A 144,179-nucleotide genomic window follows, 5' to 3' on the forward strand; every position below is an offset into this window, starting at 1 on the left:
TAACTAGGTTCTAGAGGTTTCTAGCTTCAGTTTGACCCAATTTTTGGACAAGATTTGGATCAGCTTGGCTCCCTTTTTTAATCCAGTTTGCATCACGAGAGAGGAGAGATAAAAATATCTCATTTTTTTGAATTAAAAAAGAAAAGTAATGATGATAAAAAAATGTGCCTACTTGATGGGACTCTCCCTCTTACTGAAGTGTCAAAAATTCATCATTTTATCAAAATATCCCAATTTTTAACTAATAAACCTTGTACTCAGTCAACTCTTCATCTTATGTGAGTATTTACTCAGTTTTGGGGTATTTTCTTTTATTCTTTGCATTTTTGTCATCCCAACACTTGGATTAATCCTATTGGCCCATTGGAACCTTATTTGGACCTTAATCCCAAAATTTCTGAAAATGTGGACCCTTAGACTAAGGCCTTTCATACACATATTCAATTCATTTCTAATGCACATTGGGAAATTTATTTTGAACTTCTATTTCAAGGGAATTCATCTTAGATTTTAGGAGAAACTTTGCATCCAAAAATATCTCAATTTTGAATTATCTCTCTCTAGAATATTTCCTCTCTCTAGGCCAAAACAAGGGAAAATAATATTTTTTTGCATTCTGAAATAGGGGATAATTACAGAGATTGAGGTGAGAGCTTATTCATCATTTAGGGCTGAGGAGGAATATTACATCCTCTCCCACTTGAAAAACGTGAGATGTCCTCATCTCGCAAAGTGGGGGTAATCCTTTACTAACTCTTCTTCTTTCTCCCAAGTGACATCTTCTCTAAAGGAAAGAACTTCTACTTGACCAAAAATGCTATGAGGACTCTACTCCTAAGAACCTTGTCTCAAATATCAAGGATTTCTTCAGGTTGGAGTACCATCTGGCCTTGAGTCGGAGAAATCAATTGTTCATCATCAAGCACGTGACTCAGGCTGGGTACATACTTCTTAAGTAAACTGACATGGAATACATTATGTACCTTGAGATGGGAAGGCAGAAGAAGTTCATAAGCTAAATCTCCAACTTTTTTTATAACATACGGTCCATAGTATCTAGGAGAGAGCTTCTTGTACTTCCTTAAAGATAAAAAACTTCTTTTTGGTCATTCTCGAATGAAGACCATATCTGATTCTTCAGACACTCTGATCTCTTTTTATCAGCATACTGCTTTTTCCTATCCTAGGTAGCCTTAATATCTTTACGGATTCATTGCATTTGCTGGTCCATATCATCAAGCATTTGTCTGGACATCTCGACCCTGATCAATGGGTCGGACCAAGTTAACATTGTAAGATAATCTTGTCCGTATAGAGCTTTAAAAGGGCTCATCCCGATACTTCAGTGATAAGAAGCATTGTAAGCAAACTCAACCAGGTGGTGCAAATAGCTTAACCACTTCTTGGGTTCTCTGCCACCATAGCATGACCGAAGGATATCTTCTATTACCTGATTCACTCTTTCAATCTGGCCATCTATCTTGGGATGATAGGCTGTACTGAGATCCAAGAAAGTTCCCACTGCTTTGAAGAATGCAGTCTAGAATCTTGATGTGAACTTAGGATCTCTATCGCTTACTATCCTCCTAGGTAAGACATGCAATCTGAAAATATCCTTAGGAAAACTCTGGCAACTTCTACTGGAGTGTAGGTTTCTTTTACTAGAATCAGATGGGAAACTTTTCTTAGTCTATCAACTACCACAAAAATGGAGTTGTAACCTGATTGCACTAAAGGTAGTCCAGTGACAAAATCCATACTGATACATTCCACTTCATCTGTGGAATGTCTAGGGGATGTAGCTTTCCTGCATCTTGACTCTCTCTGCCTTGACTCTCTGACACATTAAGCATTGCTGCACATGATTAAGTACATCCTTTTTGAGTCTCGGCTAGAAGAAGCTTTTCTTCACAGACATGTAGGTTTTTATGAACCCTGGATGTCCAGCTATCAGGCTATCATGGGCTTCTCTCAGAATCTTTCCCTTTATTCCCTCATCATTGGGAATGCATAGCCGATTATTATAATACATGATCCTTCATCCAATTTGTACCCAAGAACTCGACTCATTTTCTCAGAAGTCTTGCTTTCCTGCATTCGTAGGGTAGCAATAGAGCCAAAGAATTTGTCCTGCATGATTTTCTCCCTTGCTTCACTGATCAATGGATTTGACACCAATGTTATTGCAAGCAAGGAGGCTTTCCTACACTCAGCGCATCGGCTACCACATTTTCTTTCCTTGGCTGGTACTTAATCTCAAAATCGAATTCCTACAAGTTCTGCATCCATCTTCTTTGACGCATGTTGAGATCCCTTTGGGTGAAGATCCACTTCAAACTTTGATGATCAGTCTCATCAAGGTGCATCTCTATCCCAAGAGATAATGTCTCCCCACAACTTCAGCATATACTAGTGAGAGTAACTCCAAGTCATGGACAGCATAATTCCTCTCATGCGTTCTGAGCTTTTTGGATTCATAGGCTACTGCATGACCTTTCTGCATAAGAGAACTGCCTCAGGCAAAACCACTGGCATCTGTAAAACTACCTCAAAAGGTTTGGAAAAATCTGGCAACTTAAGGACAGGGTTGGTCACTAAGACTGTCTTCAGCTTATCAAAGGCACTCTGACACATAGCAGTCCACTGAAATAGGGTACTCTAGAAGGTTAGTTAAAGGGGATGCTATTATCTGAGCATATCTAGGTATAAAGATTCGATACCACCCGGTTAATCCTAAGAATCCTCTGACTTCTTTCACTGTCTTGGGCTCTGGGCAATCTACAACTGCTTGGATTTTTGCGGGGTCAGGAGAAATCCCATCTTTAGACACTATGAATCCTAAGTATTCCACCTGGTCAGCAGAGAAAGAACACTTGCTATTTTTTGCAAAGAGTTGGTGATTCCTTAGGATTTCCAGGACCTTGTGCACATGATCTTCATGATCAGCTGCATTCTTAGAGTATACCAGGATGTCATCAACTAAGAAAACAAGAACAAAATCATCCAAGTATTCTCTGAGAATATCTTGCATGAGGCGATTAAACGTCGTTGGGAAATTAGTCAAGCCAAATGGCATGACTATGAATTCATAAGGCCCATAATAGCGAGTATTGAAAGTTGTCTTCAAGATGTCTTGTTCCTTGACTCTGATCTGGTAGTACCTGGATTTGAGATCTATCTTCGTGAACATTTGGGTTTCACTTAACTGATCCAGAAGTTCATCAATCTTAGGGATAGGATACTTATTTTTAATTGTTAACTGATTCAATCCTCTGTAGTCAATACAGAGTCTTAATGTTCCATCTTTCTTCTTCTGAAAGAGAACGGGCGCACCCCAAGGTGAAACACTGGGTTTGACGAATCCTTGCTCTAGCAGTTGTCTTAATTGCTCAAGTTCTATGGCTTTTGGAACTGGCATTTTGTATGCACGCTGGGCTACTGGGTGGCTGAGCTCCGGGGGTCAACTCTATCTCATGATCTACTTCGCGAGTCAGAGAGGCATCTCAGTCAGTTCTTCTGGGAACACATAGGCATACTCACTTAACCACTCTGGCTCCTTAGACTTGAATTTTCTATCTACTGGATTCATCTTAACGACATAAGCAGCTTGTCTCTTTCTGAGTCCCTTTAACAATTTAGAAGCTTTGACTAATTGTTGTACTGGGGATTTGAAAATTCCAATTCCTTGAACTTTATTCCCATGAAGGTCAAGGAAAGAGATGGTTCCATTGTGACAGTAAATGTCAGCCTGATTCTTATGGAGCCAATCCACTCCAAAGATTCCATCATAGATTCCCAAGGGTAGGACTCTGAACTGGCAATCTGTTATGTTGCCATATAGATTAAACTAAATACGGTGTGTCTCAAGGTGTGTGAAAAGAATCTTTCCACTGGCCAATTCCACTTGCATAGGTTTCCCTGATTTTTTATTTAGGACTAACTTACGCAGACATCCTGGGGAAATAAAAGAATGTGTGCTGTCTAAATCAATCAAAAGCTTGAATTTCTTACCCTTGTACTCTGCTGGTGTCTAGAGGACTTAGAATTGAAGATTATGCCCCTGATGCTCAATGGCGGCATAGATCTGTCCTTTTTCTTTCTCCACTTCCTTAGCTATTATGACGGCTCTAGCTACTAAGCAGTCTGAGGTGCAACTCTCTCTCTTTGGTTTCCCCAATTTTGGGAGGGAGTTCTGAGACTACTTTGCATTAAGGCTGCAAGGCTGAGCTGGCACACTTTTGGGGTTGCCCTAATTTTGGTGAGGGGATCCCAGATTGGACTGATATGAAGGAGTCGGTCTCTGACCTCTAGGACCTTGGCTTCCTTGGCCCATAGAAGGAGCTGGGAAATCCTTGAGCTGGTGTCCAAACCCTTGACAACCAAAACACCTATTTTCACTTTAAACCTCTTCCCTCTGCATTCTAGAAAGAGCCGGAGCTCTTGAAAAAGAGCTTCGAGAAAAAGGTCTTCCTTCATTTTTTAAACTTCTTGTCTCCTGGTTCTGATTGAGACCTTGGTGTCTCTTCGGAGGTGGAAGGTTGAAAGAACTTCCCGGTGTTTAGAACCTTTTGAAGGATGAGGGAGCTGCTTTGGTAGGACCTTAACAATAAAGGCCTTGGCAAAGTCCTTCACCATCCTTACTGCTTTAGCCATGGAAACTGGCTCGGCATTCTTTACAAGGATATCCAAACGTTCGTTCATTCCCCGAATGAACTTGGCCCCCATCAACTGTTCTTCATCCAGCAGTGGGCAAGTATTTGAGGAGGAGATCAAACGCTTGGTGATACTCTTCAATAGTTCTTCTCCCATGGGTTAACTCCAAGAATTCATTCATCTTGCCGAGAGGACAGAATCTCTTCCTTAGGTAAGTCTTGAGATCATTCCATGTTTGGGTGTTCCGATCCAGATGGTTTGTCTCGCAGTGGTTTCTCCATGCCATTCTAGTTGTTTCGACTATCTTCAGCCTTGCGAGCCATTTTACTCTTCTCGTTGTATCCGGTGACATCAAAGTATTCTTCCATTGCTTCGATCCACTTCTCCACAGCCTCACCCAAGTTCTCCCCTTCACCCTTGAAGGGACTTGGCTGAGTTCTGTGAAGGCCTTTGTGAACATCGGGGTCAAGCTCTTCCTCATCCGTGAGAGGATCTGGTTGTCTGCCACGATTCACGCGTCTCATGATTCTACCAAAAATGATACATCGTTAAATTTCTATTTGATTTCGTCATCGAGATCCTAAGACTTTAGAGGTTCAAAAATAATTACTTAAACAAGATAATCAATCTTATTAGAGATCTACGACATACGTCGGAGGAACAGATCTTATTTCTTCAACTCGTTATCTGATAGACAAATCACTTGGATAACTGGAAATTTTTCACAAAACATTTCTTTATTTACATTAAGGTTGCAATGTATACATAGAGCATCATGGCTCCAGAAAGTCAAAACCTCCGCGGGCAGGAAACGCATGAGACGGCGATACTCGGCTATAGACATGCCACGATACAATTGTTCCCTTACTGCTAAAGGTGCTAAAATCTTTCTTCTCGGAATAAAATAGCTAAGTCTATAAATATGACAAGAAAGCCTGAAATCTAGAGGTGTGGGGCGATGCAGAGGATAACACCGTAAACCACCTTTAACCTCAACAGAACCATGGCTAAAGAGATATTCTCCCTTAATATCAGGCGGCGCTGGTTGCAAGAGGCGTGGACATATTGCCCTGCATACCACTTATGCTGACATCTCTCTGCTGGGTTGGAAAAATATAATTCCTCAAAATGATTTGCGAGCCTTTCTCTGCTCGATCGAGACGTAGTAGCGGAGGAGAGGATATGCTCAAAGGCGAAAACAGTCATATCCTGAGATGGAGTGACATTGAGAATACCAGATAAACATGGGACGTCCATCTATAAAATCCGCTTCTTCATAGATTCAAAGTCTTCATTAATAAAGCTTAAGGAATGAAAACACAATATGTAAAGGCTCTTTCTCAGTTTTTATTATAAATTTTTGATAAATTTTATTTTTCCTTCTTAAGCTTTCAACAAAGCTCTGATACCAGCTGTGAGACCCCCGCCCTCTCCGCGATGCCCCCTCCGGGGTGCTGGAGTCAGCCTCTCGCACAGGGCAGGGCTTCGCACTCGGCGCCTCGCCCACAAATATCCGGACAAGAGACTAGCCCGGCGGTTCCTCTGAAACCGAACCCAAAAAAACTTCCCTCGCGCCCAGAAGGCATAGGGGGCGATTCCACTAGGAAAATCATCTAACAGGAGATTAATCTAACAGGTCAAGGCCTTAACTATCCAATCTAATCCGACCGAACCTGTAGGTCGCATGGCCAGATCAAGGAAGAGACTTGCACTTGGTTCATAGAAATCACCGCTTTTTTTTCCCTTAAGCGAGGCATAATCGCTGATTCTTTCCCACAGAACAAGAATCTTCTAGGGACTTATTCTAACTAGCATAACTTGACATATCTGATTGTATTGCAAGAATCCTTTGATCCAGCCGGCCCATGGGTTACGACCCATAGGTTATCCAACCGCCCAACCACTATATTGGTGGGATCCTTTTATATAAAAAATTGGTTATGTTTTGTCCCGGTTACCAAGGAAAAGAGTTTCCAGCCGGTGCTTCAAGCAAAATTCAAGGTAGTCATAGCACTTACACACCCAATATCTTTAAAGCAATCTTTTAATGAAACCATAGTATTACTGATCATAATCCTCCAAAATATCGAGTCCATTGTTTTACAAAAATATCATCCGGACTCTCCGTTGAAGACCAGCTAGTCAACCAACGAGATCCAATCTTAAATTCTAATTCACGCAGATAATTCCTTACCAATCCATCCATATCTTCCTCGACATATGCCTAGCAACCATGAGCCCGTGCATCATCTGGTGAGAACCCTCTAGGATCCTACTTAGGTGTCCTAGCACTTCACTCAAAGACCGCTTCGTCGGTCCTCGCCCATCGTACCGGAAGCGCACCATTTTAACCATACCGAGACTGGTCACTCAAGACCTCGGTATTAACGGTGACTTCCAGCCGTAAAGGAAAAATTCTAACTTTGTGAAATATCATTCCTTCCTGGTCACAATAGAATTTTAAAAAATAGTTCTATTCGAGAATAACGGGATTTTATAAAAATAACTCTTCTTCCAATAATCCAATTGTGAGTATATATCATTTTATTAATTTATCCACTTGAAAATATCTAAAATATTATTTTCATCAATTTGATCCTCAATCGTAATATACCAAAGTTTCCTACATGAAATTATGGATAAAACTTCTCTTTTAACATCAAAATTAATTTATGCATTTTTCTACTTAAAATACAATGAAAAATCTTCTTTTAAATAAATAAAAATATCCATATCTTGGAATATACCAAAAATTCCTCTTTTAACATTTAAATGTTCGAATCTCGAATATCATGGGAATTCTTCTTTTTGCATCTAAGTTTTTATGCATGAAAATAAATATATCAAAAATTTCTCTTTTCTCTAATTAAATAAATATGCATAAATACTATAAAAGTATTTTCCATAAATATGATAAAAATCATTCTTTTAGCATAAAATATCTATACCTAGAATATGATAGGAATTTCTCTTTTTGCTTTATTAAAATTATGCATAAAAATAAGATTTATCTTTTTCCTGAAAAATTTTACCATCGCTGCAATTACTGAGAATGTTCAATTTTCTATGTTAAAATGAATACTTGTAATGGAACTCTTCTTTTAGACTAAAATTAAATTTTGCATACATAACATAATTATAAGTATAATTATGAATAAATCTCTTGATTATTCTAAAATAACCATTCCTCATTTCTAAGAATGTTAGCATAACCCTCTTTCAATTTAGAATGAGTTAATATGTTTTTTCTCTCATAATCAAGCTAAAAAGAATTGGCCATCACTTTTACTAGATTAAAAAACATGAAAATATCTAATCACTTTGTCTAGCTTATCAAGCCTAGAGTTTTGATCAAAATAAAGAGATTATCATTGAGAATCATCCTTCTAACAAGGATCTAATCATAAAGATGATTAATCTTTCTAAAAGGGAGATTTTCTTAAAGGAAACATTATAATTAAACATAAAGACTAGCATTAATCTAATTAAACATTATGAATCATTGAAAAACTTGATTTCAAGAGAAAACCATTCCATTGAAAGCTTCTCAAGCTTTAGAGGGGTTGAGAAGAAGAAAATCATTGAGAGGAATAGAAAAAACCATTAAATTTGAGCTTACCCTTGGCTTTATTCTTTGGATAGAAGTGAAGTCCTCAAGCAAGTCCTTGGCCACCAAGAGGGGAAGGGTAATCTCAAAGGGAGGATGGAGTATAGAAAAGCTCCAAAGCTCCTAAGAGAAGAGGCAATAGAGGAATAATAGAAATTACACTAAACAAGAAGATAATATTGGCATGTAATTACTCAAAGATGAAAATACAAAGGAATGAGGGTCTATTTATAGGTGAGGGAGGCCACTAACCAAGTCTAACTAGGTTCTAGAGGTTTCAAGCTTCAGTTTGACCCAATTTGGCTAACATTTGGATCAGTTTGGCTCTCTTTTTGATCCAGATTGCATCAGGAAAGAGGAGAGAAAAATATCTCATTTTTTTAGTTAAAAAAGCCAAGTAATGATGATAAAAAAAAGGCGCCTACTTGATGGGGCTCTCCCTCCTTACTAACTACTGAAGTGTCAAAAATTCATCATTTTATCAAAATATCCTAATTTTTAACTAATAAACCTTATCCTAATAAACCTTAATTTTTAACTAATAAACCTTATACTCAATCAACTTTTCATCTTATGTGAGTATTTACTCATTTTTGGGGTATTTTCTTTTATTCTTTGCATTTTCATCATCCCAACACTTGAATTAATCCTATTGGCCCATTGCAACCTTATTTGAACCTCAATCCAAAAATTTCTAAAAATGTGGACCTTAGACTAAGGCCTTTAATACACATATTCAATTAATTCCTAATGCACATTGGGAAATTTATTTTGAACTTCTCTTTCAAGGGAATTCATCTTAGATTTTAGGGAAAACTTTATATCCAGAAATATCTCAATTTTGAATTACCTCTCTCTAAAATATTTTCTCTCTCTAGGCCAAAACAAGGAAAAACAGTATTTTTTTGCATTCTGAAATAGGGGATGATTACAGGGATTGAGGTGAGAACTTATTCATCATTTAGTACTGAGGAGGAATCTTACATCCTCTCCCACTTGAAAAATGTGAGATATCCTCATCTTGCAAAGTTGGGGTAATCCTTTACTAACTCTTCTTCTTTCTCCCAAGTGACGTCCTCTAAATGGAAGAACTTCCACTTGACCAGAAATTCTGTGAGGACTCTGCTCCCTAAGAACCTTCTCCCGAACGTCAAGGATTTCTTCAGGTTAGAGTACCATCTGGCCTTGAGTCGGAGAAATCAATTGTTCATCATCAAGCACGTGACTCGAGCTTGGTCCATACTTCTTAAGTAAACTGACATGGAATACATTATGTATCTTGAGATGGGAAGGTAGAAGAAGTTTGCTTCTTGTACTTCCCTAAAGATAAAGAACTTCTTTTGGGTCGTACTCGAATATGAAGACTATATTTGATCTCTTTTTATCACCATACTGCTTTTTCCTATCCTTAGGCAACCTTAATATCTTTACAGATTCATTGCATTTGCTGGTCCATATCATCAAGCATTTGTCTAGACATCTTGACCCTGATCAATGGGTCGGACCAAGTTAATGGTGTAAGGCAATCTTGTCCGTAGTACACAGAGCTTTGAAAGGGCTCATCTCGATATTTCGGTGATAAAAGAAGCATTGTAAGCAAACTCAACCAGGTGCAAATAGCTTAACCACTTCTTGGGTTCTCCGCCACAGCATGACCGAAGGATATCTTCTATTACCTGATTCACTCTTTCATTCTAGCCATCTGTCTCGGGATGATAGGCTGTACTGAGATCCAAGAAAGTTCCCACTGCTTTGAAGAATGCAATGTAGAATCTTGATGTGAACTTAGGATCTCTGTTACTTACTATCCTCCTAGGTAAGCCATGCAATCTGAAAATCTCCTTGAGGAAAACTCTGGCAACTTCGACTACAATGTAGGTTTCTTTTACTCGAATCAGATGGGCAACCTTGGTTAGTCTATTAACTACCACAAAAATGGAGTTGTAACTTGATTGCACTGAAGGTAGTCCAGTGACAAAATCCATACTGATACATTCCCACTTCATCTATGGAATGTCTAGGGGATGTAGCTTTTCTGGCATCTTGACTCTCTCTGCCTTGACTCTCTGACACATTAAGCATTGCCGCACATGATCAAGTACATCCTTTTTGAGTCCCGAGACCAGAAGAAGCTTTTCTTCACAAAAATGTAGGTTTTTATGAATCCTAGATGTCCAGCTATCAGGCTACCATGGGCTTCTCTCAGAATCTTTCTCTTTATTCCCTTATCCTTGGGATTGCATAGCCGATTATTATAATACATGCATCCTTTATCCAATTTGTACCCAAGAACTCTCTCCAATACAGAGACATTTTACTCACTCTCAGGCACATATCTCTCTCTTTCTCTCTCCCTTCCTCTACCTTTCTCTCTCTCAACCCACACACACCCACACAGGCAACCTCTCTCTCTCTCTCTCTCTCTCTCTCCAAGATAATCAATAGTTGCAATAAACTTCCAAGATCACAAATTGAGAAAATAATTAAGACAGCCTAGAGTATGTTGCAATAATAATAGCTAGCACCTTAAGAAATATAATTAAGATATTTTAATGACTTGAAATAGCATGCAGTGTATTTGTAGAGACATAATACTTCATTGTAATAATCTTGCAAGATAAAAATTTGAGAAAAATGATAAATTACTTAACATAAACTACAATGTATTGCGGTAATAGTAGTTAATTGCACTAACCTCCATGGCTACTCGCCTCTTCCCACCTCCCCTGATTCTCCTCAAGTGCCAGTTTCCTTGAGGGGTTCACTATATGTAAACTCTCTATATCACGTACGTTCAAGGCCTAATTTAAAAACCCCTTATTATCTGTAAATTTTTCATGAATAAAACACACCCTTTTTCTATTCAATTTGTAAATACCGCCTTTAAATGGTACCTTTCTGTATATAAAAAATGTGTTAAAAAAAGATTTTAAAACCCCTTCTGTTGAACCCACGTGCTACGCTTACATATTTATAAGTGACCCCCTGAGCCAATTTCCCACCAGGGTGCTCGCGTAGTCCTACAAGCCCATCTCCGCAATCACACTTTCCACTATGGTATTCTTCTCATACACAAGCATCTTGTCTGAGAGACGCAACTTCACTTAGAACATTATGGTATGTTAACATGTCTATACATATTCTTAATTTCTACATTCTATTTAAGATTATTTCGATAAGCTAATCAATCATAAGCTGTGTTGCTTCCCCTCCCCTCTCACTCTCTCTCTCTCCCCCCCTCCTCTATATATAAAAAAATTAACAGAAAAAAGTGTAAATTTTTAATAGTATTAATTTAAGATTTTTCTTCTATAGACTCTTGCATTACATATGCCTATATGCAACACTTGGCTTATCTTACCGGTGGTCAGCGCTTGCCAGATTGTCTGCCTTCTCGTTTGCCTTCATCTCCCTCTATCACTACCCGACCGGCATGAGATGAAGCCCACGCTGAACTGGTGGGGTTGGCTGGCATCGATGCCATCATTGGGGCGTCTGGCGTGGAGGCTTATGACGACGCCGGCCTTGCCGTCGTCCTCTCCTTAGACACGAACTTCTCTGCCATGGTCTGATCCGCCTTCTGCTAGATTTTTCTTCTATAGACTCTTTCCTCGTCCTCTCCTTGGTCGCCGCGCGCTTCTCGGCCATGCTCTCCATCTTCTGTTGCACCGAGATCACGTGCACAGTTTTACGATAGCATCGCCTATAGTTTGACACAAGAGTGCATTAAGGGATGATCAATCGACCATTGCAAAGTTATAATATACGTTGATGGTGCCTTCTCACACTTTACTAGCTTACCTAAAAAGGTAGCTACTGATGTATCCACCAAGAGCACCCATAGGGCGAGCCGAATGCTTGTGATGTTGATGTAATATTTAGCGTAAGGTTAGATTAAGCAAAACCAAATGGAAGGAAAGCTCAAAGAGTTGTATGAGTTCTTTTACCAGCTTTCCACGCTATAAAGTACTAGATGATGTAACGCATGAGCCTTTCGTCCTCGTCTAGAGACCAAAGCCCCTTTCTCATAATGTTGGGGTTTGGCTTGATGTGCAAAAATTTAGCAAGTAAACTACATGAGAGAGAGAGAGAGAGAGAGAGAGAGAGAGAAAATTACTGGGTTGGTTGTTCTGAATCGAATGGTATCCCTGCCTCTGGATGGGACACCCACAGTGTTTTGGGAGGGGGGATTGGCCTGGTTGAAGTTGGCGGTGTCAGGACATGACATTGAAGGTGCCAAAGCCATTGCCCACCATGTAGAAAAAACAACAAAGATTGAGCTTCAATGACATATGGCAACTGCAGGTTTTCTCACTAGTCATCACTGGAGCAAACGCTAGGAAAGTGTAGGCAGTGTAGTGATTTAATGGAGATTGATGACATTTCAGCTATTGCATGTAATTAATAAAATGGTAATTATAAGAGTTTGACTTTAAAATCATCCTTAAACTTTGGAAAGTTCATTTTGGATCTGACTACTTCTCCCACTAAATTTCATTCAACCTAGAAGATAAGGAAGTACCATATTGATTTCCTAATGTTGCGCTTTTTGTAGTGGGGAAAAAAATGAGGATAAGAAAGAGGTAATGGAATATGTTTCTACCAAGGAGTAGCTATTACAACGGCTAAGAAATAATTAGAAGAAGGCTATTAAACTCAAATCATGGAGATACACAATGATCGTTAGAGCTCTATACCTCCTCAGACAAAATATGGTGCTCTGAAGCTATATTTTGGGTGAAGGAGGAGTGAGGAATTGTCCTCGAAGAGGCTCCCTCGAGAGTAATAGGCATTGATATAGCTACAAGGCAATCACCTTTTTATGGAGCACCATACATGAAGATGCCTTTAATTTATGCGATAAGTGTGACCAATGTCAAAGGTTAAGTAAGGAGACCACTATTGAGAGTGACATGATGCTATTAAACATAATTCAAGCCACACATAATCATTTATAAAGTGGGGGTTGGATTCTATAGGTCCTTCTAAGAAGGTTACTACCAAAAGAAATAAATACATTATGGTAGCTACCAATTATATCTGGCAAAGTGGACCACGGCTAAAGCACTTCAAGATAACTGTGTACAGGGTGTGGATACTCACAAGCATTGGATTACACACAATACAAAGCTACAACAAAGGGGCTCCTTTTATAGGTGAAAGGGAGCATCTAGGTGATGTCATGGATGACATCACATGATGATATCATGGGTGTCATCATGCTTGCATCATAGACAACATCATATGATGATGTAATGAGTGACATCATACTTACATCATATGCTAACATCATGCTTAGGTCATGTGATGACATCATTCTTATGTCATGATGATGTCATCACACCTCATACTAGAGTAGCTTCACACACAACCGTCTATTTGTACCCTAGCCATCTCCTACCATCAACAATCACAATAAGACCCCTTCCAGTGTCTAAGCTGGTGTTCCCACCAAAGTCACATGCACAAATGTCTTCTCCTCATAATGGGGGCCTTACAAGTGTGCAATGCATAACAAAGGTAGGGTAATGCTAAGAGGTGGGCATTAAGCATATACTAACACCCCCCTCAATGTTTGCCCGAAGATGAACTATGGTGATCGACAAGTCGATGAAGATGTTGAGTAAGTTGATCCTTCCCAAGAGCCTTGGTGAAGATGTCAGTGCAGTGAAGAAGTACTAATAAACAGAGGCAACATGTGGTACGAAGGGAGCTACCTGCTGCTGCTGCAGGCGTAATCGCATGAATCTCGGAGGAGTAACATGAGTCCGATAGTAGGTGGGGGGTCGTACAAGAATTCCCATATGTGCCGATTACATATGAGCCAAGGAAACCACTAGTCTAGTCATTTGTGAGATGTCCCCCTTGCTCTAGGTTGCATTGGCAAAGTAAAGACACAAGGAATCGAGGATGTTGGGTGAAGGTTCCTCCTTATATGGCCCTAGTAGATGATATGGATGTGTAGACTTGGAGCCATTGTTGTAGGGATTGCTGCAAATGTGGTTGCCATAGCTATGAACGAGGGCATGAAACTAATGGGCAATACTGAGTGGTTGGTCACAAGTGGTGCCGTTATGAGTGGTGTAGTACCCAACACCACCACAGAGTCTAGAATTGTACTAACAACATCTTGAGTGGGTACCTCTCTATAGTCTCGGAATGTGATGCCCGTGCTAGTAGATTCCTGGAGTCCTGTGTAACCTTGAGGAACAATAATAACAATCACGGCTTGGTCCATCGTGTAACAAGGCGTCACCACATATGTGGAATCAGTAAGGCTTATTGATGGTGTCTCCATCGTGTAGCAAGGCGTCACCACATATGTGGAATCAGTAAGGCTTATTGATGGTGTCTCCATCGTGTAGCAAGGCGTCACCACATATGTGGAATCAGTAAGGCTTATTGATGGTGTCTCCATCTCACTCAAGGTAGGGCCTCGCGTATTGCTTGTCCCAACTTGTGTCACAAGAAACGCATAGGCAAGGTGATTCTCTGTCTAAGTCTTGCTTGGTCTACAATAGTCTGAATACATTCCACGACCGTTCAAAGTCGCTCTTCCTCGTCTGTGGAAGTAGAAACAACTTGCTTGATTTCCTCCCAACTAACAGCATAAATAAGACATCTGTTAAGGTTTCCTGGGTCGTATCCAATTCCCAACTCTCGGTTTACAATAACGTGTGTGAAAATCTTACTCCTCTATCCACCTTGGATATAAATTCATGTGGTCTTGTGCTCTCTAGGCTGTCAGTCACGTGGGCAATTGGTGAAGCTTGGGTGGCTTGCCCAATTGGTGTAGTTTAGCCCACTAATCGTTGTTGGGCTCAGCATAAGGTCTATTCCTCTTTTTCCCTAGCAGCTTAGATTAGGGCTTCTACTTCTTGCACCTCCTTTTATGTCCTACCATCTCGCAATAAAGTTTGGGCGAGGTTTTGGTCTATAGGCATCATGTCGCCGATCAAGATTGGTCCCATGTGGATAGGGATTTCCACATGCATAGGGGTCGTGTGTAAGTCAGCACTAGGTGTAGCCTTGGAGCTAACCTCAACTCCCTCATCCCCAAATTGATACACTGCTTGGTTAGGTGTAGAGGTTGCAATGGAAGCTGAACCCTTGAAGTAATTAGTTATGCAGCCTATCAAGCTACTGGTGGCAGTTCTAGCATTTATTGGTTAAGTGGAGATTTCTCCCCCATGGTCCGGTATCCCTTCCATGGAGGACATGTCGCTACTTGTTTAGAGTCTCGGGTCCTATACCACACTGAATCTCATTCCTAAAGGGGTTCCCGCCGACAGAAAGGTAAGTTGATAAGAGCCTCCTTGGGTCAACGTAATTTCTTCAAAATCCTTCTCTAAAATGCGCCTAGATCCCAACAATTGTATATCGTTTGCACCTAGATAAGAGCCTACTTGGGTCGACGTGGTTTCTTCAAAATCCTTCTCTAAAATGCACCTAGATCCCAATTGTATATCGTTTACAGGTTATTTTAAGGCTAGGGGGGGTGTTCCATACAATTTATTTTTTTAATATTTAAATTTTTTAGTGTTAGAGAAACTTGTTCAAAATGGGTTTCAAACAATTTTAAACACTTTGGGAAGGGTTATGCATGCACTTTTTTTGAACCGATTAAAGGGTTTCCTTTAGTTGATCCCTTAACTATGGGAGTTTTATTTTTTTTTTCTTTTGAATTTTATATCAAGTGCACCAAAATGATCGTAAACAACCTAAAACCTATAATAGACAAACTTATACATGCACTTTTAAAAAACTTTCTATATATATATATATGCATGTTGGCCTTTTACCTTTTTCCTTTTTACTTTTGCAGTTTACGCTTTTTGGTTTATGGTTTACGATTTCGATTTCACCACAACTACCTGAAAAGGGGTGGTCAGGTTTTTGGAGTTTTCCAAGATTCTCTTTTTGATTTGAAACCTAAAGCCTACACACATTAAATGCAGCCAACCAAAAGACTTACTTGTGGCCCAAATTATATGTAAATTAAGCTAGGTCGATTTGCATAATTTACACTAATACAAAAAAAACTTAGAAAACACAAAAATAATTCTTGTTTGCAAATCCTACCCCAAATCATTGTTTCTAACCCGATTTCTATGTGTAAGAAGTCCGAATTGGAGTAAACCCTATGTCTCAAAACCAGTTTTAAGGTCTATTTCACCTAATTCCTTAAATTTAAAGCCCAACTTACGATTTTTTATGTGCAAAATTGAAAATAATAGAAAATAGAAAGTGTAAAAATCGACCCAAAAACTTGAATTGTAGGAATCAAAGAACACACAATTTCAGGACAACATGAAAAACTGAACACATAATTCCTAAGATAATAAACTAATGCAATGAAAACAAGAATATGCAACAAAATCAAAGTTGTTTTCAGATTTCCTATCTACTCTTTTCTTGTAATAAAAACTAGAAATTTGATCAATTTAATAATTCACGAGCTCTCAAAATGCATTGTTGTTATGCGGTGGGACTATTCCTCGGCAACAACGCCACTTATGGGAAGCCTTGGAGCCAAGGAAAGAACGTAAGAAACAACCAATGTCGTGGAGCTTGCCCAATCACACTCGAGAGCATAAATAGCTTAACCAAGAAACCAATTTACCATGGCCTAGCATGCAAATACACAGTCGGGGTGTGTCACTCACCTCATGAAAGCTGGTTGCCTGGGATTCTCGTAGGAGGCGATGTTGCCGTGCAGCCGTGCAGTCGCACACCTGAAAGCTCCACTATGTCACCACACTCCATTGGAAGCTCCATGTGAACACTCTAGGTGTGAACAACCTCTTAGTTAGAGTCAAAAGATAGGATTTGATGCCTATAAAAGGAAATTGTACTTGGTGCTTCAAATCATCTCATTCACAATACATTCACCTTGTATTTTCCCAACTTGCTCATGTGCTCAAGCTTCCTCTTCTCTCTCTTCTTCACACTCCACAACCACGGAGAGATTTCATCATCCGTGGCTCCATGGATGGTCTCTTGTGGTTGCCAACATGGAATCGGAGCCATGCTTCTTAGTGTTTATGCTTAATCTCTACTCATGATCTACTCTCTTTCAGTATGATTAACTTCATCTTCACATATCCTAATCATGATTAGTGAGTAATTGCCCTTTTTCACCATTTCTTCTTTTTTGGTTATCTCCTTTTCTTCCCACAAGCATTGGATCCTTGATCTCACCTTACACACCTAAACATTGCTTAATCTAATTGTTGGATGATCTTCCCTGCTCATAGGCACACCCTCCAGCCACCTCAATCAGGAGGATTCGCACGTGTCATCGCTTGGAGCAACTAATTAAAAGAGGCTTACGTTTTTTGAAGAAAACGATCCAACGCTTCAACGTAGCTAAATTGGAGTGATTCCCAGCATAGCGGGGGTTTTTCAAGGATGTCGAACACACCTACATGAACAGATTTTTGAAAAAACGTCATCAGCTATTAGATCTAGCTTTGGGTGCATCACAAAAGCTAGTTTAGGAAACGTGAGATTATAAGTGCTAATCATATTCTTATGAACTTGACGTCAATAGACCTAGTGCTACAAGTGTCCCTTGAAGATTTTTTGAAGAAGATTTGTTCAATTTGACACTCTAAGTTGCCTCTTTTTCTTTACTACAAACAAAAAAAATTTGTCTCTACTAGTCAGTGATTAATCGACACTATTCCTAGTTTTTTTGGACCATTGAGAGTTCCAACCCTACCATTGGAGAGTTGCTACAGATTTCCAAACTTTCATATTGAAAAAGCCCCTTGATTTGCCCCTCCGATGGTGCTCTACAAATCAGGGTATTTTTTCTCAATTGAGAGAAATTTGCTTTCATTATTAATACCTTAATTAGTGCTAATCATCTAAGGTTTTTAGGGTCATTAATGGTTCATATATCACATTGAAGTGTTACTAAACCTCTCTAGTAAAGCATCAAATCATATTTGCCCCTTGATTTTAGTGGTCAATTCGTTAATCCAAAACCGGGTGTAAATTTGTATTAGAATTGTTTGGGATAATGGGATTTTTGAGCTTAAATACTTCATGTAATTCATCTACCATGCTCAAATATAGATTGTACAAGAACAAGAGACTAGACATTGAGGCTAAGATCTCCTAAAGCAAATTTAATGCATTATCATCTAAAAGAGATATGCATCATCATCATGCCAGGCTTTATTATGAACACATGATCCATCTTTACCTACATATATTTCATACAATGAAATCAAGGATGAAGAAGACGAAAGGACTACATCTACATCAAGGTCTACATCGACATTATGAGCTACATCAAGAAGATCTTCATCAACATATTGGTCATTGAGGGAGGATTCTCCCTTTATTCATAAATTCTATTTTTTGTTGAGTCAAGGGTTCTCTGTCCAAGTCCTCCCCCAAAATCTGAATCTTTCAAACTTTTTGGGTTTGTTGAAAAGGCTTGATGTTATAAAAGGCATACGTGGCTCTTCCTAAACCAACCAAGGCTAGCCTAAATGTGGTCACCCCTGTATCCTAAGTGAATTGTAATCATAACTAGATGTCTAGCATCTGTCATCATTGAATGGCATTGTAAACCACCATGAGTAAGACCTACAGGTATTTGGATGGTCATCATAAACAACATTGTTAACAGTAACTAGAGCTAGCATTGACATCATAATAGCCATGGATATTTTGTTGAGGGAGGGTGTTAGATATACACCAAAATACCATGTGACATTAGGGATATAGGCATCCGGTCATTAAGTCTATAGCCAACTTGGTGTGAATACCCTAGGTGTGAACAACCTCTTAGTTAAAGTGAAAAGATAGGGTTTGATGCCTATAAAAGGTTATTGTACTTGGTGCTTCAAATCATATCATTCATAATACCTTCACCTTTTATTTGCCTAACTTGCTCTTGTTTATGTGCTCAAGCTTCCTCTTCTCTCTCTTCTTTAGCCTCCACAACCATGGAGAGATTTCATCCTCCATAGCTCCGTGGTTGATCTCATGTGATTGCCAACAAGTGTAACAACGAGAGGATATGAATGGACGAGGTAGTGCACCCACATCGGAAAGTTGCACTTACGACTCTACGGCAAGGTCCAACCCACATGCTTCGACAACAAGGCTAAGGTAAGCTCTTGACTTTAATATGCTCACAAGAGAACAATCTTTAAGGTTGAATTACATGTGTAAATTGAGATGAAAAATTTAGGTTCATTGCAATATTATTTGAGCATACAAGTTATGCAACGTGATGATGGTATTGTGATGTTGCAGTAAAAGTACATATAGAGACTACTTACATGGTTTTGTCTTGAAGACTATACGCCTGTTGCTACACCAGTAGAGATAGGTGAACCACTTGATGCATCACTTTATCAGCATGCTATTGGGTCTTCTTTCATCTATCTATGCAATACAAAACAAAAATTCAATTTCAGAAGTAAGCATTGGCAGGCTACCAACCGAATATTCCGATACTTACAAGGCACTCAGTCCCTTAGGCTATTCTATGCCAAGGAACTGATATTCAGCTGCATGCTTTCGGTGACTCCGATAATGTTGAATGTTATGACACGCAAGTGTCTGGTAGTGGGTTTTTTTTTAATCTTGGTGATTCATGTATATCATGGCTTCACAGCTGACAATAGCCACTTCGAACTATGAAACTAAGTAGATGGCAATTTTCAATGACTGTAGAGTGTGTATAGCTCAGATGCCTTTTGGCAAATCTCAATGTTGGATAGTATTCCCCCACCTCCATCTTCACAGATAACCAGAGCACATTGGCCACTGAGAGGAGCCTAGTGTTTCATGCTCACACAAAGAAAATTGAGGTGCATTATCATCATGTCAGGGAGAGGTTTATTATAGCAGGATAGATTAGCCTGGCTTATGTCTCTACACACAATAATGTGCAAATATATTTACAAAGGCTCTCTCATGAGAAAAGTTCAAAGCTTTTCATAAAGCTTTAGACTTATTACCATTTGGGGATTGATTAGCCACCTCGTATATGTTCATATCATCATTATATGGGAAGCTTTGTATCCATTTATATGGTAATGATGTGTGGATGTAGGTTGATAATGAGCCCAGTCATTTTTTCCCTTCTTAAAAAGTTTTTTCCTCCCGAGCATACATACAAGTGACCTTATGATGTCACTCCACTTGTACTTCACTTGAGTATTGTGCTTCTCTCCATCTTTCCTTGCTTACTACATTTATGTGGATATTGTTCTTGTTCATTTCAGGCACAACCACTATCACAAGTAGCCACTCACTATTGGCACACTTTGAGATAAACCCCCCTTTAATAGACTTTAAATATCTTCGTTCACACTCTTGAAAAAAATTACGCTCATCATGTATCATTTCGTAATAGACCGAGCATTTGGTTTCAAAGAGATTGTGTGTTGACACTCTTCGCTCCACTCCCTTCAGGTTAGTGTCTTTATATTCTCGAATAACTTCCCCATTCCTTTGGCAAGTTTTTGTTTGCTTTCACTATCCAAGGATCCTCCTTTGTGCCCAAGTTTAGCCCTCAAGCCTCTTGATGCTTGGAGATTGCCCAATCATGTGTCTCTCAAGCTTCCTTCTCGCTTGGTCTTTTTACCTCTGATTCCTTTTTTTGGACCCTTGGAAGTGCTCTGAAGACAACTTTCTCTATTCTTCATGTTTCTTAATATATGTTGCTATTGTTAACAAATCAATCTCCCCCACCAGGATGATGCCATTCATGTTTCTCTTCAATTGGCATCTTTGCATAGGCTACTTTACAATTTCTATCCTTTTTCACATTTTTTAAAGTCATAATAACATGTCCATTGATCCTTATGTGTCCCAATCATGTAGAACTCAAGCTATCCTTAACTATGGTCTTTCGAGTAACATTGGAGGCATCCACATCAATTACAATGAAAGTTGTGGAAATTTACATGCTTTCCAAGTATGATTGCAACTCAATCAATCATGAGTTGCAATCATGCCTAAGGGATATTCTTTGATTGGTCATTCTAGTAGCCTCAAAAGGATGTTTTCTTAGCCCTTTCAGCTTCCAAGATGTTTACATATGCACCATCATCAATTACATTCCCCTATAATGTGCACCCTTTCTCGGAAGTGTTGAGGATACAACTTTCTTTACTCTTCATGTTTCTTAATACCTAATGCTATTATGAACAAATCAAACTCCCCCACTGGAGTTCAATTTCCATTAATGTTTCTTGTATCTCCTGAATTGGCATCTCTACGTAGGCTACTTCATGACTTCCATCCTTTCCACATTTTGCAAGTTTGTTTTAGTCATAATTGCATGCTTGTGATCCTTGGAGGTTCAAGTCATGATTGTGAATCGCCTCAAAATTCTGTCCTCAAATCTCCAATGTGATTTCCCTCTCCAAGATCTCTGAAAGACCCTCTCATACTCCTCATGAATACCAAGCAACTCAGCGTCATCCTGATTAGATGCCCACTGATTGTCATTAATAACTTCTAAGCTTTCAAATCATTCCCAAGAGAATCTTGTTCTGCATTAATTCCTTCGTCTCTCTGCATTCTTCTTCTATGCTTGCTTTTCTATCTTCATGTTTCTTTAATGTTGGCAACCATCCCCCATCAGTCTTCTGATTCTCTCTTCTCCCGAGCTTTCAAAGCCTCATGAGCTTTCATAGCTCTCTTCTCTGAGTTTTCTCAAAAACACTCATCCTTCACACGTCCTGTTTTCTTGCACTCTGTGCACCTCGTTCTCTCAGCTTACGTAGTCTTTTCCTTATGTGTTTTCATTCGTCCACCTCCACGTATTGCTCCTCGGGTCTTAATACCTTAAGAGGAAGGCTTACCTCATCAACATGTACGTGGGAATGCACTCTGGTGGATACTCAAGGTTCGAGGAAAGTAATCCCTCTCAATTAACCCCCACAATTACTGCTCGTTGGTAAGCCCAAAGGCTTTCAAAACCTCCTTTTAGTTCTCCTAAAAGGTCTCTGTTGTCACAATTGTTGCTCGGTGGTAAGCCCAAAGGCTCTCAAAACCTCCTTTTAGTTCCTTCTCTAAAGTGGTGTTCTAGCCATCTCCTCCTTTTCTTCATTTTTATTGTTGTTGTTCTCTAACTGAGTTTATGCCAAATATACTTGCTTGGATTCAATCAACACAACTAAATTCTTCCTAAGTACATCTAGTTCAAGAGTAATATTTCTATAGTATGCCTGAAATCCTAGGAATTTGCTTACTCCATTAAAGATGTAAACCTAACCCTCCATAGTTTTCTTGACGATTTGACAAATACAATCCCCAAAGTCTAAATGGACACCTTCCTCCTCGTTAGCAAGATAGCTAACGAGACAGGGACTTTGGGTTCAGCTCCTCTGGGAATCTTGGTGCTCTTCGGCTCACCTGCTAATTGGTTGGTTTGGCACACACCAAGCTCATCTAGAAGCTCCATCCAAGTCTGTGCATCCTCAAGCAATTCCTATGTCTCGCGTCATCCATTTGAGGCCTCTACAAAGAGCTTACTCTGAGGATTTCCAAGTAGCTAAGTCCCACATCTCAAAGCATGTGAGTATACACCACTGCTGGAAAAGGGATAACTCAAGTTACCAAGCTAAAAGATATCCACATATGACCGACTGTAGTCCATGTTTACTTAGGTGGAGGGGGGAAGCATCGAGGTTGCACTGAAATCAATTTGGATGAGCCACGAAGGGAGCTGTATAGTGTAACCCTTCCCCGATGCCGGCAAGCTGTATGGACGACGCAATTGCAATCCTAAGTAGACAATCAGGTGGCAAGAAGGCCCTATTGGTCTTGATCATGTCAACTTCAAGGGGTGATATCATGTGGCACTCAGAACTTACAACTACAAAGCCTAGACAATATCATTATCTGCGACCTTCGAATCTTTTCCCAACCTTTTCAGTCATAGTCAAGCCCCAAGAGGACGCCACATACAGAGCTGCTAGGCAGACTATCAAGCAAAACATCTAGGCTTTTCTTACAACATCAACTTTATGACAGCACCTTGAGAGTATGTTTTCTTTTTATGTTCATCCTTTGTTACCAAATCATTCAATGGCTAAAAACCTATGTAAGCCAACGTTTGTAATTCTGTAGTTAGCAATATCGCTCATCTACAACAGTACAGATGATCATATTCAAAAAAAAAAAAAAAGATGATGGCATTAAATATACCAGAGAAGAATGAGGTGGTATAAAGCCTGCATGTGGCCACATGCTATATAGCTGTCTATGTTATAATGAAGCAGCCTGTACCAATTATGATACAACATGTGTAAAAGATGACATAACAAGCCCTCAACCTTGGGTACAATCAGGCTTTCACAGGAACTTGCGGTGTATGAAACCTATGCATGTACACAGGAAGCAATTGGAGCATGCATCCCATTTGCATAGAGGGAACCTTTTGAGCTCAAACCCTTCCTCTATCAGATCTTATGTATAAGCCCCAACCATTGATTACAGGCTCCCTTCAACTGTCCTATCCAGTGTGGCACACTTCTCCCGGACAAAAAATAACTTAGGTGGTAACCCAAGCAATAATAAGGCAATGCCTGCACGGTGAACAGCCATGATTAATCAGTGGACCAAAACCCGACACTAACATCTCAACCAATCCTTCATTTAAAGGAAATGTCTGCAGGGTGAACAACCTTAGCAGACCAAAACCCGATATAATGTCTCAACTAATCCTTCATTTGGTTTGATAAAAGCAGAAATACATGAAATTTTGTCACTGAGGTGAAGTGAATGTACCTAATTTTGCGAGTGCAAGCTATATAACTTCCCTCTCAAGTCTCAATACTGCCATGAAAGCATCTTGTGGAACTTCTACTCTTCCCACGGACTTCATTCTCTTCTTTCCTTCCGCCTGCCACAAATTTTACCTCTGTCAAGCTTCCAGTAAAACATGCTTTTACCTCTACTCTATTGGCAGAAAATCAAGACACCTCACAAACTTAAAAATGGCAATACCCATGCACCAATACACGCATGCTACATAACACGCACACATGCACACACAAAGCATAAGCACGCACAGGAGCACACAACATAGAAAAAACAACAAACCTGTTTCTTAAGAAGTTTTTTCTTTCGTGAAATGTCACCACCTAAGACAAAAGAAACCAAGCCTCAGGTCAACAAGAATTAGAAAAAAGAAACCAAGCCTCAGGTCAACAAAAATTATGCATCTGGTACTCTTATCATCAACACAGAAGAGTTGAACCATTGCAAAGTTGAGCTATTATTCATCTCTGTCATGTGACTTATGCTCACTACAAGGCACATACAGTAAAGCTATCTTGCATGCAAATTTGAACATTCATAATCTGTGCAAGAAACACATCAACAGCACTGCAGCTTTTAGTGCGCTGGGCTAAAACCATGTCCTGTATAAACTTTTCAAAGCAGCAACTTGAACATGTGTTGAAATAGTCAGGAGAAACATCACTAACCGTAACACTTGGCTAGCACATCTTTTCGCATAGCCGAGATAGCCTCACTTGCAACGACTCTAGAGCCTATACAGGCCTACAACAAGAACAAATGGTTGTTGCCGAGATCAGACAAAAAAGGAAGAGAACCAATGGGAGTTAAAAGGAGTAACATATGCAAGGCCATCTCACCTGAATTGGAATTTTGAACATTTGGCGAGGAATGAGTTCCTTCAGCTTTTGTGTCAATGCACGGCCCACACTAAAAGCCTACACCATAGCTAGAAGACAAGCATGAATCAAACACAGTTCTCACGCTACTTGACTGCTTGCGCACACACACGCAAATTGCTACTACAAAAGGATCAACTCAAGGAAAAACAAAAACCGAAAAAAGTTGAAAAAATGTGTTTTTTTTTCCCCGAAACTTCCCTGGCCAAGAGGTTTCAAGGTTTTTTAGAAACGTTTGAAGGTTTTGAATGGACGAAACGCGTTTTTTTTTGTGACTATATGCACGATACAAACACACATGGCATTGATTACCCATGCAGCATCTACTCCTCACCCTCTAAAAAGAGACGCTTTTGATCATGAGTGGGCTGCAGTGCATTCTCATACCTCTTCATGGTTGTGGCCACCATCTTTCTATGCACGTCTGTTTCAGGTCATTTGCCAGGGGACCTCAAACGTCTAGTATCTCTCACAGAGCCGAAGATGAGCTCGGATGGCCATGAGAGGTGGGGTATCTGCTATGCAACCCTTTCATGATGTATTGCATGACCCTCAAGAGAATAGACTGCAAGACTGAACATTACATAGAGTAGGGCTTCATGCTTCTGCTACAATTCGTTTTGCTCAAATTAAAGAATCAAAGATTTACAAATTGATCGTCCCTCCCCCATGGTTTTCACAACATGCAAATGGGATATCGCAATTGAACAAAACAGAAAAATGATGGAAGCAAAACTTGCAAGTGAGATGGAATAGTAAACTCCCCCTCAAACAGAGGTTATTCCTTTGGAGATTATTGCAAGAGCACTCCCTATTGGCACATATTTGGCAAAAAGAAAAATTGCTACTGCTAAATGCGTACGGTGCTCGTGCTTGAATGACACTATTCCACACATGTTATGGAATTGCACAGCTCACCTATCAGTGGGCTTAACTGCCAGATTTCTGAGCATATGTTTTTCGAGAAACTTTTGGATTTTTGGCAGATTGGCAAGGAACTTGACAGACAAAGCTCCTTTCTTTGTATGGACAAGATTTTGGACGATCTGGATTGGTCACAATCAACTGGTTTTCTAGTCACCTCAGATTGACAAGTATTACTAGTTTCGTCAATCTTTATACGACTGTGTTTAGCTACAGCAGCTAGACCAGTTGCATATGGACTTCTTTTTCCATTGTTTTAAGTTGTACATTGTATAAGAAGTGCCCTCATCTGATTCCGTGAGCCGGAGAGGAGCATTCACCGGGGCCTTGCTTCCCTCCAACGACTTCAAGGGAGCTCCCCAAATAGCCCGTGGATTGAGAGTCAGCTGCTGCCCATACAGAGCTCAAATCCATAGAGGAGAGGAGGGTGGAGTACAGATACCATGCGAGAGCTTCCTTCTAGACCCAAGCCGGAGAGATAGTCACTGGGGATTTCTTTGAGATTGCTGGCCCCCACAGGCAAAGAGATGGTATTCGCAAGCTGCGAGGCCAGGATGGAGGTATCGTTTCCGACCCCCCCCCCCCCCCGCCCCCCCCCCCCCCCAAAAAATGTAAGCCATTGCCAAAGAGTTTTTCATATCCGTACTCACAGGTGCCCCATTATCCTCACAAGTGGTGGGGATGCGCGAGAGAGGGTCTGGGGGCACAGAAAAGAGGTGGTTTCCCTTGCTCTCCGGACCTTCCTATTGACTCCCTTCACAGCAAAGGAGCTCGCATTGCAGCTTCTTTTGAAAAGAAACGTCTCTTTCATAAAAAACATGAGGTAAGGGTTTTTTTTTAATCGACTTTAGCCTTAGCAAAGGTTTTAATGTTTTAACGTTTTCAATCCCCTACTCGCTCTCTCTGTGTGCCGCGTTCTCTGAGCTCTCTCTCTTGCACATGCTTCTTCTTCTTCTTCTTCTTCTTCTTCTTCTTCTTCCCTCCCTCTTCTTCCTTCTTCTACTTCTTCTTCTCCTTTCTTTCTTCATCTTCTTCTCCTCCTCTTCTATTCTTCCTCTTCATCCCCATATCATTCTCAACTGAAAATTGAAATCTTCAATTTCTCCAAATTTGCAAACCCTAATTTCCCCCAATTATGGAATTAGCCCCATTTTTAGCTATTTCTCAAAATTGCCCCAATTTTGAGCAACTCCATCCGCCAAGTGCCAATGACAAGTTTTAGCTTCTTACTACTTTAGTGTTGCTATAATGTTTAGGTCTGAAGCTAAAATTCTATATGAAAATATTAAAAACCTTTCTAAAAAATGGCATTTCTTATTTTGGCCTGAATTTTAGAAATGTTTCTTACGCGTTTCATACGTTTCCGTTTCTAATGTTTCATACATTTCTGGTTGCTATGGGAGCTGGTGGAGGCCTTGACGTCTCTTCCTACGAGCAAATGCCCGAGGGCCCATGGGATTCCAATTTCCTTTTTTCTTCGTCACTGGGATGTCATAGAAGGTGGCCTTCGAGCAGCCTTCAACGACATTATGACCACAGGCGCCATGCTAGAGAGGATTTAAGAGAGTCTGATTCACTTGATTCCTAAGGAGGGTGGTGATAGATTGGAGATTTAGCAATGGAGACCCTTCACCCTCCTTGGGACTACCTACAAGAATTTGGCCAAGGCGATCAATCGGAGACTTCAGCCTTTCCCTCTCCGACACTCAGACAAGTTTTGTTCAGGATCAGAGCATTCTAGACAGCATCTTCACTTATTGGGAGGCGACAGCTTCGGCCACGTTGCAGCAGCAGGATCTCATTGTGCTCCTTCTGGATTTCAAGAAAGCCTATGGTAGAGTTGACTCGGGCGTTCTGGAGGGCATGATGTATCGGATGGATTTGCTAGTGAAGTGGATCTCTCGTGTTTTTGGACTTTACTCAGCCTCTCATAGTCAGGTTCTGCAGGTTTCTCCTTTCTCGCTTGGTCCGGCAAGGCTGCCTACTAGCACCCTACCTATTCGTCGCCAAGGCCATGTGCATTTTTCTCTTAGCTTAAGAGACTGGGCTCCAAGGATTGTGTTATTAAAATTACAGCAATGTGATGAGCTATGGTGGATCAAATGCTAGAATCAACATCATTAACAAAGAGATTAGATGATAATTAAGACGTGATTAGTGAGCAATTAACTGATAGCTTAATGTAGGCATGGATAATCAAAAACCAGCAAATTCTCATTAGGCCAATGCCTCAATTTATAGGGTTTACATCTAAGCATCCAATCCCACTGATTTCTCCTTGATTCACTCCACCTCTTTTGCTTGATTCTCTCCACCTCTCACAGAATATCTCCACACCTCCTAAATCTCCTCATGCTACTCTTTATTCTCTCCCAGTAGATGCTTCTCGCCTTTTCACAGGTTCTCTCACATTTACAGATTCTCTTTTACAGCCTCTTGCCAAGGGCTTGTTCCCGCACACACCCTATTCACTTGTATATTTTAACACCTCCCCTCAAGTGAATACTCCTTGCACACCTGGACCCTAGTTTCCCTCTTACTTGATAGTCCGCGACCACTGCCTCAAGTCCCTTAACTCATAGTTCTTGACACTCTCTCTCTCTCTATGTGTCCAAGGCTACTACAAGTGTCCGTGACCTTGACTTAAGTGCTCACACATACATCTACCACATGGCCTACATCATCGGTGGCTCAGAGGTAGTTTTACTTGGTTGGGACAGGTTACATTGGGTTGTGGGGTTTCTCTCTCTCTCTTACACAAGATGATTTGACTCCACTTCCTTAGGAGCCTCCATGAAGTTTGCCGATGTCGTTCCTTCTCTAGTGGGTTTGCTGTAGCAGTCTCTTGCCATGTGTCCTGGCTTTCCACAGTTGTGGCAAGTAAAGGTCATTCCTCCTACTCTGCCTCTTCCTCGTCCTTGTCCTCGAGAGAATCCTTCTCGGGTGAAGAATGCTTTTTCTTCTCCTGCTGTTGAGTCGACCCATTTCTTCTCTTTGTCTCTGGTCTCTTACTCTAGTAGAGCTCCTTCTCTCTCGTGTAGCTTCAATTCAGGTATATTCTTTAGTGTTGCTACAATGTTTTCATATTCACCTTTGTCCACACTCTTCAGTAGCACTGCTAGTGCTTCATCTTCTACCTTTTTGCCAATAGCTGCCAGTTGTTGCTTAATGCTTTTATATGTGTTCAAGTGTGTGATTAAAGGTTCACTTTCCTTCATATCCAATTTGTAAAATGGCATTAACAGACTGCCATTGTATCCCTGTGATGTGAATGATTTCATCATTTAAACTGAGTGCGATAAGTCCCAATGATTTCATCATTTAAACTGAGTGCGATAAGTCCCAATGCTTTTTCATTCTTGCTCTTCCACTCATTTTCCCCTCTCACCTCTGGGCATTCATCTCTTCCCTCAACTAGCCCCCACAGATTTTTCCTCATGAGTAGATACATGGTTTTTGGCTGCCATGTGTAAAACTGCTCCCCATTAAATTTGGCTATTTCTTATGCCGTACTCATGATAATGTGAAGGGAGTCTTACCTCTTAATCCAATTTCAAGATTCAAGGACAGTGTCTACCCTTTTACAACTCAATCTAGTGTTTAGGAGATAATTACAACAGATTTATCAGCATAAAATCACCAGAAATTACATTAAATCAAGGGTAACCAATTTGTACAGAATGGTTGGAGTATCAAACCATCTCCGAATTGCAATCTGAAGTTATAGGGATCTGTATCAGATACCTAATGGTTAATTTGAACCCTCAACTACAACAAAATACAATGATTAGAACTGATTAATCACTGATTAATCACTGATTGGCAAATTAATCCTCTGTTTTGTGTGCAAAAAAATAGAGTATGCGGAGAGTCCAGATCTGAGACCTTAGAGTTCAAATGAGCTCAAATCCTTTCAAGGCCATCAATAGCAATTAGTCTAGTAGAGGATTAAGCCAAGAAACACAAGATTTGACCAAACATTGAATGCTTAATCTCTCTTTTACCAAAGTCACCTACAGATTTGATGAAGAGCTTAGATCTCACTGTAGACTTGATCAAATCAAATTCTGTCTTCACCAGGCGTTAGGACCTCTGTTTTTCAGAAAGCAAGCGATTTCGAGCACTGTGGGTAAGCCATCGTTTCTATGCAGAATTCTGTTTTAAGAACTGCAGGAAGACAGATTGGTTGTGTAGACATTGTGTGTGCTATAAGGAGGTCAAAAGTTGCCATTGGGTGTATGTATACACATTGAGCTCACTGGTTGTGACATTTGAGTGTAGTAAAGTATCGCTACAGAAAATATAGCAGTTTGTGCAGGACAAACCAGAGTGCTGTTTCTGGTAAATATGTGTGTCTGGCAAATGATGGTATAAACCAGATTGTTGCTAAGAAGCTTGACAAGAACAACTTCCATGCTTGGAGGTTCAGGTTGACAAATTTCCTGATGGAAAAGGGTTACTGGGACTTTTTATTGTGGTAAGCCTAGACATGTGTAGGCAGATTGTCATAAGAAGCAAGCTGACATGCAAAATGGAAAATTGCAGCAAAACAACTATGCTGTTAAAATTACAGCAATGTGATGAGCTATGGTGGATCAAATGCTAGAATCAACATCATTAACAAAGAGATTAGACGATAATTAAGACGTGATTAGTGAGCAATTAACTGATAGCTTAATGTAGGCATGGATAATCAAAAACCAGCAAATTCTCATTAGGCCAATGCCTCAATTTATAGGGTTTACATCCAAGCATCCAATCCCACTGATTTCTCCTTGATTCACTCCACCTCTTTTGCTTGATTCTCTCCACCTCTCCCAAAATATCTCCACACCTCCTAAATCTCCTCATGCTACCCTTTATTCTCGCCCAATAGATGCTTCTCACCTTTTCACAGGTTCTCTCACATTTACAGATTCTCTTTTACAACCTCTTGCCAAGGGCTTGTTCCCACACACACCCTATTCACTTGTATATTTCAACATGCATCTCCCCATCCGTACTTAGGAGGAGCTACTAGACTCAGTTGGCAGGTGACATAGCAGCATACTTATCCGGAGATGTGGGGAATCTTCAGAGATTCGCAAAGGTGATATAGATATTTTGTCATGCATCAAGAGCGTAGATCAACTAGCACAAGTCCTATGGATTTTGGGTTTGCTCTCGGCACGCCCCAACTTGGCGCCAAGTTGAGGCTTTCCAACGGATCCCGAGGGGCAGTCCAGTCCATTATCTTTGATGCTTGGTGGGCATCGACATCTCCCGAGAGCAACAGCTAGTCCCTCTTCTTCTGAGCATTCGGAAGAAGCTTTTGTAGTGGAGTTTAGCGAGGCTTTCGTTAGCTGGCCAAGTGGTGGAGCGTCTTCGGCATCACTTGATCTGGAACCCCCTAGCCCGTTTACCTAGTGGCCACATGCTAGGGGCCCGACCTCATGTATCGTTGGGAGCGTTGAGCATATGACCTGCTAGATCCCTTGCAGATTGGCTTGCATTCAGACAGCTTTCCCAGACGTTCAGGAGAGAGACCTGACTGGTATTCGGGGCAAAGACAGACTCAGCTTCAACATCGACTGTGCTATTCCTCCGACGTGGCTGACCCTTATCCCTAACCCTACTCCCCCGCAGTGGCTAGGAGTGTGTACCAAGCATGATATTCTCTTAGGAGTCCATGGCGTGGATGAGAGATGCGCATTGCTGACTTTTTCGATGGCAGATTAGAGAGATCATATCTCCCCTTGGGTGATTTCAATGGTCATGCACATGAGTGGCACATTGACCCCCCTGCGGCCAAGGTGGCCAAGAAGAGACTGGCGTTTATGGATCTGGAAGAGCTGGCCCATCATGCGCCTCCAGTGGGACCCGAGGGAGTGGACTTAGCGTGATCCTGCAAATAGGGAGGAGACTCTAGGTACCTGTTTTTCGCATACACCACACAGCTAGGCCACAGGATCCAGATGCCCGAGGTCAAGGGCACTCCGGTAGCAGCAGGACACTGGTAGACTCAGGGCCTCTCACCGCATTTTCTCTAAGATTTTTGAAAGACGCTCTGGGACAGTTTTTCACCTCGAAAGATCACCCTCTTTTTGTGGTTGCTGGCACATAGAAGTTTGGCGGTTGGCACGTGGTTGGTCATTGGCGGTAGACTAGCAGCATGTCCGAGGTGTGGCCACTCCCAAGAGTCTCAACGACCCTGTCTTTGAGATTGCTCAAAGGCTCAAAAGGTTTTGGCATCAGATTCTCCGCATCTTCACGATGGATAGGACTTCTACCCGTACTATTACATGGGGCATTGTCGCTTGGGCCACTGACGCTAAGGTTGTCATGGCTTATGAGGAGGAAGGTGGGGGGCTAGCCCTTCAAGTCTCTCACCTTCACATTTTGACAGTGTCATTCCTAGCCCCATCTTCTGGTCACTGGACTCCTGGTTCGTGCCAGAGATAGGAGATTTGTAGCAACATTGCAGCATGGCACATCTGGAAAGCTTGATGCAATGAAGTCATCAAAGGCACCCACACTCCGCCTGCGGACTCCCTCAAAAGCATTTGGCTCGACATCATTCATATCCTCCACGGCCAGTGGGGAAGCTGCAAGGTGGTTCTGACTGTAGACGGAAGCATCGGGAAGCCTTCTCGAGGCTCTGGCGACCTGGCCGTTTTCTCTTATAGAGGTGGTGAGCCCACTTGGCACTACAAACCACCTGTGTGGTTATTCCCTCCCCAACCCTTGTATGAGATAGCCTTCTCCTCATAGAGTGGCCAGCCGGAGGGAAGTGCATCCTTCCTCCCCTTTTGTTCTTTGGTCCTCGCTCCGTACATGGAGGCAAGTTTGTATTTAGCCCTTCGAGGCTGTTTTTGTTAACTAATAGAAGGATCTTGTTTTCGGAAAAAAAAAAAAGTGCCCACATCTTCTTAGTTCTTCTCTTTATACAGTTAAGAAATAGAAAGTGTGGTTTTACCAAAAAAATGTGTTTATGTGTGTGTGTCATAGTAGTCAGGTATGATACCGAACGGTTCGTACAATACGATACCATACGGGAAAATACGGTACGATATAATTTTTTTTCCTTATCGTACGATAAAAAACGGTGTTTAAAAAATACTTATAAACTTAGGTATTTCCAATTCCAGATATGGAGTATTTTAAAAAAGGAGGAAAGCATCATAGTACAGAGGAAGCTCAAACAGCCATAGATAAGCAAAAAAAAGACCATTACCTCCCCCAAAAATATATATATATATATTTTTCTGAAAAACCCGTACGAGCCCATATGGTATCGTACCGTATGATAAGTTGTCGTACGCTGTACGGAAACAACCCTGGGTGTGTGTGTCTATTTGCTGCAAGTTTCGGCAGTCATGTAGGGACCGTCTCAACAAGCATCGGAAATAGGCGTATTGACCAAGAGGAATGTGTCCATAATGCATCTGATTTCTATTTTGCCATATTGTCCACAGTGCCCAAAAAGTAGTCCACACAAAGAATACCTCGAAGGTGGTATATCGTTGCAGAATCCGAGCGAAAAGCCAGAATGTCTTCTCAAATTGAGCTCCCGAGAATCGCATGTGAAGATGCCCTGACAGTCTGTCCAGCAATACATGGCCTTCTTTGACTGATTCTAGGCAGTCACATCCCTAGCCCCTACAAAGGGGCCTCAGTTGTATCATGATGTTTTGTTTGTGGGTTGTCACCCCGCAATGAGGTTTCCCACGTGTGTGTGTGTGTGTGTGTGTGTGTGTGTGTGTGTGTGTGTTAGGTCGTGAGAGAGAGCACCCTGCCGCCTGCCTTCAAGACGTCGACAGAGGATACCCGCTGCAAGCTCTGCCCTGCTAAACGCGGCCTGCAGCATCCGACCATCGTCTCCCAGACTGACGCTCATCATCCTCCCTGCTCCTCGTCTGTCTGTCGCACCTGTGCTGCCCTCTTTCACTGTTTACGCTTCTGTTTTCTGCCTCACAGTTTTTTGTTCCAGTTTTTCTCCTTTTCTGTTCTGCACTCTGACCGCCAAATAGCCCTCAATCTTCCTCCCCTATCTGTCCACGTACCTGCGTATCCACTTCTGCTGATTCTGCCCTCTGCTCGAATTCTCTGTCAATATCTCATCTGCCTCCTTCGACAACCTTTCTCTCCTTTTCCTGCGTGCTTTGATTATGGCTCAAGGAATGGACGTCTGTACATATGCCAGGAAAGAAAGAAATACAGATGCGAAACGTCGCTTATCAGAGCCTCCTTTGTTGCAGGAAGAATCTACATCAGAAGCTCAATATGTATATGACACTCTTAAAGATGACTTCCAGCAGTCTCGCCAAGAATGGGGCAAACCCATTCCAGAGGTCACCTATAAGTTGAAATTGCCGTCCATTGTGAATCCCCTCAGGAAGCTCTCTCAAACTGCGGTCATAATATTCTTTCCAGGAAGAATTCCCGCAGCCAGTGATGTTGCACAATGGATCAAATCCATCCTTGGAGGATGCTTTGTAGAAGGAGTATACTTTGCTTCCAGAGGTTTTTATGAGGTGCATCTATCAGATGCTTCATGCAAACAGAGGCTTCTTGAGTTTTCTCCGCTGTTTTATGGGAGGCAAATGGTGCATGCTATGCCCTGGTCCCCCAACAAGGATTACCAAAGCCTGATACGGCACCACTGCCCAGTATGGGTTGAGGTTGCAAACTTTCCGGATTATATGCGTGAAGAGTTGCCTGGCCTGGCTGCCACTTTGGGACAGGTTATTTGTCCTCCACGCCCCATGGGAAACCGTAACAGATTCTGTATACTTTGGGACACTGATATACCTACCCCTCCTTCTATTGCAGTCGAAGTTGAGGGGGTGCAATTGGGCAAAAAGTATTTTGAATTGAAGTGGGGTGTGTTTGCAGGTGCTTGTTTTACCTGTCACAAGTTTGGGCATCTAGCTTCTGAATGCCCGATGGTTCTCCATCAGCCCCCTCCAAATGCTTTGCCACCTCAGCCCCGGGAAAAGAATGAGAATTTGCAAGCTAAGGCAGCAAATACAAATGCAGCCAAGAATGCAAAATCAGCTAATCAGGTGCACTTGCTTGTTGGAAAAGGAAAAGATAAAGGGAAAGAGAAGCTGAATGAATCTGTGGGAATTGATCAGGATGGTTTCCAACAACCTAAGAAGGTAGTTGTTCTGAAGCAACGCCCTCTTCAATCTCGTCAATGGGATGCTTCTTCTCCTTCGCCAGGACAGACTTCTACTTCAGCCTCCGCCCCTGTCCTTCAAAATTGGGTGGGGGTCTTGAAGAAAGGCATCCCCATATGTGATTCAGAGGAGGGGGAAAATGCTATGTCCTACATGAGTAGTGAAGGCATGCAGCCTATGCAGGCAGAGGCTTAGCCTCTTTGAAGTTCTCCTTTCATCCTCACTTTTTTGTACATACCCCTTTTATGCTTCAAACACTTAAGTGCTTTACATATAATGTACAAAGCCTCTGCAATGTTTCAAAGTGGAGGCTTCTATGGAATTATGTACATAAAATGCAGCCAGATATTGTTTGTTTGCAAGAGCACAATCAGCACTCCATGGCTGGACATCATGGCTTTTTGCATGGTTATGATATATATTATGCTGGTACCGCTACCTATTCAGGTGTATGCATACTGGTGAGACATGAGTTGGAGCCTCAGTTGGCCTTCAATGACAGCAGTGGCAGATGGATTGTCATACAATGTAATGTCAATGGTGATATTTTTGAGTTTGCATCAGTGTATGCCTCCCAGACCTCGGCCATGAGGGCCACATTGTGGGACTCTATATGTAGATATCCATGGAGATCCAATGCATTCATCTGTGGGGATTTTAATAATTCGCCTCTGCCTAGGGATAACACCACAAAACGGTCTCATATGCTATCTTTGGAAAGGCAGAAATGGGATGACATGCTTCTCTCTGTGCAGGCTGAAGATTTATGGCTACTTCTTCAAGGGTCGGTCCCTGGATATACCTTTCACCATAATGCACTTACCACATATTGGGCAAGGCTGGACAGATGGTATCTGTTTTATCCACAACAATTTGCAGATTTCAGCCCTCATTTACTGATAGATTTCTCATTGGGATTGTCAGACCATGCTCCATTGTGGATGAATTTACAGCTTGGCATGCCTCTGGATGATTTGCCACTTTTCCCGAGTAGATTGTTGCATGTTAACAGCGCATATTTTCAGCACATATATTTCCGGCAGATGATTAAATTTGCTATTCATCCTTTGCTATTGCATGCCCAGGAGGACATGAATTTTGCTTGGGACAGCTTTGTCTCTCGTATGCAAAATGTCATTAGGGAGTATGGCAAGTGGCATATGACTGAATGGAGGAATGAGATTAGGGGGGAAAAAGAGACAGTGCAACAATTGACTGAGTTTTCCCAATCTAGGCCACTTACGGATTCAGAAAAGGATTACCTATCACGTGCTCAATCAAAACTTTCTGCTAATGATAAGAGGAAATTGCACAAATGGCAGATAAGGGCGAGAATGAAGCCTCTCATGGACAAGGGCTGCTCATCAAAAGCTTTCTTTCAGGGGTTGCATGCTACTCGAAAGAAAAACTCATGCTTGAGGGTTAGGAAGTTGGATGGTTCTTGGACTCATTCTTTTTTGGATCTCCAAGATGAATGCCACAACTATTTTCAGAAATTATTCTCTGCTCCTCCTTTCCCATCTAATCAAGTGATTGATGCAAGGACTGAGTTACTCCAATATGTTTCTGCAATAGTTGAGCCGGATAATGCTCTTGCTTTGGAGAGACCTTTTACTCACACAGAACTGGATAATGCATTGTTCCACCTCAGTAAATATAAGTCCCCTGGCTGGGATGGCCTTACGGTGGAATTCTACATTTCTTTTTGGGATGATTTGAAAGAGGTCCTCTTGAGAATGATCAATGTGGCATGGCAAGAAAATCAGTTGCTGCATTCTTGGAAACATGGCATAGTCAAGCTTGTGCCCAAAAACCATCTGTGTGATCACATATTTGATTGGAGGCCTATTACATTGATGCCGGTAATTTACAAACTTATTGCCAAAATGTTAGTGCATAGGCTTCATGGTATACTCCATGCAGGTCTTCACCCTCATCAGTATGGGTTTCTGCCGCGAAGACAAATCCATGATAATATATCCAATGCCTTGACTGCAATTGAATATGCTAAGTATTCTCGTCAGGATGTGTTGATATTGCAGGTGGATATTGCTAAGGCATTTGACAATGTTCAATGGGATTTCATTTCTCAGATTATGACAAAGCTGGGCTTTGGTCCCAAGATGGCAAATGCTGTTTATTGGCTATACTCTGACGCTACTGCTCAATGCATTCTTGGGGGCCATTTGTCTCGATCATGGATATTGGGTCGATCGGTTAGACAGGGCTGTCCTCTTAGTGCTCTCTTCTATGCAATTGCCACTCATCCTCTGTTGATGTATCTTGATCATCTAACAGACTCAGGACAGATGACTGGTCTTAAAATCCCAGGGGCTAAACCTTTCTTGGCACAAGCATATGCAGATGATTCCTTCTTTATGCCACAGAATTCTCCTACGGAACTTTGCAAGCTTATGGCCACTCTCTCATTATATGGACAGGCAGCTGGATTGCATATTAATTTTGATAAATCTAAATTGATACCCCTGAAAGAATGTGATTGGCATTCTATTCTTTGGCCGGGGCAGGTGGTGCATTCCAGAGAAGTGGTCAGACATTTGGGATATCCCATTGGATGGCATATCTCAAGAAAGCAGCAACTAAAATGGATTTTCCAAAAACTCCATCGTAAGCTGGAATACTGGAAGATATCTACTTGGCCTCTTCATGTCAGGCTCAGAATTGTGCAATCCATAGTGATGTCTTATGTTCAGTTCTATTTGCCTTTATTGCATTGGTCCTCCAGGGATATTTCAGCCTTTATGTCTCAAGCTATGGAGATATTATGGAAGACAAAATCTGCTGTTAAAGCTTTGAGACTGATGAAGATGGAAATGGTGTGTTCCCCAAAGATGCATGGTGGACTCAATATTCTCAATATAAGATATCATGTACTTGCAAGGAAGGCTACTATGTTGCACACTTTCTTCTGCCAACAACAGCCATGGACTTGTATGTTAGCGTCCATGTGTGTCAACATGAGGACTTTAGCTTATGGCCATTGGATTACGGATCATTGGGAGGTTGTTATTGGGAGATTTCAAGGCAGGATACCTGGCTGTCCTTTTTCCACTGCCTTAATACTTGACTGGAAACAAGTTCTCTCTAAGGTCAAGTGGGCTCCTCGTAATTGCTTGGGGATGAACTCCATGAGGAAGGAAAGTATTCATTGGAGTGCCATTTTTGACACTCCACTTGCCTTGCAGGAACCTGTTCGGGCATACAATCTTATGAAACTGGGAATTAGGTACATACATGATGTGGTGGATGATCGAGGATATGTCTTATCCTTTCCTCGGGCCACTGCTACATATGCATTGGGAATGCATCATAGGCCAATATGGAAGAAAATTGCTGAAATATTGCTTCCTTTTTTTACCTATTCCAACTATGGCTGACACAGACAGGCTCATGGATTGGCAATTGTGCTCATCTACTGCAAGCACTCATCATGTTCCCCTTCCAGCCTTGACCTCCATCAAAGCTTATAGGATTCTTCAGCCTCCCCCATGGATTCAGCAACATGCCAATTCTTTGTGGCATATGAGAAAGCCTCTCTCTTGGTGGCGGAAGAATCTCCGCATGTTATGGAAGTGTAAAATGCCACTGAAGCAAAGACTCTTTCTTTGGAGATGTTTGACAGGCACATTACCAGTTGGGGTCACACTTGCCAAACGTCACATTGCACCATCCACATGTCTAAGATGTTCAGCTCCCTCAGAAACCTTTCTTCATCTGCTGTGGCAATGTCCTTGTTCCAGGACCCTCCTCACCAGAATTTCAGGCTATCTTCGGCTCCGATTCCCGAGTCACAGATTTGGGAAACATTTTTGGCTCTTTGGCAGATTATTGCAGTCTTTGTCCCAATACTCACTATTTCTTTTCTGGGTGAGATATTGGGCTCTTTGGACAATTTGGAGTGAGCACAACATGGCATACTTGGGTAGGCTGAATCAACAGTCATATGAATTCTTCAGAGCCTCATTGCGGCAATCCTTATATGATGCCTGCCATGAGGGTGATATGGATGCTTCTTGCATAGAGCTCTTCTGTTTATGTTTCTGACATTTGGGTTCCTCTCCTTTATGGAGATCTCCCATCTTTGTAAATTTGTGAACATATAAATATACTGCACTAGACATTACCAAAAAAAAAAGTGTGTGCGCTGTCGTGACGTGAGCGGTATAGCCAGGAAAGTACGTGACTTCTAGCTGTGAGAGTAGGTGCCAAATTTAACAAGGAAACTCGCACACAAAATTTCCCCAAGGAGCATAGGACATATCCATTTCTAACGTCATTTACATGTGTCAATTCACTTTAATACATCCTTGAAATCATCCTGATGACTGCACAAAATTGTGTACCAAGTGCTTGTTCCTTTCCAAGCATAGATTCACTGGCTCCCTTTTCCAAATCCCTCGAATTAATCACATGTAGGCATAACATAACCTTCAATTTTTTTCCAACATACATGTGACCATTTACATTCTATACATCCAGTGCCTTCAAATCCATCATTCCAAGATGTCCTTTATCACCTGAAAGCCTGCTTTTAAATTCTAACATTTCACAAACAAAAGATAGCATACGGCATAACTATAACATGCTCATGAATTCCAAAATTGGATCGAGTGAGTGAATCCAACTTCCCACAGCTTGAAAGTATTTTTGATATCCTTTTTCCGCAATTCTCCAAGTTCCAAACCTTTAATTTTTTCTCCAAAGCATTTTACTCGTTTCCAAATCCCTTTAGGATATATGAGATATACGATTTTTCTAAATCGTATGAAGAGATAGTGTATTAAAAGAAATAAAAAACAAACCACTTATCTGAAGGTTTACAAGTGTAATTTTTCTTGACTTTATTTCACTAATCTCGAAAGCCGCTTCGCTGCAGACTGTTCGATGAAGGAAGCGTAGAAACCAAAAAGCATCTCCTATTATAGTACTCGAAACCCTCTTCAAATCTAACACCTACAAGCCATGTACATAGGTATATTCTTGTAATGAAATTCTCTGGTCGATTGGGCACTGGTTCCCTCCCTTTTCTGCAGACCCCCCCACTCTCTGATATCCGCCGCTTATACTCTGGTTTTCTCCTCTCTTTCCCGCAAGGAATGCGGCGGCCTCACCACCTTTTGCAGCTTAAGATTCGGAATTTTCCATTTCAAAAGGCTGCGCTTGCTTCTATTTTTCACAATATCCCCAAAATTTCCAATTAAAAAAAAACATTCCTTTTTATTCCACGTATGCTGCCACCCGCCATTTCCAATACTTTCAATTACCTTTCTTTTTAATGCCACACAAGCTGCCCCCCCTAATATCCTTTATTATAGTCTTCCTTTAATAAGGTGTGTAATGCTCCTAACCTTGGCATTAAGGCAAGCTTCCCAATGCAAAATAGATCATCCAATTGTATCCCCGCATTCAATTAAGACTTCGGCACTCTAATGCCCCATTAAATCTCCATTGCTCTTGATGCCTCCATAGTTTATAATGTCATCATATCGACCATGTGATTTATAGAATCCCCCAATTGTTCACTCAAATATATCTCCATGTCTTCATAAATGCATTCCTTTGTACATTGGCATGCCCTCATGTTTGCATTCCATAAGAGATATTCACTAATTTGACCCATCGATACCATTAAGAAGCTACTACACATTATGCACATGGGAAGCCATTGACATCATTAACTTCTCCCTTTGACGTGCCACTCATACCATCATATATAACTGGATGTTCCTAACTTACCCATGAGCTCTGAGTAACAGCAGAACCATCACCCACCACACTCATATACAAAAACTCCTAAATCTGGCTCAGCCTCAGCTCGTCTTATTGAACCTCATTTACAATATGAACATATGTACATGGCATCATATAATGACTCGTCATGGCATTTAACCCATGCATCTGGATTTGCATTTGATGGCCTCACATGCATGGTTTCACACCTTAGACGTGCCATGGCACGACATCCACCCCCTCTAAACCTGCACATCCTCTGGTATGTGCCAAATCATCATCAAGATCCACATATAACTGGATGTCGTCTTCATCTTCTGCATTACCAGGAAGATCATCCTCTTCCTCTTCAACCATATCCATACTACCACTGTCAAGCCTCTCATCCTGAGTCTCCTGAGTCTCCTCTGGTATGTGCCAAATCATCATCAAGATCCACATATAACTGGATGTCGTCTTCATCTTCTGCATTACCAGGAAGATCATCCTCTTCCTCTTCAACCATATCCATACTACCACTGTCAAGCCTCTCATCCTGAGTCTCCTGTGAATCAAAAGGATCACTATCATGCCTTCTTTTAAATATCTTGATTCTTTTGCCTGCCACAAAATTCTTTATTTCTGTTCCATCAAGCTCACACAAAGTGTACGTGGCATTTCGATGCACATGCTTGACAATGTAAGGGCCAAACCATCTTTTTGTAAATTTTCTTTGAACAGTGAATTGGTTGTCAAGGCTACTATCATACATTAGAACCCAATCACCTTCTTCAATAGGTTTTGGCCGGAGTCTGTGTCTTCTATCAAACCTTTCTTTATTTTTCAACCTTGCATCTTTCAAGCGAGCTTTAGCAAGCTCTACATCCTCAGGCCTCCTCTCCAACTGTCTTATTCGCAATGCAAGGAGGTCATCTCTGCTCAATCCTTCCACCCAGGGCAATACATTCCAAGTTAGAACTACTTCTTCAACTGGCATCACTGGCTTCTGACCATACATTAATTCTGCAGGCATGTATCCTGTCACTGAGCTATGAGTTGTACGGTCAGCCCACAAGGCATATGGTAGCAGCTTTGGCCACTCTCGCATTCTTTCTCTGCATGCCTTAGCCAAAGCTTTAATGATTGGAGGATGTCCTCGCTCACTTTTTCCATTGCCCTCAGGATTGTAAGCACATGTTAGGGACAGTTTGATACCAATTCTAGAGAAGAATTCCCTTGCTTCTTCAACATCTAGCTCACCCCTATCAGCTGTTATTTTCCCAACACAACCATACCGGCAAATCACATCTTCCAAGAGAAATTTACATACTGTTTCCGTACTCTTTGTTCTAAGAGCACGCCCCTCTACCTGGTTTGTCAAATCTTCTCTTGCAAGTGCTATATACCGCATCTGGCAAACTCCTAAAGGCATTGTAACTAGATCCACTACCCATTTGTAGTGCATGGCAGGTGGGTAGGTTGGTTGCAATCCATCACGATGTCGCACATTTGAGTACATTTGACATACCATGCATGTTTCCACATATTGGGAAATATCCTTGTACATTCCTTTCCTTTATTTTGGTAAACGTGGCCCACACACTTCTATGTCCAGCCCAGAGACTCTCATGGAATTCTTTCACAAGCTTTCCTTGAGTCTCTTTATCACATATGACTCTCTGTGGCATAGCATTCCTCTGCTTAGGATGCTTCCAGAGGTACCCATCCTTTAGGAAATAACCATATGCTTTTCTGCGGATCCTCTTAAATTCTGAGTCAGACCAATTTCCCTGTCTTGTCAGAGTACTTAAGTATTGACCAATAAGCAACCAATCTCCTTCATACATTTCCTCAGTAAAAGACTCAAGTGCATTTGATAGGCAAATATGGTCTCCCTTTGCATATGCAGTAGTGTAGAACCTTGTACCCACATCATCAATGTCACTAATCATCTCTTTCTCATCTTCATACTTGGCTCTTGATAGCATATCTGCAACTGGATTATCTTTTCCCGCAATATGCTCAAACTCAGGATTTAGTGACTTGATATAAGCAATCCACCTAAGCATAGCAATATCTGGAGTGGTACAACTTGCTATCATCCCAAGAAGTGGCAAGCAATCTGTTTCCACAAGTACAGATGCCCCAATAAGATATTCTTTTTCACATTTTAGAGCAGTGACTATTCCCCATAACTCTCTTGATCTGTGGATACTTTCGTTGTCAAAAGCTTAATACCTTTGCTCCAAATCTGATTACATACCTGTGATCATCCTCATCATCTTGCCCTACTGCCCATCCTATCCCAGTAGGACTAGTATAACTGTAACAATCACAGGCCTGCTACACTCATAATCTGCCTTTCTCAGAGTAGGTGATGATTGGAGCAAACATTTCAGCTTTCGCATAGCTTTAATATGTACTGCACTCCACAGAAATTTTTGATTTTTCCTCAAAAGTTGATAAAGAGGATCTGCTACATGTGCATAATGTGGGATCCAAATAACATAAAAGACACATGCTCCAAGAAATCTCCTCAGCTCTATGACATTAATGCATGTCTCTTTCATTCTTTGTATTGCATCTATCTTGGCTAGACAAGGTCGGCGTCCACTAGTACTACAAAGATGTCCCACTATTAGCACTTCACCAACTCCAAACACTGATTTCAGCCCAGATAAAGTAAGATTCACTTCTTCAAGCCTGGATAGAATCATATCACAATCCTTTATATGATTCGCCACAAACATGCGACACCCTTTTGAATCCAAATCCTCATCTTTGTCTTTCTCATCACAGCCCTTTATTGGCACATCATCCAAAAATGGCATAGTTTTTTGTGGTATGAAGTCTCGTAAGACTTTATTCATTCCATTCATCATATGTGCCACTGAGTTGGTGGCTCCCTGTGGTAAGGTACACATCCTTACTAATCCCAAAGGAGTTCTCATTGTGGTCAAGTCCCTGCTTTGTATATCCAGCTGGAACTGATCATATCCCGAATATAGATCACCCATGGAGTATATAGCTTTCCCTGCAAATGCTTCTGCAAACTCATCCACAATCGGACCTGCTCCCACATTCCTGATTGTGACTTTGTTTACAGGTTGCATGTCTTGTATAAAGCGCAATGTCCCATTTTTCTTTGGCACAGTAAACCATCTGTTGGAATATGGGGCACATGATGGCTCCAAGATTCCCATCCTAATCTTTTCTTTTAGTAATTCCATCAGCTTTGGCAAGAGAGCCTTTGGTACTGGAATTGGCCGCAAGTTCCAGGGCACATGTGGAACAGTAAAGATCACCATTGGTGCTGTTACACTTGGATCAACACAGCCTATCTCATACGGCTGAAAAGCAAAGGCTTTCCCATGTTTTACAAGCATCTCCTCAAAGCATTCCCTTTCAACTGGCAACAGAAAATCCTTCTCACCAATCTTCAGCTCTTTTAGAGTTTCTTGAGTAAACTTATGCCCAATTTTCTTCGGATCTCTGAGATTTGGTTGCATAGAAGCTTCATCTATCTTCTCCTTGCTTCCTGGTGGCAAAGGCAAGGCAACTGGTTTCACCTTCTTTGCAACTGTTTTGTACTTTGTATCAACATGAGCATCCATCTCGCAATTCATGTTTTTACATTCCACCCCCTCGAATTCCTGGATTATATCATACATCTCCACAGATGACACCTCTATCATTTCATTTCCACCCTGTAAGCATACTCTTCCCATATCAAGAAGCACATCCATAGTATCTACAAATGACACCTCATCAAGCACCCCTGAAATAAACTCATTCTTCTCCAAAAAACCACACTGCTCAAGACTTTTTTGTTCATTTTGTATATGTTTTCGCATGCCACGCTTCAAATCCTTGCTTTTTACAAAAACCAGTGACCCATAGCTGGAGAATCCCTGAAAATTTGCTGAAAAGCTATTTACATTGATTGAGTCCTGCGAGAACTCATTTTCCTTTGTACCATTGGAATCCCGCTTTACAATGGCACCTGGCCAAAATCCCTCATCTCCCTGTAATTCATGAATTCTCTATTTATCTTTGGGAGTGACTGTGCTCGAAGAGACTCACGATTCCTTTCATGGTTAATGCAAACTGTCAAAAACTGAACAGCTTTTTTGCCATCTTTACTCCTTATTCTTGCATATGCCGAGCCATCATCCAAAACCTTTGTTTCCATCCTCACAGCTGTAATGTAGGGTTGCCCAAGGATAAGGGGATACGATGACATCTCCTGAACAAAGAAGTTCTGATCATCTTTCACATCCCCTATAGTTACCCTTACATTTGGGCATGCGGCATAAAGCTCTCCAGATGAGTTATTAGCTGCTTTAATCATCCACCCATGATCCACATCCATTGGCCACTTACATTTGTTGTAGAGATTTTTAGCCATAAGATTTATTTCAGACCCATGATCAATTAGAGCGACATATGGCTCTTCCAAATCACCTATCTTGACAAGGGTTTCAGTGGTTGCTCTTGCCCAATGGCTCCTGGAGTAATGACTCTTTGTAAGAACTTCTTTTTCATCATCCTCTTCCACAAAGCGCACTTGTCGTGCCCCATCAGCAGAGTGATTAGATTCCACCACATTTTCTCTCTCTTCCTTTTTCTGTACCTGTACTCCATGAGTCTTGGAAGTGCTTGCCTCCCCTTGTGATGGAATAGATTCAATTATGGACTGCCTTTTTCTTCGTATAATATCAATTATCTCATCATGAAATTCTTTCTTTGCAATCCCCAAGACTTCCCCTAGTGTAAATTCCACCCTGCTGTTTAGAATCCTCTCTTCAAGCACCTTTTTGAGATTTGTTGCAGCTTCAATATCAGATTGAAGCTTGTAGAGTGGACTTTTCCCTTTACCCTTCTCCTTCATTTTTGCTGGCACCTCTTCCATTGAAACTTCCTGTGGAGGTCTGCTATGCTGTGGAGGCATATGTGATGGCCCAGGATCCTTCTTTTCACTTCCACGTGTAACTCTTTTTGATGGCCCTCCTTCCTCATTTTCCCTTTTTCGCTTCTCCTCTACCTGTGCCTCATTATTCTGGCATTTAGCAATGTAGGCATGAACAGATAAAGAATCCACAGGCTCCTCCCAACCAGTCTCAAGACGTATACAGTCACCTGCCTCATGCAAAGCTTGCTTAGACACCTTCTTTGACGCAATTAATTCCATTGTTGATGGCCAAAAATCCTCATTCTCATAATCCTCATCATTCTCAAATCCCTGCTTTAATTGACCAACCTTTAATCCATAGGTTGCTGCCTCAACCATAGAAATGGCATGACTAGCAGCCATATCCTCAACCAGCTTTTTCATCCCTCCTTTCCCAAAGTTTGTACTCAATGGAAGACCAGTCTCTGTAAGATGGATTTTCCCATCTTTGAAAAACACAAGTTGATTTTTAAGAGCTTCTTTATAGCTAGCACAATCCTTCTTTGCATGTTCTGGGTCATCACACCATATGCATCTGTATGTAAACCCTTCTTTGCTTTGAGGCCTTTGCATAGAAGCCTGCCCCAATGGTAGACCCTTTTCTTCAATCCTGGACATCTTCAATTTTAGATCACGCATACCCTTAATAAGCTCATCCATCGGCCCATCTACCTTTGGAATTGTAGCAGCTGGTTTTAGTAGATTCTCAGGGGTAACAGCAGTTATGGGGGTTGCAGAGCCCATCACCATTTTATCCCTCCTCCGCTGCCGCTTTGCTAACATGGTGACTGCATCCTCAACATCATTCCAATCACTCTTTAATCCCTGCTCTGTATCCTTATCCTCAAGGAGGATTTCCAATTTTTCTTGGAGATCTTTCCCAGCTGCTTGTAGGAAGAGCTCTGTTTTTTCTCTGTCCAAAGTTATACGCTCTATCCTTGACAGCTGGGCATAGCGCTTCTCAAACTCTCTTAGCAATTCTGTGGCAGAAATTCCCATTTTAGGTTTTGTGACCCATTCCAAGAAAGTTCGTTTGGTCACTCGCTCAGAATCCTCCATGAAATATTCATCCTTTAAAGCAAGCTTGAACTCCTCCAAATTTCTGCCACCATGTGCTGTCTGCAATCCTCTTATGCGCTCTCTTATTTCAGGAACACATACCAGCTCGAAACTTCGAACCATATCCTCCTCAGTCACCCTGTTTAGCTCCATCTCCTTTATATAATTGCGCAGGTACTTTGTGATGTCCTTCCCATCAAATTGATCCACCTTTTTCACAATTGATTGTAATGCTTTGGTCGTGGAAATTTGTCCCCTTTCAGCAGCTTGTTGCTGTTGCATGTACATGGTAAACATCTGAAACATCTGCATAACTCCGGGGTCAAAATGAACCCCCTGACCCTCGGAATTCTCAGCCATAGCTTCCCTGTATACTTCACCACACTCTCACCCCAGCAGTTTCACGTCGGGTTCACCAAAGCTGTCGTGACGTGAGCGGTATAGCCAGGAAAGTACGTGACTTCTAGCTGTGAGAGTAGGTGCCAAATTTAACAAGGAAACTCGCACACAAAATTTCCCCAAGGAGCATAGGACATATCCATTTCTAACGTCATTTACATGTGTCAATTCACTTTAATACATCCTTGAAATCATCCTGATGACTTGATGATTGCACAAAATTGTGTACCAAGTGCTTGTTCCTTTCCAAGCATAGATTCACTGGCTCCCTTTTCCAAATCCCTCGAACTAATCACATGTAGGCATAACATAACCTTCAATTTTTTCCCAACATACATGTGACCATTTACATTCTATACATCCAGTGCCTTCAAATCCATCATTCCAAGATGTCCTTTATCACCTGAAAGCCTGCTTTTAAATTCTAACATTTCACAAACAAAAGATAGCATACGGCATAACTATAACATGCTCATGAATTCCAAAATTGGATCGAGTGAGTGAATCCAACTTCCCACAGCTTGAAAGTATTTTTGATATCCTTTTTCCGCAATTCTCCAAGTTCCAAACCTTTAATTTTTTCTCCAAAGCATTTTACTCGTTTCCAAATCTCTTTAGGATATATGAGATATACGATTTTTCTAAATCGTATGAAGAGATAGTGTATTAAAAGAAATAAAAAACAAACCACTTATCTGAAGGTTTACAAGTGTAATTTTTCTTGACTTTATTTCACTAATCTCGAAAGCCGCTTCGCTGCAGATTGTTCGATGAAGGAAGCGTAGAAACCAAAAAGCATCTCCTATTATAGTACTCGAAACCCTCTTCAAATCTAACACCTACAAGCCATGTAGGTAGGTATATTCTTGTAATGAAATTCTCTGGTCGATTGGGCACTGGTTCCCTCCCTTTTCTGCAGACCCCCCCACTCTCTGATATGCGCCGCTTATACTCTCGTTTTTCTCCTCTCTTTCCCGCAAGGAATGCGGCGGCCTCACCACCTTTTGCAGCTTAAGATTCGGAATTTTCCATTTCAAAAGGCTGCGCTTGCTTCTATTTTTCACAATATCCCCAAAATTTCCAATTAAAAAAAACATTCCTTTTTATTCCACGTATGCTGCCACCCGCCATTTCCAATACTTTCAATTACCTTTCTTTTTAATGCCACACAAGCTGCCCCCCCTAATATCCTTTATTATAGTCTTCCTTTAATAAGGTGTGTAATGCTCCTAACCTTGGCATTAAGGCAAGCTTCCCAATGCAAAATAGATCATCCAATTGTATCCCCGCATTCAATTAAGACTTCGGCACTCTAATGCCCCATTAAATCTCCATTGCTCTTGATGCCTCCATAGTTTATAATGTCATCATATCGACCATGTGATTTATAGAATCCCCCAATTGTTCACTCAAATATATCTCCATGTCTTCATAAATGCATTCCTTTGTACATTGGCATGCCCTCATGTTTGCATTCCATAAGAGATATTCACTAATTTGACCCATCGATACCATTAAGAAGCTACTACACATTATGCACATGGGAAGCCATTGACATCATTAACTTCTCCCTTTGACGTGCCACTCATACCATCATATATAACTGGATGTTCCTAACTTACCCATGAGCTCTGAGTAACAGCAGAACCATCACCCACCACACTCATATACAAAAACTCCTAAATCTGGCTCAGCCTCAGCTCGTCTTATTGAACCTCATTTACAATATGAACATATGTACATGGCATCATATAATGACTCGTCATGGCATTTAACCCATGCATCTGGATTTGCATTTGATGGCCTCACATGCATGGTTTCACACCTTAGACGTGCCATGGCACGACAGCGCGCGCGCTCGCGTGTGAGAGAGAGAGAGAGAGAGAGAGAGAGAGAGAGGCTTACGAAATCAAACTGGTATTAAATGCACACAATGTGTAAAAGAGGAAGGATGCCTATTGCATCCTTGGAGCTATCATTAAAAAATATCAATGGAATGGAATGTGAGGCAAGCAGAGCATGTGAATGTCACAAGCTGGATGCCAGACCTTGGTGAACTTTCTCCATATGTTTCTTTTGGAGGGTTGTGAGCTTGCTTACGTTGTCAGGGCAATGTCACAAGGCTTATTAATAAATATAACTAGTTAGATCTTTTCACATTAATCCTTGACAAAAAGCACCCATAAGGCACTCATTTCTTATGTGTGCCATCCTGGAACGCCCCAAGTATGAGCCTCATCTCAAAATTCACGCCAGCCATGTTATGCCCTAGGTATAAGACTCATCTCAAAATACACACCAGTAGCCACGTTAGTTTGTAAACATCGAACCGGTTGGTTAACTTATTACATCAACTAAGCAAGATGTAAAACAATTTTGAAATTTAATGTGAAAACCCATCTCACCCAAGAGATGGGTTGGTTGGTTAACTTATTACATCAACTAAGCAAGATGTAAAACAATTTTGAAATTTAATGTGAAAACCCATCTCACCCAAGAGACATCATAGAAACAAAGACATTCCACCAATCTATACACCTCACCTAAACCCCATCCTCCTATACCACTCATACCCCCTATAAAAGTATCTGGCTAGTTGACAGATTTTTGAGACAATATGATTTTGACTAATCCCTGTAGATATCAATCTCTAACAGAGCCAAACTTTCTCTCATTCCTAATAATCAAGCTCCCCATGCATTAGACATGAGATATCCAAACACAACAAACATGGAAATCCCTTCCAAGAAGGGAAGGCTCATCTTTCTATTCCCTACCAAAAAAAGTGAGTCCATTGGCCAAGTGGGGCTGCCCCTTAGACCCAAAGCCAAATATCCCCAAAAGACCAGTCCTCCCCTTGGGAGGGAATGATCGACGCCAAACTAAGTTTCCATCAAACTCATTAAATTCACAAAGTAAAATTTGGCTTTAAGGCATTCATCATCAAGTTCGTAAATAATTTTTCACAAGCATTTCAAAACTATCATACAACAACTCAGATCAACTCACCTTCCAACCACAAACGTCCAAAGCCATGCAGAAATACCAAAGCAAGAAATCACCACAAAAGTTGTTCCACAAAAATTGCGATAGCAAACCTCTATCACACTGAGCTTTTGACTCACAACACTAAAGGTCACTGTCCCAAAGGTAAAGTATCACAAATAGCATTGTTGCTAGCTTCCACAACATAAACGTGCCATGACCACATAATGTGTCATATCCAAGAGTATATGTTCGAGGTCTAGAATCATTGGCATTTCTTAAAGGGACTTGCTTACCTGTATATACCCCGAGAGATGAGAGTTTCCTCAACTTCCCATGAGACTCAACCAGCAAGCCGAATGTTCTTGAGAAATGAGCTTCTTTCTATAATTACCATCCCTCAAAGGAGACAAAACCATAAGATAGCGCAATCAGGAAAACATCTGAAATTTCTCCAACAAACAAGATGGTAGGGCTGGGGGTTTTGCATATGGTAGGGCTGGAGGTTTTGAGTATGGTAGGGCTAGCTTGCTAAAACTACAGCCTGCTTCACTTGTAAATTTCTTGCTCTTTCATGCGGGGGCATCTACCCATTGACATATCCACATCCATTTATGAGAGTATGGACCCCTCCAAGAGTGACTTAAGAGTAAAAATTCCAAGTTAAGCAAGCTGTCCTTGCAATTTCAAGTTAAAAAATTCCTATGTTACTTTATGTAAAACATTAGTTACACGACAATGTTCTGTTTACAAGTGAATTTAGATTCACATGACACAACCAAAAAAGACAACGTTACAACAATTCCAATACACAACCACCATGAGCGAAGCATGCATTTCTTACATCAAACATAAACAATATAGACATCCAATTTGGATTGTGACTAATGAAAAGAGTTTATGCTAAATGTAAATAAAGTTCCATCAAGCCAACAATTCATCACAGCTATATTCACCACATAAGCTAGGCTACTTGTGCATATGGGAAGATTCAGTTCCCAAAACTATGACCTACGATAAGATAATATTCTAAAAGTCATATTTGTTATCAAGGCCCATGCTCTTTTTTTCCTTTCTTTCTCCTTTGAACAGTAGCAACTTGAGTGCCCCACCGAAGGCAGCTTGGTCTCCCACCCGAAGGCAGTAAATTACGATCAGAACGGCCCGGTTGCCACCATGGAGCCTGCAGGGAATTGAACTCATGACCTCCCCCTTCCTGGTCACAAACCCCACTTCTAGGCTACACACCCATTGGCTCAAGGCCCATGTTCTTACTCTTCCTCTTCCACTTTTTCTTCTTTTGAAACATTAACAAAAAACGATAAATGAGTATTCTTATGTTTCTAGAATCCAACTACATCGTCATTTGCGTTTCCATAGTGTAGGGCACCATGTAGATATGTCAGTTTATTCTTTCACCTTGATTTGGTGATCTTCGTCAAGTCCATGATCATACTTGACGCACTATATCCTCTCAGGATTGTCACAGAAGACAAGTGATAACTCCATCAATCCATTGAGATACCCTTCGAAAGTTCTGCCCTGAATGGAGAAGACGGAATATCTAATAAATTCTGTGTTCATCCTTGGGCTTTGTAAAAGTCTCAACAAACCTTTGCTTCAGTTCATCCCATTCAATAGTCATCGGGGCATTCTTGGATTTTCAATCCCACAACCAAGTGTAAGCATTTCCCTTCTAAGTGCATCTCCACCAAGATCACACACTCATCAACATGACAATCATAGAAGCGGGAAACGTGTGGAAACGGGTGGGGTAGGAGAGGAAACGGCGAAATGGCACCTCTTATGATGGAAACGCATTTCACGGAAGGAAATGTTTCGAGATCAGCGAAACAGCGAATACATGCTGGGCGACACGTTTCATTGCCTTAGTCGGCATACGAGGTGCCATTTTTTTGGCCTTTTTACAAAGGATTTTATTAACCTTAGGCATAAGCATTAAGGTGGCCACTTATGCACACATGGCCACCTACTCGCCTGCAAAATGCGTGAGCGAGATCCCAGTGAAACTTGCAAGTTGCAACATGCCAACGGCCAGCCAACTTGCAACGCATAAGCTCTTAGCTAACTTCTAAGAGCATTGAAGGATTTTCCATTAGGAGAGGGATAAAACGCGTAAGCCACCAACTTCCAGGTCTCAACTCTCTGCAAGGCGCCAACGCATGGTACGTACTTCTAAGCAGGCTTCAACCTTCTCTACAGAGTCCAAGATACGTTATTTAAACAGCCCATACTCTTGCTATCACACACAAACCAAGAAATTCGCTCTTAGTCTCTCTCTCTTTCTCTCTTAGTTCCACAAAGATAGTTCTAAGTTCCCTCTCTCTCTCTCTTTCTTTTTTGTAATGGTTGGTTGATTAGATTACGAAAATGTAATACAAAGCAAAGGTCACATGACCAGCTATACAAACATGTACATAGAGGCTGTCAGACCGCACACACTAAATGGCCACATGAGGCATGCCCACCGTACGACGAGCATGTAACCACAGGTCAGCTTGCGCCCTGGTGATAACATGTGCATCGATCAAAGAAGAAACTTGCCAAAGCAATAGACCACGAACACACTGGACAAGACCTTTCACCCCTGATTGTGAATCAAAGATGAAAGCATTTTGCATGAGCCAATTATGCCAAAGACCCCACCATCAAAAGAAAACAAAGAAGACCTCATGTTGCTGATTGCTCCCCCCAGGCTGATCATGTCCAAATACCCACTGCCTGGGTGACAAAGTGTGTCCAGTCACCATTTGCCACATTGAAGAGATGAACTCCCATATCTGGCGAGCCACCGAGCAAGAAATAAACCTATGCCGACTAGATTCTGGACAAGTCTAGCAGAAGAAACAGTTGCCATCTTTGACGCCGAAGGGCAATGGCCAAAGGTAGGCCCCCAACCATGACTCACCAAATAAACACTTTGCCTTGAAAAGGAAGCTTGGAATGCCAACCACAGAATAGGATGCGCTCCACCAGGAGGTTGTTTTCTTAACATTCCATACTTTATTAGCTTTTTCTGCAAGCCATATCTTCTCTTGGACCAAAAGATGATATACAACACTAGCGGAAGCCTTCTACAACCTGGTCTTGCGACCCAACACCCAATCATCCCATGCATGAGAAGAATCCATCCTAGGAAGGCGCCCCAAAGTCTGCACTTGTTGCTGCAACTGCAACCAAATACACATGTAACCTCGGGGCACACGAAATCTATGACGAGCACGGCGGAATGATAACATTCACAGCCGCCTGGGCAACGAAGTATCAGGCTTCCTCACAACACCCAGTCTCGCCATACGATTGAATTACCGTCTACAATTATTCTTCTCTGGCCAAGTAATCACACGAGAGGTGGCCAATACCTCTACAAGCAAGGAGTTCTCATCTCGACGAGAATCTGGAGGTCTCCAAGAAGTGATCCGTAACACCTACAATGATTTAACCAAATCATCCAACAAAGGAGACGCAGATACATGCACAGATTGTGAAGCATTTAGAACATCCCACCAAGATGCAACAATCCGGGTCTTCACATGCACAATACCCACATTCTACAAAATGCAACAATCATGTCTATCCATGGCTGGGAATCAGCACACATAGCCTGAAGTGAAGTCCACCTATGGGCAAGAAGGTGTACCCAAACATCCAACAGAGCTGCCCCTCCCAATCTCTTTGGGGTGGTAATATGCTTCCATGAAACCCAAGTCAATCCTGGATTATTGCCTTTCTTTTTCCACAACATGAATCGAAGCGGCTAGATGAGAGCTGTCAAAGCCTTTCGAGACCAAGGAAGTAAGGGCAAGAAATAAGAAAGCATAGCTAGCATAATGACCTGTGCCACTTTCATCCGGGTGTGAAACGGCCATGCCTGAGACTTCCAGTACACAAACTTATCCGAAGACCATTCTAAAAGTTGTTTGTTGGTGACATCCACCCCAATAGGATAGCCCAAGTGACGTACAATGGTCCCACGTGGCACAACATGACCCTGCCAAACCAAGCTCCTGTAAATCTCTCTCTGTGCAACTAAGAAGGGCTGACTTCTGGGTATTTATATACCCAGAAGCTTTCGCAAACAAAGACCAAGCTGCCATTGCCCTCTTAATGTTGGCTTTGTTGCCTTTAAGAAACATAAATGAATCATCAGCCACTGCTTGACCCACCAATTGCGGCAAAGTTAGCCCAACCACCTTCCCCTCCTGAGCCAACTGAGTAAGCAAAGTAAGCATGGGATGGGTGACCAAAGCAAATAGCAAAGGGCTCAACGGGCATCCTTGCCGCAGAGAGCGAGTAAGGGACATTGGGGACGTAACTCCACCATTCATCATAATCCGAGACTGAGATCCATGGCTGAGAGTGTAGATCAAATGAGACATACGTGGCGAAAAACCCATAGAATGCATCAATTCAGCAAGGAAAGACCAGCTGACATGATCAAAGGCTTTCTCCAACTGTACCATCACCACCTCCTGCTTTGTTTTCCTTGCATAATCAATGCCTATTTGAACATTAAGGATATTATGCAAGATATTGCGCCCCTTTATAAACCCATACTAAGCAAGGTGTATGAAGTCCAACAGAAACTTGTGCAATCTGTTTACCAAGACTTTAGAGAAAACCTTATACATACAACCCATCAAAGAGATAGACCTCCAATGTTTTAAAGCAAAGGGAGAAGGCACCTTTGGCAACAACTGAATCACCCCCACTTTCCAAGAATCTGGCATAGCTCCAGATTGCAAATTCTCCTAGCAAATGGATGTCAATGGACCCTTCAACTGATCTGCATACTTGGAAAACTATTCATTAGTAATGCCATGGATCTCAGTCTCTCTCTCTCTCAAGTTTTGACTCTCACCTAGAGGGTTAGGCCTTGGAAAATGAATCTTGAAGAAAATGCTTGAATGCCAAAGAGAGAAGGAGATGACCCAAGCTAATTATTGGTGGCAGGAAGTGGACATTTTGACCAAGTATGAAGGTAAAAAAGGGGGTGCCAAGAGGTTTAAATGCCGGTATTGCGGACTTGAGGTGGGTCTCCTGATCAAGTAAAAGCCCATTTACTTGGTCTCGATGGATATGACATCGGAAAGTGTAAGCACATCCCCACAGCTGAAGCTGCAAAGATGAAGCCTGATTATCAAATGTAACCTGTTCCAGGGAGTCAAAGAGAGACTCAAGCTATATCCGGAACTCCAACAAATGCGACCTCCTCCCACTAAGGGTCATGGACGTAGCCAAAGCTCAAGGAGTCAAGGGAGTGCAACCGCCATGTTTAGAGCATCTTCCACCACCATTGATGGTACTCCATCCCAAACAAAAGGTAAACAAAGCAACCTTCATACTCCATGGCATCCTTAAGGAAAGCACAAGTACATGCAGTTGTTGCCCACTTTTTGTACTCATGTGGTGTCCCTTTTAATGTGGGCCGATCTCCTTTCTTCAAGGAGATGGTGGCTGAAATTTCAGCCTTTGGTCCAAGCACCCAAATATGATGCATTGTGTGAAAGACTTTTGCAAGATGATGCCTTAGTTCCTATGAAAGAAAAATGGAACATCTATGGGGTGTCTTTGATGGGAGATGGCTGGAGTGATATATGCAGCCACTCTTTACAGGGTGTCCTTGCATCATGCCGGGAAAGGCTTTGTACATAGAGTCCACAGAATGTGGCGTGCACCAAAAAACAGCACCTGTTCTTTGTGAAATGTGAAGGTAGTGGAGTATGTGGGGCCAAATACATTTGTACAATTTGTATCTGATTTGGAGAGTACTAACAAAGCTGCAGAGGCATTATTAGAGCAGATATATTCACATGTGACATGGAGTCCATGCATGGCACATTTTTCAGACAACTTGTTAAAGGATTGGGAAGTTGCCTTGGGTCAAAAGCTCAATTGATATAGGCAAGGAAATTATCACATTCATCACATGCCATTACTTCTCCTTAGCATTGCATCGAAAGTTCGCAAAAGAAAGAGCTTCTCAAATACTCTGAGACTCGCTCTGCCTATAACTTTCTTGTGCTTCGTCATCTCTATAGCCAAAAACCGGCTTTGAAGCAAATGGTGGCCAACCCAGAGTGGGCAACTTCGCCTACTTCGAAGGCAACATTGGGCAACTCTATTTCAGTATTATCACACAAGATGATTTTCGGCTTGAAGTGAAGCATCTGCTTTGTATTTGCTTGTCAATTGTAAATCTCTAGCGCTTGGTGGATGGAGATGTACCGTACATGGGAAATATTCACAGTGCTGCATATGTGTTGGACACTGAGTTTCAACACAAGGGAAGACAGCAACAGGTAGATGGCGAGGTAGTTCAGTGTTGGAACTCCACCCTTCATAGGTTGATTAGTTCTCCTAAGCAACATCAAATTGTGAAGGACCAACTTGCAAGCTATCGAGGCAAGGAGGGCATGTTTGGATGGAGCGAAGCTCAGCATGACAGGTAATCTTAAGGCTTTTAAAAATGTATCATACAATTAACTTTGCAAATCTCTTGATAATAGATATGAACATAGAGCTTATCATTGTGTATTTCTTAAATTTCAGGTTCCATGTTGGTGCTGTAACTTGGTGGGAGAACTATAGAGATGATTCTCCTCAGCTCCAAAACTTGGCCATTCGAATATTGAGCCAAGTTTGCTCTTGCTCGGCATTGGAGCGATTGTGGAGCACCTTTACCCACATCCACACAAAGAAGAGAAACCAGGTTAGAACTCAAAAAGCAGATGATCGCGTCTTTGTTAGTATACCCGGTATTTATACATCAGCTTTCACAAGTCCGATGAAGATGCTGGTACAGTACAAGAGATTCTAGAGGCTGCAGAGGATGTTGACAATGAGCCTACAGAGGCCCAAGAAGATGTTCCAACCAATCATGATGAGTCATAAGACTTTGAGGAATAGGAAATGTTCAATCCTGAGGGTCACGCTATAGAATCTCTGTCTTAGATTTTAGAGTGTAGAGTCTACACTCTAAAATCTTTTTGTTTTGTGTGTGGAGTTTGGATTTTGAAATGCTAAGTTTAATTGTTTCAATTTATTGTTATACGACCCGTTGCATGGCATTTCCGTTTCCCTCCATTCGACAAATCCGTTTCCGTTTCCATTTTCGTTTCTATTTCCCAGTTTCCCACAACTGTGATGACAATTAGAAAGAAGGAAGTGGATCTCCCACTTTTTAGTCTAAGCTTGAACAAATCCGGGCATTTTTTCTCCCACCCAAATAAAGGTTCAGGATGATAAGAAGAACAGGTTTGTTGCATGAGTTGCATGGGTTGTTGTTGATATTGTCGCTGTTGAAATTGATGATTCATTTGTACAATTGAATAAGGCATTTGGTTTATGTATGCTAAAAGTTGCTCAAGAATGGGTGGGCCAGAGAAGCCACATTGTTGTCACCCCACCTCGAGGTTTTCCGCTAGGTAGCTGCCAATGGTTTGCCCTTGGACTTTGCGCTGCTCTGTTCAATCTGAACCGCATGCTCTTGTTCCTCTTGAAATGATGGAGTAGGATTGGCGTTGTCCATGATATCCCCCAATCAGGAAATCGAGAAAGAGAGAGAGAAAGAAAGAAAGCTGTATTAACGTCTACTAGAGGCCGAACTCGACCTATGAGACAAATCAATGTACAACTGTCAATGTCCTCTGGATGTCCAGAAAAAAAAAGGACAAAATGAACATGAAATAAACTATGAAAGTGCTGAGCTAGTGGGGGGGTGTGATGGATGGAGCACTACTGCTAGAGGCTCAATATGCAACCTATATGCGTAGGGTATACAAGAATGCAATGCAAATCTGTCTAGCTCCAACCAGTACCATAATGGGGGTGTAATATGTGATACATAGGCGATGGCGAGGCAAAAATACCTTGGAGCATGATCTCCGGGTGTGAGTGTAATGAGCTAGCTGCTCCTGGATATGGTGCTGATGTCGAGCCCGTATGTCTGTGATCTCCCTCTGATGTAGTCTGGGAGCCTGGTGCTCTCAGTCTCCGTCTGGCTCGGAGGTCCGCAGTGCGCTGAAGTGTAACCCCCTCCTGTGTCATGGTAGGCACTAGGATAGATCTCTGGAAGAAATCAGTGAGTTGGAGCTATCGCCCACCTCTCCCTGTGGTATGAGTCTATAGCAGTGTCTCTCTGTGGCGTTGTGTCTCTAGCAAGAACTGGCCAAATCTGTGCTGATCTGCGAACTCCATGATCTGGCGGAGTGAGGGATGTCCACTGAAGATGGAGGTGTCTCTCTCTCTAATGACACTATATGCTCTGCATCTACATACATAATGCTCCTCACTCTCAACCTCCTCCTAGCATAGTCTGCATATCCTCTCTGCTATGGGGATCCGTGCTGCCCTACCTGCCTCAATCTCAAGCTGGTGTGATGACACTCTGAGCTGGCCAATCGCCACTCGGGCACTGTGAGGCACGTACACATCCATATATCCGGGTCGCTGAACGAATCCATCCACTGAGATACGCATAAACTGATCTCTGTAGTATAGCATCTTCCGCGGTAGAGGCTGACTGGGTGTAATCCAAGTCTCATGGGTGTATCGCTGCCATAAATCATGCTGAAGGACTCTGTTCCTCTCACTGTGAGAGAGGTGGATGTGTGCTGCATGTATATCATACTGGAAAGGTGGCAAGTGATCTATGTGGAGACCATGCTGAGTGAGCCACTGTATCATCTGTGAATACCATGATCTCCTATCTCCACTCTCTGTGAGCTACCTGGACGCCTCAAAAGCTCTACGTGAGAGTCGATCTAATGGCATATCTCTGATCCCCTGTATGAAGCAAATCGTCTCGAAGGATATCATGTGGTACTAAAGGTTTGCTGCGGATCATCCGTGAGAGCATCAAAATCTGAGGGAACTCTATCTGTGTCCATGTAGCCAAACCTGGTGCCCATATTGCTGCTGCATACATCAATGCTGGAAGCCATCCCTTAGTACGGGGCTCCTGGAAGTGTGCCTGGTGACGCTGGCGTTCCAAAATTGCTAGTGCTGCGTACCCTCGTGTCACTCTGTCTCTGGCTGCCTGTGCCATAGAGAATCTCCCTGATCAGCTGGTAAATGTGACCCCAAGGTATACATATGAGCCCAACACCTCTACCTGTCCCCGGGCTAGTGTAAGGATAGTCTGGCATCTGACTGCTGCTGATGTATGAAAGACCATAACCTTCGTTTTCCCAAGGTTCACTGTGAGTCCTCGCTCCGCACAGAAAGTATCAAGGGCCAGTAGATGCCTTTGTAGCCCTGTCCGAGTATCCGACACAAGAATGATATCATCAGCATATAGTAGAATGTGTATAGTCGTACCTGAGATGTCAATCCCAGAGCCTCCTCCGTGTATGATGTAGTCTGCTACCTCGTCGATGTATAAGCCAAAGAGTGTCGGGGAGAGAGGGCAGCCCTGCTTCACACCAATGGTGCTGGCAATCATATCTGATAGTCCCCCTGGGCATCTAACGCGTCCAAACACTTGCTCATATAATCTGTAAATCCCCCACATCATGTCGGGGGGTATGCCCAGTGTTGCGGATCATCCGTGAGAGCATGAGAATCTGAGGCCTCTCTATCTGAGACCATGTGGAGGTGGCGAGCCTAGGTGCCCAAGGGCCTATGAGACCAAAAGTAATACAATGGTACCAAAAGTAATACAAGGGTCTCATAGACCCCAAGGGCCTATGAGACCAAAAGTAATACAATGGTACCATGGATATACTGAGCCATGGAAAACTGAAAGAAAAAGTAAAATGAAAACATATGACAGTACATGTGATCAACAGATGATCCTGTGTAGAGTGAGATATGCTTGTGATCAGCTAATGTCGATACCCGCCTCAGCCGGAACCAATCTGATGGTGGAGTGAATGTCAGGCCTCTATGATGGGAGCGTGACATGTCGGCGGAGAACCTCACGAATCCGTCTCTATGTGGTGGAGGGTCCTCATGCTCTGAGTTGGGGACGTCTAGCTCGCAGAATGGATCGAGCTCTCTCACTAAGAACTCCTCTGGGCGTGGAGCTGGACTGTGGGTACATGTGGTGGGCTCTGTGTCATAGTAGAGGAACTGTTGTGGGCAATGGATGCCAATGTGGATGTATGTACCACAAAAAATCTGTGATGGCTCTCTGTGAGGTGTCCTGTCGGAGCCGGAGTTCTCTCTTAGCATGTTGCCTCAACACTACATCCCTGTGTCGTCTGAGCTCCATCAAGTACATGCCCAAGCACCTCTCATCCTCAAACTGTATCACCCGTGTGAGTGGTCCGAATCCCTCTCAGAAGAGGCAATGGAATCTCCCCCGTATCTCATAGTAAGCCGGGCAACTGAGCATATAATGGGCCTCATCCTCTACTACTACTATGATGCATACTGTGCATGTCCTCTCCTCATGTGGGATATCCTCAGCTCTGCCAGTCTCTACTCTGAGGCGGTGGGAGGATACCCTGAGCTAAGCTGAGAGAGAGAGAGAGAGAGAGAGAGAGAGAGAGAGAGAGAGAGAGAGAGAGAGAGAAAGAAAGAAAAAAAGATATATTAACGTTTGCAAAAGGCCAAAATTGGCCTATGAGACAAACAAGTAGTACAATGATGTTCCTCCAGTCATCAAGAGGAAAATGTGGAGTGAGAATAAAATGTACAAGTATGACAACACGACCATAGGGGACTCAATAGTGGTGTACAAACGAGAGGATTTGTTCGACAATCTCTTCTTGTCTCTCTTTGGTTGCAAAAGTCTCTTGAAGCTCTTCATTAACTTTATCTTTATTCTCGTGGATGGAGTACTAGGGCTACTAATGCATCTCTATATGCTGAAGGGAGATACAAGTATGATATGTTATCTACTCCTAACTCCATCCAGTCCCATAGTCTGGGTACAATATGTCATACATCCGATCTGAGGATGCCGTAAATGTCTGGAACATGCGTCCTGGATCAGAGCGAAAATGTGCCAGCTGCTCCTGGACCTCCTGCTGGTGTCGAAACCGGATGGCCGCGATCTCTCTGTGGTGTAGCCGTGGTGTCTGGTAGTCGGCTAGTCTGGGTCGTCGCCTAGCTCGAAAGTCTCCTCCGCTTGCTGAGATGTCACTCCCAATGTATGTGGCTGGGCTACTGGTGCCAATCTCTGGAAGAAGTCAGTCAACTGGGACTGTCTTCCTCCGCTATGATGTGCCGGTGTCTGAAGTAAGATCTCCCTGTGTCTCTGTAGTGCTAGTAGTAGTCTGCCTAGCTGTCTCTGGTCCGATCTCTCCCAGATCTGTCTAAGTGATGTGGTTCCTCTAAAAACCTCAGGATAGCATGCCCTGATCTCCTACAAAGCACCACACTGGCAAACGAAATGCTCCTCTGTCTCTACCCCCGTCTGGCATAATCTGCAAATGCGCTCTGCTCGAGGGATGCGTGCTGCTCTCCCAGTCTCGATCTCTACTTGGTGTGATGAGACCCTTAGTCGCCCAATGGCTACTCTGGCTCCATGTGATAAGTGGACCTCCTCCAAGTATCGTGGTCGCCGGATGAAGCCGTCTGTGGAGGTGCTCAAGAAGTGGTCTCTGTAGTAGAGCATCTTCGTCGGGAGTGGCTGACTGGGAGATAGCCAAGTCTCCTGTATGTGGCCCTGCCAAATGTCATGTCTCATGACTCTATTCCTCTCTGTCTGAGAGAGGCGTCTGTGTGGTGCAGCTAGGTCATACTGTAAGGGTGGTAATCTGTCAATATCAATCATGTGTGATGATATCCACTGTACCGCCTGGGAGTACCATGACCAGGTATGTCCCTCCTCAGCAAGCAGTCTGGATGCCTCAAAAGCAGTCCGAGATACCCGATTTAGTGGGAGCTCCCGCATCCTGTATATAAAAGATATAGTCTAGAACATGGCCTCTACTAACATAGGTGGTACAACAAACTCCGCTCGAAGGATATCATGTGGTACTAAAGGTTTGCTGCGGATCATCCGTGAGAGCATCAAAATCTGAGGGAACTCTATCCGTGTCCATGTAGCCAAACCTGGTGCCCATACTGCTGCTGCATACATCAATGCTGGAAGCCATCCCTTAGTACGGGGCTCCTGGAAGTGTGCCTGGTGACGCTGGCGTTCCAAAATTGCTAGTGCTGCGTACCCTCGTGTCACTCTGTCTCTGGCTGCCTGTGCCATAGAGAATCTCCCTGATCAGCTGGTAAATGTGACCCCAAGGTATACATATGAGCCCAACACCTCTACCTGTCCCCGGGCTAGTGTAAGGATAGTCTGGCATCTGACTGCTGCTGATGTATGAAAGACCATAACCTTCGTTTTCCCAAGGTTCACTGTGAGTCCTCGCTCCGCACAGAAAGTATCAAGGGCCAGTAGATGCCTTTGTAGCCCTGTCCGAGTATCCGACACAAGAATGATATCATCAGCATATAGTAGAATGTGTATAGTCGTACCTGAGATGTCAATCCCAGAGCCTCCTCCGTGTATGATGTAGTCTGCTACCTCGTCGATGTATAAGCCAAAGAGTGTCGGGGAGAGAGGGCAGCCCTGCTTCACACCAATGGTGCTGGCAATCATATCTGATAGTCCCCCTGGGCATCTAACGCGTCCAAACACTTGCTCATATAATCTGTAAATCCCCCAGCGGGGGGTATGCCCAGTGTCTGTAAGCGGTGGAAGAAGCGCTCTCTCCGGACTGTGTCGAAGGCTTTGCGGAAGTCCACAAAACAGCAATAGAGTCTTTGTCTCCGTGCCCGAGTTTGGTCAATCAGGCATCTCAAGGTGAAAATGTGATCAATAGTAGAGAAGGCTCGCCGAAAACCTGCCTGACCAGGGGCACGAAGCCCCTCCCTCTCAGCGTGTGTGCTCAATTCTGCCTCCAGGATAGCCCCATAGAGTTTGGCCAAGGTATGACCAATCATGATAGCCCTGTAATTACCGGGGTCCAACATGTCCCCAGCTTTGTGGATCGGTACAATAGTGTGCATCGTCCACTCAGCCGGGAAACCTTCTACCAGAGACCTGTTAAAGAGGTAAGCAATAAAAGGAGAGAGTGTGTCAGCTGCATAAATGAAATGCTCACCCTGTAAGCCGGTGTGATCCTTTGCTCTCCCATGTTGGAATCTATGTATAGCTCGAGATACCCTATCGGTAGTAAAGAAAACCGATGAGGTCGGTGGAGTCTCGGTGGGGCGAGGGATGAGTGGCTGGTGCGGAACATCATAAAGCCTTTCTGCATAACTCTGCCAGCGTTGAGGATCAGTAATCGGGGTGGGGGGGCGTGGCTCTCTTAGTCGTCGCCAAGCAGTGGCTGCATCTTTGCTCATGAGCATGTGGTAGATGTCCCAGTATTGAGTCTCCTCATATGTGCGTCGCTTACGGCGTGTAAGAGACCGCATCTGTCTACTGGCCTGCTGCTGTGTTATTTCCCTTTTCGCTATCTGGGCTCGGAGATGTCGATGAAGCTCTCTGCACTCATTATCATACCATCTATTCTGGGGCATGTCCCCGGATCTAGGTGGCTTCCCTGTCTGGAGATGGTGTGGAAAGCTGTGGCTAGCTGCTGTGTGTAGTATGTGTGAAAGTTGGGCCGTTAGTACATCGATGGGTGCTGTAGGGTCCATACCAAAGAGGCCATCATGTACTTTTGAATCATAAATGTCTGCAAGCTCCCGGGTAAAGTGGAAGATGGTACGAGATGCCTGAGTGGTCGGGGGTGGAAGATCAAGAGAGCTCCTAAGAGAAAAAGCCAAATAAGTATGGTCCGCACCAATGGGGCATGTAGGGATAGTGAAAGAGTCTATCAGGTCTGTGCTCTCCCGCGAGCCCAATATGTAGTCCACAGTGCTGCTGCCTCCTGATGATGGGAAACATGTGAGTCTTCCCGATTCTGGCCATTGTGACATCCCGTTATAAATAACGAGATGGTGTCTAGCTCCCAGGTCCAGAAGGTGTTGCCCATAACCTGTACTGTCTGGCCCACTGTCCTCTGAAATCCTCGTGTCCCTGCATCTACATCGTCTAGTGCCTGTAGGATGAGGGGATCTGTGAAGTCGAATGATTCACACTGTCGATTCTGTGTGCATGCATTGAAGTCCCCCATCAGGAGAACCTCCCCCCATGGTCGAATAGTGTAGGATATCCGCGGATAGAGAGGCGTATGGAGACTCACTAGGAAGGGCCCCTCTCTCCTCTCCTCCTCCAATCTGGTCCTCCATGTGACCTGTGTTGAATCTCGACCCCTTCGGCGGGAAGTAGCATATTGCCAAGTAAACTGTTCTCACCTCTGAAAGCTGTAGGCTAATCCACATGTAGCGTGCCTCTGGGTCTCTCGACACCACCCTGATACGCTGGTGTAGTGCTCGTCTGAATAGTATAGCGATCCCACCTGAGCCTCTGGAAGTGCCCTGTCGCATCCCTTGTCTATACACTGATTCCCACTGGTACCCTGCTACCCGTGGTAAGCCTCTCTCTGGGCTTTCATGTGTCTCTGTCAGAAACATGATGTCCCGGTTCTCCATAACCTCCTCTAGTCTACCTGGATGTGTCCATAGAGCCCCATTGCAGTTCCAAACTGCTGCATATATCTCCTTGTGCTTCTTGATAATTTCCTATGTCCCATAGGCCATATGGCGCTATGCCACCATCTTGCCCTCTATGTATACATGGCCGTCTCTGTAATGTGCCTTTTTCCCTTCAGCACGTGTTGCTTTAATTTGTGCCATGCATGATTTCCTATGTTGTCTCTGCATCCAAGTTAGGTCATCATCAAAGTAGATGGGGTCCCCTGGTAGGTTTCTCAGAATAACTCTCTATCTCATGAAGGTTTGCCTGCTCACTTCGTCTGCGAACTGTAGCACTAGGGCTTTACTTTGGGTGGGGTCCTTGGGTGGGGCTGTCCTCCATATCTTGGTGAATGGAAGTGGTGCATCCTCCGCATGGCCTAATTTTATGCATAAGAAAGAAAGAGAAAGTTATATTAACGTCTAAAAAAGGCCAAAACGACCTATGAGACCAAAAGGATTATGGAATACATCACCATGTGTACTAAAATGAAAGAAAATGACAAAGCTAAAACGCTTAAGCTGAGATGCCAAGTCTGATCCATGTACAAAGAGCATAAGGCTCGCATATCATCCTTTAAGGTATCCCGCATAGAGAGAGAAAAAAAGAAAGAAAGAAAGTTATATTAACGTCTATGGAAGACCCCAAGGGCCTATGAGACCAAAAGTAATACAATGGTACCATGGATATACTAAAGCCATGGAAAACTGAAAGAAAGAAAACATCTGACAGTACATGTGATCAATAGATGATCCTGTGTAGAGTGAGATATGCTATGATCAGCTAACGATGATACCCGCCTAGGCTAGAACCGATCTAATGATGGAGTGAATGTCAGGCCTCTCTGATGGGAGCATGTCATCTCAATGGAGAACCTCATGAATCTATCTCTGTGTGGTGGAGGGACCTAATGCTCTAGGTCGGGGATGTCTCGCTCGCAGAACGGATCGAGCTCTCTCACTAAGAACTCCTATGGGGCGTGGAGCTCGAGCGGGCTCTGATGTGGTAGTAGAGGAATTGTTGTGGGCAGTGGATTCCGATGTGGATGTGTGTACCACAAAGAAATCTGTGATGGCTCTCTGTGAGGTGTCTTGTCGGAGCCGGGACTATCTCTTAGCATGCTGCCAAGCTACTCCATACATCAAGGCTCTTGTGACGACTGTGTCAAAAAGCCAGCCCTTCGTCCTGGACTCCTGGAAATGTGCCTGGAGGCACTGCCGCTCAAGTAAGGCTGCATATCCCCGCATCACTCTAGCATGTGCTGCGGGAAGCATGGTAAAGCGTGGGCCACTGAAAGTGACACCAAGGTAGACATAGGATGAGACAATCTCCACAGGATCCCCTCTATATGTGAAGCTCAATCAGGATGTGACGGGGCGAGAGGTATTGAGGACCATTACCTTGGTTTTACCAAGGTTAACAAAGAGGTCCCGCTGAGTGCAAAAGTCATGTAAGGCATCCAACTGTCTCTGAAGCCCTTCGACTGAGTCTGAGAGGAGGACGATGTCATCTGCATAAAGTAGTATGGGGATCAATATGCCTGCCAATGTGGGACCAGCCCCGCCTAATCCATCAATGAAGCTCGAGATCTCATCAATGTAGAGGCCGAAAAGAGGGGGTGATAGAGGGCAGCCCTGTTTCACCCCAATGGTGCTGGAAATCTCCTCTGATGTACCTCCTGGGGCTCTCACTCGTCCGGTGACGAGACTCATAGAGGGCGATGATGCTCCAAACCATGTCAGATGGGACTCCGATTTCCTGTAGACGGTGTAAGAGGCGGGCTTGGGGTACAGTATCAAAAGCTTTGCAGAAATCCACAAAGCAACAGTAAATCCTCTGGTGTCGTGCTCTACCCTCTTCGATGATGGCATGGAGGGTGAAGATGTGGTCAAGGGTAGAGTAGCTCCTCCGAAAGCCAGCCAGTCCTGAGGCTCTGCATCCCTGGCTCTGTGCAAATGAACTAAGCTCCGCCTCTAGCACTGATCCATAGAGCTTGGCCAATGTGTGGCCAATCATGATCGTCCTATAATTATTAGGATCAAGTGGATCTCCGGCTTTGAGGATGGGGGTGCTGGTGTTGGTGGACCAAGAGGGTGGAAATCCTTCACAAAGGGCTCTATTGAACATGTAGGCCAGTAGAGGCGCTACGGTATCATGGGCATGCGAGATGTACTCGGCAGTGAGTCCCTCATGATCCTGGGCTCGCCCATTGCGTAGTCTACGAATGGCCTTGAGGACCATGCCCTTTGTGAAGAAGGTGGAGGTGGTGGGGCGGGGGTATGGTGGTGGGGATAGGGGTGGCTGATGGGGGATATGATAGAGGGACCGTGCATAGGAGTGCCATGTGTCTGGGCTAATGATAGGTGTGGGAGGGCAATGTTCTCGGAGTTTCCTCCATGCCTCTTTGCAGTTCGGCCCTAAGAAAAGTCGCTATAACTCATCCTCTTTCCAGGCATAGAACTCCCATTTCTTGCGTCGGGTGAGCCGTTGAGAAATCCGTTGCGCTTGGCGCTTCATGATTTGCCGAATCCGTACCTCATGCTTAAGACGGGAGCGTGTGGCCCGACATTCGTCATCATACCAACAGTTCAGGGGCATGGAACCGCAAGGTGGCTTGGAGGTAGACCACCGCGTGCAGATGAAAGAAGTTGTGGCGGATGTGTGGAGTATGGTTGTGAGGGTGGATAGGGGGACAGTAGGTTCCACATCCTGGAGTTGGCGGTAGATGTGGTTGGAGTAAACAAGGTCAAGCTCGTGATCAAAGAGGACCTGAGTGTAATGTGAGATGGGGGGAGGTGGTGGAGGGACGGGTGGTGTGCACGTAAGAGTGAAAGAGAGGTAGGTATGGTCAGCTTCAAAAGGGGGTGGCGGAATGGAGAAGTCGAGGATAAGGTGTGCCAAAGCCGGAGATCCCATAAGGTAGTCCACAATGCTAGTACCTCCTGAGCGAGGGAAGGAGGTGAAGGGCGCCAGAGGAGGGCCATCGGGACATCACGTTATAGATAACGAGACCATGTGCAGCTCCCAGCTCTAAGAAATATCTCCCGGACACTGTGACCTCCTCACGGTCCTGTGATGATCGCTGCAGCCCTGTGTCAGTGATGTCCAGCTCTTGTAGTCTGATAGGGTCGTCTAGATCGAGTAGCGGGACCTGCTGACTTCCCGTCTTGGCGTTGAAATTCCCGAGTAGGAGGACTTCCCCCAACTGTGAGAACTCCATGATATCCTCATATAATGGTAAGTAGGGTGACTGGCCATGTTGTGCGGCATAAGGGGAGTGGCGTGGTGCAAAATAACACACAGCAATGTGGATGACTCTGTCACTGCTAAGTTGTAGCTGCACCCAAAGATATCGTGCATCCTCGTCCTTCTGGACGATGCTGAGAATCTGTCGGAGATGGGATCTAAAATGGACAGCTACCCCCCTAGAGCCACGTACTCCTCCTGATGTGCGGGTCTCGCCTCGAAAAGCTGACTCCCACTCATACCCGGCTATGTATGGTAAGCCCCTCTCAGGGCTCTGATGAGTCTCTGTAAAAAAAAAATGACATCCCTGCCTGTGAGAATCTCGCTCAAGCCTCCTGGATTCGACCAGAGCATGCCATTGCAGTTCCATACTGCCAACCCCAGGTGTTTGGTCTCATAGACCCCGCGTCCCTATTTGGGACGGCGCTCAGTGATAATGACTCTACCATCTCTGTAGATAGCCTACTTGCCTGCTGCGGGCCTCATGAACAGTCACCATCGCCTCACGCCAGTGTGCCACCTGTGCTAGAGTGAGATCATCTCCCATGTACACCTGTGTGCCCTTGAGGGCAGCCCGCCTGTTTGCTGGTGGCATCAAGGAATCTAATGATGAGGGGTCGCTCTCGTGTCATATCCTTTCCTAACCTGCATGTGTCTGCAAAGGGGGGGGGGGGGGGAGGGGGGGGGCCGCGATTCCGTCCACTCCTAGCATCCGACAAAGTGTCATGGCATCCTCCTTTGGGGAAGCCCCCGCCTGTAGCCCCCGTACTCGCACATGGAGGGCCCTATCCTTCCTGCGTTTCTCCTCCTCGAGAGTCTCATGTATGCTACTCTGCGGGGGTTTGTGCTTCTTCACCACCTCCACCCAATCTTTCTTCGTGGTCTGCAGTTCTTCCCGCAGCTTATCACTTGCAGCTTTCAACTGCTCCAAGTCAGTCCTTAAACACTCCTGAATATTCAGTTCCCCTTCCTCCACTGTGTGGTCCTTGACCGTAGCCTTTAGGGCTTCCATTTCTGCCCGGAGTTCCCCTATCATTAGGGCAGCTTCTGGCATTCCTGTTTGTTGCAGCTGGGTCTCTTTCAACATCTGAATCACCTCTTCCTAGTGGTTCACTTGGGCTGTCAATTCTTCAATCCTGTTGTTCTTTCCTTGTATCTCCTTGCGGGGCCTTCCAACTGTTTTTCATGTTGGTTCAGGACCCTGTCCAGCACCTTCTTTTGTTCGCCCAGTAATTTCTTGGTGTTGTCCTCCACTGTCTTGATGTATGCCTCCAGCTCCTGTAGGTTCATTGTGTTATTTCCCCTAGTTGCTGCCTTGGGGGCCTGAGCAAGGGCAGGTGGGAAAAGGGAAGGCGGAACACGCAGTGGAAGTGCGCCTGTGTACAGCAGGGGCGCAGGGCGGAACACGCAGTATTTCTGGCAGCGCAAGTACAGCGCGAGCAGGTCAGCACAGCAGCGCTGCCAGCAGGGGTGCGCAGTGTAAGCAGGGCAGCGGCGAACAGCGCGAGAGAGCGAGGGAGACCACCAGCGAGCAGCGAAGGAGCAAAGGTGTCACACCATGGACACCAGCGTGCAGCGAGAGAGAGAGAGAGAGAGAGAGAGATTAAACGTCGTCAAAAGATCATAAGGTCTATGAGACATTAGGGATTACAAAGATTGTGTTACAAAAAACAGGCAAACTGATGAAAAAGAAAAAATAATGCTGCCTAGCTAAACATGTGCACATCATGTACCTGGTGTGTCCATGCCATCCACATCGACATCTATGAGGTGAGACACATCCACTGCTAGGGGGGGCAGTTCCGATACTGCTCAAGTATGTCCCAGATTTGGAGCTGCTGTGTCGAGGGTCTGCATCTGGTGGGCGTGGACGTCGAGCCCGTCGGATTTGGCATGCTCTCTCAATGGTGACCCCTTGCTGATGGGTGCTCTGGGTAAGGCGCTAGCAGGTCTGCCTAAGCTGGGTCTCCTCCTGCTCGCGCGTATGATGTCTGGTCAACTTGAGGGTTGTCTGGGAAAAAAATTCTGTGAGGACTCTCTGTGAGGTGTCCCGTCCTGGTCTTTGTGCCTGAATAGTCTATCTGTGTGGCGACGCATCTCCAGCAGAAATAGGCCTAGGCAACGCTGATCCTAGTAATCCATCACCTTGAAGGGTGGGCCAAATCCCTCCTTGAATAGGGAATGGTATCAGCCCCAAATCTCATAGTATATTGGGCATCTGCAGATATGGTGTTCCTATGTCTCTACCTCCCCAGTGGTACACATCTGACAGATCCTCTGCTCCTCCTGTACGCCCTCATATCTCCCTATCTCTATCCTCAGCGAGTTTGATGAGACTCGGATTTGGCTAATTGCCGTCCTCATGGCATGTGATATGCGTCTTTGTAGGTAGTGTGGCCGTTGTATGAATCCATCTGGTGTGAGCTTGAGAAAATGCTGAGAACCGAGATTTGGTGGGCAGCTCCTGAGGGTCTAGCCATGTAATATGGATGTCTAATTGAGTGAGGTCTGTGCGGATGAGGCGGTTGATCTCTTGGTGCGTGAGGGGCAAGAGGGGGGCGTCAAGGCTATACTAGAAAAGTGGTAGACCATCAATGCTTAGGGAGTGTAAGGCGAGAGAGAGAGAGAGAGAGAGAGAGAGATGGATACCCGTTACCAAAAAAAAAAAAAAAAAGAGAGGTATGGATGTTGATTCATCTGTGGAGGGAAGGACCATAAGAAAGGTATGGATGTCAATTCATCTTGAGGGAAGCATACGCAGACATAAGAAAAAGCTGGCTTTATTCTATCAAATCAAGAAGCTCTCATGACTTTGATTCGTCAGGAATAATAGCAAGAAATGGAGAGGAAAAACATGCAGACTTCATTATTTAATCATAAATATTGTGAATTTTGATCTCCTCATAAAGCATATGCAGCAAGAAGAGTGTATGCATCGGCATTATATAAGGTTTTAACCAAACTCAAAGAATTACTGTGACTACACTACAGGAAAGAATATATGCACAACCAAGTGCTTTACTTTGAACAAGTAAAAAGAAAAACGTTGCACACAAATAAAGGCACGAATGATAGGTGGCACTGAGTTATATACCTTATCTTTATGGACAATTGCAGCTAATGGTTCAACTCCTTCTCCATTGATCATTATGTCAAGCCTTACTAAATCACTCTCTCGATACCTGATGTTGAAGTAAAGTAAATGAATATACAACTAGAAGGACCTTAGGCAGTACATAAAAAATGCCATGAATCACACACATACCTTTTAGCCTAAATTTGAATAGAAATGGCGTTGCATCTTAACAAAAAGTTTACCCAATAAGTGAATATTCCATGCTTGCATAGCCTTTACTTCTTGACTTTAGTTGATCGAAAAAGTCACCCACCATCTGGATATATACCATAAATGCCATCAGAAAAACATGCTGAGCAAATGCTCTTTCATGACCCAAAACTTTTAAGTCCTCATTATTAGCTAGTGCGATTTCATTGCTTAACACATGCACTCATCATTAGTTAGTGCAATTTCCTTGCTTAACACATGCACTTATCCAGAGAAACACTCATCATTCAAGACTGGACATTAGGCTGCCCGTCAGGCAGGGGCCCATCATGACCACCCAATAGGCAAGGGCCCCATCATGGCCACCTTTCATCATGGATGAATGGGAAATCTTGCCCGTCCCATTGGTGGGGAATGTTGTGTATCCAGTCTGAGTGAAAGATTTGAGACTAAAACTTTTGAATATACCTCAGCTAAAGGCAGTTCATAGATCACTGCAGCCCGACTTTCCGTGATGTATTTCATTTCTTTGAATTCTCCTCTCCTATCTTGTGCAAGCTCCATGAGGGGGCCAATGAACTCCTTGGGTGTAATCATTTCAATCTTCATGAACAAAAAATTAAAAACATTTTAATCCACTAAGCCTTGTAAAACCAATATAATTGTGACCATGCGAGTGAGGGTTGAGGGTTCCAAGGCATGGGGCCCGAGTTCGTACAATCCTGGACTACAGCTGTGAGACCCTCTAAAAAATACCATTACAATCGAAAAAATGTTTCATGCATGAGGCGCTCACTGTAACAAAGGGTTCTTCTATAGATTTCCGCTTTCCTGCATCAGGCAATTCAGAGGGATTCGAACACACCACCTGCACATCCATGCAAGGAAGCCACACAACGAGATTGTTTGAAATGTCAAGCATTTGATTTTAAAGCATTTCAAAAAATATGGGTATATAAACAGCTCAGTACCACAGAATTATCTGAACATGTAACACGGTAGACAACGCTCGGGGCGGTCGTTATCAAATTCAAGCTATATTCCCTTTCTAACCTTTCCTGAGAATCCAAGTTTGGTATCAGCAGCACACATTTGATGTACCCAAAAAAGGGAGAACAATGAAGTGTGCCAAACCCAAGTAGGAAAGAGAAAAACCTGCACAATCTCCATGTGTAGAAGACCTAAGAAGCCGCATCGAAATCCAAACCCCATTGCAGTGGATGTTTCAGGCTCATACTGTAAAATGCCACAAGCAAAAGTAATATCAATGAGCTATCCATTTGATTCATTTTTCAAAACTAAAAACCTATTTTTCTTTTAATGCACCTTCAGAGCGGCATCATTTAGCTGTAGCTTTTCCAATGCTTCTCGGAGCTCTGAAAATCTGTCGAAAAAAGATAAAAATCAAGGCAAATCCAGAGTGACCATCTTGAATATATAATTGTGGCTCAAGGGAGACACTATCATAGTGGATAATTAGCCGTGTCACTAATTGAAAATTGTGCTAATCAAAAGGCGAATAACTGGTAGCTATATTCTACAGTCCTTGTGTCTTAAAGAACAAATATGGGGATTATTTTTTGAGTCATAATATGCAAACTTTTAAAAGAGAGAGAGAGATGGCATTAAGCCTATTACTGATCTGCATCGACAGGAAATAGCCCACAAAACACCATAGGTGTGGCTTCTTGATATCCAGGAAGTGCTGTATCTGCTCTCTTTGCAGCATTGGTGATGGTATCTCCAACTCTAGCGTCTGCTACAGACCTTATAGATGCAGCCAGATAGCCCACCTGCACATACAAATTCAAGGTTTATTTGGCCAAAATGTAACATTCAAAGAGAAACGACATGCTTGTTTCTTCTCAAACATCAATTCCTGATTCTGCACTCTTTACATATTACATTTCAAGTAAGTCCCCGCATGAGGTAGCAGTTTGTTCGCAATGAGTTACGATCTTAACTACAAAAGTTTCTACAGACCTGCCAAAATCGTTAGAAATGTTCTTAGAAAGAAACACACCTCTCCAGCAACAAGTTCATCCACTTGCATTTGACTGGGAGAGAGGACACCGACCTCGTCAACCTCATACTCCTGCACATACATAACCAGTTTAAATAATGTTACAGATAAGCAATGGGCACAGAAATCTGGCTTGATTGTGAGTACTCAAGATGCTTTTGTAAACATTCTAACAAAGACTTAATCTGCTTTAGGTAATGTTACAATTTCTACAATGGCATTGGGCCTGTTTTTGTAGAAAGAAAATGTAAGATTGCACGTAGTGTTTGCCAGTACTGCGCCATGATTCACTTGCCCCTGGCCCCCTGAGCCCTGCCCACAGCCCGGATCTCATGTGCACAGGTTCTCAGTCTCCTTCCCCTTCTGCAACCCCCCCCCCTTCCCCCTCTCCCCGTTTTCCTCTTTCTGTTTTCCTGTCTACATCTTCTCGCCAGGCCTCCCTCACATGCCATGCTTAGTCATTGGCCTTGCCTTTCCCTGGTTTTTCTCCCTCTATTTGCCCATCTGCCTTCTCTCTTCTCTCTTCTCCTTGACATTTTCCCCCTTTCTTCTTCCAGTTTCTTATATTTTCCCTTTCTTTTTTCTTTCCTTCTAGCCGTCTATGTCATATGCGGACTTCTACAGCATTCCTTTTTGTTATTCCACCTCGCTAGTCACCACCCACAGATGGACTCATCACTCCATGAAAGCTGCTCTTCTCCCCTCCGACCAAGAACTTTCTCAAATGAACCCTCTCAGTCCACCAATTTCAGCTTCTCTCAAACCAGGTCATTCAGATAGAATCCATCACTACCAAAAATATAATTCACCCGTGACCGTCTTCCAGACAACCTGCAAGCTGGCCTGTACCACAAGCAGGGATGCATCAGCCATTTTTCAGTTGCTTGGCTGAAGCTATTCCTGTCAGTATTTTAACTCTACATGCTGCTCAAAGTCCCTACAGCCCACCCCCATTGACCTACAGGATTCCAGGGCTTACCTTGATCCATGGCATCATATCTCCAATGACTCCCCGGAGTCTGCTTTTTCAATCTCAAATGACTCCCCAGAGTACACTTTTTCAATCTCATATGACTACCCGGGTTCTGATTATGGGTTTTGAAAAAAAACCCCTATGGACATGATTTGAGTTTCAGTGACACACCGTGGAACTTGTGCACATGTCTAAACTCACACAGATACAGTTGAGTTTCAGCCAGACACCATGGGACCTGTGCCCATGTCTAACTCAACATTCAGAATTTGGTTGGGTTTTGGTGAGACACCATGGAACTTGTGCATGTGTTTAACCCAAAATTCAGAAATTGGTTGGGTTCAGTGAGACACTATGGGACATGTGGGCTGACCCCCCACTTGACAACAACCCCTTTGCTTCAATTGGTGGGTGGGAAAAGAGAGTCGGCCAGCCCAATGTTTCCCACATCGCTTTTTCTGCCTGATCACAAGGAGCTGTAATGCCAGTTGCTACGCCCCATTTCTCAGCTGTATGGCCAGTTTGCAGCTTACCATTGCCTCTATACAACTGATCGATGTCTCTTCCTCTCTTGCTGGGACCTCCAAGAACTGTATGGCTAGTGCTGTGCCAATGATTTTTGCACTAGTTAAGTGCGGTAAATCTTGTGGTCATTTAAGTGATAAAGTGAATTGATAGTTAAGTGCTCCGAGATCCATATCAGATACAAAAAGCCTAAACACAAAAGTCCAAGCTTATTATCCAAAATTAAGGAAAACTCAAAAACAGAAAAATCAAAGAAAACACTCAGTTCCTATGAAGTAACAAGGAGGCCTGATGCATCCAGCAAAGGAATGCTTTTTAGAAGACTATATGGTTCAAAGGGATGCCTTACCAAGCTCTACCTTGACTTTTTTTCAGACTAGATAAAAAATCCACAACAACAGAGCATATAAATGCTCAAGAAACTCTACCAGAATATCAATCTCAAAAAAATACTAAAATGCAAGCAACAACTGATCATTGACATTTTGATCCTAGGAGAAACACCTTGGTTGCAACCTGATTGATTCAGGCGACATACCTTTCCACTCGCCATGAAGACGATCTTGTCATGCTTTTTTACTGTTCCATCAACAACCCTAAAGTAGACAATAACTCCCCGGTACAAATCATAGTAACTGCAAAGGGAAAAGAAGGGAGGGTAGAGCAGTTGCAGTTGTCCGTTTAAAAAGAAAGATAACTTACATGTTAAAAGACCAATCAGGACAACTTCTGGTCTGCATACAAAAACTAGCAAAGCAAAATGTTTATTTTCATGTGTGTGCGCGCGCACACACGTGTGTGTGTGTACCCACACACATACACACATGCACACATGCACACATATTGACCCTTACTAAAACTATCCAGATTGTAAGCTACAACTTATGACTTACCAAAACATACCTATCAAAAATTAAGGCCCTCAAAGGCTTTGCAGAAGTGTCTTTGGGAGCAGGAATCTTTGCCACAACGGATTCCAATATCTCATTTATACCAATGCCTTCCTGACAAGCAGAGAAGAATAAGCAAAATTTGGTGAAACTAAGCACAACTTTTCATGCGTAGCAAGTGTGAAACCTGTGTAATGCTGCGAGATGATAAATTTATAAAACCTTGCACCATTTTCTTTTTATCTTATCAAATACAAAAATATGCTCTGTTAGAGAAAAGAACATTGTCAAGAAAAAAAACTGCTTATGGAAAATCCCAAAGATGTGTCAAGACTCCCATGTCCCTCCTTTCAATATGTTAAACAGCTGCCAATAAACACTGGAAAGAGATGGTACACGGATTGGACATGGAATGATGCCACTCCCGTCCATAAAACCCAAACTGCCGAAATGTACACTAAGTGGATCCAGGGAAACTTAAACCCCACCTCAACAAAGTTTGGAATTTGAGATAGTCTGCTGAGATCTGGTCTGCAAGATTCAAAGGGCTTTAGGATAAGAACATCGCTATGAGAATGAAATTCTTCTTGTGGATGGGAGCCGTCCCCTTGGGCACTAAACTCCTGCAAAGAAATATGGGCTCTCGGAAGTGCATGAGATGCAAAACGAGGAAAGAAGATGCTTGGCACCTCTTTTGGGGCTGCCAAGCTATAAGAAGCCTCCGGACAACTTGGGAGCTGGATACATGAGGTCCTGAAGGAAAAGGACCCCTTGGACTCATTGGGTACTGGGAAAGGACATAAGTCCTGCTGAGAAAAGCAACTTATCTTCCATGTTATCAGATACACAAGTTTATGGGAAGTGCGGTGATCAAGGAATGATATATGTCTTCTGGGCTCTACTAGACAAGGAGTTTACCTTTCTTCACTGAAGTTCAGCAATAGAAGGTGAAGGATCTTATCAAGGTACCCCACCTACCCTTCTTATTGATTCCGGAAGTACCCATTCATTTCTATCTCCATCACAATTTGTCAAATCATAACTCTTATTTCTAAGTGTTAATTATAGTAGTTATTTTTAAAAAAAAAATCTTCATGATATTGGTAAGATCCAATATTGGCAACTGTAAAACTAACACATTTCCAATAGTTCCGCTTCCCACAGAGATTAGATATGCGGATTGCCTCATGGAACATCCAGGGTTTGGGGGCACTGCAATGCTTTCACATGCGTGGCGTCCTTAGAGGAGAGCTTCATAAATCAACAATTGGGGGACCCATTGATATTCTCTTCCTCCAGGAGCACCATCTTTTAGAGGGGCATACCCACCAATGCCGGAAGATTCTACCAGGCAGGAGTCACACTTTCTGGTCTCCCTCTTTTGGCCCCTCCAAGACGTAGGGGGGAGTTTGTATTTCTGTCAGCGAGCAACTATTGCCAACAATAGTTGGCATAGGCACCATTGACACTGGTCGGGCTCAGTGGGTGACCATCAAGATTGGAGAGGACTGTGTGGGCTTTTTAAATGTTTATGCACCAAACGCCGTTGCAGGCAGAGCCGCCTTTTGGAGTATAGTTCGCCAATCCCTTCCATAGGGCGACTTTTGGTGTATGGATGGAGACTTTAACATGATAAAGTCAACAAAGGATAAAGTTGGAGGAGGCATAGCTATAGTTTCTGGCTCAAAGTACTCTGCCTAGGAGAAGCTGATCCTAGCTCTTAGGGGACACGACCCTTGGCATTTACCAGAGTTTGGACGCAGCCCCAAGAGTCTATGCTTCTCGAGGTTTGATAGGAGGAGCACCGGCCCCAATCTCTCCAGACTTGATAGATTCTATGTGGATGAGTGGGCTTGCGGTCCTAGGGGCATGATCGGCATTTTGGCAGGCACTACTTTCTCCGATCACACTCCAGTTATTTGTGTCTGGATCCTTGGAGGCAAGACAGACACTTGAGCACTCGGCTCCCGCTTCAATTATATTGGTTGATGGTTATGTTTAGCTCGTTTTCAACACTCTACCCGTTGGCATTGTACTTATGTAGTGAACATGGGCAAGATGGAGGACACTCTCACATAATCTATGATACTTTTACCTATGCCATTAGGTAGCTTTTACCTCACCCACATTAGTGTTCTTAGTGTAGGTACTATTATAATAGAGTACTGATAGAAGGTATGATCCCCATCCCTCATGCCTTTTAGCTTGATGTCATCTAAGTTTGGAGCTATATTTGGTGCTTGTGTAGTGCATCAAAGCACTCTCTAGTGTGACTTAAAACGACACTCCAAGAAAATTAATCTTTGCCGAGGAAGTACAAAATCACCCCAAAATTGATGGAGCATCTTTGGCCTACACAAGGAATTGTCTTCTTTTCCTAATACCTCAATCTCTAGGAATGCATGGCGAGAACTAGTACGCGTTTTCCCTCACAAGGGAGTCTAAACATGGCTGTCCCGTAAGGTTTGCAACTGTTGGGTTTTACGCTGTGTATGCACCCAGAGGAGTGCTAGTGATCATCAGTAGATTACTGGGGCACTTTTTACTTCAGTTAGTGGAGGTTTTTTCCCCCAGTTTAGCTCAGTTTCACTTATATGCAGTTTATAAGTGTTTTGGTCCACCCGGCACATTTTATGGCCGGACATGTGAACACTTATCTTTAGGGTCACTATTATGTGGCTATTGTACTTCACTTTTATCATCAAGCATATACTGAAGCTGTGTTCTCTCTCTCTCTTGGTTTCCACGCCTGCTTGAAGCTTCTGTAAACCCTAACCCTGACACTTCATTGCCTTCATTTGGTATCAGAGCATTGAAGGCTTGCCTTGCCCTGCCCGTACACTGCCAAGTTTTTGTTGTTGCTGCCCGTACAGCACCCGTACATCACTGCCCGTACACCTGAGCGCCGCCTGCAGTATTCGTACAGCTGCTCGCCTGCAGCAGCTTCCGTACCAGTTCGTCGCTGTCAGCACCCGTACCTATTCCGTACAGTCAGCGCCGCCCTCCGCTTCTGTTCCTGTCAGCGCACGTGTATCAGCTTCGAAAGACTGCGCCTGTCAGTGCCGCTGTACCTGCTACGTACGTCTGTACCTGATACGTACGTCCGTGCCTGTAAGCACCAACTGTCACCTGCGCAGAGAGCCGTGCAGCATTCAATGCTGCGTACCTTTTGCTGTACCAGTCGACTGTACTTTCTGTACATTCGACTAAAGTTTCTACACTGTACCTGCTTCGACTGTACTTGCTGTGCCCAATACGACTTCCAGACCTGCAGAGTACCTGTTTGCATTGTTCAATACAGTGCTTCGTGAGAGTACATCCACTGTACTTCAACTGTACCTGCAGTCTGCTCCGTACAGTAAACTGTACCTGCACAGTACAACAATCATTCGCATTGAAGTCAACTTGTACCTGCTAACATCACACTGTGGTAAGCATTGCAAGTTTTGAATATTGGGCATTTTTATTTTCTCTGTGAAAATCTACAGGCAAATACAAGCAGACTTTCTAGCAAAGAACTATACAGGTTTTTTGCACAGTTTGGGTGCAGTAAATTTGGGCATTTTTGGGGCATTTTGGCATTGTGTACGCCATTTGCTGCTCTACTCAGTCATTGGTGCATTGAGCTGCACATTCAGAGGATTGAGAGTGCAGGCATTTTTGGGTGAACTGTATTCAGTGGAGTACAGTTATTTTCAAGGTTTCTGCTATTGGGTTTTTTGATAAACAGGTACAACATTGTGCGTAAGCATAATGGCAAATCAACAGCAAAGTGATGTATTCACATATTTGTCTAAGGAAGACAAATTGGATGGCACGAACTACTCCTTGTGGAGTTTTATGTTGAAAAAGAAATTGTTTCTTTCTTGGCTCTTCATGCATTTCTTGGCTAAGCAAGAAACAGACCACAGTGGCCACTTCGTCTTGTGAGGCAGAGTACAGAGCAGCCTACACTACTACTGTTGAGTGTGTTTGGCTGCGTCGTCTCATGACTGATATGGATATTTCAGTGGAGGAGCCTACACCTATCTATACTGATAGTCAGAGTGCCATTGCTGTGGCCAGGAATCCTGTGTTTCATGCTCGCACGAAACACATTGAGATTCACTATCATTTTGTTCGAGAGACACTCCAGGCAGGAGATATCAGTCTGATCTACTGTCCTACAGATCAGAATGTGGCAGACATCTTCACCAAGGCATTACCACGTCCGAAATTTGAAGCATTCCGCAGTGCTTTGAATTTGTTTCCTTTTGGTGGATGATGTACAGTGATCACATATCACTCCAGGGGGGTTTGTTGGGTTTTACGCTGTGTATGCACCCAGAGGAGTGCTAGTGATCATCAGTAGATTACTGGGGCACTTTTTACTTCAGTTAGTGGAGGTTTTTTCCCCAGTTTAGCTCAGTTTCACTTATATGCAGTTTATAAGTGTTTTGGTCCACCCGGCACATTTTATGGCCGGACATGTGAACACTTATCTTTAGGGTCACTATTATGTGGCTATTGTACTTCACTTTTATCATCAAGCATATACTGAAGTCGTGTTCTCTCTCTCTGTTGGTTTCCACGCCTGCTTGAAGCTTCTGTAAACCCTAACCCTAACACTTCATTGCCTTCAGCAACACCCAAGTACAGCTTTAGCTTCGTGCATGGCTGTCCTTTTTCTACCACTACATCATCAACATCTGCCTGACCAATGGGCTCAACATTAGCCATGTCTAGCTGCTGATTTTCAGCATATATGGGCTGATTTCCAGCCATACATAGGATGAGTGTCCAAATGCCCAACAGCAGGCAAGTATGTACCATACAAAGGAAGAAGAGTATCAAAGAGATCCTGTGAGCCTACATGTGGCTGTTTTTTGCACTCAAGCAAGGGCTGAAAAGAATTCTCCACAAATGCCACCTCTCTAGCCATAATCCTCTATGAGGGATGGTAGAGATGGTACCCTTTGCTCTTTGAAGGGTAGCCCACAACAATGCATTTCACTACCTTATTATCAAGCTTTGTGCGATGCAGCTCACACACAAGAGCATAAGCCAAGCATCCAAATACATGCATATGAGCCGCAGATGGCTTCCTATCATGCAAAGCTACATAAGGAGTGATGTTATGCAAAGCCTTGGTCAGACATCTATTAAGAACATAGGGTGAACACATGATAGCTATAGGCTGCACACATGATAGCTTCCATCCAAAACTTGTGAGGCAAGCTTTGGCCTTTGACCATGCATCGTATCATCTCTATGAGAGAATTATTTTTTCTCTCAAATACACCATTTTGCTGAGGAGTATAGAGCATGGTACATTGATGCTAAATGCCCCTTTCTAACAAATATGTATTGAACTCTTTGGGCATGTACTCTCCCCCTATCCGTACGTAATGTATGAATCGTACATCCAAAGACATTTTCAACCATGAGCTGAAAGTGCTTAAAGCGCATAAATACCTCTGACTTCTGCTTGATAGCATAGACCCAACTGAATCTGGAAAGGTCATCAATGAACGCTTCCAGATCATCAATGAACATAACGAAGTAGAGATGACCTCCAATGGATGGTGTCCTTATCGGACCACATACATCACTATGTATGAGCTGCAATTTTTGAGCAACCCTCATTGAACCATCCTTGGGAAATGGTGCCCAATGCATTTTGCCTAGAATGCAACCCTCACATACATGTTCGACAATTGCATCAAGTGTCAACAATGTAGAGACCATTTCATGCCTTTGCAGGCATATCAGACTAGCAAAGTTCAAATGGCAAAACCGAGCATGCCAAAGCTCTGCATCTGTTACACTGGATGTACAACACTCCATGTGCATCATATGCAACTCTCTCATATGCATCAAGTCTGTAGAGACCATGACATAAAGTATCAAATGCAATAATACAATCCCCATCACTACAATCATGTACAGTGCATCTATCATGTGCATCTGTCATCCATAAAACGAACCACTATGCCAGACCCAACAATGGCCGTTAACAAACAGGAGGTTCTTCTTGATACCTGGTACATACAATACATGAGAGAGAGTGATCGTCCCACCATTTGAGAGCATGTGTGCATGTGCCTGTATCACAGAAGCAACTACAGCTTATCCAGTAGATGCTCCGAGAGCAGTCTGTTGTGCAGCAACCCACCACTAGACAAGCATCATCACCTGTGGCAATACCCAAAAGCCCTTTGGCTGATAGAAAAGTTATCTAAATAGAGGCTTGACGACCAAAAAGGGCCCCAATGATCGGTGTCAAGATGTCGTATGTCGATGCCGATTGCACAAAAAGAGAGCATGAGGAATGCCGGATTCAACCTAGGCTCGATTCAGCTCTATTTTCAAAAAAGCTAAAATTTTGCAGAAGGGTTTGGATGGCCTGAACAAGCTCCGATTATGAAGTTCTTTGGCTTGGGAGACACGGAAAATGACAAGGAATACACCCGTGTAAAAACAATCAAAAAATTTTGACTTTTGAAAATGGACTGTGCAACGGTGGCGCCATCGGCGGCGGAACTAGTGGCTCAGCCGGCTGATGGGCGCTCCTAGGGCAGATGAGGCGGAGTGGCACAAATCGACAAATTGATTTGGGGCTTCTCTAATTAAGTCTGTTCCTATAGGCATACTGTTGGAGCTGTGGGTGGAGGAGACAGCGCTGCTCCTGATGGGCGGCAACTGCCCTAATTAGGGCAAGCTCCAAGATAGGGCTTACGCTTCCTTAGTAGGGGCCTAGAAAGGTCTTGTGAGCCTTTTAGAGGGGCTTTCCAAAGAGAAAGAGAATCTGCAAGTGAATCAAGCTCCTCGATTTTTGCCCGCAAATTGCTGAAGAAAACCTTGAATACCAATGGTTGTAGCTTCAACTTTGATACCAAATGTTGGGTAGAGAGGGGAGCAACAGCGACACACACACAGAGAAGCAAGTACATAGTCATAGCTTGTCAGAGAAAAAGGCATGTAACTCAATAATGTTACTTGTACAAAATGAAAGTATCATAACATGATAAGGTAACATACACTAAGTGGCTTAGGGTGTGTTCCTGTGCATGGGGGAAAGCCCCCCTCCTAAGGAGAGTAAAAAGTGTCCCAACTATCCTACACACCTGTCCACACACTACTTCTTTTGACACTTTTTCTAGATTCGCACCAACTCACTACATTCTATCAACGTTTCTCCTTTATGATTGCATTTACGATTGCATTCTTCAAAATAAATTTACCTTTTAACTTATTAATGTTGTGGTTTTTTTACCTTTTATTATTTTTATGTTTTTTATAGTCTTTGCATTTCCCATATATGTTTTGTACACTTAAGCTTTGAATGCTAAGTACATTAAATACAACTGAGGTCAATGTGAGCATTTGGATCTAGAGTGGATATCCTTGTTGAGCTCAATGAGAGAGAGAGAGAGAGAGAGAGAGAAATATTGCTCACTCAACCATGATGATATCTTGGAGGCTACCATAGTTTTGGCTAGTTTAGTTGGAGGGGACTTGGCCTTCTAGCTAACAAGTTGATGCTACATCAAAATGTTGGTATGATTTGGGGCATGGTTTGCTTGGCTCTTTCCTTAGTGATTCAGAGATGATGGGTTTGGGGACAACTTTAGTCACACTGCTTTGGCCAGCTTGAGGTTTGGACTTGGTAATAAGCAAGTTGGATCAACTTTTAAAACTTAGGCTTGGCTTGGATTGGCAAGATCAATGACTTTCACTCTCTATATAACTTTCCTTTAGGGGTGCGTAATGGATCTTTTGCTTGGGAACAAGATCTATGGATTACCGTCATAGTATCCTTGTGCTTTTAGAAGCCCTTTTGGGATTTAATAAGCTTCCTATTTATGGCAAGGCCTTGGCAGTAAGGGTTCTTGAAGAGCATTCATAGTATTACCCTTGTGCTTTGAGAAGGCCTTTTGGGATTTAACAAGCTTCCTATTTAGAACAAGGCCTTGGCTATCTAAGGTTCTTAAGGAGCCTTCTAGTATGGTTGAGGTTCTATAATTGACGTGAGGTTTCTCCTCTCTTATCCTAATTCAGCTAAGATATCAATTTTTGAAGTGTATTCTCTAGTGAGAGAATGTGAAATTTTAATAGGATGAGCATTTTAATGAAAAACTAGAAGCGTGATTAATTAGAAAACAAAATTTAAGATTCATAGCCAAGCTGCCATGTACATAAATTAATTGGGGTTATCCCATGTGTACCCCCTCTCAAGGGATGATTATTGGAGTTAGTAGAAGATCGGAGTGATGTTTAGAAAAACTCGTGGGTTATTGAAGAGGTGGGAAGCTCATTATCTTGCACACAACGTACAACAAGTCTCCTCCAAGTCAATTTTCCAAGATATAAATAAGACCTTTGCTTAAATTTTGCATATCTTCTATTCTTTTGCAATTTATTTGTCTATTCCATGGTGATTCTTATTTAAATCAAATGATGAAAATGAAGTCCTATTCTCTACATATTTCTCAAAACCAAAGACTTTTAACGTCTAATTTTGACACTTTATCCTTAGCATAAATTAGATATTACACATAACCTTTGTAGAAACCCCAAATTGAGGATAGTAAGAACTCCATATTAACCTTACGTCATATCTTGGATGTCCTCGATTCAAAGAGGCTAAGTCCTTAAGTTGAGAAGGATTTGACATCCTATTGATAAGCAAGGGAAATGAATCCAAGAAGAAATCAAGGTTGGGATATTTTAAGGGATCTTCAAGAAAGGATAAGACCTCAAGAATGACCAAAGACTCTTAGAGACTTTCAAATGTAAATTGAACCCAAAAAAAAAAAATAGTAAATGGATGACCTCAGAAAAACCTTCTTTGTACGCAAAGGACTTTACTTGAAGTTGTATGGAATGACTTATGGAATCAAGACTTGGAAGTGAACCCAAGAAAGGAAAAATCTTGAGAGGACCTCGCCTGGATGTGTGGTTGGAGAAATTTGACTCTAAAAATATCCCAACTGGTAGACATTCTGTCATAGGCACTTTGCCAACTCTTGGTATCTACTCAATTCCAGATGTAATGATGCGAACAGAATTTCCATCGGAGTCGGGCCAAAAATAGCAACTCTCCTAAATTTTAGGAGTGTGGTCCTTTGCATTCTAGGATAATCCCCCATTCCCAAAGCTTGAACTTTCCAAATATTTAGACATCCTGGAGTCCACAAGACCCCTTTCATACTGGGAAATGTCCAAGCTAGTGACAAATCCCAAGTGCATATATATTTGCATCATTATTGCTGGTTGACCTGTTTTATTGATGTTAGCCAGCTCCAAGGAACAACCCATGACCTGCACCAGTGGCAGACTGCCACGAGGCACAGGTGAATGTTGGAAAACCTGCCCACCTGTCCTGTGCACCTAAACTGGAGCCTTGCTACTGTCCAGGTGAATGTATGGGTGGGATGTGTCACAAATACCCTGAATTTCAAGCCAACCCATCTTTTTGCATCGACATAGCATCGATAAGAAGCACATAGAGTGATCCTCTCTTCTAGTGTCAGTGTCTAATGCTGCACAACCAATTTTCTTGCAATCAGTCATTGCACATGGTGTGGCTGCAAGGCCCTCCATCTGGGTAATATACAACTATATAGAGCCCGTGTGCGATATAGCATTTTCTCCATCAAAAACAACCAATTTAGTATCATTGATACTGGTGGGGTTTGACAACACATGTGGAGATTGTGAATGGTCCATTTATTTGTTAGCCCATTACGTTCCAATGAAGTTTTCGGTCGGAAATGTCCACTTGAACTATTTAATTTACACCCTTTCAAAGAGTCCTTCAAAACTAAAAATGTTATATATCATCCAATCACATTCGTGTTCAAGACTCACAACCCAAGGATGAGGTGTTTTGTTATTTTATCAGTATACCTCTTTCAAATCTTACTGCAAAAAATGGCCAAGGCACCGGGGTTTCAGCTGTTCCCATAATCATAATGACGACTTCCGGCTATCTCAGCCGTTTCCCCCCTTCTGCCTGTTTCCCCAACAATACCTGCCATTTCCCTCGCAAAACCCCCATTGTAGACTGATATTAATTTCTCTTCGTTCTTTACGCTACATTAACTTCCTTTTCCCTACTCTCTTGACTTAATGTCCTGTTTTCTTACATCTCCATGTGTTTCTACTCCCCTCTTCTGTCCCTCCTCCCCCTTATTCTCATCTTCCTTGCTGACGGTGTTTCCCCGTTTCAGTCCCCCTAAAAACTATCATTTTTGTTTTCATTTCATCTGTGTCCCCATCTCCCATAATGATGCTCTCAGTTAAAAAATACCTTAGCAGAGCAAAGAATTGCCTCAGTGCAATCAAGTCCTACAATCTACAAAAAACATGTAGATTAAAGCTTTGTTAGTACCATATGCCAAAATACTGTAAAATATTCAGATCATTTTACAAATATGTTATGGAGCATGCCGTTGACCTGTTCAATTTCATTCCGTACTCGTTCCGGATCAGCTCCTGGAAGGTCAATCTTGTTGAGCACCTGCAACCACATACACAAGAGTGGAAAATCTGGTGCTTGTAAGAAACCAATAAAAACCAGTACCCTTCATTTTTTTGGTATGCAATGACTGGTCACAGGTGACAGAATAAGCTTCCCTTTCTATGGAACTCTTTCAGTAAGCCCATCCATAAGACAACATACAATAGAACACCGATACAATTCGCTCAACAAATTGAAACCTCACTGCATACCGGTATTATCTCCAAATTATTTTCCAAAGCAAGATAAACATTGGCAAGGGTTTGTGCTTCCACACCCTGCATTGAAACAAAGACCCTTTTAAAATTATATTTTGTGTAATGCCTGGGATGCCTTTCATATATGTATGTATGTATGTATGTATACACATACATACATACATACATATATATATATACCTAGATGAATCCAAGAACCAGGATATATATATATATTATATACCCTGTGTGTGTGTATATACATATACATACATACATATATATATATATATATATATATATATATATATATATATATATGTGTGTGTGTGTGTGTGTGTGTGTGTGTGTGTGTGCACGCACTTTTTTTTTTTGTAAAGCTTCATGTCATTAATTACAGGTGGGAAACCTCAAAACGAGGAAAACCCACCAAAAAGACCACACTTTTTATTTACAAGTGGGAAACCTCTAAGCGAGGAAAACCCAGAAAAAGAAGAGTAACTATAGGCTTCACTACCTAGAAGCAATCAAAGTAAATCCTATAAGCATCAAGAGTGATGTCCCCAGCATCATAAGCAAAATGAAGCGCGTGACCAAGCGAGAACTTGAAGTAATGGAAGGGAACAATGTCATTGGCTTGGAACATGAGGTTGTTCCGAACATGCCATATGGTCCAAAAGACCCAGAATCGGACCCAGCTGAAAAATACAGCAAACTGAGGTGTGTGTGCACGCACACATACATACATACATACATACATGTATGCATACTTATACATACATGTGTGTGTGTGTGTGTGTGTGTGTGTGTACGCATATATGTGTGTGTATGTGTACGCATATATGTGTGTGTATGCATACATACATACATATATGTGTGTGTACGTATATATGTATGTGTGTATCCGAGTCACAGATTTGGGAAACATTTTTGGCTCTTTGGCAAATTATTGCAGTCTTTGTCCCAATACTCACTATTTCTTTTCTGGGTGAGGTATTGGGCTCTTTGGACAATTTGGAGTGAGCACAACATGGCATACTTAGGTAGGCTGAATCAACAGTCATATGAATTCTTCAGAGCCTCATTGCGGCAATCCTTATATGATGCCTGCCATGAGGGTGATATGGATGCTTCTTGCATAGAGCTCTTCTGTTTATGTTTCTGACATTTGGGTTCCTCTCCTTTATGGAGATCTCCCATCTTTGTAAATTTGTGAACATATAAATATACTGCACTAGACATTACCAAAAAAAAAAGTGTGTGTCTATATAGATATATATATATATTTATGTATATGTATGTATGTATATATATACATACATACATACATACATATATATATATATATATATATATATATATATATATATATATATATATATGTATGTATGTATGTATGTATGTATGTATGTATGTATGTATACGTACGTACGTACGTACGTACGTATATATATATATATATATATATATATATATATATATGCGTGTGTGTGTGTGTGTGTGTGTGTGTGTACATACATATATGTATGTATATATGTGTGTGTGTGTGTGTGTGTGTGTGTGTATTATATATATATGTATGTATGTATGTATGTATGTATGCATACATGTGTGTGTGTGTGTGTGTGTTTGTGTGTGAGTGTGTGGAAAGAAAGAACGAAAGTTCTATTAAACGTCTTCAAAAGACCATAGAGGTCTATGAGACAAAAAGTTAGAGTTGAGAGAGAGAGAGAGAGAGAGCACAGAGGTTTCTTTGATCGTACCTGGGAAGCATCTACTACTAAAAGAGCACCCTCACATGCAGCAAGAGAGCGGGAGACCTGTTTTTAAAGATTGTCCAGATCTGCTATGAGCAATTGTATGTAAAAATAAGGAGAAAAAAAAAACACAAATGATTATGCCATATCATGATTTGAAGACATGATTGTAAGATATGGATAGATGAGGCAGCCAAAGCGTAGTAACTTGATGAGAGGTAATCTTAAGTTAATTCAGAGGAATTAATGACAAGCAGAGGTAAACTCTTCACATCTTCTTAATAACAATCAGCAACACCATCTTCTAAACCAGCCTGATTTTGAGCTTTCAAGCAACCAGAGGTTCTGTACACATTTCTTAACAAACCAATGTAGTGCTTAGCCAATGAAAGGGGGTGCAATCAGGCAGATGTAAAATTTTAAAGAAAAACAGTGAATCCAAGAAGGTTCGATCATTATAATTTACAACCAACATAGTACTAGTAAAGTCGGTGATCTGCATGTCATTCAAAAATCTTGATTTGTTTGAAAATGTCCTGCATGGGTCCTTCAGAGATCAAAAGTCAAAGTGGGGTTGATGTCACATGTCATTTGTGCCACATCGTCACATGGTTGAAGGATAGTATTTTTAGCCCACTTAAGATTTATATTGATGCAAGCTTGTCCTCCTCAAGTCTCAGAAGATTTAAGTCCTTGTTTCACTCCCACCAAATATAACATGGTCGTGTAATAGGCATCAAGGCCTTCTTTATATCTTTATGTTTGAATGAGTTTAAGCAATCCACTTTGAACTTTGAACAAGGAGATGGGTTCACAACTACCCACTTAAAGGGCCCTCTCCCGCAAACAGAGTATTTTCTTTTATTACTTTGGAGAACTTCTTTACAATGCAGCCTTTACCAAGAACTTCCAGACAACGGTTGACCGTGGAATGCCAAACACAAGGATGAGGTGGATGAAACATCGACTGAACCATCAAGCGGTCAAAAGACAACTTAGAAGCCTCTTCGGGAGCGAATATGCAGAGCCAAATCTGCCGAGGGAATGCTGAAGATAACTTCTCGCTACCTTGGATTGTAGCACACTGAGGTGCTCTGCTCCAGAGATGTATGCACAAGTCAAAAGACTCAAGCACACATGATCACTGCTATGCACACCCAGATCTGTTGAGGGAATGCAGGACTGATGACTGAATGCTGAAGATAACTTCTGGCTGCCTTGGACTGTGCACACTGAAGTGTTTGCTGTAGAGATGTATGCACGAGTCAGAAGACTAAAGCACACATGATCACTATTGTGTTTCATTGCTGAATGATGTAAGAATGAGATGGAACTGAAGGGCTTATGTATGCTTCCCTACTGCAAGTCGGCTAGTTGATATGTTGTTGGCCTATTTATATATGCTCACAACATGCTGAAATAAGGCATTTATGCAAGTGCCTTTCACATGTGTGGCTTCTACTGCTGGCTGACTAGATGTTGATGGCCGACTGGGGCTGCTGGTCGACTAGAAGCTGCTCTGCCATGCTAGCCCTTTGTGGCTCTTGGTGGCCCTTGGTGGCTCTTATGGGACCCCACCTAAGGCTGGCCCTACGACAAAGCGTAAAGCCCTTTTCTCCTACATGCTTGCTACATGCATCTACTCTACGATGACCTAAATGCTCTCTCTGTTCTCCAAGTGGGTTAAGTGACACATACCGACACCTAAGGCTTCAGATGTGACCTACGTAGCTCGTGCCTGACATGTCCCTAGACTAGGGCTCAGAATGGGGTCATAGCATATGACAAATAATTCTTAAAAAGGTTCTAATTGTGTACAAATGTAGCACTGATGATGAACTAGTTACTAGTGTCACAGGGTGCTTGTGACAAACAAAACAAGGGACAACAAGCTGACAGCTTGCCTGAAGATGCCATGAGCAAGATGGAGTATGCCAAAAATTAGTGTAAATGCTTCAGCGTCAGAATGCAAGCAATCTGATAACTATATACACAACACCAAGATTATTGGCATACACCTGGTTGGGTGTCATATGCATCACATCTGTGAGTGCCACATGGTCATGGATCTCAGCATCAGCCGCCTCTTAGGCAAGATGAAGGGCAGAACATGGTCCAATTTTAAAAGGTGTCCAAGACATGGCTCAATGGTTGGGACACAAGTTGGGCACAATATGAACATGTAATATGGTATTTTTGATGATGTTTTATGACTCGAAAATGGATGGCTGACCTAAAAACGACTTGCTATCAAATCACTATACAACGGAGGTCAAAGGTCATTGTAAGGCATCTCTCAAAGGCATTCAACACCAGAGACACAATTCTGAGGTGCATCCTTCATGCACAGCACTCGACATCTGGATCATAGGTGAGAGCACTTCTCATCTGCATTTTCACATGAAGAGCAGCCAGTCACCTTTTGCAAATGCATCATCAGTCATGCATGATTATGCAAGAGTAGATCTTAGTTGAGATCTGTGGACATCATTGAATATATTCGTTGCAATATATATAGTAATTTAGGTCTATGGTCTTCTCTACTATGTTTTGCCATGTTCAATCTTGATTAGCATTAATCTGTGTTTATGCTTAGTGGTAAACATCATTTAATTCTTCCTCTGTTAGCACACATGTTACATTGGTATCAGATCCTAGGGATATATCTTAGGGCAGTTTGTGCATGCTGAATTAAGGTTTCAAAAATTACGGTTTGTGTTTTAGTGTTTGCATGCCATAAGGTTTTCCTGTTTTATATTGTTTTCAACCTTGTTTCACCTTACATGCAAATTAGGTTTTGCACGTTGAAAATTAGGGTTTTCATTACCTTTCGCCATGCAATCTAAGGCTAAACCCTCATCAGCATGTAAAAGCAGTCCCTCATTGAATGCATAAGGCACTTAAGACTTAAATGAAGAGACACAGCCTACTTTCTTCATCCTTCATCCTTTTCTCCGTACTTCCTTTCTCTTCCTCCTCTTTTTTGAATTCTCTAATTTTTTCTCCGATTTCTAAATCAAGTTTCATACCATCAAAAAAGCTGCCATGGCACAAGCAATGATGCACCTTACACGATAGCCAATGACAAAGGAGGCATATGTCCCAAGCTTGAATGAAGTGACCCTCCATCTCCTATAAAAAGAGACTTAGTCTTCAATTTAGTTTGCTCTCTTGGACATCAAAATCGAGCCATATTCCTTCAAAATCTAGCTTTGACTTTACAAGGTTTCTCCATACTATTCACTTGTAACAGATTTTCCCCCACATGAAGATCTCGCAAATGACACTGATAAGAAGGTATGGGATACCACAATAAATGGTATCAAGATGGTAGTAAAGGGATACAAAGAAGCCTTTGATTTGCAAATTCTAAATATGATTAAGACAAATGTCATCCGTGGTATGGTAGGGAGTGGCTTTATGGATTGGGTCATTCCTTACAAAGAAGCTACTTAATCATTCCAAAACACTTGAACATGAAGCTCAAGCATTTCATTCAACAATTTCTTTTCCCAATACACCTTTTTCATCAAATTTACACAAATAAGCATTGAACTACAGGTATACACAACCCCCTTGACTGAGCTTCTCTTTCTCTATTACATTAGCATCGTCTAAAACCTGATAAAGTTTTTTGTGTTTATATGCAGCTTTGCTTTTTCTAACTTTACAAAACAAGTTAAATCTTGTACATCTCTCTTCAAAGAAAGAATACGATAGCCCACAAATTTAATATCCAAAGTGCAAGAAAAGGGGTCAATGGAGACCATTAGATCAATGCAACTGATCCATTTTGCTAGATGAGAGTTCTACTCCTTGTATTTGATATATTGAGTTTTCTAAGAGATGCATCTTCTATGACGAAGCTGATAAGTCTTTTAGCACTAAAATAAGCGGCATGCATATGATGCATGCATGTGGTAATTTCTACACATACAAAGCTATCCCTATCAGATACATCTTCAGCAACAAAGCTTGCTAGCATAAAAAAGAATAGAGGGGTGTGTGTGTGTGTGTGTGTGTGTGTGTGTGTGTGAGAGAGAGAGAGAGAGAGAGTGAGCCAATTGTTCTCGATCGCACTCGATGTCTCAAAAGTGTTATAGAAGTAAGAGTCAAGGCAAACAGAAAAGTTACCTCATAAGAAAAGTCAACATGGCCTGGAGTATCGATTAGATTCAAACAATAAGGTATTCCCTTTCTAGTTACAAATCGCATGCGTGCCGCCTGAAAAACATCAAATAGTTGAAAAATGAGAGATTTCAAACAACATGTATGTTGGAGGGCAAAACACCAACAGTAATAAAGCGTAAAGATATACAACAAATGTAATTCTTCCAATTGGTGTGGAATGTTTGGTTTAACACAATGCTAATCAATACACTAAAATACAATAAGATTTAATGCACAACAAGCACAATACAAAATATCATCTGTTGAATTGACAAGAGACACATAATGAGCCGGAACGGCCGGCCCCTCCCCCAAATAAGGTATATTGATCTTGGGAGAATCAAATACATAGCATCACGGGCATTTCTGACCAGATTTCCATACCAATGCGTATGAAAACAATATGGTTGTCGATGAAGATCTCCAAGGAGTTGCCTTCTCACACTACCCTCTCATGTGCCCAGGTTCCCTTCCATCTACTCTCTATTGTTCTGCCCTAACATGGTAGAAACAATCTTCAAGAGACCGTGTAGGACAAGAGAACACTACACAAGGTATGTGGAAATGGAGTCATGCTGTCCTTTCCTCTTGCTACTTGCTACCATAATTGGTCATCTGAGCTTACCAACTGCAAGTAGAGTCCACGACAGCAAAAGTCTTAGCGATGAAAGTGCCTGCTGGAAGGCTGAAATCCTTAATTTGTCATGATTCTTCGCGACGAAAGTCTTCATGCAAGTGCAGGGAACCTTGGGAAAGTTTTCCCTATGGTTCTACTTAAGAAAGGATGGCTACAATTAGGGTTTTCAGTCAAAAGACCAGAAATTACAACAAACAAATGGACTGTTTTGCTGTTGAGCCATTGAGACTATGTAGGAGGAAGAATATGCTCCATAAACAATCTTAGATGCTTGAGAAACACTCTAGCAAGCTTGGACATGGAGTTGGGAGAGAAGAAGAGCAGAAAATACAACCATCTTCTTTTCTCGCTGCAACATCTCCTCAAGCTCATCCACTTATGATAGATCCTCAATGACCGGTTCACTGGGCTCCAACTCCACATACTTGCGAATAAGACTCACATGAAAAGCATTGTGTATATGCCAATGACTAGGCAATTGAAACCGGCCTTCAGAAATCTCACGGGCGGTGAAACAAACACTCGCACATAAAACACTTCATCACCCATGGAAACCTGGAAAAGGAAACAAACAGGGGGAGCTAGAGTGCTCTTGCAAATAGTACAAGGACACCGATTGGCCCCAAAACGCAGTGGCGCCCCTTGCGGCATTTCTTTACTTGAACAAAATTTGAGTACAAAGTACAACTTGTCGAATCCTCTATCAATAGGATCCCTTATAGCTTTTCACCCAGGACTTCCAAATAAGAACACTCGCTATTACAACAAAGTATTCCATAGAGAAGGCACACTTGTATGACACCTCCCTGCTTGAAAAGGTCTTCTCCATCTCAACCATACCCTTTCCCAAACAGCAGTAGGGCTGTACCAAACCATATGACCTTCCTATAGTCACAGCTTGCATGTGACCTCGAGAAAACTAGAACCTGCTCACATGAATCCAAAGACATCCACCTAAAACCAAAGACCTGTATCTAATAAACCATAGACCTATATCCATAAACCATAGGCCTATTTCCTCTCGAAAAACCAATGTCCTCTTTCCATGACAGATATACCATCCAAACACGGTTGCCAAAACCTAGAGAGAGAAAGATATAGGACGTGTCAAGAAATCCCTGAATACACATAAGTCCAAGATGAAGAGCAACACACATCTCTTCCAAGAACATCATCCTCTGTATCTTAACTTAATCCTCTGTATCCCAATCTCGTAAAACAAGGTCTGCAATCCACGATGTAAGAGAGAACAATATCCACGCTCCAGGGCCTGTAATCCACTGAGAAAGAAAGAAAGAAAGAAAGAAAGATATATTAGCGTCTACGAGAGGCCAAAGTCGGCCTATGAGACAAAAAATAATACAACTGGGTTCTTCCGGGCATCAGAAGAAAAGAAACAAAAGAAAAAGTGTGCATGTGTCTGGATACAACTGTGAATCATCATGAATCGGTGGAGCCCATATACAAACAATATAAGGGGGGGTGGGGATGTGGATGGAGTGCTAAGGCAAGATGCATCTCTATATGCTGAAGGGGTAGTACAAGCATGCTATGCAGATTTATGTCTAACTCCATCCAGTGCCATAAGAGGGATATAAGATATCATACATCGCCGATGTTGAGAGAGAAAGAAAGAAAGAAAGAAAGATTTTATTAACGTCTTCCAAAAGACCGAACTCGGCCTATGAGACAAATCAGTGTACCTATGTGGGGTATCCTCTGTCATCCCAACAAAATCAAAAAGTACTGAACTAAAAAGCTGAATCTGGGTGTGCAATAAGTACAACGAGTGGGGGAGGGAATGGAGCTCTACTACTAGGAGAATGCAAAGCTATATGCATGGAGTATACATTCATGATATGCAACCTAGCTAGCTCCATCCTGTACCATACTGGGGGTATAAAATGGTATACATCAATGAAGGGGGTGTCCACAGCTCCCTGAAGAACATGCCTAGGTCTGCGAGCCAGTCGCTCCGCACCCTCTCTGTGAAACTGAGCTCTGATCTTTGTCATCTCTCTCTATGGTATAGGCGTGGTGTCCGAAAGCCAGGTGTCCTCTGTATCCTGCGGGCTCTGAGTGTCTCTGCTCTTTGGAGAGTAATTCCCTGCTGTGTAAGGGCTGGGAGTGGGGTGGATCTTTGAAAAAATGTAGTATTCTGTGTCTGTCGTCCCCCCTCTGGAGCTGTCTGAGCTTGTAATGATGTCTCCCTGTGACGCTGTATGTCTAGAATGAATCTCCCCAGTATGCGCTGGTCTGCTGCCTCAAAGATCTGGCGTAGGGAATGTGGCTCTCTGAATAAAATGGGATATCTCTCTCTGATGGCTGTATATGCTCTCCATCTGCATACATAATGCTCCTCACTCTCCACCTCCTCTCTGCACAATGATCAATCTGCATACCCTCTCCTCTCGGGGGATCCGTGCTACTCTGCCAGTCTCGATCTCCAATCGATGTGATGAGACTCAAGCTGACCAATAGCTGCTCGGGAGCCGTGTGGTAAAAAGTCCTCCATGTATCTAGGCCTCTCTATAAATCCATCATCAGTGATACTCATGAAGTGATCTCTGTAGTACAGCATCTTCGGTGGAAGAGGCTGTGTAGGCGATATCCATGTCTCTCGTGTATAGAGCTGCCATAGGTCCTGTCTCAATTCTCTGTTCCTCTCACTATGAGAGAGACGGATATGTGGTGCATCCCTGTCATACTGGAATGGTGGTAGATGATCCATGTCTAGGCCATGCTGTGAGAACCAATGTGTGACCTGTGCATACCATGATCTTCTGTCTCCTGTCTCAGCCAGCTGTCTAGATGCCTCAAAAGCTCTGTATGACAATCTGTTCTGTGGCATCTCTCTGAATCTGTCTAGTAGGCATATAGTCTTGAATATGGCCTCTACCATCATAGGAGGTGCAGCAAACTCTGCTCGGATAATGTCATGAGACTGACGATTTGCTGCGTATCATGCGTGCCATCATGAGGGCCTGTGGTCTCTCTATCTATGTCCACCAATGGGTAGTAAGGCCTGGCGCCCATACCGCTGCTCCATACATCAGTGCCGGTGTGACTAATGTGTCAAATAGCCACCCCTTCGTCCGGGGCTTGAAAATGCGCCTGGTGGCATTGTCTCTCTAGCATAGCCAATGCTGCATATCCCCGTGTCAATCTAGCTTTGGCTGCTGAACCCATGGTGAAGCGCGTGGCTGCTGCAGAGAAGGTAACCCCTAGGTACACGTATGATGTCACCACCTCCACCTGGCGTCCTGCGAGCGTGAATGTCAGCTGACTCCTGCCCTCTCTCGATGTATCAAAGACCATAACCTTGGTTTTCCCAAGGTTCACATTAAGACCCCTCTGTGTGCAGAAATCATCGAGTGCATGTAGATGCTGTTGTAGACCTCCTAGAGACTCAAACACTAATACAATATCATCAGCATAAAGCATAATATGTACTGAGGTACCTGCTAGATCAACTCTATCTCCGCCTCCCCATGTAATGAAGTCAGCCACCTCATCAATGTATAACCCAAATAGCGTGGGGGAAAGTGGGCATCCTTGCTTCACACCAATGGTGCTAGCAATAGTCTCGGACATACCTCCTGGGCATCTGACTCGCCCAAAAACCTGCTCATATAATGCATAGATGCCCCATGTCATATCTGCTAGTATGCCAAGAGACTGCAGGCGCTGAAAGAGCCTCTCTCGTGGTACTGTGTCAAATGCCTTGCGGAAATCCACAAAGCAGTAATAGAGCTTTCTCTTCCTCACTCTGGCCTGATCAATCATACATCTCAAAGTGAATACATGGTCAGTGGTAGAGAAAGCTCTCCTGAAGCCTGCCTGCCCTGATGAGCGTAAACCTGCTCGCTCAGCATATAAGCTAAGCTCTTGCTCCAACACTGCACCATAGAGTTTGGCCAACACGTGGCCAACCATAAACGTCCTGTAGTTGCTCGGATCGAGCATATCCCCTGTTTTGTGGATCGGCACAATGGTGTACATCGTCCACTCCGCAGGCAAACCCTCTGCTAGTGCCCTGTTACACAGGTGTGCAAGAAAAGGAGCCAAAGAATCTACTGCATATATGAGATGCTCACCCTGTAGGCCTATATGGTCGGCGGCCCGTCCATGCTGTAGGCGGCGGATAGCTTCCTTTACCATCGAGTGGGTAAAGAAGCTAGCTGTGGTAGGTCGAGGCTCCTGTGGCTGAGTTATAGGTGGCTGCTGTGGGGCGTGGTATAGGCCCTCTCCAGATGTCTGTGGGTCTGCAATGGGTGTCGGTGTCCAGGGCTCTCTGAAGTGCCGCCATGAGATAGGGTTATCTCTACTCATGAAGAAATAGAAGATCTCTAGCTCCTGTATCTCTGCGAAGGCCCACCTTTTGCGGCGAGTAAGTCTCCTCATCTCTCTCCTCGACTCCTGCTCTATGATGGCTCCCAAGGCTCTCTGTATGCGGAGCCGTGAGTATAGGGCTCTGCACTCGTCATCATACCATCTGTTCTGGGGCATAGTCCCAGATCTCGCAAGCTCTCCTGAGTGGACATGATGTGGGAAGCTCTGTAATGCAACCGTGTGTAGGAGTGACGCTAGCTGGGCTGTAATGGTATCCATAGGTGCCAGGGGATTCATGAGTAGGAGCCCATCCTCTACTCTGCCAGTGTATATGTCTGCCATGTCGTGTGTCAAGTAGATGGTAGTGTGTGGCGTCGGTATGTGGGGGGCTGGTGATACTGGTGATCCGGCTAGTGAAAATGCCAAGTATGTATGGTCTGCCCCAATAGGACGAGGTGGGATGGAGAATGAGGTAACAAATTGTGATGCCTCCAAAGACCCCATAATGTAGTCTACAACCATGCCTCCGGTCCGTGTATGACCCCCATGTGGGAAGCATGCCAACCCTCTTGATCCCGGCCACTATAGCATCCCGTTGGAAATAACGAGACGATGCCTGGCTCCCAACTCTAGTAAGTGGTCCCCATAATGTCCTCTGTCTGGTCCAGTGTCCTCTGATGCTCGACTAGCCCCTATCTCCTCTGGATCCAAAGGGTGGAGGATCCCCATGTCATCATAGTCATACACCTCACACTGTTTGCTCTGTGTGTGGGCATTGAAGTCACCCGTAAGAAATACTTCCCCTAGTGTAGAATAATGCATAATCTCCTCTAACAAACAAGTGTATGGCGAGGCTCCTGTCTCTTCCTCCTGTGGCATGTCCTCTGTAATGACATAGGAGGATCCTGATGGAGGAAAGTAACATAGGGCTATGTATATAACCAAGTCTAGTTATTAATTTTATTGCCAAAGAGATTTTCCAACTTGTTCCATACCTCCCTTGCGGTTTTGTCGAAGTCGATGTGATGTATTAAATTATCTGCAAGACCCAAGTCAATATGGACAACTGCTTTGTCATTGCGTCCACCCATGCTTTGACATCTGGAGAAGTGGCAACTACCTCGGGCTTCTCATATGTTCCTTTGACTATGTTCCACGGGCCATCTCTCATGAGGATAAGTCTCGCTTTGGTTTGCCATGTTGCGAAATTTTCCATAGAGAATTTTTGGAAGGTGATGCTTGGCCTAGGCAAATCCATGATGAGTCAACCAATGAAAGATCTTGTGTATGAAAGCTTCAATGTGATGAAGATAGCTCTGATTTTGCCAATTTTGGCTAATTTAGAGAAAAAAAAACCCAAATCAATGTGCTTGCAAGAGCTCCAATTTGATGAATTTGGCCTTCAAATTAAAAACCCCCAATTTTTACAGAATATTGGAGACTTTAATTAAGCAATTTTGTACCTGATTTTGAAAATCCCCAATTTCAAAAATTAGGGTTTCTAGTAGTGATAATGGCACAGATACTCGGCAACGAATGGAGCTTAGTGGCAGCATGGAGCTACAGAGAAGATGAGGCAATGCTTAGGAGATAGGTGTCAATGGCAAGACGGTCACAGCCAGAATTGAGTAAAGGAGCGGTAAGCATAGCAGAACCGCCGAAAGCACTACAGGTCGGCCATGCAAAACTGCCGGAGAGCAATCAGGGCGACGGTGGACGGTGACGAAAGCGATGCAACTCCAGGCTGGAGACAAGAAGTCGCCAAAGCGTAGCAGCCAGTCGGAAGCGGTGATGGCGGTAGGTGCAGACGAGAAGTCGCGGAACGGTGACCAAAAGGAGATTGCGAGATGGGAAGCGAAGCCAAAAATTCGAAGCAAGAAGTGGCGAGGAAGGAGATTGCTGCGGGGAGGGCAAAATAGGGGTTGGCCCGGCAAGGCCAAATGGTGCCCAGTACCGCCTGCTAGAGTGGGCAACTTAGCCGAGGTCTTTGCCTCCCCGGTCCGCCCAGCCGACTAAGCGGCGTTGCTCAACTCAACCCAGCCGGTACCCTATCATGGGGTCCACCAGGCGGGTGGGGCCACCGACAGCGTATAGGTGGCACAGGTGGAGACAACAAAATGAGATAAGCACAGTGCGCGAGGTCCAAGTCCAGACAGCGGCTCTGATACCAAATGTTGGTACAATGTTGCTACCCTAAGGAGAGTGAAGCTCCATATTGGAGTATGAAAGAGAGGAAAAGAAGAAAAGGACAATGCTCAAATGTTTACACCACTCAATGATAGCTTGATTGATTATGATTTGAAGTACAGCAAGTGCATGCTTTTATAGGTTGCAAACCTTATCTTTTGACTCACACAAATCATACTCACATATGGGGACATGACACATGGCACACACTTATCTTATCCAGATAAGAGGGTGTTGTCATGTGCACAGTGTGTATCTACCGTGTGCTACACGCACGCAAGACTAGTTTCGAGGCTTGGGGAAGCTTGGAGCTAGGCAGGCTGATTGACGAGCTAAGTTAGGGATATACTAACGGGCAGGCACCCAAGTATGGACGGGCGGGCGCCCAAGTGTGGACGCCCGATGACCGGCCAAGAGCCTATAAAAGGGTGGCCAAGGTTAGTTATTGGAATATAGAGAGTCTCGCGAGTTTGTGAGAGCTCTATGGTCTTGGAGCCTGGATCTATTGCAGACGTGCACCTGCTTTATGCAGCCGAGGCCGGCAGCAATCTCGAGGCCCGCGAGGGCAGCTTCGTGGCTGTATGGGACGTCGCAAGGAGGAGATTGGTCGGTACGTCATCCTAGTTAGCTCAGCTCGTGGCTCGGTGGGGACAGCCAAGATTGTGGGCTTGCCCACGGCTGTCATGGTTGGGAGGTGAGTCAAGCCTGCACCCCCTTGTTTGTTTGTTTGTTCGTTTGTTTGCAAGATTCGAGTCTCGTACCAAGAACGATCACGAGGAGATCCGTGGGGATTTGACAGTGGTATCAGAGCATACCTCGTGAACGAGCAAGTCGGTAGGTAGAGAAGATGAGGTCGAAGAAAGGTATGTGTTAGAAAAGCTTGCTGTTTTTTCTGTGCATACTGCTGTTTTCAGATTCACTATGTGTTTTTTCATCATCAAAGAAACCCATGTTGATGGGAGGTGGTAGTCTAAGTAGGGTTGATTGCTTTGCAAGAAGTAGGGAAGTCGCTTGTGCAGTCGTCCGCATGAGCAAGTCGAGTGAGAAGCATTAAAAAAAAAGCACGATGCTTTTTTGGTTGAACGTGTGTGTGTCGTTTGTACTGCTGGCCGGGTATTGATGTACAGGTTGCAGGCGATGGGCTACCGGCGGCTACAGTCGGGCAGGCGCCTAGGGCTATATAGCTAGGCGGCCAGGCCTGCGTAGCCAGGCGGCCAGGCCTGCGTAGCCAGGCGGCCAGGCCTGCGTAGCCAGGCGGCCAGGCCTACGCAGCCTAGCGCAGGCGGCCAGGCCAGGCCAGGCCAGGCCACGTGGCCTTGTGGTCAGGCCTACGCCAGGCTGGCGGCGCCGGCAGCACCGGCCGTTCAGGTGGCGAAAGCTGCACGAGTGACGCACACAGGCGCCGGCAAGAAACCATGCACCGGCAGCAGTCGATGACGGCAACGCAGGTTGACGTCAACAGACAGCAGCACGCCGGCGGGGTTAATCCAGGAGGAAAGGAAAAAAAAAACAAGGAAAGCACACGCCTTTTTTGGGGCTTTCGTTTCTTTTTGTTTAACTTTTTTTTTTGTTTAAAGTTTAACCCCCCCCCCCTCCAAGGTTCAAAAGTGTTTATTTTTTTTTTAAGAGTTTAGAATATATATATCCATATACATATATATATACATATATATATATATATATATGTATTTTTTAAAAAAACACAAAAGCTAAAGCTAAAGCTAGCTTTTGGGGCTATCTTTATAAACCCCTTAAGTGGGCTTCTTGCCACACATCTCTCAAGTTTTCAAGCTCTCAAGCTCTCAAGTTCACTCGCACTTTTGTTGTGCGAAGATCAAATTTTCTCTCCACTTACCCTCTTCACGATGTCGACCCAAGAATCAAAGTTGGAGCCCCTTGTGGAACGCGAAGGCTTGCCGGCTACGAAAGGTACCGATGCCGATCTTTTTGACGATTTTGTGTCAAAATCAGATTTCCAAGAGTTCAAAGTAGCTCTCGAAGCTTCTTCGTCGGAACGTCAGGCACAAATCGCAGCCCAGATGCAAGCTTTGCAGAACTCCATCGCTCTTTTGACCACTACCCTTACAATCGGGTATGGATACCTTGGCTTCTGCTTTAGGCCCCAACATTACTCCGGAACCGTTCGGGGGCGAGCAAAAGCAACGCACCAAGAAGATCGTGGACACGTGGCTACATAAGTGGCAAGTTCACTTTCGGTTTCATCCATATGATGATGGAAAGAAGATCCAGTTAGCAACAGGTTTCCTATCCGACAAAGCTTTGCTTTGGTGGAAGGAACTCAACCCTAAGCCAACGACTTGGGCACAATTCGAAGACGTCTTCAAGAAAGAATTCCTCAAGAAAGAGGATGATTATGATGTTGTTGCCCGGTTTTCAGCTTTGACCATGACCTCGCAGCACCTCACTTATGAGGTCTACCTCCAGAAGTTTATGGACTTGCAGATGAAACATACAAAGATGGATCCCACTACTCTTTTGGGGTTTTTCGTAGCTGGTTTACCAGACTCGTACCAATTACAGGTTAAAAATAACAAATGTAAAACATTGAACGAGGCCATTCATTCAGCTCGTATCTATGATGATACAATGGTCTCTTCCAAGTCGAAACCTGTTTCCGAGCAGGGGAACAAGCATAAACGAAAGTTCTCCGCACCTATGGCTAACACGACTGAAGGAAAGTCTTTGGACCAACCTTCGAAGAATTCAAGTTCAACACCAGCGAAGAAGAAACGACTCCTTAGGACTTTAAAGCTCAAGAAGGAAGAACGTTGTTTTATCTGCGAAGAAAAAGGACACGTGCGTAACGAGTGCCCAAAGCAAAAGGGTGCAAAGACAAACGCACGACCCAAGCCAAAGGCAGCTAACCAGTTGTCTTTGACAGGTATGCAATTACTGTATTTTCTCGCCCTAGTACTTGTTCTGATTGTCTGTTCAATTCTAAAGTACTTGCATGATCTTCTCCGAGTTTATGGAGAAGTGAATGGCCATAAGATTCACATTCTTCTAGACCCTGGCAGCACACACAATTTTGTTAACTACTAACTTGTGCAAAAATTGAGTCTTGATACGACACCCAGCGATCATACCTATGATTTACGCCTACTTGCGGGAAGGCAAGTATGGGATCGAAAGGTGGAGATACTTCCAATCCAGATTCAGGACTACAAAGATACTCTGGAATGCTATGTAATGCACCTAGAGAATGTAGACTTGTTATTAGGGATTGAGTGGTTTAAGACTCTTCAAGTCCAGATAGATTGGTCTAGTCATATTTTTTCTTTTCAGCATAGGGACACCCAATATAGTATTTTAGGTGATTGTATTCATCCCTCTTAGGAACCTCTTGTAAATACAATTGATTTTGGAAATATAATGGATTCTTCTTTGTATACCGCTTTCCATTGCGTCTTGATTCCACTTTCTTCATTTCTCATACCTTCCATGGATGTAAAAGAATTAAGTGTGTTTGAAAGCAAAGAATCACAGAAGATACTTGATTCGTTTCAAGACGTATTTCCTAAGGAGCTGCCATCGGGTTTACCACCTGAACGGGCAGTAGATCATTGTATTGACTTGATCCCTGGTGCTCATCCTGTCAGTATTCCACCTTACAGGATGAGCCAAGCTGAGGAAGATGAGTTGGCTAAACAACTCGAAGATTATTTGAGGATGGGCCAGATCCGTCCAAGTAAATCACCTTGGGGTGCACCTATGTTGCTTAGGAGAAAGAAGGACAACACCTGGAGAATGTGTATAGATTACAAGAGATTGAACAAGCTGACCATTAAGAACCGTTATCCTCTCCCTAGATTAGATGACCTGATTGACCGATTAGCAGGAGCGAAATATTTCACGAAGATAGATTTACGTACTGGCTATCACCAGATACGTAGTCCGAAAGGCATGTCGAAAGAACCGCCTTTCGGACTAGGTATGGCCATTACGAGTTTCTCGTATTACCTTTTAGGTTAACCAATGCTCCAGCCACTTTCCAGCAAATGATGAAAGATCTTTTTCGTGAACATTTGGGAAAATTTGTGGTGGTGTTCCTGGATGATATTTTGATATATAGTCGTACTCTTGAGGATCATGTCAGACACCTTACGATTGTCTTATCTATTTTAAGACAGAATCGACTATATGCTAAGATAAGTAAATGTGAGTTCTTTATGACAGAAATCATTTACTTGGGACACAAGATCACTCGCGATGGATTGAGCATTGACTATGACCGAGTTCAGAAGGTTCCGGACTGGCCTATACCGCGAACAGTGAAACAACTTCGTTCTTTTCTCGGTTTTGTTGTTTTTCTTCGGAAATCTGTACGGGAGTACTCTCAGCTCACACTACCGATGACCGACTTATTGAAAGGTCGTGGACGTAAGTCAAATCAACCTATCACTTGGAATAACGATTTGGATATGGCCTTCAGATTTTTGAAAGATAAAGTCAAGAAAGCACCTATCTTAGCATTACCCGATCCTAGTCGGCCTTATGTTCTTGAAACTGATGCCAGTGACTATGCTATCGGGGCTGCTCTATTTCAAGATGGCAGACCGGTTGCTTTTGAAAGTAAAAAGCTAGACGACACTCAATCTCATTGGCCAACCCTTGAGAAGGAGCTTTATGCTGTGATTCACGCTCTCAAGGTTTGGAGACATTATTTATATGGCTCCAAGTTTGTGGTATTGACTGATCATCAGTCAATCAAGTATGTGTGTGATGCAGATGATTTGAGAGGAAGGAAAGCTCGTTGGGCGGAGTTAATGCAAGATTTTGATTTTGAGATCCGTTATCGGAAAGGGTCCATGAATAGTGTTGCAGATGCGCTTAGTCAAATTAGAGAGGTGAATTCTTTGTCGTTCACCGAGATTTCTACTGACTTATTTCAATCATTGAGAGGGCTTTGCAGGACTGATAGTTATTTTGGTCCATTTTGGCGGAAGATCCAGGACGGGAGCTCATTGATTGACCAAGACTCAATGACTGAGCACTCTACCATTCAGGCTGCAGGAGACCAGTGGATGATTCAGAATGGTTTACTATTCCGTAATGACAAAATTTGTGTACCACAGATCCCAAACATTAGGTCCAAGATTCTTAAGGAGTGTCACGACGCCCCTTCTGTTGGACACCCTGGGGTACACAGGACACTATCGTTAGTGAAACACACTTTTTATTGGCCAAAGATGAAAGGGTATGTAGAAGATTATGTTCTCAAGTGTCAGATTTGTCAGGCAAATAAAGCTGAACACTTTAGACAGGCTGGGTTGTTGCATCCTTTGCAAATCCCAGGTAATAAATGAGAAAGTATTTCCATGGATTTTATTACCAGATTGCCAAGAACACATCATGGCCACGATTCTATTTGGGTTGTGGTAGATCGCTTGACAAAAATGGCTAGATTTTTACCGACCCGGAAGACTATTAGAGCTATGCAATTAGCAAGGCAATTTATCGAGCAATTGTTTAGACTGTACGAGTTACCGCAGGACATAGTCAGTGATAAAGTTTACGAGTGATTTTTGGAAACTTGTTTTTGAGAAGTTGGAAACAACTTTGAATTTGAGTTCCTCTGATCATCCTCAATCGGATGGCTAGACTGAAAGAGTGAATCAGATTTTGGAGGATATGCTTCGAGCATATGTATCCAAAAGACAGAGTTCATGGGAGGATTATCTTCCTATGTTAGAATTTGCATATAACAGTACTAAGCATACGAATACAGGTTTTAGTCCTTTCATGCTTATGTATGGTTTTCAACCTAGATCACCTGTTATAGTAGGATTCTCAGGACTTCGGCATGATGCAGCACGTAATTTTTTGCAAGATATACAGGAAATGTTACAAGTTGCGAAGGAATCTATTAGAAGTGCTCAAGATCGAGATAGATTTTATTCTAATAGACATCGTTCACCCAGAGAGTTCTCTCAAGGAACGATGGTGTATTTGAGAGTTCCGAAAGATTCCGAGACTTTACGGACAGGTCGATCTCCGAAATTATCCCCTAGATACTGTGGACCATTTCGTGTTACACGACGGATTGGTTCAGTTGCATATGAATTGGATTTGCCTTCTCATGTGAAAGTTCATCCTGTATTTCATGTCAGTAGACTTAAGGAAGTACTAGGTGGAACAGATCAGTTAGTTACTCCTCAAGAAATCATAGATGTCGAGGACATGACATTTGTTCCGCACGAACCTGAAAAGATTCTTGGATTTCGTGAAAGAAGATTACGTAATACGCTTATCACGGAATACAAGATCAAGTGGAAGGATCGTGTTGAGGAGGACGCTACATGGGAGACATTGACTACTCTTCAGAGAGATTACCCTAGCTTTTTAGTGAGCTCAGGAGTGAGCTCTTAGAGGAAGGGGAGTATGTCATGTGCACAGTGTGTATCTACCGTGTGCTACACGCACGCAAGACTAGTTTTGAGGCTTGGGGAAGCTTGGAGCTAGGCAGGCTGATTGACGAGCTAAGTTAGGGATATACTAACGGGCGGGCACCCAAGTATGGACGGGCGGACGCCCAAGTGTGGACGCCCGATGACCGGGGGCCAGTCGGCCTGCTGTAGGCAGCCGACTGCACATGTGGGGGCATATAAATAGGCCCCCAGCCCCCATACTACACTTGTATCATATTCGGGATCTTCTTGTGTATATCAGAGCAGAGTTACACGCCTACTTCTCTCTCTCTCTTGTGCTGTTTTTCTGCATGCGTTTTTTGCTCTTGTGTTCCCAGATCTGGTCATCATCTCCGCTACGTATTCTGACATGGTATCAGAGCCCTAGGCTCTAGATAGGTCTTGGGACTTGTGTGAGCAAGAGGGGGACTGTTTTGTGGCTGATTGGTGGACTGTTTTGGGCTGATCGGGAAGAGAAGGTGCAAGAGGAAGGCGGGCTGATTTACTGGACAGCCACTTGCAGGTTTTAGTTCTTCTTTGTTCCCACCCACCCACCCACCCCTTTTCAGAGTACATCCCCGCTATGGCAGATCTGTTTGAGATGGCCGAGAGACATGTGAAGATCGCGACACTCCCCACGTTCCCGGTGGACCGTCAGTTGGACGGGAGCAACTACGGCATATGGAAGGTGATGATGGAATTTGTCCTGGAGTCTTACGACCTCGCCGATTTCGTCGTTGTTGGTGTTCCATGGCCGGAAGTAGAGGAAGGGGAGTTACCGTCGATCCGAAAGGACCGGGAGGCCCAGACACAGCTGTGGGATCGTGTCAACGCCAAGGTCCGTTCGTTTATTTTCCTCAACTGCCCACCACATGTAATCAATCATGTAAAGCATATGACGCTGACCAGAGGTATACGGCAGCATTTGGCCTCACTTTACAACAGGATATCGCCCATGAAGAGGATTTCCTTGGAAGTACAGATGTGGGTTATGAGCCCTGCAAAGTCGTCGACGATGCGGGAGCATATTAACAAGCTGCAGGCTCGTCAGCAGGAAGTTCTTCAGGCTGGGAAGGAGATATCGTCAGAGGACATGGCCATCATGTTGCTGTCACATTTGCCCTCTTCGTACTCAGCATTTTACTCCTCTTTGATTACCAGTGGGTGGCAGGCTCAGCACCATCACTTGGGAGGAGCTTGTGCCCATGGTCCTGGACCAGGAGGAACGATTCACGAACCCTCCTCAGGGTGGAGGTTCGGAGGCCTTAACTGGCCAACGGTCGAAAGGCCGTAACTCGGGCAAAGGGAAGGCTTCATCGGAGAAGTCTTCTGAGAAGAAGTCCGACGCTGACCGCGAGAAACTGAAGGCAGAGAGGACCTGTAATGATTGTGGCGAGAAAGGCCACTATTGGAGGCAGTGTCCCAAGCGGAAGACCGAGAAGGGTAAAGATTCCTCAGTACTTGCTCGACTCATGGTCAATCAAGACAACAAATTTGGATCCATACAAATAATGTCTCAGCTTTGCTTCTACCAAGGCTAAGAATGAGATTTTAATGGTTCTCGAGCTTCCTTGTGATGGATAATCTTGACATTGTGTTATGAGGCTTCAACTAGTAGGGATGCTCGGATTTTGTGCGAAGCTGAGGAAGAGGGTAGTTCTTAGATTTTCTTCTGAAGCTATTCTTACTCTTCCACAATCCATGTGTGCTCTATTTTATATCTTTTTCCCCAATTTTGCCAAATTTCCCTGATTTTGGTAATTTACTCCTTTTTTGCCAAAATTTCATGATTACACAGTTTTAGAGTGGTTTCTACAATATTTTAAATATTTAAAATTTTATGAAAATATTAATTTCTTGAAATCTTTCAGTTTTTTAGTGAGGGACAAAACCTTTCGCAAAAAAACCACAAAAACCTCAAAACGTCAAAAGCTTTGAAATGTTAATTGTGACTATGACAAAAAGTAAGATTAAAGTGTCTTTTGGCAGTTGCAAGGGGGAAAGGAAAACAGTGCTTCTTGGTGGAGTTTATCTTATGATGAGATCATATAAAGGGGATGAAAAAGTTAAGGGTAGCCCACGAAGGTGGTTTGGGGGGGGAGGGGGATTGGAGTCGCTTACATATATGCATCAGCTAGATGCAAACCATCAGAAAAATAAAAATGTATAAGGAGAAACGGCGGTAGGTCTTATGAGATAGCTAATCTTGACTTGAACTAGGATGCAAGCAAGAGCTAACACCATCATCATGCAACAACGATCATAATGATCATAAGTACCTGCAATTTGATAGTTATCCCTCTTTCCCTTTCAAGGTCCATATTATCCAAAAACTGCTCCTTCATGTCCCTATCACTGACAGTACCAGTTGTTTGTAGAAGCTTGTCTGCTAGAGTTGATTTTCCATGATCAATATGCGCAATTATAGAAAAGTTTCTGATATGAGACACTGGAACCTGCAATACAATGCAAATAAATCTTGAAAGTCACATACCAAGGATTGTAAAAAAATATAGAACCTCGAGAAAATTGGAACTTACACAATTTTAAGATTACAAGAATTCAAAGCAAGCCTTGATAATGCAAATTGTGGTGGCATTCAGACTTCTTACAAGTTAGAGCTCACATTCGTGATCACAACACCCCCCCCCCCTCTCCCTCCCCTGCCCATAGCCCTGGTTACCCCCACCTCCATCTCTCCTCACTCGCTGCCCTGTTCTCCGCCCCCTCTGCACTCCCACTCCTTTATCCCATCTCTTCACACCAGCCCCCCCTCCCTCCTATCCAAAGCAAACCTCCAGCTCCTCGCCTCTTCAATGACCTGCCTCCAGGGCACCACCTTGATATGCAAGTTCATTGGCAGCATGTCGGCACTGGAATAGATCCGAGACCTCTTGCCCTCCTTGGCCACGAAGTCTCTCGCGCCATTCCAATAATATACTTCAGTATTGAGGGGGGGTCGGCCCATTCGGGGCCCTAGTGGTGGTGTACTCTGCAGTGCCTTTCTCTTTTGCAAGTTATCTTGTGCAGTGATGTATCATTCAGTTGTTTTGTGCAATGTGGATTTTACATTTTAAGTATCGACGTGCGTATTGTTCACGAGACGGTGCCCAAGGACGTTCACACCTAGCTAGTGTAGTTACAGTGGTATTAGAGCATGGTTGTTTCCCTCTTTTCAGTGGGAAAATGATCGTTTGGGCATTGGGCTCCGTGTGGACAGCTGTCAAACACTATGGACAGCCATGCACAAAGTGGTCAATGGGCTAGTTCACATGGCCAAGCAAATGGTACTCCTACTTCTCAAGCTTTGGGCAATAACCATATGCATGCAAGTTACATAGAGGAGCAAATACAGGTGGGACAGCCTTCTCGAGGTAAACAAATGTATTGAAAGCAAAGATTGAGCATGTCAAAAGGCAGTTGTATGCAAGGGAAGAAGAGCTCAAGATGCTCTATGATAACCTGCAGGTTCACAAGCTTATGAAGGCCACTAAGGCCGAGTCTATGGTGGCACACGCTATGGATTCTATGGTGAAGGAATTGGGTATGAATCCCCGGAGGTAGCCCACAACTACCTTATACACAGTGGAGATTAGGGCAACGCAGGTGAACTTTTGTGTGAAAGAACCCCCACATGTGGAAACAAGTAATGCTATGTATCGGAGGATAAAGTCTTATGACACAGAGATGAGGCTTCCGTAACTTCCAAGCAAGCCTCCATCCCACATGGATCAGGAAAGAAAGGGATGTACATTGCCAAAAAGAGTGGCAAACATGATATAAATGTACATGTGATGCACACTTCCCATGGGAAAAGTGATAGGCATGTTAGCCGTGCTTTGCCTATGGAATTGGCTAGAGATGAGCCCCATCATGGGCTGAAAGTTGTGCATAATGTTGAGACAGCCAAACCTGATTATGTATCACCTGCCACTCATGCCACCGAGTATACCCATGGTGAACGAGTCTCATGCAAGGATCCTCATGTGAATGCAAGTGTTGGGAGGCCGCCTTTGCAATCGTCACCATTGCATAGAGCACATGCCTCCATGCCGCATGTTTCTCGGCAAGGTCTTAAACATGCACCTACTGCTGCCCCATTGGATAACTGGAAGAGAAAGCTAGAAGATGAGAGTCACCATGCCAAGAAGATTAAAGAATTCAAAGCAGGTGACAAATCTATAAAATCTGAAGCCTATCATGGTGATTATGATGCAAGCAAGGCAATGGCTTTTATAACCCAATTAGACATTGCCTTCAATGATGAGGAGTTTTTTGAGAAATCAAAGATTTGCCAAGTGAGCATGTTTCTAAAGGGCTCATCTACCCAGTGGTAGATCACGGAAAAGCTCTCTAGCAGCCCCGTTCACACATGGAAGGACTTAAAAGAGAGATTTTCCGCACAATTCTTGCCTCCCAATGCCGTGGAGAAGATCATGAGTAAGTGGGATAAGATTGAGCAAAAGGACAATGAGTCTGTGCACACACATAAACAAGTTTTGGAAGATCTACTTGGAGGTCTCGCCATTCTTGTTTGTGGGAGAACCCAAGAAGAAAAGGAAGTTCAAGTCTAGACTTCAACTGGTCTACAAATCCGGTCTTGAGACTCACTACAATGCTACCTTGCAGGACTATATAGCAGCCACTCTCACCACCGAGCAACTAGAGCATAAATTGCAATGTTCTGCCAAAGGAGACCATACTTTCAAGGGCAAAGAGAGGGCTGGTCATAACCAGCAAAAGAGCGGACAGCATGCAAAACTTTTTGTGAAAGATATAAAGAGTGGTGGGAAAGCTGAAAATATGGAGCCCAAGGATGCCTCTCAGAAAAGAAAGAACAAGTTTAGCCTCACTCCGGAGCAAAGGAAGCAATATGCCAAGGAAATGCTTCTCATGTGGTAGCAAAGATCACATGTTTCATGAGTGCCCTGAGTGTAAGAGTAAGGACAATGAGAAGCAGCAAAAGGCAAATGTGCTTGCCATTCCCAAGATGTGCAAGGGAATACAAGAAATAAAGACAAAGAAATGATGGTTTGCAAAGCTTGGGGTGCTTGCTTTTCCCATTGGCACATGCAGTTCATCTTTGCTATCGTGATCTCTCTTGATCACTCTTACTGTGGAGCATAGTGCAGGGCAACATTCATAGCTTTATCACCCTGCTACCCGTTCACACCGTTCACTTGAGGGGGGTTTGTTGGTCATGTCCACTCCTGGCTAGTTCAGGTGTGAACCCAGCTTACCCACGGGTATTGTTTTCCTGTGACTGGACACAAGTTTTTTCCCCGTGTGAACACACTTTTGTGTGTTGGGCACTTAGCCCTAGGCTTTTTAGTACTCACTTGTACTTTCATTTGATTCATTCATTGAGTACATCTTTTCCAGTACTCTTACGTTTCTCTGTGCTTTAGGTTGTGTGTGTGTGTGTGTGTGTGCAGGCTAGCTGCCCTCCTACCCAACATCACATGCACATAAGATGAATGCTCTATGCAAATGCAGAATGCTTTCAAATGCAAATCCGAAGGCTTCTATTGACTTCTACATGCATGAATGATTCTCTTCAAGTGGGGGTTCAGGGACTTGACTGATTGATTGATTGTCTAAGTCTGAGGAATGACCTATGTAGCTCGTGCTGGGGCTTACAATGGGGCCATGGCATATGACAACATCATATCCTAAAGGGTCCTACTGCTGAACAATGATGCACTGATGATGAGCCATCTTGTCACCATGCACTACAGTGTAGAGTGCATGTGATGAAGGGGAAAAGGAGAATCCCCAATGTCATAGTGCTAATGCTAGAGCACAGTAGTACATAAATGCATCACCTGAAATGCATGTCAAAGATCATGTGGACATCAACTGCATCAAATCAAGAGGCATTGCATAATACCCCCCTAAAGGCAAGCATCCAAATGCCAAGCTGAACTGCATGTAATCCACATCAATGAAAACAAGAGAACAAAGCATAGCTCTATAACTGAACAGTGATAAGCATAAGAAGAGGTAGCAGATATACGCATGTGTAAAGGCAACAGGATCCAGAAGTCATGCCTATGAGACATGCAATGTAAGCTGCGAGATAGAAACTCATCAATGGAGGATCCGATGAGGAAAAATCAGCAATGGTAGGGCTAATAAAAGTAAAAATTCAGCAATGGGAAAAACTGAAAATCGGGGGAAAAGTGGGGACACGGGGCGGGCATCAGCCAATGCTATGAGAGGATGGGTAAACTCTCAGCGATGCCATGATCAGTGGCATGTATGACAAGTGTAAAGATGCATAATCCCACAATGAATAATATACATGTGACATGTCAAAACCATGAGGGCAAGCCAACACTAGCCAAGTGTGTAAAAGTCACTCCACATGTGAGAAAGTGATAATGTCAACACTGTAGAAACAATCTCGCTGCAAGGGAAAACAGCATAAAAGGCATCTCCAATAGACATCACATAAGAGAAAGTGTCTAGCATAGACAAGCATAAGGGTCAACAAGCATAAGTGACCATGAGGTATCACCAACTGCATGTGGGCAAGTAAAATCCCCCCCTGAAATGCATCTGCCAGACAATGCATACCAAGAAGTACTGACTATAGAGCATAGTCATCAAAAGCAACGGCATCAGAAGACATCTCTGCAGGTGATGAAGATGTAATGGTCAAGGCTGATACATGTGTAGCCAAATTGGCCTGATCTGCACCTGTGGAAGAAGATGCCAGCTTCTTCTTTTTTTCACTCTCAATACGCTTCCTGCATTCCTCTATGGTGTGCCCTGTTTACCTGCAATAATTACAGCGCTTTTTCTTTTCAAGCTTGTCCTCTGTCTTGGGAGGATCCGATGGGCTAGGTTTAGGCCTAAATCGATTCCTGCGAAAGGGAGCAGCCATTGCTAACTCAGCAGACATCATGTTGTTCTTGTTGGAACGGGATTGCTCTTCACTGAGTAAGAGAGTCACAAGGTTGTCAAAAGTGACCGCATTAGGTGCATTGCCAGCCAACAACCGTAGACTAGTGCCAAATGTCTGATAAGAGTCGGGCAAATTACGCAAAACTGTCTGAACAAGATAGCCATCTATAAAGACCTCATCAATGTTAATGAGCTGCTCTCGTAGATCTTTCACATGCGTAAGGTACTGATCGATAGAGTCACCTTCAAGCATGCGGTCAGTCTCAAGCTTGCCCCGAAGGTAAGCTACACGAGCCTCATTGCGACCTGAATACAACCCTTTGCAGTGATGCAGGAACGAATGTGCGGAATGATACGGCACGAGAGAGCAATCAACGCATGGACCTAAGCATCCCTAGCATCCCAAGTACGCTGCTGCTGGGTAGGAGGAGAACGAGAAGGTGGACCTGCAGGAGGGTGTGCGGGAATAACTTCACCTTCCGCTGGAGTAGGTGCTAGAGAACGCTCCTCAGTGCCATGCGCATATAGCCATACATTCTTGGCAACCAATACATGACGCATCATATAAGCCCACATAGAGTAGTTATCCCCATTGAGCTTGTCCTCTTGAGATAGCATGCCAAAGAGGTCATTATTACTGTTGGCCATAACAACCCAGCAAATCTGTCACAAGTCACCACGAGTAGGCAATGCCCAGCAAAACCGTAAGAATGCGGGAGATAAATAGCAGGATAATCAATGGACTAAAAGGGAACTCTTTCACCACAAGAAATACATATGCATGTCCCAAATCTGCAAGTGTATTGCACAATGATGCAAATCTGTCAAAGTGTCCACAATGGCATACATATAACATGGGCTGATTTCTCTACTCATAGCCCTAATTGGTAGCCCTAGCATGGCACGTGCATATAAGTTTTGGACTTATGCATGTGGCAATTCTCTAGAATTCGCTTGAATAATGACTAAAGGGGGAAAAACCTAAAAGTGCTCATGTATTATGAAGGTTTCCTCTAGAAAATCCTCTTCAATTTCCTCTAGAAATCCTCTTCTTCCATCAAAGAATAATTTTATCGTGCAGCCTTCATGAGAATCCAGTTGATACCTGTCTCCACTTCTCTGCTTCAACACATTTTTGTGTTTACATTTACAATCCTCATCATACCACTTGTTTGCTAAATGTGCCCTGCAAATGATCTGGCTTTGGATCCAGTAATATATGAGAGAAAAAACTTCGAGCAGCTATTCAACTAAACCATCTATCAACAAACCTCATTCAAGGAGATTATCAATACAAGCCTGACTTGGTCAATGAGGAGAGAAGTTACTTCTCTCCTCAAAGACTTACTTAGGCCTCTATCTCCTTCTTGCAGGGTCGAGAGTCTTTCCATACTCTAAAACAAACTACCACTATCTGCACATTTCACATATAGGACACACATACAAAATGTTGATTAGCTGCCATTACACAACGATAAACCATGCCATAGTAAGTTACATTCCATTCTCCATGTCACAATTTCTTATGGCCCATCTCCTCAACTAGATCCCAGCTACCTTCGGCCATGATTGCGATGCTTTTGATGGCCAGGGCACTCATTCTATTGCAACAAAAATTTGCGGCCAACATTGTTGCTAGTTAAGACAGTTCAAGTGTGATCAACCAATCGATACTTGAATCAATACCAAGAACATGTACATTGCCAAGAGACATACACCAGAAGCATGGCGCTGAAATGGTCATGCTCAAATCCATGAAATGCCAACTGCATGTGACTAAAATCATATAATGATCAAATCAATGAAATGATGAAATGTCAAGTGCATGTGATCAAAATCATATAGTGATCAAATCAATGAAATGATGAAATGCCAAAAGCATATTTACCCAAATCAATGTCAAGAGCGTACAGCTCAAATCGAATGCCAAGAGCATACTCCTAAAAATCAAATGCCAAGAGCAAACAACTTGCGAGAAGGGTGTACTGAAGAACCCATTCTTTTGTTGTCTAAATGTAAGAGAGTGCTAACCTTAGAGAGGCGATCTTTGCCCATGTCAATGGCGTGGATGTTGGACGGGTGTGAAGGTTTGAGGTCTGAGAGCTCAGGAGCTTCCACGGCTCCAGTTTGGCAACGGGCGGCGCCCAAGAGCACACGTAGCACGCGTGGTGTGAAAGAGTGGGGATGCTGCCCATCTGTGGTTCGTGGGCGCTGCTGCCCACCGCGAGAAGAGAGACGCATGGCCTGACAAGGAGGCTGCTGGTGGTAATGGCCAGACTGCTGGTGTCGACAAGAGAGAGCTTGAAGGGTACTCGAATTGGAGGCGAGGAGGTCCATGCCCAGCAGCGAGGAGGCTGCTGCCATCCTCGCAGCTCTCACTTCTTATCTTACTTGTGTTAAAGCCGGGCCAAAGATTTTGAGCCTGTTTGCTATCGACCACACTGTTGGCCTGATGGAAGCGAAGGGACCTCTCTTAAGGTGATGGAAGGAAGGACCTCTTCTGTCCACACATACTCTGCTATCAACAATAATATTTGTGGGTCTAATGCATTAATTAATTTTTATTGTGGGTGCATATTTTAATTCAGTCTAATGTATTAATTAATTTTTATTGTGGGTGCTTCTCTTTAATTTTTACACGAAAACCTTAGCTTCGATAAGGTTTCGAACATTAGTGCTCCTCTCACCCCCTCTAACCCATATCCGCCTGCCCCCTCATGCATCTCTCATACTAAAAAAGCAATCTACTAAAAAAAGCAAAAGCAAGATTGCATTAGTTCTCATACTAAAGTGAGTCAATGAAGGTTGTGATTTATTTCAAAGAATATTCCCAACTATTTAATTCAAGCGAAGAAAAAAAAATATTGTGGGTGCATATTTGTCATTAATCTACAAATACTAAATCTAATAATTATTCTAATACTAATGTTATAACTGACAATATTTAGGGATTGAGCTTGTAATGAGATTTGATATATTGTATTAGGCCCACCATATTTATTTGAAGATTGGTTAGGATTGTGTGCACTTGCCCGAGTGGCCTCAGCTCATCAAGACCCACCCTACCCAAGAGGTATGTTCCTAGTATTTCATGATGAGTTCCCATGGACACTTTTGTATCACCTCGGTGAGATAGCTATGTTTATGTTTATGTTTTGTTTCTATTTTATATTCCATTCCATGATGAGATATGCCATGGACATTAGTGTATCACTTTGGTCTCATAGGCCCATTGGGTCTTTAGTAGACGTTTAACATATCTTTCGTTCTCTCTCTCTCTCTCTCTCTCTCTCTCTCTCTCTCTCTCTCTCTCTCTCTCTCTCCCCCCCCTTTGGCGACTGGTTTAAGGTTGGGCAAAATAAAATCATTTGATTAGTTTAAAGATTCGTATACATGGAAGGGAGAAAAGGTGGACAATGTCTTAAATGGTCCAAGTCTTGCATGATCTTATATTGTGGTGGTGGATAATGCCTAAAATGGCCCGAGAATTACATGACCTTATGCTTCGACAATGTCTTCAAAACATATTTCACTATTTCATGCTACACTTCTATAGCTATGACATGCCTCCCTAACCTAGAGGGACACATAGTAAGGTCTCTTGTTCTAGCATACACTTCATCACCATGTCTGATTATTTGGTCAATAGCCCAAGCACATACTCCCATAGATTTTGTCCTCACTATAAATGCCCCTACACATGATGCCAAAATCAAGAAGTTGGTTTTTCCTCTTTTGCATTTTGGTAGAGATGAAAACAATCAACCCAAAAAAAAATTGTCCCCACCTCTCCATGGAACCTCATTTATCACATAGCCAATCCTATGAAGTTGGACATGTCTTCCACATAATCTCTCTTGGGGGCAACATAAGTATGACACTATTGGCACTTTCATGAAGAAGGCCATGATGGTGCATCTACGAGCGATATTCGGAGATAAATTGTAACTCAAGTATATTTCTCCCATGAGGAACACTTACATGCAATCCACCAACTATACCAATCTTAGTTGTGCATCAAATCTACTACATACACACCACACCAATCTTAGTTGCGCATCAAATCTACTACATGTTGTTATGAGGAGTTAATTCATGGAATATATATTCCTATGTTTTCTATTACTTATAGATTGGAGTTAATCCATGGAATATATATTCCCACCTTTTCCATTTTTATGATTAGGATGCCTTTCTAAATACAAGCAATCATAGCTTAATTTACGCATACGCAGGTGAATCTGTACATGCGTGGGAGTATTGGTTGCATCGTCTTGATGATGTGAAGTTTCATATGGTTGTTTATATTTTTAATCAATTAATTTATTAATTGATTGGCTTAGTTAATTTAAGTGCACATCATTAGATTGGATAATGGAGGCAAGCTGATGGTGGTGAGGAATATATTTGTGAGACTCAACCTTGGGTGTCGACAAATAAGCGTGCCCAAAATGACTATTATGAATAATCTAAGGTTGATTATTATTATTATTATCTTTATTCAAATTAAAATAATATAAAATATCAAAACTAAAAATAAATATAGTTTAATATTATATAATAACAATATATGTATACTAAAAAGCTAATTGATAGAAAAAGTAAACCTTTCTTAAAAAATGCCTCTCCAAAGTAGTCTATTTTTACATACAATCAAATTTAGCAAAATGACTCGCTCATGATTGTAGACCGATAGTATTCTCATAATTTTAAGTATGGACTCGACTATATTCTGGAGAAAGACCATAGAGTTACAGGCCACTGCAATTTGTAAGCATGTACTTTACATACAGGGATCCAGGATAGGCTGACTATTAGTTTCTTTTACTATTTTTCTTGTATGGTTTAATTATTGCATGAGTGTGTGTGTGTGTGAGAGAGAGAGAGAGAGAGAGAGAGAGAGGGAGAGGGAGAGGGAGAGAGGGAGAGAGAACTATATTAAACGTTGCAAGTCCCTTGGATGAAGCTCTCCTTTCTTTCTACATTCTCTTCTCTTCTCCAATGAGATGAGATGATGTCTTCAAAGAGATTGATTGTACCAAATTACTTCATATATTAATAAATCATTGAAATACTCATGTGTGAGACCGGGTCTCACACATGGGGGGGGGGCAAATTGGACCCAATATGGTATTTATTTCTCTATGCTTTATTTTCTTACAAATTATTATTTAAAGTGAAAATTTGATTATTTTGATTGCAATTTGTTTCACTGTGCAACAATGGTATTAGAGCTGTAGCAATGCTCCAAAATAAAAAAAGAGTCATATTATTGTTCTTTTTCCTTCTGGTCGCTATTTTAGACCACCCTAACATGGAGCATGATTTTGACCTACTGTAAATGACCAAATCAGATTTCGACTTCTTCTACAAAGTTGTAGAGCTGCTACTCAACCGTCTTTTAAAGTGGAACTGCCAAGTAAGTTAATTCATGGTTATTTGCTATTCTCAATTTCTTTTTTTTTTGTTAATTGTACAGTTGAAAAGAGGTATTAGAGGAAACATTTATCGCATATATATATTGGTCAAGTATAAAGGACATCCCATCGAAGATTCTCAATGGCTACCTGATCATGCCCTCGCCACCTATCCATCCTTAATTGCATCTTATAAAGATACTAGCCCATGATGATTCTTTCTGATTTTGTGACAACTGAGGATAGTTGCTTGTCACCCCCAGGGCATGTTATAGAGAGTTAATTTATGGAATATATATTTTCATGTTTTCTATTATTTATGGATTGGAGTTAATCCATGGAATTTATATTCCCATGTTTTCCACTTTTATGAATTCTTCTACATGGATTTAGATTGGGACGCCTTTCTAAATCTGGACGATTGTAGCTTGCTTTATGCGTACACAGGTGAATCCGTGAATGCGTGGGAGTATTAGTTACATCGTTTTGATGATATGAAGTTTTGTATGATTTGTTATATTTTTAATCAATTAATTTATTAATTGATTGACTTATTTGATGTAAGTGCAGATCATTGGGGATTGGATAATGGAGGCGAGCTGGTAATGGTCAGGAATATATTTTGTGAGACTCAATCTTGGGTGTTGAACAGACACGTGTGCCCAAAATGACTATTATGAATAATATAGGTTGATTATTATTATAATTACCTTTATTCAAATTAAAATAATATAAAATATCAAAAGAAAAAATAAGTATACTTTAATATCATATAATAATATATATATATATACTAAAAGCTAATTGATAGAAAAAATAAACTTTTCTTTATAAAGGCCTCTCCAAAATAGTCTATTTTTACATACAATCAAAAATCAAAATGACTCATGCACCGTTGTAGACCGACACTATTCTCGTAATTTTAAGTATGGACTCGACTATATTTTGGCGAAAGGCCTAAGGGTTATAGCCAGTGCAAGTTATAGACCTGTACCTACATACAGGGAGCTAGGACAGGCTGAGATAGGCAAACGTCTACAAAGAGTATCAATTTCTTTTACTATTTTCTTATATGGTTTAATTACTGCACGAGAGAGAGAGAGAGAGAGAGAGAGAGAGAGAGAGAGAGAGAGAGAGAGAGAGAACTCTATTAAATGTGATTTGTAAGAATTATAGGTTCCTTGGATGAAGCTCTCCTTTTAGGGATCCATCAGTCCAACCTAACTCCATCCAGTCCCATGGGTTAGCCAACCGCCCAACCACTGTAGTGATGGGATCCATTTAGGAATTTGGTTAGGTTTTGTCCCGGGTACCAGGGAAAAGAGTTCCCAAGCCCCCTAGCCAGATCTTCATGCAAACTTCAAGCTAGTCACACCACTTACACACCCAATATGAAATTGCCTGTTTCACAGATTCAGCTGTCTTTAAAACAATCTTTTAATGAAAACATAGAATCACTGATCATAATCCTTTAAAATATCCGGTTGAATTCTAATTTCCAATCATTCCTTCATCGGTGTACCTATGGCATCATTGGTAACCAGAACGCTCACCACCTATCCACTCAGGGGCCTTTTCAATAGTTCCTAGCTCATAGTACCCGGAAATATATTCACTTATAAAAATCCAGATGGACTCTCCGTTGAAGATGAGCAAGATCAACCAAGAGATCCATATAAAAGAGCCATGGACTTATACGTTGAGGACCAGCAAGGTCAATCAACCAGATCCATGCCCGAATTCAGAAAACAACTCTTACTCCTTGTTCCAATATCTTCCTCGACGCATGCGTGGGTATCTTCGGTGACCTAGAGCCCGAGCACCATATGGTTAGCACCCCTCTTCGCAGGTCACCTAGCGCTTCACTCATAGGCCGCTTCCTTGGTCCCTCGTCCACCACCATACCGGAAGCTCACCATTTAAATCGAACCAAGGCTGGTCAACCTCGGCCGACCTTGCTACTCGAGACATCCTCCATTGACTCTCCGTTAGCTGTTGCAACTTTATCAGTTAGGTCTCCACGACCTTATTCATAAGACGGTCAATAATGCTTCCCCAGCATTATTGACATAAAACAGTCATTTAAAAACAGGTCATAAATATAGTTTCTATAATGAACTCTCGACTTTCCACATTGTTCCTCATCAGTCCACTTTATTTAATCCACGTCCAATTCATATGTATTCCCATTCTCATCCAATCACATCATTTTCTATCTCATCACATCTTTCCTCATTTATCCCCATCACATCTCATCCACTCGCATCTACCCATATCCACATCTCATCCACTCGCATCTACCCATATCCACATCTCATCACATCAGATTCATTCACATCTCATTCATTCATATCTACCCCAATCCACATCACATCTAGTCCCACATCACATCACATCAAAATCTCATCCATTCACATCTATCTCGATTCACATCACATCTCATCCATTCACATCTATCCCAATTTTCATCATATCACATCACATCTCATTCATTCACATCTACCCGATTCACATCACATCCATTTCACAACGCATCTCATTCATTCACATCTATCCGATTCACATCACATCCATTTCACATCACGTTTCATTCATTCACCTCTATCCGATTCACATCACATCCATTTCACATCACATCTCATTCATTCACATCTATCCGATTCACATCACATCGCATCACATCCGTTCACATCACATCTCATCCATTCACATCCATCTTATTCATTCGCATCACATCCATTCACATCACATCCATCTCATCCATCTTATTCATTCGCATCACATCCATTCACGTCCATCACATTCATTTACATCACATCCGTTCACATCACATCTCATCCATTCACATCCATCTTATTCATTTGCATCACATCCATTCACGTCCATCACATTCATTTACATCACATCCATTTACATCCATCACATCACATTCATTCATATCCATCACATTCATTCTCATCATCACTATCCCATCACATATCCATCACATTCATTCATATCCATCACATTCATTCTCATCATCACTATCCCATCACATATCCATCACATTCATTCATATCCATCACATTCATTCTCATCATCACTATCCCATCACATATATTCTATCCACATTATATCACATCACATCTATTCACATCATATCTCATTCATACACATCTCATCTCATTCATCCATATCCATCCAATCATTCACATGTACGACTACCCACATCTATCCATACATTCACATCTATCACTTCACATCCACATATGATCACGTCACATCACATCACATCTCATCCATATCCACATCTCTTTAGATTACACATCTCATCCATATCTACATCACATTCACATCCACATTCCCTTACATCACATCACATTCCTTCACATACACATCCACATCCATTCTTTCATATACACATCTACATCCATTCTTCACATACACATCCACATCCATTTACATCACATTCTTTCACATACACATCCACCTCCATTTACTTCCCATCTCACCCTTTCACATATCCTCTCATCTCATTCTCATCTCATCATTCACATCCTCGTCCATTTACTTCACATCTCATCCACATTCATTTTCATTACACCACATCCTATCACATCCCATTTACATCTTATCACATCTATTCACATCTTATCGCATCCCATTCACATCCTATCGCATCCCATTCACATCCTATCGCATCCATTCACATCCTATCGCATCCCATTTACATCTTATCACATCCCATTTACATCTTATCACATCCGTTCCACATCTTATTCCCATTTAGTAGTTTTTATTACTTCGATACCGATAACGAGACTTTTTCTAAATTTATGCCAATTGCTTGGTCTAGATAAAGGTTCTTTTTCTCGACGACTATTTCCATATTCTTTCTCAATTCCTCGAATGAATTATATTCGATATTCCTCTTTTGAATAAAAGAATTCGTGGGATTTACAAAAATCAATTCTACCCATATTTTCACTTTTGATAAATAATCATAAATCTAATTATACTAAAAATTTCTCTTTTTTCCATTTAATTTATTGGACCTCAAATATCATGGGGATTTCTCTTTTTGAATTTGATTATTTACATTCCAATGTCATGGGAATTCCTCTTTGATCATCAAATATTTCTCATAAAATAATTTTATCTAAAATAAAATATCCATTAATTCAATATGCTAGGAATTTCTCTTTTTCCATTTAAATGATTGAATTCCAAATGTCATAGGAATTCCTCTTTTATCATTTAAATATTTCTCATGCATAAAATAAATTTATCTAAAATTCATCTTTAAATTTAAATAAAATATCCATTAATTTCAATATGCTATGATTTTCTCTTTTCCTATTTAAATGATTGAATTCCAATGTTATAGGAATTTCTCTTTTATCATTTAAATATTTCTCATACATAAAATAAATTGATATAAAATTCATATTTGAATTTAAATAAAATATCCATTAATTCTAATATGCTAGTAATTTCTTTTTTCCCCATTTAAATGATTGAATTCCAAATGTCATAGGAATTTCTCTTTTATCATTTAAATATAATTACCATAATTTTCTCTTTTCTTAATTATTTAATTATACATAAACTTAAAAATTAATTTTCCATTGAATGTGACAAAAAACCATTCTTTTAGCCTAGGATATTCAATCCTAGAATATGGTAGGAAGTCCTCTTTTCACGTTATGCATAAGAATGAATTATGTATCAATTTTCTTAAAAATTTTACCATAGCTCTGCACTGCTATTTTACTGGCAATCTTTATTTTTTATGAAAAGAATAAGACATAGTAATGTAATTATGATAGTATAACTATCTTTTAGCCTTAAATCCAATTTATGGATTTATCTCATAATATTACCATAATTTTCAAGCATATAAGTATAAAAACCATTTTTTTAAACCTCTAGCTTCACAAGCCTAGAGTTTGATTTGTGAATTGAGAATTTCTCCCATGAGGAGAAGCACTAATTGAATAGAGAATTGGTAATAGGAATGACCATTCTTTGGGGGAGAGAGAAATAAACATAAAAGCATTCTAATTTAAGCATAAATGTAAACTTTATGTGATTAATCACTAAAATTCATTAGAGAGCTTCATTTGCATTGAAGAACCATTCAATTGAATACTTCTCAAGCTTGAGAGGGGTTGAGAAAAGAAAAACATTTAGAAGATTAAGAAAAAAGACCATGAAGTCACACTTTACCTCTTGTTTTGCTTGATTCTTTAGTCTTAGGAGAGGCCCCCAACCAATCAATTGGTTAGTATGTTAAGGAAGGCTCCAGAGAAGGTTAAAGAGAGAGAGAAGCTCCTATTTCTCCAAATTGTCAAGGATTTTTAGAGGATAATAGAAAATATCATTATTTTAGTATAATACTGGCATGGTATAGTGCACATATTTTTTTTTACAAAGAACTAAGGATCTATTTATAGGTGAGGGAGGTCTCTAACCAAGTCCAACTAGGTTCTAGAATTTTCCAGGTTCAGTTTGGCTGAACCTGGAAAATTCTAGAACCTGGATCTATTTATAGGTGAGGGAGGCCTCTAACCAAGTCCAACTAGGTTCTAGAATTTTCCAAATTCAGTTTGGCTGAATTTGGACAAGATATGGACCTAGTTTGGCTCCCTTTTGATTTGGTTTAATCTAGGAGAGAGGAGAGATAAAAATATCACAATTTTTTTGAGTTAAAAACTCCACCACGTGTGAAATAGACGCCTCCTTGAAGTGCCCCCTTCTCCTTACCAAGGTGTCAAAAATGTGTCATGATACCCAAAATATCTCATTTTTTTAGTAATATCTCATAGTTTTTTACTAATAAACCTCGTACTCAGTCAACTCTCATCTTATGTGGGCATTTACTCATTTTTGGGTATTTTCTTTTATTCATTGGATTTATCTTCCTCCCACACTTGGATTGATCCTATTGGATAGAAACCTTAATTGGACCATAATCCAAAATTTTCTAAAAATCTAGACCTTTAGGCTAAGGTCCTTTATACCTATTTTCAATTAATTTCAATTGCACATTAGAAAGTTCTTTTTGAATTTCTCTTTCAGGGGAAACCATTTTAGACACTAGGAGGATTTTTATATCCAAAAATATCTCAATTTTGTATTACCTCCCTCTAGACATTTTCTCTCTCCAGGTCAAAACAGGATCTTTCTTCTATTTTCTAGAGGGGAATAATTACAAGATCAGAAGAGGAGGTTCTTACACTTGTATACCTCAAAAGCTAGAGGGAGGAATCTTACATCCTACCCCACTTAAAAAATGCGAGATGTCCTCATCTCGTAGCTGGAGGACAACTCTTTCTCTTAAGATCCAACTGATTCTAGGGTTCCTTATAGTCTGGTCAACCCAACAGAATCTTGGGATAAAGATCCCTTATATAGAACTCATTATCAGATAACAATTCATTTAGATCATATCATTCATATCCATAACATACAATAATGTCCATCAGACTTGGAATTTTATCTGAACATTCCTCCACGGGAATTTCAGTCATGCAGGTTCTCAATTTGTCATCTCTTAACTTGATCCACTAGGTAAGTGTTAACAGTAGCAATCTGTTAGCACAATCCACTAATCTCATAGGGATTTGCTGAAGTCATAATCATCATTCCAGTTATTATCATCAACACTAGGATTCGTCCCATTCATCCTCATTGTGGCTTTGTTCAACTTATCGCTTTTCAACCAAAATTCATGAATCATCATTTTTCAATCAGAATCCAAATCAACTCATCAATTCTCAACCAGAATTTTAAAATCATATCAACCACATTCAAATTCATCATCTGGATAGTATTTTTGCTTATAATTTCAAGGTCTTAGATTTACTCGTATATACTGCCAGTAAAGAGTTGCAGTAATACCCTCGGTATATACAGGTAGTCACGATCCTTGGAATTTTAAGGTGAATACTATCATGTCTAGGCCTCAAACAAGTCAGGGATTCCATACAATTGCGGTACTTCCATCTGAAGACCCAATTACAAATTTATGAATCTTCATTCCGAATATCAATTTGTATGAATTTCATCACACAATTACAACCTTTTACTACTACATAAATTTCTGGCTTCTCGGTTGATCCACTAGACAATTCGCTCTGATACAGCTGAAAGATCCTTGCCCCCTCCGTGCAACGAATTCGGGGGTGCTAGCAGCGGAAATAGCACTTCTTACGCGGGTCAGGGTCCCTCACTCGAGGCCCCGCCCACGGATATCCGGACAAGAGACTAATCCCTCGGGTCTTCCAAAACCGAACTCGGAAAAACTTCCCTCGCCCAGAAAGCACGGACAATTCCTCTGGGATTTTTTTTCTAACGTAGTCAAGGTCATCACTAACCAAACTGATCCGACCAAACCTGTAAGTCACACGGTCAGATCAAGGAAAAGACTTGCACTTGGATCATAGAGACCAATGTTTTTTTCCTCTCATCGAGAGGCACAGCCATTGATTCTTTTCCATAGAACAAGACTACCCAGGATTTACTTCATCTATCATACCATAACAGAATGGATCTCTAAAATGAGACTCAATTCAGAATCCAAATCAACTCATCAATTCTCAACCAGAATTTTAAAATCATATCAACCACATTCAAATTCATCATCTAGATAGTATTTTTGCTTATAATTTCAAGGTCTTAGATTTACTCGTATATGCTGCCAGTAAAGAGCTACAGTAATACCCTCGGTATATACGGGTAGTCACTATCCTTGGAATTTTAAGGTAAATACTATCATGTCTAGGCCTCAAGCAAGTCAGGGATTCCATACAATTGTGGTACTTCCATCTGAAGACCCAATTACAAATTTATGAATCTTCATTCTGATTATCAATTTGTATGAATTTCATCACACAATTACAACCTTTTACTACTACATTAATTTCTGGCTTCTCGGTTGATCCACTTTAGACAATTCGCTCTAATACCAGCTGAAAGATCCCCCCCCATCCGCGCAACGAATTCGGGGGTGCTAGCAGCGAAAATAGCACTTCTTGCGTGGGGCAGGGTCCCTCACTTGGGGGCCCGCCCACCCACGGATATCCGGACAAGAGACTAATCCCTCGGGTCTTCCAAAACCGAACTCCGAAAAACTTCCCTCGCCCAGAAAGCACGGGCCATTCCTCTATGGGATTTTTTTTCTAACATAGTCAAGGTCATCACTAACCAAACTGATCTGACCGAACCCGTAAGTCACATGGTCAGATCAAGGAAAAGACTTGCACTTGGATCATAGATACCAACGCTTTTTTCCTCATCGAGAGGCACAGCCATTGATTCTTTTCCATAGAACAAGACTACCCGGGATTTACTTCATCTATCGTACCATAACAGAATGGATCCCCATCTAGTCCGATGGGTTAGCCAACCGCCTAACCACTGTAGTGATGGGATCCATTTAGGAATTTGGTTAGGTTTTGTCTCGGGTACCAGGGAAAAGAGTTCCCAGGTCCCCTAGCCGGATCTTCATGCAAACTTCAAGCTAGTCACACCACTTACACACCCAATATGAAATTGCATGTTTCATAGATTCAGCTGTCTTTAAAACAATCTTTTAATGAAACCATAGAATCACTGATCATAATCCTTCAAAATATCCGATTGAATTCTAATTTCCAATCATTCCTTCATCGGTGTACCTATGGCATCATTGGTAACCAGAACGCTCACCACTTGTCCACTCAGGGGCTTTTTCAATAGTACCTAGCTCATAGTACCCGGAAATATATTCACTTATACAAATCCAGATGGACTCTCCGTTGAAGATCAGCAAGATCAACCAAGAGATCCATATAAAAGAGCCATGGACTCATACGTTGAGGACCGGCAAGGTCAATCAACCAGATCCATGCCCGAATTCAAAAAACAACTCTTACTCCTTGTTCCAATATCTTCCTCGACGCACGTGTGGGTATCTTCGGCGACCCAGAGCCCGAGCACCATATGGTCAGCACCCTCTAGGATCCTTCGTAGGTCACCTTTTAAATCAAACTGAGGCTAGTCAAGACCTCGGTCGACCTTGCTACTCGAAACGTCCTCCGTTGACTCTCCGTCCCAGCGTTGCAACTTTATCAGTTAGGTCTCCACGACCTCATTCATAAGACGGTCAAAATGCTTCCCTAGCATTATTGACATAAAATAGTCATTTAAATACAGTTTCTATAATAAACTCTTGACTTTCCACATTATTCCTTATTAGTCCACTTTATTTAATCCACGTCCAGTTCATATGTATTCCCATTCTCATCCAATCACATCATTTTCCATCTCATCACATCTTTCCTCATTTATCCCTATCACATCTCATCCACTCGCATCTACCCATATCCACATCTTATCACATCACATTCATTCACATCTCATCCATTCATATCTACCCCGATCCACATCACATCTCATCCATTCACATCAAATCTCATCCATTCACATCTATCCCGATTCACATCACATCACATCCATTCACATCACATCTCATCCATTCACATCTATCCCAATTTACATCATATCACATCACATCCATTTCACATCACATCTCATTCATTCGCATCACATCTCATTCATTCTTATCTATCCGATTCACATCACATCCATTTCACATCACTTCTCATTTATTCACATCTATCCGATTCACATCACATCTCATTCATTCACATCTATCCGATTCACATCACATCCATTTCACATCACATCTCATTCATTCACATCTATCCGATTCACATCACATCGCATCACATCCGTTCACATCACATCTCATCTATTCACATCCATCTTATTCATTCGCATCACATCCATTCACGTCCATCACATTCATTTACATCACATCCATTTACATCCATCACATCACATTCATTCATATCTATCACATTCATTCTCATCACTATCCCATCACATACATTCTATCCACATTATATCACATCACATCTATCCACATCTCATCTCATTCATACACATCTCATCTCATTCATCCACATCCATCCAATCATTCACATGTATGACTACCCACATCTATCCATACATTCATATCTATCACTTCGCATCCACATATAGTCACGTCACATCACATCTCATCCATATCCACATCACATTCATATCCACATCTCTTTAGATTACACCACATCTCATCCACATCCACATTCCCTTACATCACATCACATTCTTTCACATACACATCCACATCCATTCTTTCATATACACATTCACATCCATTCTTCACATACACATCCACATCCATTTACATCACATTCTTTCACATACACATCCACCTCCATTTACTTCCCATCTCACCCTTTCACATATCCTCTCATCTCATCATTCACATCCTCATCTATTTACTTCACATCTCATCCACATTCATTTTCATTACACCACATCCTATCACATCCCATTTACATCTTATCACATCCATTCATATCTTATCGCATCCCATTTACATCTTATCATATCCCATTTACATCTTATCACATCCATTCACATCCTATCGCATCCCATTTACATCTTATCACTCCCATTTACATCTTATCACATCCGTTCCACATCCTATTCCCATTTAGTAGTTTTTACTACTTCAATACCGATAATGGGACTTTTTCTAAATTTCTACCAATTGCGTGGCCTAGATAAAGGTTCTTTTTCTCGACGACTATTTCCATATTCTTTCTCAATTCCTCAAATGAATTATATTCGATATTCCTCTTTTGAATAAAAGAATTTATGGGATTTATAAAAATCAATTCTACCCATATTTTCACTTTTGATAAATAATCATAAATCGAATTATACTAAAAATTGCTCTTTTTCCCATTTAATTTCTTGGACCTCAAATATCATGGGAATTCCTCTTTTTGCATTTGATTATTTGCATTCCAATGTCATGGGAATTCCTCTTTTATCATCAAATATTTCTCATAAAATAATTTCATCTAAAATAATATATTCATTAATTCAATATGCTAGGAATTTCTCTTTTCCCATTTAAATGATTGAATTCCAAATGTCATAGGAATTTCTCTTTTATCATTTAAATATTTCTCATGCATAAAATAAATTGATCTAAAATTCATCTTTGAGTTTAAATAAAATATCCATTAATTTCAATATGCTAGGAATTTCTCTTTTTCCATTTAAATGATTGAATTCCAATGTCATAGGAATTTCTCTTTTATCAAATAAATATTCCTCATACATAAAATAAATTTATCTAAAATTTATATTTAAATTTAAATAAAATATCCATTAATTTCAATATTCTAGTAATTTCTCTTTTTTCCATTTAAATGATTGAACTCCAAATGTCATAGAAATTCCTCTTTTATCATTTAAATATAATTATCATAATTTTCTCTTTTCTTAATTATTTAATTACACATAAACTTAAAAATTAGTTTTCCATTGAATGTGACAAAAAACCATTCTTTTAGTCTAGGATATTCAATCCCAGAATATGGTAGGAAGTCCTCTTTTCACGTTATGTATAAGAATGAATTATGTATCAATTTTCTTAAAAATTTTGCCATAGCTCCGCTCTGCTATTACTGGCAATTTTTAATTTTTATGAAAAGAATAAGACATAGTAACGTAATTATGATAGTATAACTATCTTTTAGCCTTAAATCTAATTTATGGATTTATCTCATAATATTACCATAATTTTCAAGCATATAAGTATAATTTTCAAGCATATAAGTATAAAAACCATTTTCTTAAACCTCTAGCTTCACAAGCCTAGAGTTTGATTTGTGAATTGAGAATTTCTCCATGAGAAGCACTAATTGAATAGAGAATTGGTCATATGAATGACCATTCTTTGGGGGAGAGAGAGATAAACATAAAAGCATTCTAATTTAAGCATAAATATAAACTTTATGTGATTAATCACTAAAATTCATTAGAGAGCTTCATTTGCATTGAAGAACCATTCAATTGAATACTTCTCAAGCTTGAGAGGGGTTGAGGAGTGAAAAACATTTAGAAGATTAAGAAAAAAGACCATAAAGTCACACTTTACCTCTTGTTTGGCTTGATTCTTTAGTCTTAGGAGAGGCCCCCAACCAATCAATTGGTTAGTATGTTGAGGAAGGCTCCAAAGAAGGTTGAAGAGAGAGAGAAGCTCCAGTCTCTCCAAATTGTTAGAGGATAATAGAAAATATCATTATTTTAGTATAATACTGGCATGGTATAGTTTACAGATTTTTTTAAAAAGGACTAAGGATCTATTTATAGGTGAGGGAGGCCTCTAACCAAGTCCAACTAGGTTCTAGAATTTTCCAGGTTCAGTTTGGCTGAATTTGGACAAGATTTGGACCTAGTTTGGCTCCCTTTTGATTTGGTTTGATCTAGGAGAGAGGAGACATAAAAATATCACAATTTTTTTGAGTTAAAAACTCCACCACATGTGTGAAATAGGTGCCTACCAAGGTGTCAAAAATGTGTCATGATACCCAAAATATCTCATTTTTTTAGTAATATCTCATAGTTTTTTACTAATAAACCTTGTACTCAGTCAACTCTTCATCTTATGTGGGCATTTACTCATTTTTGGGTATTTTCTTTTATTCATTGGATTTATCTCCCTCCCACACTTGGATTGATCCTATTGGCCCATAGAAAACTTAATTGGATCATAATCTAAAAATTTCTGAAAATCTAGACCCTTAGGCTAAGGTCCTTTATACCTATTTTCAATTAATTCCAATTGCACATTGGAAAGTTCTTTTTGAATTTCTCTTTTAAGGGAAACCATTTTAGACACTAGGAGGATTTTTATATTAAAAAATATCTCAATTTTATATTACCTCCCTCTAGACATTTTCTCTCTCTAGGCCAAAACAGGGTAAAACATGATCTTTCTTCTATTTCAGAGAGGGGAATAATTACAAGATCAGAAGGGGAAGTTCTTACACCTGTACACCTTAAAAGCTGGAGGTTCTTACACCTGTACACCTTAAAAGCTGGAGGGAGGAATCTTACAAATCTTAGTTGCACATAAAATCTACTACATGCACACCATACCAATCTTAGTTATGCATCAAATCTACTACTACATGCACAGTAGATCCCACCCTTACTCGGTGCTTAAGCCACACACATGAGCAATATAATATAAAGTGCTTATGAGCAATGTTGCCCCTTTATCTTCCACCACTCTAGATGTAATATATAAAAAACTCTTTATTTCTAGATGTCATTGCATCCACATGTAGGTTGGTACATCGCACCATGTACTTGATCTCTCTAGCAGGGATCCAAGCAACATCTATTTACATGCAGTATTTGTCTCTTCTTCATAAATGTCGAATCTTAAACCCCTTGGGCATAGTCACATTCAATGGCTTCAACCATGCAATTGTGTGGAAGGACTTACTACCAATCTCCTTAGTACAATACCCATCTTCACTGGATTTTTTGATAGCACCAAGATCTTACCTACACACACCATAGTCATTGTATAGTCAGGTGTTCATGTCAAGCGCCTTCTTGGTCTCTAGTAAGGAAAACCATAGTGATAGTGGTTAGACCTCTTATCTTGGATTGTAGAAGTCCTAATTGGAGAGGAAAAGGAGGCCAAGAGGTGTGTTAATCCCTCTTGTTTGAGCCTGTACTCTTAATCCTCTGAGTAATCCTTCTAAAGGTAGTGATTAAGATAGAAATCTTGAACCACTCTCCTTTCTACTCTTTCTCAATCACATTCTCATTCAAGCACTCCAATCAAACACATAAGCATACACGCTATAATCAAGCAAGCAAGAAGATAAGAGCATAGGAGAAGAAGAAAGCTTTGCAGTTCATAAATTATTGATTTGCCTTTCTCATTATTAAAAGTTATATTTATACACAAGGGCTTTGTCGGTCGCCTAACTTAAGTGGGTGCCCATTGCCTATCTCTACTCATATATATACAAGGCTTATGGTTGGCTTTTATTATATCCTCAGACCTATGGTGGCTATACATAAAGTGAAATGTTCCTGGGCTAGAGGTAGGATGTAAAGAATGTAACAACCCCCTGCTTTCATCCTTAGAAGCTGTGAATGATGGGCTTTGTCGGTGATAGTATCTTTGGGTTATCTTCTCTTGACAATCTCATCATGTGGAAGTGTTGCACCACCTTTAGTAGATGGAGTGGTTTCCTAATGTTGCAGGTGAATATGAGGTTACAACATGAGAGGATGAACTTGGATGAAAATATCTTTTGAAAGGCTTGCATCCGAAAGGCTTCCAAAAACTAGATCCGTGCAAACAATCCATGTATTTTCTTGAGTGTGGACCCAATGTTGATGTCGACGAAGGCAAGGCCTCACACATGAGAACATGAGATTCATCATACTTGTGCCAGCACATGCAGCCTTTCTTTTCTTTGAATTCCTATAAACAAGCTTTGATCATATCTAAGAACTTAATGGGTTGCGTGGGTTGCAACGTGGGGCTTGATAATAGGAAGTGATGAATTGCACAATCAGCCCCACATCCACTCCTTGGTCGGGGCCATGACAAAGGGCGGAGATTCCAATTCCAAAAAGTTTGTTAAGGGGATTGAAAGAGTCTAATAGGGGGTCACACGCCCATTATGATGTGGTTCTCTCATCACAGTTTGGCGGGGCCTCACCTTATTCCTGCAACTTATGGCCTTCCTGTTACTGTGGTGGCTCATCAAAATCATCAACATTAAGATCATGGAATTCTACATCTTAGGGATTTTCTCCATGTTTTGTTTCATCTCTCTAGGATGTCTCAACATCTTTCTATTTTGTTTAATGATAGTGCTAGAGGGTGGCTCCATGTCCCCTTCTTCATTATCTTTACCTACATCCTCTGTATCCTTCTCTAAACCTTCGGGTCTTGGTCCCCCTCGACTTATGATACTTAAAAAAAATAGTCTTGCTTATCAAGCTCATGAATGTAATCAAGGGCTTTATCCCTTTCTATCCTATCGAAGGTGGGATAAACAACTTGCATCGTAGTGAAGAAGAAGGCCAATATTGGCTACATTTTAATCTAGGCCACAATCCGATGATAGAGAACTACAATTCCAATCGGGTTATATGTAGCAACCAATGGAATTGCTTGAACTACTTTTTGTATGTTGCCTGCATGAGAGCAAGGCCTTCTCCATGTATCCAACTTCTTGCATAATCCACTACTTCATTTCTAAAGGCAACAGGCTTGGCAAATTGATATGCATTCAATGTGGCAATCCCATCATGGCTATTAATTTGCAACATTAGGGTGCACTCTTTGAATGTAAATGTCTTCCAATTGCTTCGGGAAGATATCATGAATATTGGTAAATGAATAAGTAAATACTCTGTGAGAAAAAATTCTACCATTTCATATTCTCTATGATGGTAATAAGAAAATTCAAAAAAACTATCGAAGTTGGAATTTGAGATAAATGATTAATTTATTCCTCATAGGAATTCGTGATTAGTTTTGAATTCAATTAAGCAAATACTCAATGAATGAAATTCAATAAAGTAGTAATTGAAATATTACCCTTCGAGAAAGATAGTTCAGGGAGAACCTTTCCAGACTCAAACCCTGAATCAGACTATGACCAAGACATAACTCCTTTGTTAGTTTCAAGAAAAGACGATGTGACCAGTTGAGGAAAATTCACTCAAATCACCCAACGAATCTGAAATCAAGTTAAGACCCTTCCTTTGATTCTAATCTGAGGATCAAGGTTACAAAATTCATGAAATTCTATTAGAATTCAGACCTACGATTTAGAAGTATTGGAATACGGATTTAAGATATACTCATTATATTCAAAAGAAAATCAAAACTGAAAACTTACATAGACACCCTATTTTCTTAAAGGACTTACGCCAGAATGCTAGAGGGAGCATTTGGTATATGTGTTTTTCTAAGGGAAGTTCGGTTGCAACAGCTGGCGGGGAGTGTTCAAAGGACGGCTCATGCGGCAAAAACCTGCCCAGGTCTTGACCAGCCTTGGTATGGTGAAAAATGGTGTGCTTCCGGTACGATGGGCGAGGGCCGATGAAGCGATCCTTGAGTGAAGTGCCAGGACACCTAAGGAGGATCCTGGAGGGTTCTGACCAGGCGATGAACGGCCTCGCGGTGCTTAGGACACCCATGCATATGTCGTGGAAGATATATATTGTATGATGGACCAATGTTTATTGTAATCTGTTACTGGATCTCGTTTTGCTGACCAGTTGGTCTCAACGGAGAGTCGAGAGTGATACTGTTTTTTGTGAGAAACAAGGATTGGATGGAAATTTTGAGTTATGACATCTGTAACCAATAAATGTTTGTCAATGGATTGTTTTATAAGTTAAAGTTTAAAGAGGAGTGTGTGTGTATCTGTATTCTAAAGCAAAAGTTAAGAAAGGCATTAAATTATGGGTGGGTGAGTACTTGTCTGGCTCTACCAATTCCAGTGGTTGGGCGGTGGCTAACCCGTGGGCCGGATGGGGTTAGGCTGGAATCAGTAGAGTTTTAATAATAAAATTGATTAATAGGAATACATTTAGAACTCGAGTAGTTAAATAAAAGCCTGAAGACTTCTCTAATGAATAGATCAATGGCTGTGCCTGATTCAATTAGGAAAAAAGCGTTGATCCCTTCAAGTTAAGTCTGTAATAGTTTCCCTTCTATCTGGTTTATTCAGATGAAGGTTAGTTCAGTATCTTGACATCGTTAGAAAAATTCGTTAAGAAAATAAAAAATGGTGGAATCGTCCCTGTTTTTCGGGCATGGGAAATTTTCCCGGTTTCGGTTTTCGGAATGACCACCAGCTTAGTCTCGTGCCAGACATTTGAGGACGAGACCCCGAGTGGGAAACCCTGCCCCGCACATGAGGGAGCTGCTTCCACTGCCAGCTACCGGGGAATCCGGTGTGCGGAGGGGGCAGTGGGATCTCACATGTTACATCCTTAGGCCCATGGCCATACATAATGTGAAATGTTTCTAGGCTAGAGGTAGGGATTCCAAATGCACGGAATGTTTGAACACTTAACTCAGATACTTGGCCTTAAAAAAAAGAAGAAATCCTTGACATATGATAGTCAAGAATTCACTCAAATGAGCTCCTCATATTAAAAAAGATAAGAAAAAACTCCTTGACACTCTTACTAGTGGTTGTCAAATGTCATCTTCTCAAATCCCCCTCACTTGAATATCATACTTGCCTACATCTTTGTTGTTGTCATGGCTTTCCAAACTATTAGAGGAAGATCTTTTTAAAACACACATGAGCATACTCTTACTCGTGGTTGTCAAATGCCATGTTCTCAAATCCCCCTCACTTGAATGTCATATTTGCTTATGGCTTTGCCCCTTGTTATCATGGGCTTTCCAAATTATTTGAGGAATATATTTTTAAAACACATATTTATGTTAAGTATGATTTATGACAACCTTATGCTTTTGTTCAGAATTTGATTTACTTTCTCTCTTTTTGGATGAGCTATAATAGCTTCACTTCCTTTTGAACATCATAACACCATGCTTGTCATTTCCAATGAAATGGTATGCCCACATAAATTATAATTTCACTTGCCATGTACCTTGAGCCCCTTTGGCATGGAATGCCTTGGTGGGGGCTCCTCATCCTCGGTGTTGTGTTGTTAAAATGATTTCTCTTTACCCCCTAGCATGTTATGGAATAAACCATGTCTTTCGCCAACCCTTTTGGCTTCTCTTCCTAGTTTACTGAAACACCTCCCTCAAATACAACTAAGTTCAATGAAAAGAGAGAAATTTCAAACAGAGCTACTCTAATCCTTGCCTATAAAAGTATGCCATGGTTTGAAATTGGCGTACAGCCTTCCTATGGTCCACCTTACTTATCTGCCTCGTAGAATGACTCCATCTGCTTTGCTCCAAAAGTTTCAAAGTCAATCTTGTCCTTCTGTAAAGAGATTCCCTTGATTTTCATGGCTAGGTGGACAGGCTAGGAATCTAGTTTTGGCACAAATTGCCTTTTTATAGTTTAGATAAATTATGTTGGATGTTCTCATTGAATTAAAAGGGACAGAGCATGGTACCATACTCACTAGCTATAGATAGATTACAGGCATTAAGCTTATAAATTCTCCGTTGAACCCTTGTATTGACCATGAATCCTCTTCCTCCCCACGAGAAAGAAACCCATCACATCCCTTTGCACTCTTGGTACCTTCACCTCTTTTATCTCCCCCTCTTTTGGCTTTAGTTCTAGAAGTAAAACTAAATCTTTTACTTCAAGAGGCCGTGGGTGGGGCTTCCCTGTCCGTAATTTACAGGATTTGTAATTTTGGATTTCATGATTAACAATTTCCAAAAGGCCCTATTGGGAGATGGATGCTTTGTACTAATGATGATGTATAAAAAGATAGTTTTTTTCATTGCCTATTTGCTAAAAAAACTCTTGGAGTATGCCTCACCTATGGAAGTATTTCGAGCTGCCTTGGATTTAGTTTTAGAAAATTATGATATTTTACAAACCGTTAAAATTGGATGAAGATATATTGCATGTTTAAAGAAACTATTTTGTAGGTAGGATTTTTTACGAGAAGAAAAGACTCCTCCACGTTTTTGTTTTGATTTTCTAAATTTTACGAATGACTTTACTCATCTGGGTTCACATGTATGCATTGGTAGATCTTAAAATTACTTCTAATCTGACTACTAGAAACCTTATGGCAAAGGGATTAAATCACATCCCTACTGAACTTAATCCACATATGGCAATCAGTGCCTTACTAGAGAGCATGGCTAACATTGCTAGAAAACTCCAACTAGAGTCTTCGCAAACTAGGATATAGTGTCGAGAATTACAGGGAGCAAAAACTGAAGCCGTGATTGCAACAATAATGATTAATATGGCAATCCCTCACATTTTTATGGAAAAAATTAAAGGGATTCCTAAGAAATGGCTGTCAAACAAGAACTCGTGGACTAACCCTCACTTTATGTGTTACTCATCACAATTACTAGAAAAATTCATAGTGATTGGACTTGATAAAGCTCCTAATAATGTATCTATCATTTGCAAACATCTTGCATATGAGGTTGGTAGAAAAAGGCTTTCTGGTGGCGAAGAATTTTATAGACTTTCAGATAATCCTTTTGAGATTGCTAATGGTTTACAAGAAGAACTTAGGGGCATGCATTTTGAATCACTTAATACTAGATTATCGGTGCTTATCCCTACTTTTATAATCCACAAGAGCAAATTTCGATGGATTTCTAATGCTGCCAATGGTATCTTCACAGAAATTACCTCAATCATTTTACTAATGCATTTTGAATCACTTAATACTAAATTATCGGTGCTTATCTCTACTTTTAAAATCCACAAGAGCAAATTTTGATGGATTTCTAATGCTGCCAATGGTATCTTCACAGAAATTACCTCAATCATTACTAATGTCCTTAACTTGGTTCTTTGTGACTTTCATAAGATCCGTGGAATCAAGCAACAAGAACTTAAAGTTTTTCTAGGTATCCATTCTAACCCTTTTTGGATCACAAATAATGCAACTGAGGTAATGTTAAACCTTCCAGAATCTATCTTGCACATATTCACTGCAGACATCACATAGTGTTATGAAAACATACGACTTATTGGTGAAGTTGGCCTAATGAACATATTAGACAAGGTTTGAAATATGGTTTTTGACAAAAGAAAAACAAAAGGTTTTGCTAAGGTTTCTTTATGTCTGGGCAATACGCAATGGGTTAAAAAACCATCTATTGTATTCCCAAAGACAATTGATGTGGGAGAGATTCAACATCTGCTTTTTTGGCTTTTTAATCACAATTTTGTGCAACTAGGCTCTTGAGTATTTAGAAAAATGAAAGGTATTCCCATGGGACTTTCCTACTCTCCGCCGGTGATGTGTAATATCTTATTTGCTTACTTTGAATATTGCTTTTTTTGCTTCTCATACATATATTACTCATAAAAATATGCTTGAAATCATCACACGCTCCTTTAGATATATGGATGATATTTTTAGTCTTAATTATCCTTTGTTTGCCTCACTTCTCCATGAAATTTATCCAAGTGACCTCATTTCAATTGAACCAACTTGGCTGGATAGGTTAAACTCTGGGGAAAGCTATTGAAATCTAACTCATAAGTCCTTTCATTGGTAATTTTGTTACACGCTTATATGTAAAAAAGGGAAAACTATAGATTACACCTTTAGATTTTGTAAAAAGAAAGAGTAATCGTCCCTTTACTTAGGCACTGAACACTATTTTAGGGCCTTTTCACCTGATAATGTACTCTTCGGCTAACCCTTTTGTTGCCTTTGAAGATGTCTTGAAATTGATCAATAAGTTTTGTAACAATGGCTTCAAGAAGGCTGCTGTCTTGAGGATCATTGTGGATTTTTTGGACGAATAGTTGGCCGGGGATTAAATTCGACTCGTCCCTTCTTATCAAACTATTCTTACTCAACATTAAGGTGGCCACAAATGTTGTAGCTAAAACATCCTTACCATGTGTAGTAACCAGTAGGATTTGAACCGAAGTCCCTGCCTGATATTTTACAAAAAGTTATTTTGGAAAGTAACAACTTTTGTTCCTTAAAGTGAGCTTTTTCATGCTTTCTAAACTCATTTAATAACTAAAATCACCATTTAACCCCTTTTTGTCACATCAAGGACACATCTTCTTTAAAAATGAGTGTGTAATGGTTATTACTGGTGTAGTTGACACCATGATCTTTAGCCATTGGAATTCCTTTTGACACTCCAAACTCCATTCATACTTTGCGTCTTTCTTAGTAAGTGCATACAATGGGTTTGTAGCCACATGTGCTAAATATTTTAAAAATCTAGCATGCCACTTAACCTTACCAAGGAACCTCTCTAGTTGCTTAATATCCTGAGGAGAAGACATCCTAGATATGGCCTCTACTTTTAGCAAGATCTATGGCCAATCCTTGGGTTGACACAATGTGTCCTAATAGTGTTCCTGATCTCATTGCCAATGCACACTTGGTTGGATTTAGCTTAAGCCTTGTATCTCTGCATCTCTACAGACACAGTCTCAAATGATAGATGTACTTTGCCTTATCTCTAAACACACTGAAGTCATCTACAAAAGCTTTCATGAAGTCTATTATGTAATCATAGAATATCTCTTGCACCATTCTTTGAAAAGTACTAAGTGCATTTTTCAAGCCGAACATCATGATAGTCGCCCACAGACACCTCATTCAGTGATGAAGACTCTTTTCTCCCTGTCTTCTAGCGCCATTTTTACCTAGTTGTACCCACTAAATCCATCTAAAAATGAGTACATTTCCTTTCCAGCTACCTCATCTAGCAAAGAGTCTATAGCCGGGAGTGGAAAGGAATCCGAGGTGGTTGTGACATTTAGCTTGCAGTAGTCCAAACAGAGTCTAATCTTTATGTTCTTTTAGGGAACTACCACAATTGGGGATATCCAAGAGGATTTTTCTACTGGCACAATGAAACCTACTCTTAGTAGTCTGTCAATTTCTTCTTTGACTTATTTGGCATAGTTGGCATTCATTCTGTACCTTTGCTGTCTGATTGGTATGGCTCCTTCTCTTAAATTGATGCTGTGCTAGAAGAATTTAGGGTAAATGCCCTCCATGTCCTTGTACGACCAAGCAAAGACATCTTGGTATTCTTTTAGTAAGGACACTAACTCTTGCTTGAAGTCTTCTTCCAGTTCTAGACTAATCTTCACAGGCTTTTCTTCTTTTTTCATCTCCTAGATTCACCTCTTGTAGTGTGTCTAGGCTTACTTTTGCAAAATTTTTCTTTTGGTTCTCTTTTTGCTTTTACACCCAATCACGGATCTCTTGAATCTCTTCCTCTTGCTCAAGATTTTGGGCTCATTTAATCTCTTCCAAGGCTTTCTCCTACATGGTTTTTCTCAGTTTTGTTCTCCTTGAGCCCTTTGGTTTTACAAAATGTGATTCTTTTTTCTTCATTTCTTTGACTGCTTCTTTCGCACTTTCATCTTTTGCTTCTGCATAGTGCCCCATCACTTCATCCACATGTAACATGTACAAGGGCACTAGGTCGGGATGTTATGTCTTCTTCATCATCATCAAAGCCTTCTGACATATTGAATGTCTCCGCATGAACTGGCCTTTGAGTAGGTGTTACTAATCCCTTTATGTCGGAAAGATCAACATGAACTTTTTGCTTTCCCTTTTTGATAGATATTCTGTTTTTGCCCCAGTCTTGCTTTACTTTGCCATGTCTCTAGTTGAAGCTCTTACCCTCGTACCGCTTCCTGTGGTTCTCTTGCTTGCAGCTCAGCCCTTAGCATGAACCAAACTCTGATACCATGAAAAGATGCAGGGGGGAAGAGAGCTTGAGCTCTTCCAAGCACACACACACTCACAAAACCCTAATAGAGAACACACAAGGTGAGAGGCTGGAAATCTTCTTCTTCTTCACTCAACACTCAACACCCCATATACAAAGATAAGAGTACACATAATATGAAAGGTACTCAACCAATACATACACGGGTTCTCTATAATGTGAACCCAACTAAATGAGCTGGCGCTATAACTATGCCAGTCTCTAGAATGGCTATCACACAGCCTGTCATCCCACTGGCCGCACATCACCCAAGATCTCACCAACCATGCCAGTGGTGTAAGTGTGGGGCCTATCCCCTAGGCGGGTCATCAGTGTCCACCGCCTCACTGGATGAGCTCGATATCTCAACAGTCCCCACTTTTCAAAAGGTCCATAGGACATAATGCTCTTCCTCAGCTCATACTACAAAACTCTTTTCTCTTGCTTCTGACAGGGCTTACAACTCATGCACCAATGTTATACATCCCTCCTTAAGCTAGGCCAAACATATCCAACTCTCAAGGTTTTCCAGAGTGTTAGCTTTAGGGAAAAATGTCCCCCACACACACCTTCATGGCAGGAGGCCAAAACGGCAAAAATCTCATCCTTGCTGTTAGGAACTCTCCTCAAATTCAAGTCTTTTCCCTTCATGTACAACTGATCATTCATAAAATGATATGCTGCAAGGATTTCATTATCCATACTTCTGCCTCTTGGATATACTTGAAGGTGCATGGCCTGTTTGTAAAAAATCTTCTATCTCCTGCAAGTCTTCTCTACCAACATAACTAGGATGGGCAACAATAATGGCATGTACATCCAAGTCCTTGCCCAAATCCCCTTTTGCCAAGTGCAACCCCCTCTTTACATGCTAAATTTGCACTTCTTGGAATCTGTGCAGCATTCTTTTTATCTAGAAACTCCACTCCTTTATTTTGGGGGTTTTTGGCCATCCAAATAGCTTGAAGCTTCCTAATAACTAGCAGGTTGTCCCCTTTGATGATTATTTTACTAATCCCTTTCTTTATGCACACTGAAGTCCATATTCCAAGGTTGCGTACTCAACTTCATTGTTGGTTTGTACCTACAGCTTAATCCCCTCTTTAAGCACCTCTTTGCCCTCTAGATCTAATAGAACAATACCTCCACTTGCCATTCCCAAACTCCTCTTGAAAGCCCCATCAAAGAACAAAGTATAAGCATTTGGCAGCCCTATTTCTAGGTCCTTCCATGTGGTAACTTTCTTCTCTGCTATTGTCTCCTCCTTCAATACCATAAGGTTCTGCCTATATGCCAAGATGTAAGCCAATGTAGCTCTAGTGTTGTCCTCCACTATACAGGTAAACTGAAACTCTTGAAATTCTATTAACCATTTGGATAACCTCCTAGAAGGGATTATATAGGATTGGATAAGATGAGGAAGAAGAGAATAATGGGTTAGGATGGTGAATGGCTTAGGGAGAAGATAGGGCCTAAATCTTCTAAGAGCAAAAATAACAGCCACCATGACCTACTCTGCCTCTAAATATGTCCTCTCCCTGCTGGAAAAGTGCACAGGCCTCATGTATGAATGCTCTTTCCCTTGTTGCAACAACACTGCATCCATAACATCTACACCCACACTTGGGTTCACAAAAAACTCTCTATCCCAGTCAAGAACCATAATCACTGGTGGTAGGGTACTCAGAATCTCTTTCACTTGCATGAAATCCTCTTCCTCCTTGTTCTGCCAACTAAAAGGATCCCTCAAAGATGCATGCTCTACAAATGATATAGATCTTGAGACAAAAGGAAAATAAACCTAGCAAGATACCTCACCTTATGGGTGAAGGTTAGCAGCTGCTTCACATCCTGGGGAGCCTCTAGTAGCAGCAACGCTTTAACCTTTTCTGGATCAACCTCAATCCCATTTTTAGATACTACATGGCCAAGAAGAGAAACCTTGGCTTGGGCTAAATGACACTTGTCTGGATTCGATTGACCTCCCAAATCATCAATTCTCCTCAAAGCTAGTTCCAGTTTCTCACAATGAACCCTCCTACCACTATAGATGCAAGATCCTTGATGAACGATAAAAACCCTGATGAAAGATCCCAGATAAGACTCAAACACCACAGGTTCATGAACCTCTGAAAAGTTGATGGAGCATTTTTCAGCCCACAGGGCATGACCCTATAAGCAAAGCATCCCCATGGGGTGATGAAAGTAGTTTTTATTTGGTCCTTTGGAGCAATAGAAATATGAAAATACCCTGAATACCCATCACACACATTGTATCTCTCATGTCCAGTAACACTGTCCAAAATCTCATCCTGGAAAGGTAATGGATAGTGATCTCTTTTAGTCATAGCATTCAGGGGTTTGAAATAAACACACCTTCCATTTGGAATTCTTTTTTGGAGTAATGACCACTGGGGAAGCCCACTCAGAGTTATCTATAGGCAAAATAAACCCTACCTTTAACAGCTTATCTACCTCTTCTTTCAGCACTTGCTGATGTATGATTCCCAAAATCCTCATCCTCTAGACTACTGGCTTGGCTCCTAGCTTCAACGTGATTTGATGTTGTACTGCAGATACTCCTCTAACTTGTGTGTAGGAAGAGATAAACAAATCTGGAAATTTCTGAAGCATGCCCATATGCTCTCCCTTATTTGCATCAGTCAGGTCCGTCAGGTCCTTAGCCAACATCTTTTGTAAAACCTCTTCCCTACTTGGCTGCACTTCAGTTTCAAATTTTAGCCTCTTTCCTTCCTTTGCACATAGCTGCACAGACAAGCACAAAAGATCTAAATCTAGCTCCAGCATTTGGACCTCTTCCCCATCATCTTCTAAGCTAATTTCCTCAATGTCTGAGTCTTCTACTAGAGACCTTGTTTCCTCATCCTCATCCTTTGATGTACTACTGTCCTAAATCAAGTCCCTTCCCTTGGCCATATCATACCTAATCTGCCTCCTTACAGGCTGTCTAGCCCCAAAATCAAATGCCCTCACCAGTCTTGTCTTGCCCGCATAGCAATCAGCCATGGCCTCCCAAGGATAAGTGGGTAAGCTTCTGACTTAGCTAGCATCACATGTACATACAATTCAACCTCTTGTCCCAATACATTCACCTATAGCTTCTTCACAATCCCTAGGCATCTAACTTGGCTATTGGCATCACATGTACATCCAATTCAACCTCTTGTCCTAGTACATTCACCTGTAGCTTCTTCACAATCCCTAGGCATCTGACCCTTACACTGCTAGCCATTTTGACTCTGAATTCAGAGGGTGCACCTACCTTCAATCTCAAGGCTTCCATTTTTTGCTGTGTCATCACACATACCTATGCACCACCATCTATATACACTTTTGGGACTCTGTAGTTGCCTGAAACTCATATTTTGGCTTATTTTGAGCATAAAAGGCCTAAAAATAGCAAGAAAATACCAAAAATCCCAAATAAATCCATGAAAATTTCAAAAGAAATTGGGAACTAGAATTGAAGTTTTCAAGCAATGGGAAAAGTGCAAGAGTTAATTTGGACCATGTTTGACCTATGCTTAAGCTTGTATACCTACACAGACTCCAACATGGTATACGAGCTTAAGCATAGGTTTTTGTTCGACCTTCGACAAAAAGTTTTTGTTCGGCTTCAACACAAATTCAAGCCATCTTGGGAGTATG

The 144,179-nt window shown here is 42.0% G+C and overlaps 1 protein-coding gene and 1 pseudogene across 2 annotated transcripts; one reads left to right on the top strand and one right to left on the bottom strand.

Annotated features, from left to right (window-relative positions):
* Positions 1-23,411: 23,411 nt before the first annotated feature.
* LOC147630383 (translation factor GUF1 homolog, chloroplastic-like) lies at positions 23,412-115,328 on the bottom strand. 2 transcript variants are annotated; one of them, XR_015267632.1, is made up of 23 exons: positions 114,804-115,324; positions 108,143-108,319; positions 92,244-92,333; positions 88,116-88,172; positions 86,368-86,433; positions 86,093-86,155; positions 85,946-85,990; positions 75,665-75,765; positions 75,300-75,396; positions 73,264-73,335; positions 72,879-73,033; positions 72,567-72,624; positions 72,396-72,476; positions 72,212-72,298; positions 72,037-72,108; positions 71,709-71,843; positions 71,273-71,346; positions 71,049-71,136; positions 24,904-24,992; positions 24,733-24,808; positions 24,347-24,387; positions 24,032-24,146; positions 23,412-23,829 (listed from the first exon to the last, which is right to left on the bottom strand). XR_015267632.1 is itself a non-coding variant. In XM_086810246.1 (23 exons), the coding sequence occupies exons 1-22, from the start codon at positions 115,134-115,136 to the stop codon at positions 24,051-24,053; spliced, it is 2,142 nt and encodes a 713-aa protein (XP_086666372.1). In that variant the 5' UTR covers positions 115,137-115,328; the 3' UTR covers positions 23,412-23,829; positions 24,032-24,050. The 2 variants fall into 2 exon arrangements, 1 of the variants encoding a protein (XP_086666372.1); XM_086810246.1 differs by having other exon boundaries at positions 24,904-24,981; positions 114,804-115,328.
* LOC147630384 (uncharacterized) lies at positions 37,861-39,178 on the top strand (annotated as a pseudogene).
* Positions 115,329-144,179: the final 28,851 nt, after the last annotated feature.

Source organism: Cibotium barometz, chromosome 16, assembly GCF_041138505.1.
Source record: "Cibotium barometz isolate CiBa-2024 chromosome 16, ASM4113850v1, whole genome shotgun sequence".
NCBI lineage: Eukaryota > Viridiplantae > Streptophyta > Polypodiopsida > Cyatheales > Cibotiaceae > Cibotium > Cibotium barometz.

Excerpts from the sequence above, each read along its gene's own strand:
- LOC147630383 (XM_086810246.1), bottom strand. The coding sequence starts at position 115,136 with ATGGCAGCAGCCTCCTCGCTGCTGGGCATGGACCTCCTCGCCTCCAAT. Across the intron at positions 86,156-86,367 it reads ATAATTTGGAGATAATACCG|GTGCTCAACAAGATTGACCT; the intron begins GTATGCAGTGAG and ends ATGTGGTTGCAG. Across the intron at positions 71,844-72,036 it reads TAGAAGAACCCTTTGTTACA|ATTGAAATGATTACACCCAA; the intron begins GTGAGCGCCTCA and ends TTGTTCATGAAG.